Source organism: Microtus pennsylvanicus, chromosome 6 (genome assembly GCF_037038515.1).
Source record: "Microtus pennsylvanicus isolate mMicPen1 chromosome 6, mMicPen1.hap1, whole genome shotgun sequence".
Taxonomy (NCBI): domain Eukaryota; kingdom Metazoa; phylum Chordata; class Mammalia; order Rodentia; family Cricetidae; genus Microtus; species Microtus pennsylvanicus.
In genome coordinates, this window is record NC_134584.1 from 21,739,456 (window position 1) to 21,883,634 (window position 144,179).

Below are 144,179 nucleotides of genomic sequence, written 5' to 3' on the forward strand. Positions count from 1 at the left end.
TTATTTGAACTGGAAAGCCAACCATAGAATCCTGGATTTTGTTTTATTACATAATTAATTATAATCTATTTACTATATGTAAGAGGAAAACAAGACCCTAAAACCTATGTGTTGTAGCCAGAGCAGAGAGACACTTATTCATAAAGCCTTCAGAGATATATAATACCCCTATTATTTGCCAGTGGCTATATTATTTTAGATATAATAAATAATAGATATTAACTGAGGTAATTATTCACATAATACAATATATACAGTTATTAAACTGCTCTTTTGAGAATTAAATTTCAAAACTCTTAAAATCTGCTCTCTCAATATAAACTTTGTAATTAATACTGATTAGAAGTAACTATACTATAGAAATTCTAATGAATAATATTTGATACTTATTAAATGTGTGTCAATAGTTATAATACCATACTAATATTTCATAAAAGAAAAATAAGTAATTCTAAACCATTGTAAAACGTAACACTGAAAATATCACAATTAAACCCAGAAATCTAAATTGCTATTTTTAAATAATCACTAGATAAATAAATGTTTTCTCCAAGTTTCTATCATCCAACTAAATGTATTTTATTGACTTTAATTGATTTTTTTTTACATAACATGTATTTTTCATGTGAGCAACTGCCATCTGTTCAAAGGAAAGAATTCTGGAATGCTCTTTTAGCTTGTTTGATTCTGAACAAGTGGTTCCAGAATTGCCTCTGGCACATTAACACTGAAACAAAAAAGGAAAGAAGAAAACACTGGAGAAAGTTAAAAATGAAAATTATTTCATAAGTTAAATTACTTTGTTTTAGTGAAATTATATTGCAGTCAGACCTGTAGCTCAGAGTCTATCTGCTTAGAAAATTTTATATTAAGTATTTAGAGAAGAAATAGTAGATCTTCAGGCTTTCTTGGACAATTTGATGTTTTGTTAGAAAACCTTGACAGGTTCTAAATCCATCTACTTGTTTCAATGAATGGAGATAAAAAACTATCAATAAATACTCACGGAACATATAAATTCTTGTGCATTATCAAAGCTATGATGAAGCAGTGCATACTGACTTTTGAAAATATGCAAAGAGATTTGATCCTTTGAGAAAAATCATGGATATGAATATTTGTTTTTAAATGAGATTTAAAAGTGAAAGTAAATAAAATAGAAGGCTTTGAGGAAGAACAGCAAGTTGTGTTTCGCAAGTTGAAGACAACATCTTTAAGAAATTTGGGACAAAAAACACGTTTTTTATGATCCAGTAATAGATTTCAAATAACATATCTTTTATAATCTAGTAATATATTTCAGTAATATATAGGAATCCATTGGTTTATTTGCCAAAATACTTTAAGTATGAGGAGCAACATAAGATGGGACTTTGTATTTAAAAAAAAAAAATCCCTGAACACGGTAAAAATAAAAGGTTGGTTTTTAACTTATGAATCTCTTGTTCATGCAATCACAGTTTCTGTATTTCCTATGTAAATCAGCACTGTTGTATTTTGAAGACAGCTTAGTGTTATCCACCATCTTTGGCTTTAATATTTCTGTCACCTTTCTCACATTGATGCCGGAGGGAAGAATTTGGTAAAGATTTCTCATCCGTGTGAGGGTGCTCCAAAGTCCTTAAATTGTCCAGTTGCCAATCTTCATCTACTACAGAGAAAAACTTCTCTAGTGAGAGTTGAGCAATACACGCAGCTAGATATATCATTTTTTTTGCTATAATCCTATAGCATAATAATAATAGTAAATCTATTGGTGTAGGCTGCTTGTTGCTTCCCAGCCACACAGCTGGCTTAGGCCTGAAATAATTGCATGAAAACTGTATTAGTTAAATCACTGCTTGGCTCATTAGCTCTAGCTTCTTATTGGCTAACTCTCATATTAATTTAACCCATTTCTATTAATCTGTATATCATAATGTGTCTGTGGCTTACTGGGTAAAGTTCCCAGCATCTATCTCCAGAGGCTCCATGACTTCTCTCTGACTCCACCCTTCTTTCTCCCAGCATTCAGTTATGTCTTCGCTGCCAACCAAAATTCTGCCCTGCAATAGGTCCAAAGCAGTTTCTTTATCTATTAATGGCAATCACAACATACAAAGGGAAATCACACATCATAAATCTCCCCACCCCTGGGAACCATGACTACCTATTCTCAAATTCTTCACTTTTTAGCTCTGTCAGATATGGTCTTTCTCTCATGAAGTGGGTTTTAAATGCCACAAAAAAATTTTAGTTAGTCCTGTAAAGTTTCTGCCATTAATATATCAGTATGTCTTTCAGACAGATTGTTGATGTAAGAAGAGGATTTATAGCTGGATAATATAGATGATTACTTCTTTACTCCAGTAACATTTTAGGTATCTTTCAGCACCATGAATGTTCAGAAATAAACTTGAACTCATAAGTACAGAATTATCTTTCTGAACAGGACAACAGTCCTTACTGTTAATTCCAATTGAGGCTTTGCAGTTAGATGAGTGTTATTTGATAAATAAGTAATACTTCCAAATCAAATGTGTGGTTTTTTTAGTAACTTTTAAAAAATATTATCTTGGTTCTTACAAAATATCTAATGCTCATACTGTGTAAAAAACAAAAAAAAAAAAACCTTTCATAGGTTCATGTAACACCCGAGTTCACTCTATGTAAAATAGCTATGTAAAAGAGCCATGCCTCCACTAAGGTTTTACATAGAAATAACATCAAACAATGGTGTTTCTTTTTAAATTGGTGTTAGTGTTACTAGAACTGAGGTGTAAGTAGAAAAAAAAGAGAATATTTGTAATAGAAATGAAATCATTTAAGCCAAATAAAAGAGTGAGAAAAAAGAGTAATGGGTAAGGAAAGGCTACAATTTATTAGCACAATATAGGTTTAAAAAATTAATCATTTTCACACATTGAGTTATTCAAAAAGAAGCACTGCCAATGACATCCTTTCAAACTCATAGAAAGTGCCTTAAGTCAATAAAGAAAAATAATAATAATTTGAGTGAAGATCAACTACAAAGAAATTTCTAAAAGGCCATCCTGAAATAGTTTTATGATATGCCTAATAATTATCTTATCACAAAATTGAATGCTATAGTTTAACATTTATACCATGGTGTGTTTAAAATATATTCATTTCATGATGTATTTAATACAATGAATCACTAAATTTAAATATGAGTGTGAGCACACCAATTCTTACAAGTATATTCTGGACAATCACACACGCTAGCACTCTGTTCATCCCAAGGTGTCATGATATAAATTCCTTCTGATATGTATCAACTGAATTCTGCATTGTATCATTATTTTGCTTTACAAGTATCCATTAATATTTCCTGTTTGTCTTGTAATATGTGGGTTATCATTTGTGAAGAATTATTTCTGATTCAGAATGCAGAATTTCATTACAAATTTAGTCTAAATGATTATAACTCAAATACTAATCTAGCATGGGTTTGTAAGCCATTCTTAATAAGATTTTTGGGTATTAAGAGCAACATTAGATATTTCAGCAGTAACAATTTTGAAATATTCTTGAATGCCAAAAAAAAGATTTACTAGGTTTGCTCACATTTGGAATATTGAATTGAGATAAAATTTGTAATGAGAATTTATGATGACCTGTGCAAAACTTATGCATGCTTTTAGGGAATTTTTTCTTAGTTGGATTTGATGACATTCTTTGACAGTTTGAGTCTGTATATTATGGATCTTTTCTTGAATAAATATCCTTAAAGTTCTGTATTCCTCAAGGGCTCTTCCATTCTGTCTTCATTAATTTCCCTCATGAAATTCAATGGGTGAGCCATTTCAGATATTCTCAGGTAAACTCACCATGTGGCAAGGGATTGAATTTATTTCATCCACATCTAGGAAAATCTGACTAGCTTTTAGGGACCAAAAGTAAAGATACACAACTCCTAGCTAGTGTAAAATAAGATTGCCCTTGTTGTAACCTCTATTTCCCTTTCTATCAGCATGGTTTCACAGCACAACTGAAAAAAATGTCAGTGCCATGCAATCATGAACATAACTGTTCTCCTGGATAGTTCTAATACTTGTGTCTGATAGTTGTAAGTGTGCAGAGAGAACCAAGTTGAATGGACATACTCAACCAATTACTTTTCGGTATGTTTTGATAATGCTGTATAGTTGCTAGCACTTGGAATAGATTTAACGTAGAGCAATAGGGCATCTAAGAGGCTTGTGTGAAATACTAACATGCATGGTATTCAAGCTGATGTTATTTAAAAAGTTGCATTCTACAAGCAACAGGAATAATTGAAGTAACTACAGCACAAACACTGATCTAATTGAAGAGATTGATTTGGAGAATAACCTGAGATGTTCTTTTTGAGTTCTCATCAAATTTCCTTAAAGAAAATGACTTTCATGGGATTTGGGGGTGAGTCTGACATATATCATTGAAATTTAAGGGGACAACTATCTGAGGTTTATTAGAAAAACAACTGTTATTTGAGCAACCAATCCGTCACTTTATGTTCTCTTTCCTCCTGGGATCCTGGCTGTACGAGGGTTTTGGATTTTCCTCACAGAATTTGGTGCATTTTAGCAACTGCAATGGAAAAGAAGTTCATTCTAACAGTTGCAGATCATTCTGCCCAACCCTCCTACCCCTCCTATTCTTCCTGCTCATTTGCTGCTGAGTCTTGACACACATACTTCTCTCTCCCCTTCCTCCTCCTCTCTTTTACTCTCTGTAAGTCATATATGAAGATTTGTGTAATGGCAAAATGGAATTTCTATCTCCAAAAGATACTCTAAACTATACAATGAACATGAAAAAGCTTCCATTTTCATTGTATAACTAGAATTTAAGCGTTGCTTATACTTATTCATTAATAGGTGATCATACTTGCCTGATATATTTGAAGATCACAAAAATTTTACTAATAAAATTCTTTCAAAGCACCCCAATATTATATCTCCCTACATGCTGGGGGTCAAAATTTTCCAGTTGTTATGTTTAAACTTGTGCATTAGATATGGACTAAGAAGAAGAACTGAGTTGTAGTAATTTGATTTTGCTTCGGTATTTTTTTTTATTTTTTCCTCATTATGTTTAATCTTACCAGTTTGATTACACTGAGGCATCTGTGGATTGCTATAGCATTCATATAAATGTGAATGAATTTTAAGAGGTCATTAGATTACAAGGTCACTGAACTAATTAATGCTTAAGTGCATTGATGAATTCTCAATCTGTATAGAATATTTTAAGGTGGGGAAATTGTATTAGGGGCATAGTTGGATGAAGTGAGTAGCTGTGTCATGCTTTTGAATTGTTGATCTTGGAAATGATCCAATGTTGTGAGTCCTCTATGTTTCCTGATCACCTTGAATGGACTTCTTCTTTTCATCCCATCCCTCTTCATCTTGTTCTATTTTACCACAACCTATAAATAATAAATCCAATTGACTATGGACTAAATTGCTGAATCCATGAACTAAAATATAGCTCTTCACCACTGGAAAGTTTCTGAACAATATCTGACACATGCAAACAAAGCCAAAGAAAACATTGCCTCCCCACGCTAAGTCTGTGCAGTCTATTTGGGTAGGTCACAAGTAGCAGTAGAATGTATGGACCTCCACAGTACATGAACAACAAGAAGTTATAGCTTACTTAGGTACAAATGACATTAATCTCAGAAGTATTATAATTATGATAAACTGATTATTCTAAAGCTTATTTATTCACTGATATGGATTTGACATTTCATTTGAATATAAGGCAATGTTCATAACTATGTACCTTTTTGATTATGAAAGAATATACCTCCATTTATAGGTGCAACTGCATTAGAAGGTTAGATGCACTACACTCTTTTTGGAGAATCACATGTCTCTACCTTTTATATCTATGGTGGAGAAAATAAAAGAGGCAGCTGTAATTGATTGTACACTGGAATTCTGATAAATTCTAGTCAGATCAACATACGGATCTGATTGTACAGTGGAATTCTTATAAAAGAAGTCATTGGTCTAATGATCATTAGGTGTCAGTGGGGCTTACCCATGACCTTTTACTGTGGTGGGGACACCTTAAGTTAAATGAGTGATATGCAACCTTGCCTTTTACTCATTTTACAACTCAACCTTGTGGATCAATGATAAGCTTAGCGCAAAAATGGTCACCTTTCAACTGTATGAATGGCTTTCTATATAATGTTTCAGATTTGCAAATCCCAACTCACAATGTGTTCATATAACATACTCTGCTACATACAGAAATAGAAATTATCAGTTTGATCAGAAAACACCCATAGCAGTGAGTGTGATCACTGGCAAGCTGAAAGGCTTCTGGAATGGTCTTAATTTAGATTAAAACCAGAATTTAATAAATAATGAGTCTTTTTCATCTTCGTGGTGTGTGTATGTGTATGTGTGTGTGTGTGTGTGTGTGTGTGTGTGTGTGTGTATATATATATATATATATATATATATATATATAATCACTGACTGAACATAAAGCAGGATATAAGTTCAGTCAGTGAAGAATAAATGAATATTTATACTTAAGTATCACAAGGAGGGAAGTTATAGAATTTCTAGAAAAGATAGCTAGGTTATGTTTCCAAATAGAAATTGCTAAGGATAGTTTATTTCATCAGTATCCACCTCCTACTAGGAACAAATTGAATATATTTTTCTAAATAAAAATATTCTTATTTTGTATGTGTCAGATAATTAGTAGGTGGGCTGAATTCATTTTTTCTATTAAATTTGCTAACTCTTTTATTACTAATTACACACTTTTAAATTAATAGACTTGGTTAATTTTTTGTAATAAATTGGAGAGTGTGGAAAAGCTAAGCTTCAAGAAAAAGACCCAGAAACAATCCAGATACTTTAAAAAGATCAAAAGGAGTCTAGGCAAAGAAAGAGAGGAGGAATTATATGAGCAAGGTGCTCAAAATTATGACTGGCTAACCCACAGAGACAGCTGACTGAGTTCCTGGTAGCTCATGAACTCTAGACTGACAGCTGGGGAGCCGGAAAAGGCCCTCTCCATGTGGGTGGCAGTTCGATAGCTTGATCTGTTTGTAGGGCCTCTAACAATGTAACTAGGATATGTCCCTGGATAATGAGTTAGGTTTTGGAACTCACTCGTTATGGTGGGATACCTTGCTCAGCCTTGATGCAGGGGAAGAGGAGCTTGGTCCTGCCTCAACTTGATATCCCAGGCTTTGTTGACTTCCAATGGGAGGCCTTAGTCTTACTGAAGAGTGGATTGGATGGGGGTAGGTAGAATGGAGGGGAAGGAAGGAAAAGGGGGGTGGGAAAACTGGTTGGTATGGAAAACAAATAAATGTTTCTAAAAATATAAAAAATTATTAAAGCTTATTTTTTCATGAACTATTTTTAGGTTATTACTTCAATGGGATGACTATTGAAAACATAGCTACACCTTTGTAATCCTGATTAATATTTGTATTTGATTTTTCTTCTAGTTATGAATTAATATTTGCAACATTAAAGAAGGTATTGTTTCCTTCTTTAGAAATCCAGAATAGGCATCTATGAAAATATTTTTGCGTTATTATCTGCAGATTACATGTGCACAATTTGAATACAAACATACAAAAGTGAATAACCAACCTTGCTGTTCATTTACTATTCAGATGTAGCAAGTTGTTCAATAGGTCTGTTCATATCATCTCTACAACGTAAATAATAGCACTAAATATGAAAAGGTTCAGAATAGTAGCAAAACCTTAGAACCTGCTCAATAACAATAGTCAGTACTTTGCCATAAAAGTATAAGCACCTTGAGATAAAGTAAGCAAGGAGGTTAGTTATATATGCTTTTCATTTTCATCTTGCAAATATCTGTCATTTATAAAGTGTGAAAATCTTTTCAAGCTTGAGTATTTTATGACTTTGCTCGATTTTCAATAATTATTTGTGTGTTAACACAGATAAACTAATTCTCAAAATATTGGTCAAGGTAATGATATAGCATTTCTTTGTAAAAGAACATACCAAGTGGATCTTCCTGAACTTACTTACTTCATTAATATAGCATAATTTAGAATTGATAATGTATACTCTTTGCTTATTATTTTTTCAATCAAGTATGACAAATGTGCCAAAAATGCTTAGCATATGCTTAGAAACTGAAAAATGTACTATTATTGATTGTTAGTATTATTGTAATATTGTAAGTATTATTATTTATTATTTGACCAATCATTATAACTGAGGCATCTTCTATGCTATAATTGCATCACGATCTACTAGGTCTAGTTTATTCCTTTGACTTTCATTAACTTTTCACATGCTTGTTTTCTCAGTAGCTATGTTCATACCCTTTTATAATCCATCTGTTCTCACTCGTACATGACTGCAATGAATGCCAACTGGTGACTCATTCAAGTGATGTAGAGATAAAGTTCTTTAAATGTAAAATGAAGCAAAGCATTTTTTTGATCATTTTTCATGTTGTTTTTACTCACAGGAGATATTATTTAAGAGGGATGTCACACAGGCACAGTGCAAATTCACAATTTCCTTCAGAGATTTTTTTCATTTGGTGATTTCATTTATTTATTTATTTAGTTTTTTCGAGACAGGGTTTCTCTGTGGTTTTGGAGCCTGTCCTGGAACTAGCTCTTGTAGACCAGGCTGGTCTCGAACTCACAGAGATCCGCCTGCCTCTGCCTCCCGAGTGCTGGGATTAAATGTGTGCACCACCACCGCCCGGCTTTCATCTATTTATTTTTGACTTTATATTGCAGAGGAACACTTGATCAGAGCATTGCTGCTTTGATGCTGGAAGCACAGTTGCTAAGTGTCCTCACAGTTTCTTTACACCTATTGTCCTTTTCTTCATTTTCTCACTGACAAAGAAAAAGCAAGTGAGCTTTGACATTGTTACTTCTCAACAATTATTTTTAGTGGATATAATTTCTGTGGAAAAAATCAAGTCTGTCTCCCAATTAATTTTCTGTCCCTAGCATTATTTTGAACACATTCCAATTTTTATATTTTAAGGTTTTCTTTACATTTATTGCTATTATTTTAAGGCAAAATGCTCTCCAAGTGTTTACCATATAGATATATATTGGCTGAGTCTGAGTGTAGACAACAAAGACTAAGAATTAAATAGAGTATTATCTCTGGATGTAACACAGCAGTAGATTTGAATATATAGGGAGTGTGGGTACGCATGTGTATGTGTACAAGATCGTTGCACTTATAAGGTATATATTAGAGGTTTCTAATGCATTCATTTCTGAGAAGTGGTAAATGTGTATTCATCACAAAGCATGTCAATTTTCCAGATATTCACACTCCATGAATGTCCTCTAGTCCATTGTCTTTACTGTATTTAAAAAGACAGATCTATTATCATGAAATAAACCCATTCTTTTATTTCATTCACATAGTCACTTTTTCTCTTATTTTTCTAATTAAATGCTGTCAACAAGGAGACACAAATACACTAGATCATTAAAAAGACAAATTTCCTGAACATTTGTTAAGTATAATTTTAGAAATTTTTCTATTTCTTTAAGTATACCTGTAGGTACCTTTATAATTCTGTAGGTTAATTTAAATTACTGCCAAAGTATTTAGAGCAGCACTTTGAAAGTGGTCAGCTTTTTATTACTGCACTATTTGTTTGGGGCTATGGATTAATTTCTACATTATTTTGTCTTCAAAATTGTTTTTAATAACTGGTTTTCACTTGTGTACATTAACTGATTAACCAGAATATTACTACCTTTAGTAGAACTCAATTACAATTCTCTCCTGGAATATTTCACTGGTAATATAGCCTGAAATGGCCCTAGCCTATAGCCATACTGATGAATATCTTGCATATTACCATAGAACCTTCATCAGGTGTTGTATGGAGATAGAGACAGAGACCCACATTGGAGCACCAGACTGAGCTACCAAGGTCCAAATGAGGAGCAGAAGGAGGGAGAACGTTGAGTAAGGAAGTCAGGACCGAGAGGGGTGCACACACCCACTGAGATGGTGGGGCTGAGCTCACTGAGGCCAGATGGACCGGGACTGAAAAAGCATGGGATAAAACCAGACTCTCTGAACGTGGCAGACAATGAGGGCTGAATGAGAAGCCAAGTACAATGGTACTGGGTTTTGATTCTACTGCATGTACTGGCTTTGTGGGAGCATAGTCTGTTTGAATGCTCCCCTTCCTACACCTGAATGTAGGGGGGACAAAGGTTCTATGATAATATTTATGATAATCATCAGTCTGACTACAGGGTAAGGTCAGTTCAGACACCCTCTCCTCTTTTGCTGGGTTTATCCCTGTGGGTTCTTGGGCATTTTTCTATAGCCAGGATTCTTGCTAAATCCATAATGGCTTCCTCCATCAAGATATCTCTTTCCTTGCTCTCATATCTGTCCTTCCTCCATCTCGACCATCCCATTCCTTCAAGTTCTCATCGACCCCCCATCTCCCCCTGCTCAACCCCCTGCCCCCTGCTCCCAAATTTTTGTCTGATTCCAATTTCCAGGTGGGTCTATATATGTTTTTCTTTGGGTTCACCTTATTACTTAGTTTCTCTAGGATCCTGAGCTATAGGTTCGTTGCCCTTTGTTTATAATTAGTATCAAGTGAGTACATTTTGAGGAAGAGGGTCTGTGGAGGGAGAGGGAGGAGACTGTGAAGAGGGAAGGGAGTGAGAATTTGGATTGGAATTTTTTTAAGTAATAAAAAGAGGGGAAAAAAGAACTATAGCTCCTACTCTAAGGATGCATCTAGGAACACTTCATTAGAATTTTATTTAGTAACATTGTTCCTGCTCTTGTGTTTCACAGAGCCATCTTCCGTGTCCACTTTTATCTGTTGGTCTTATAAACAGGTGCAGAAATGAAAATTTCTGCTTTTATCTATGTTTTGAAAACTAATATAGTTGGACACTTGAGGATTCAGAAAAGAAAATGTTCAAAAACACAGCCTAAATGAGACAGGCATGATAGATTAGTGAAAAGCATCCAGTATTATTTTTTACTGTTTAATGTCTTCCTTGATAGTCATTTTAGACACTATCAGAATGTATTACTAGAAGGACAGTGCATTCTTAGAAGGGATATGGCACCTTCATATGAGCATATCATCCTTAGTCATTGCCAACTTTGTTCATGGTGGGTTATTTTAGTTTATTCTTGAGGTTGAATTTCCTCTATGTGGATTTTATTTTAAGGTAAATTTTTTAAAAACTGGATATTTTTTACTCAGGAGCTAGAGTTGGGGAGATAGGATAAACTTTTCTCCTTTTTCTGTAGAAAAGACTTTCATCTACTTGAAAATATAGTGTCCCTTTGGGAATTTAGTATCTCTTTTAGCTCCAGGCATTTCTTTTTGATCATTTATTTTTTGTTGAAATTTTCTCTTGGTCTTCTCATAAAAATTTGTAAAAATGATTTTTCTATCAAATGTAAGCCGAATGTATACATTATCTAATATTTGCCGATGTGCTCCCAATTCACAAAGTGTTTACTCCACAAAATATGCAAGAATTTACCAAAAACAGTTCACCAAACTAAATGTACATTTATTTTACTTATTGTGATTTATTGGTATGCTTTTGTTGTCTGATGATATGTATATTTATTTTTAAATTGAAGATGAATAAATAATAAAGAAGAAAAACAGCCAAAATTAAAGAGAAAGCATAATTAATTTGTAATAAGTACACTCTCAGAAAGTACTTTATATTTATTAGTTCCAACTGAACTAAAATATTTTAAACACACCTCTGTAGATATTCTGTGCACTTCTACATTTACACAGATTTGCATTTAAATACCTCTAAACATTTTTTCTAAATTATTTGTTATTCATTGAACCAAACTAATGATTATTGCATTGAAGTTTTAATGAATAAAGGTTGAGAATATTTAATATAACTCTGCGATAATAAGTATGGGGAGTAGATTAATGATGAAAAATGCAGAATTTGCTCTTCCATTATTGCTGGAAGGTTAAGGAATTAATTTTACAGACCATGAAATGGAAATAGCTTCCCCACTATTTTATTAGCCAATATTTAGAGCCATCTAATCAACTCTCACGTCTGAATCATGTCTATTACTTAGTGCATTAGATCAGCTTTCCATCAGTTCATTAGGTTAATATGATTCAATAAATAACAGCAAAGTAAAAGCTAGATCATATTACAAGATTATTTCTTGATAAACCACCATAGTTCATTAGAGTAATAACATCAACACTTCTGATACTGAAACAAGTGTATATTAGTAGCTTACATTTTTTTTCTAATTATGCAGCACGATACTGCCATCACTAAAGGAAATAATTAGCACGGGTGTTAAAACAGTGTTAGGTTTTCTAGCACTGTAAAGCATAAGGCCCCAGATTTAATCTCCATCAAAATACCATTATACAAGAAATAAATAAAACACAATAAGTGTTCAACAGGGGACAGGAAACCTTTTATTATTGATTTAATTGTTTATTTGTGAGGGATGCATATATGTCAAGGATCCTTCTGTCCTTTATACCTGTCTTGAAGCTAGAACTCAGGTTCTCACACTTTAAGGAAGGTTCCTTTATGCATCGGACCATCCTTCTAACCAGAGAAATAGACAGAAATCTTACAACATGGTCAACCTTTAAAAAAAGATAAAAGTCATTCCCATTAATAATGATTTGGGTTGCAAATTTTAAGTTTTCTTCCATAGAATTGAAATTAGGTCATAGTATAGCCAAAAAGTATATGTCTAGCTCTATAACTGAAAACAGTGATGTACATACCTTAAAAAAAAAGAAGTGAATATATTTGTATATGTGCTAGCTGTACACATGGAGTCTACTTACACTTGAAGGAGTTGACTTAACACTCTAAAATTTATTTTCCTTTGACTAATATGAGTTATTTTGAATCATCTGTATGCTACCTTATGCATGTTTTCATTGCTTAATACTTGATTTATAAATAAAACTAACTGTTGTGCTCTTCATTGGAGAACATCATTCCCACTCTCAGAACACCTTAATTGCCTGAAATACTTTGTATATAGTTGAGGCTTTATCATCTTTCCCCGTACACTTTTGCATGTTATTATTAATTTCTTTATTCAGCTCTTATTTAGGCAACCATGCTCATGAAATTTCAAGAGCACAGCTTCTGCAATTACTAGACTGAACAGTTTATATCTAGTAATATATATGATATTGCTATATATATATGCATGAATAATAGTTTATAAGAAAGGGGGCCATGAATTTGAAAATGATCAAGGTGTGTATATAAGAGAATTTGGAAGAAGGAAAAGGAAAAGGGAAATGTAATTATATTTCTAATCTCAAAAATAAAAGAAATTCAAAAAGTCATTCTGTTACTGAAGATATAGCTCAATGGTTGTTGTGCTTTAATTAAGAATGGCCATCAAAGGTTCATATATTTGAATGCTTGGTCATTTAAGAGTGCTACTACTTGATGGAGATTAGGAGATGTGGCTTAGTTGAAGGAAGTGTGATTACTAGGTGTGGCTCTTTTGGTTTGCTCTAGCCAGACTCAGTGTCTCTCTATTTTTCTGCTACCTGTGGAATTAGATATAGAACTCTCAGCTACCTTTCCAGAACCATAACTGCCTGTGGGCCTTTATCCTTCTCAACATAAGGATCATGAACTAAGCCTATTATACTATAAGCTAGTCCAAGTAAATACCTTCTTTTATAAGAGTTGTCACGGCCCTAGTGACTCTTTGCACAAAAAAGAACCCTGACAGTGGTAACTATCAACTATCATTTGCTGCTTTTGCAGAGTACCAGAGTTTATTTTAAGCACCCACATCAGCAGAATTACAGCTATGGTCAATACACACACACACACACACACACACACACACACACACACAGAGAGAGAGAGAGAGAGAGAGAGAGAGAGAGAGAGAGAGAGAGAATGAGACAGTCACATTCAAACAGATACACATACATATAATTAAAATATTGCAATATTTCATTATATCTGTTAGGAAGAAAAATATTGCAATAATTAGAAAAATTATTCATTGTGATCAGTACTTGCAATCAGAATAGAGTTGCTACAATATGTTCTTGGATTCCCCTGCCTGGACTTTTTGATTATTTCTTTGAAAACAAGGGAGAAAAAAGACATAACATTTTATTCACTATCTATAGAAAATGATGATTTAGCGGATGGTTTTGCTTATTTTTCTTTCTTCTCTTTCTGTGAAAATAACTTTATGAAATGCCGAGCAAGTTTATTTGTGATGAGTGCAGCTGATGGTGTCTGATGTTCTATGTGATTGTGACATAATGTTAGACATTTTTGAAACTAAAATAGCTATTAGGCTCTAGCCTTATTTCCTATGACCACATATTAACTCGAATTTGGTATTTCATTATTTCAAAAAAACACTATACATAATCTCTATACGGGTGATTTGTTTCTGTCTCCTGGTCTTTCATTTTTTTCTTATACGTTATTCTCTGCCCTAGCTCCTGAAAGATACCAGGCCAGATTTTCCACTCTTGTCTGTTTTCACAGTGTGAATACAAACTTCATTCTTTCTTCTTTTTCTTTCAGAAAACACAAAGCGCTTAACCTTTTATTTTCTTTCTTTTTTATTGAAAATAAATGCTTCACAAATACAATGCATCATGACCACAGTTTTCCCTCTTTTCACTCCCCCTAGCTCTCTGCTACCTCTCCTCTCCCCTGGAACCACTCCCCATGGTTCTCTTCACAAAGAACCAGGCGTCCCAAGGACAACAATCAAACTGACAAAACAGGATAAGTAAGACAAAGCAAAGGCCCTCATTAACTTTTAAGAAAACACAGACATTAACTTTTAAGAAATTGCATAAACTTATGCATTATTCTGAGGCAAAATAATGTGTTACAAATTTCTATATAAGTTTTCCCCAGCACAGAGGAATTTTCCATTCAAGAGATAATTTACCAGGCTTTATATTCAGTTCATTCTTTAAGTATGTTGTTGATCCTCTTGCTTAGCATCATGTCATAGCTAATATAACTAAAAGAATATTTGTTGAATTATTTAATGCTTTCTATGGAGATGTATTTAGCCCATTTTGTTATTTTACAAGGCATTTTAAATATGTTTTACTGTGTATCCTGATCCATGAACTGCATTGCTTCAGAATTTCATTCTTAGAAGCTTGGCAAGCTGGAAGTACTGTTAAAGGAGCAGGTTACTTGGGGTGACAGGAAGATAAACTGGTAGAATGATTTGTTTAGACCCTATGTTCAACCTTCTTAAGTTAAGTGAGCAGGGTAACTTGCTTGATGGACAGCCAAGTCTCATTGGAGGAGGTTTCTCTAATGGTTGAATGGACTGTCACTTCTTAAAGATTATCACTGTGCTCTGTAGTAAGAGTATATGTGCTGTATATGTGAAGCAAAACCTTCAGGTACATATGCACTGCCCATGTATTCTTCACCATAATGTAATTCCAGAAATTTGCCTTGTCTCATTGCAATAAACTAAGCAAATATTTTATTAAGACTTAAAATTATCCATCCCCTTTGGACTCCTATTGTGTGACAAGATTTTTTTTTTTCCTAATGAGAGATAACGCTGCACACAGCTACTCATCCCAGATAGGGATCTCATTACAGACCAAAGTATGGATACTACCAAAGTCCAACTTGCTCAAATAACAAGTGTGTGTGCGTGGGCGGGGGGGTTACTTATAGGAATATGGGTAAAGGATTACTTTCAGGGGCAGAAGTGCATCACTAAAATCCCCATCCCAGCATGGGTGACAGCTCACAGAGCTAGAACCCCGGAGCACACTGCACAGCCTTTAGGAGGCTCTGTAAGTTGGAGACCATCCTTTCCACGTGACTTAGTTGGTCTAAATCTATTTCAGGCAGCTCAGCTGGATTCCTTTTCTTCCGGGCAATTGGTACGGTCTCAGGGCCTTTTTTGAAGCTTGGCTTGTCTGAGAGCTACTCTCAGCAGCTTTATTGTATACTGTGGTGTTGAGGAGCTTAGTGAATAAGATCAGTTTTAGGGAGACTCTGAAGCTATTTTCATTGATTTTATTCCTGTTTAAAGAGATTCCTTGAAGGATGGGATGCTTCAGTCTTTGGGAAAATTATTTTACAACACTCCATTTGTTGGGAAAATAGTCAGAAATTCTCAACACTCCTTGTTTTGATCCAGGTCGATAAAATCACAGAAACAGAGAAAAAAGTCTTACAGAACCTGTCTTCAACCAGGTCATTCCTACTGACTTGACAGATTTTTTAAATATATAATTATAAAACATGTGAAATCAAAAGTTTTACCATTTTAATCTTCATATTCTTTATTCCAATATATTTAGTTGCTTCTATTATCCATTTTCTTTGAAATTAACTATATGTTTTAAAATAAATGTTAAAGATTTACTTTTTAACTTTTTTATTGCTATTTAATGAAAATGACTAATTTATGAGCAAAAATGAGAGGATACAGCCTCTATTAAATTCCATCACCATTTTTTACCATCCCAGTGACTTAGGTGAACAACTGACCTTCACAGTAACTAAGATATAGAATATTTGTACATTTCATATGCCTTTAACTTTCATATAGCTGTGCATCATACACATTTATACAGTTATAACATGACCAAACTTTTACTATTATGCTCTCTCTGTCTCTCTCTCTCTGTATAAGTGTGTGTGTATAAAACATGTGGGAACACACATTTAATAGACATATACACATATATAATATTTGCATATATATTTAATGTGTATGCACACATACATGTGTAATAAATATGAAGGTTCTCATTAGAGTACATAATGTAGAAATCAGTTATATTAACAATACCAGATAATTTAGAAAACATGCTTTAAAAAATTTCAATAGTGGGAGAGGTTTCCAAAAGAGCAAAGGACAATTTTATTTTCTTACCTGAGATTCAATAGTCTCATGGCAGAAATGGAAGAAAGCTGAACTAACATCCGAGTCTGAGAAGTTCTCTGGAATATTTTGGACTGAGGGGTTGGAAATCTCCCAGGCTCTGTGCATGTCCCAAAAGCCTAGCCAGCACGACGACTATGCGTCATTCAGAATTGTTTACTGTGCCTAGAATGGAGCGTGAGAGTGCTCCTTCCCCAAACACACACACACACACACACACACACACACACACACACACACACACACACACACACACACTGCCTCCCTCCATTTCTGACTCTGGGTTTGTCATTGACCTTGACTGTATGGTAGCCGCAAACACAAGTGCCGGTTATACACCTTTATTCGTCAGTTACCCCAGCGTAGCTGCTGTGCTCTAATTACTGCCTTGTCCACAGCATGCTGTGGGTCTAATAGATGCATGATTTTTGGTAGAAGTAACCATTAATGACCAGTTAGTCTTGCATAGCTATTTGCATTTTGAGTAAGAATAAATGAAAAGACAATTATGAGTTTCTTATGCTCCTCAAGGGCATGTGAGTGTGGAGGCATCCCCACATCACTGGTTTCTCCCCTGCTCAGAGAAGTTTCATTTAAGTAGCTAAGGCATACCACCAAGGCAGTAACATTAATTCTGTTTACACATCTTTTAGTCCAATGAGTAAAAGTAAAGTGATTTCCTTATTATGTCACGTCACTGAATCATTCTTCTCTAGTCTTCATCTGATCCGCTCTGGAAGATTTCTCACAATGGGGAAACAAACATTCAATTAAAGTGAAAATTTCAATACTTTTTAAGAGGTAAAATACAATGTTTCTTTGTATTATATTAAATGTTTAATAAATATTATCTCTTCTTTTTGCAATGAGTCATTCTTTAAAACTTTCCAAAAATTGCATCATAATAATCCTTAGGTATTTGTTTATAATATTACGAGTATTTGATACATAAAAATGCTTAGTCACAGACTAGCCAACTTTAAATTTATTCTTTATGAAACATGGCATTTGTTACTTAAATTGTGTCTATTTCAAAATGGTGGGCAGTTTTTGCCCCCAAAAATAATCACCCTGCAATCTCCTGCGAATGGTTGTCTTGGTTTGCTACTCCATTGAAAGCAGACCAACAGCAAGCAGTCTGCATGCTTTTCCTACCTGAAGAAATATCCTGATTCACTTCCTTTCTTCTTTTTTAGAAGACAACACCTATCTTCTGTTTATAGACAATTCTATTCATTAGTAAATCATCATACTTCCTATCATCTTTTCTCAAGAGCCATACACTTTAGTCTTCTTGATAAAATTATTACTAGACACAAGTGTTGTTGCTTTTCATTATACATTTTAAATTAGTTATAAATTTATTTTCTTTCATTTAGTATATATATTTTTAAATTTGTTTTACATCCCGGTTGCAGTTTCCCCTCTCTCCTCTCCTTTCAGCTCCTCCACCCACACCGACCTATGTTGCCACCCCGCAATCCTCTCCTCCTCTATTTCTGTTTAGGAAAGTTCAGGTCTCCCACGAGTATCAAAAAAACACAACATATCAAGTTGTAGAAAGACTAAGCACCTTCCTATGTATTAAGTCTGGGCAAGGAGAACCTGTATGAGAAGCAGGATCCCAAAAACCAGTAAAAGAGTGGGAGACAAACCTTGTTCCTACTGGTAGAAGTAACACAAAAGGATTAAGCGACAAAGCTACATATATGCACATTTCCTAGGTCAGTCCCTTTTAGGCCTAGAAAGTTCAGTCCCTGTAAGCCACTGTGAGCACAGTGTAGTGGGTTCTTTGAGTTTTCTTGCGGGGTCCATGACCCCTCTGGCCTCTATAATCATGTATCCCTCATTTCAGCAGGATTTCCCAAACGCTGCGTAATATTTGACTGTGGGTCTCTTTGTTCCCATCAGTTGCTGTATGAAGCCTATCTGATGAAAATTGGGCTAGGCACAAAAACGAGCACCTCCCACAGGCAGGATAGATGGTAGATCGAACGTTATGTGGCTGGCTTGGTTTCCCATTCCCTCTACTTAAACCCTTACCTGGTCACTGCAGATGGTTAATTCAGACTACATGTCCCACTGTTTCTAGGAGTCCTAGCTGGGGTCATCTTAGTAGATTCCTGGGATTTTCCCTTGTGACAGGTTTTTTAACCTCTCTCCAAAAAGCTCCCAATTTCTTTTCAGTACTCTCTCCCTCCTTCCCTTCCTCCAAATCCTTCCAGATCATTTCTACATCCCTGTGCAGTCAGCATCCGGTTCTTTCTCATTTGCTATAAAAACAAAACTCAAACCAAAGCAAAGAAACAAACAAGAACCCTCCAAAGAAATAAGTAGAAAGAAAAGCACCAAACCCAAGCAACACAACACCAAAATAAAAAGCATAAAAATTACAAAGAATTCTGTTTCATTGATTTACTCTCCTGAACATGAAGGAGGTCTACCCTGTAGCGTGGTTGATAGACTCAATGACTCTCAATTGACGAGAAAGAATTTTTCCTTTCCAAGCCAACATCAATAGCAAACATCTCCTGAGATACTCGTACTGTCTTTGTGTTCATTCCTCCTTCTCAGTACTTGTATTTTTTTCAGTTTAAAATGGTAGAAATTCAGGGTTCCCTGCCCTGTGGGAAGTCCAAGGAACCCCCACCTCCATCCAGGTCTAGTAAGTTGAGCATTCAAACTGCCTAGGCTCCCACAAAGCCAGTACGTGCAGTAGGATCAGAAACCCATTGCCATTGTTCTTGAGTTCTCAGTAGTCCTCATTGTCCGCTATGTTCAGAGAGTCCGGTTTTATCCCAGGCTTTTTCAGACCCAGGACAGCTGGCCTTGGTGAGTTCCCGATGGGGGGGGGGGGGCTTAATTGGGGGAGGGGGAGGGAAATGGGAGGCGGTGGCGGGGAAGAGACAGAAATCTTTAATAAATAAATAAATTAAAAAAATAAAATAAAATTTCAATAAAACTCCAAAATTTCCCCCTTAAAAATGGTAGACATTCAAATATATTTTTAATATGATATTAAAAACTGAGAATTTATTTATTGAAGTTCAGGTTAAACGCTATCTCTCTCTTTCACACACACAAACATACACATTCATAATTACCATTTCTCATTTAAAACAAGTATTTATGAAACAATTGATTTGGGGCTCTTTTTTATCTCTGCAGCATCTTTGACAGACACTGCATTTATTCAAATACAATGCATCGTTTGATAAATCTTGCAAAAACTTAGTTTATTGTCCACAACTATATATATATATAATACTGTATATCCCGAGTTAATGTCATATTCTATGAGTAGACATTAATAGTTCAATAAACATTTGTCCACACTTAAACAATCGAAACAGAGGAAGAAAATTCATAGCAGAGTTCATCCCTAGAGCTATCTCAGATTACATCGGTGTCTTCTACAGTTACTTCTGAACCACTTTTCCCTGAGTAAATCGTGTTTTACACTCAGAGAGATAAAACACTTCTGCTGTGAGATCTACTGCTCCAAGGAAGTAAGTAAAATGAAATTCATTATTATAAATATCAGTTTATTTCATAAAAATACAAAAATATAAATATACACTTATAAAAATATGAGTGAATTAACACAAAGACGTCTTTCAGCTAAATAAATATGGCAGTAAGAGTCACTCCTAGATCATTAGGTATATTTCTTTCAATTAATTTACAAAGCCGTTGCACAATGTATAATTTCATAGTATATGTGACTGACAATCAGTTAAGAAAACATTTATAAATTTCCTATACTAAGACAAGGCACAAAAAGCCTTTGAAGATTTTTTTTTGATAATTAATGTGATATATTTTTCCAAGCTCAATAGGCAAAGAGGGTGAGATGTTGTTATTACTGTTTTAAAATCTATGTCGTTCATACTCATTCACAGAAACTTACTGATTAAACAAAGCCTTACAAGACAACACTTATGTATTGTTTGGAGTTGATTTTTAAAAATTTCCTCCAAAAAAAAGGATAAAACAGGCCACTCAATCTGGTATCAAAGGGTATTTCCACTCGTTAGTGTGTTCAAGCCACCAGGACTCAGTCGCGGTCACTGTCATCACCCCCATACAGGTCTGCGAGTTTTTTGAACCGCGGCCCCCAGTCGCTGAGGTAATCATAATCCTGGTTACAATCAGCAGTGAGAGATTCTAAGGAGCTGAGCGAATTGGCTACAGAATCGTTCCCTTCATAGGCGTAAGTGGCCAGGGAGTCGTAAGGAGGTGCACTTGGGTCTGAGTCGTTTTCTTTTAATCTCCGGTGGATGAAATCTTGTACATCAATATTTTCCCACAGGGGTACAGTCCTTCTTATCTGAAAAATAGTATCAGGCATGACATCTCTTCTAAGTTTGCTGTCTTCTCTTGCTTCCGGGTTCCTCAATGTGCCGATGTCAAAAGCCTGGGTGTCTTCCTCTCCACCACCTTCATCATTATAGGTCACAATATTATCCCGGACGTCATCCTTTGAAATGATCAGAGGTTCCTTTTTTCGTTGCCTCTTCAATGCAGCAAACAGCACGATTAGAGCTGTTGATGAGAGATGAAGTGATTCAATCAGTAAGATTCATGATTAGAGAGTATATACATAATTCTAGTGTATGTGAAATTTAGATGAACATCTGGAGACATGGGTAACTGTCCAATTAGAACAATAAAGGGAAACACTGCACCATTTAAAATAAAAACAGTAAAATTAAATTAAAGTAATAATTAAATAAATTAAAACATTAATTACCTTTCAAAGCCTGTTGATTTGGGGTATTAAAGATATTATTTGTGAATTACTGCATTTGTTCAACTAAGAATAACTGCATTCTTCTTCTTACTGAACATACATTTATCTCAACATTAAGAAAATAATTATTTAGTCATTTCTATGAGTAAAAATTAAGGGCATGTTTGTAAATGGTCGGTCATATAGATTCATATTAATGGACACTTTATATGTACATATATTTATTTTCCACATATGCACATATATATATATATATATAATGTGTCTAATGATTTTATTTTATTAAATATTGAGGCAACATTTATTTAAATTGCGTTAGTGGAATGGTTTCGAAATTTGTGGAAAATCTGAAATGCAAGTTTTAAGACCTCACTATAATATCCAAATTTCAAACCAAGTTAAATTTGCACTCATGCATCGGGCAGCTACAATTGGATTTTTCTTATTGAAACCATTCATAATTAATAAACTTACATTCAGATTTTGAAACTAAAATTATAATTTTGTTTAATTAATATATTATTCTATTTTTAAATTTGTGTATGTTTCCATGGATGTAATTAAGCATTTCCTCATATAGTCAAGTCACAGCTTTTCTCAGAGAAGTTGAAATAAATTTAATGCATATATTTGACAATCTTCTTTTCCTATTGCTTATACAATAAGATTCATTCTCTATATATGAACATTTATTTATGTGTGTGGAGTCTGCAAGTTAATATTGAGGTTTTCATTTGTCATTTTTTATGATGTGAATTAGGATCTCTCACTGAACTCAGAAATCACTATTTGGTTAGATTGGTTTTCCTTTATGTCTCCCTCCTAACTATTGCGCAAAGGGCAGGAGAGGTTAAAGATGTGCTCACACAACACAACATATACCCTGTGTGTTGGTTTTCATGTTCCAAGATTTGCATGAAAAACATTGTACCAAGAAAGTCATCTCCTTGACTCCTATAAAACGCTTTAAGAAAATTAAAAATCTTATGATTTCTGAATTATGAAATTGATATTAAAACTCAATCAATCATTTTATATATGCAAGAGAAAAATCAAAAACTAAATCAGAATATAATAAAAATATATTGTAAGAAAAAAATATGAAGAAAAATAATCAAATCTGGAAATTTTCTCACAAATTTATTTAAACAGGAAATTGAAAACTACATTTCACCTATTTTAAGAAGTCCAATATTTGCCAAAACTATTTCTGAGCCAGTCTTGATTATGCATGTTTGTAATTCCAGCAATTTAGAACCGAAAGGAGTAAGAATATTTGGATCTGTCCTGGGCTGCCTACTGAGATTTTGGCTCAAATGGTAGAAGAAAAAGGAGGTAAGAGCATGCATATTTCTTTAAAAATAACAAAACAATTTTCTGTTGCCTTTGTTGTACTCTGATTGAATTTTGCTATATTGAATTATTTTTCATTGAATGTTCAGCCTTGAACATGATGGGAATACAGCGTACCATTGTCTTAAATCTCCAGGTCAATTGCAAAGCTCAGATAAATTCCAATGAAAAAACAGATTGGGGACTTAACCTTCTTCAGGTTTTTCTGAGAGCTATTGAAAATGAATAAAACATTACTGTTTTAAAACATATAAAACTATAATCTTTCTTATTAAAGAAAAAATCTTAAATAGTTGAATATCCTCTAAGAATGAAGGCATGTACTAGAAATAGTGTTATTTTGCAATTTAAAATTGAATAAATGTACTTTTGTTTTCTAAATGTTGTAAATAGATAATAGATCACTAAACACATCTTATCTTCTCTAGAAATGAATGAATTTTACCTTACATGAATGGCTCTTTGAGTCATTAATATCTATTTTCCTTTCTGTTCTGCTAGGTAAAAAAAAATGTCTGCTTCATTTACTGGATAGAAATAAACATTTGATGTACACTAATATAATCAGGCTATTACATAGAAAATTGCATCAATATTTTCACTAATGTATAACTAGAATGTAGCATTTATTCATATTATGAATATTATATTCCTAAGTACAGGGTTATGTAAATAGTAAATCAAAAGAAATCATAGACCCTTTTTATAGCATTATCATTTTGACGGGTATTTTTAAACTTTAAATGATTTCATTAATTTTCTAAACAAACTTTTACTACTATGCATTTTATTCATACAGATTTTATTAGTTATTTTTGGTTTGTTTTACATATACTGATGTTAACCCTAGGGCCTTGCAATGCTAAAATGTGTTACCTCTGAGCTATACTCACAACATTCTTCTAAATTAAGATGGTACTGTAATTAAATCTCTAAGATTCATCATAGTGCCAGAGGGTCTCTAAGGCCAAAATTTACAAAATTCTTGCTGTAGGTTTCATTTCCACAATCAAGTTTCAAGCATCCCTAGACTGGACAAAATTTGTGTCTTAAGTGCAAAACCACTCTCATTTTTTTTCTAAAGAGCTGGATGATACTAAATGAAATAAATGTTCCACTCACTTTTGTCAAAGCCTTAGTGAAGTTCTACAAAGATGTCTGGCCAGAGGGATTTTATCCACAGAGCTTGGAAAGATTTATGGTGAAAATAAGCCAGCACACAAGAGCATTAGAATGTCAGCTTGGCAAAGTCTCCTGCCCTTAGTGCAAAAGTTTTGGATGAATATTTTATAGAAATAATTTTTGGAGTGGTTTTCAGTGAAACAACCATTTGATTCAATTAAATGTTGTATTGGTGAATGCTTAGATAAAATATATTCTTTCAGAAACACGATTTAATTTGAAAAATATTGAGTGGGGCATTTGTGATTACCCTCTCATAATGACATTATAAATAAAAGCTGAGGTTGTATGCGTGTGATTGTGTATATATATATACATATATGTATGTATCTTATGAAATTTCTCTGAGAAAAATATCTTAAGGTGTTTTCATCAATGCCTGATATATTTCTACATATTTTATTTTGTTAGGCAAAACATTTTTAAGGGTGAAAAACTCGTACTTTCAAGATTAGAATAGAGAGTTTTAAGGTAGAAAATTTGCATTAATGCATCAATAAATACATTTTAGAAATATCATTTGGAGGTGGGGAGACAGCTCAATAAATAACCAGCTTGCTTGACAAGAATGACACTCATAGTCCCGATTCCCACCAGACATGTGCAATGCCAGACAAGATGATAAAGTCCTGGAATTTTAATTATAGGAGTCTGAGGAGGAACCCAGAGCATCTCTAACCAGCGATGCGGTATATCAGTGAGCTTCAGGTCTTGTAATCTATCGAGTGTCAAAAACAAGGTGGAAATCAATAGATAAAGTCACCCAATGCTGATGTCAAGGCTCCACATATAACTATGTTTAGGTGTGACCTGGACAAGTACACAAAGCCATGCAAACACACAAGGAAAAAGATGCACCTGTTTTCTAGTCATTGCCTAGTTGAACAGATGTGATGGGATTAAATTAAGCCCTTAGAACTGTGGTCATATTACCTTCATGCTATAATTGTAACTTAAAGTTAGACAACTAGTCCTTTCTCTCAAAAACAAACAAGGGGAATATTCTTTTTACATTGAGAATAATTTTGTATAATGTTAAATATGTATGATTTCATATAAAATGCCTGGGGAATGGAGAAGAAGACCTTAGGGAGAGGAGGTTTGAGAGATGTGTATCTTACTGAGCAGGATGACGACACAAAGCAAAATTGCAATGAGCGCTCCTGTGCTCAGGCCAGCAGCAAGCATCAGGGCCTCTGCATTGCAGGACTGCATGTTTCCTTGGCTATCACATGCACACACACGGATAGTGAGTGTGCCAGTGCTGCTTTGAATAGGATAATCATTGTCAAAGATTAACACTGGCAGTAGATAGGTGTTCATTTTGGAGCGGCTGTACCCATCTTTTTGAGTTATGATTCCTGCTGTGTTATCTGAAAAAGAAAAAAAAAGAATGTTAGAAAAAAAATCATTGTATTCATTTCTTTCTCCCATTCATCTATCTTTTCCTCCTTCTCTGGTTCCTCCCCCACATTCTTCCACTCTGTAGTCTTGAGATGTGTTTTCCTGTAGCCTAGGCTAGTCTCAACTACCCTATCTAGAAAACGACCTTGAGATACTTGATGTTCCTGAGATCACTTCCAAGGTGTTGGAATGACAGAAGAGGATGCAACACCTTGCTTCATGTTCAATTTCAATTCTTCCTCCTAATAATTGACACTTTAGAGTTTTATACACATCTTTTACCTTTATTGTCTACAATGGTAAAGTTTGGGTTAAGTGGAAATTCTGGCACTGCCTCAAAGAAGAATTTGTGTCCTCTGGGAGGGTCATCTTTGTCCATGACACTTATTGTCTGAATCAACTGAAAACAAAACATAACCATTAGTTTTGTTCTGCAAAAACATAAACAGAGCTTAGTTTATCCAAGATCTTTTAAGTTGCTATAATTTGCTAGGGCAACGTTCTTATTTTTACATAATTAAAAATTTGACATAATTATCGTTTTCGGGAAAACCCACCAAAGGTGTTGTTTTTATGAATCTATTGCTTTCATCTAAGATAGCATTTAATCAATAATGAAAATTATCTCTGAAATAAAGTTTGGTAGTGTATTATTCAGGGACTGTTTTCCTTCCTGGTGACTTGAACATTGAAAATTGATTAATTCAATTTATAACGTTTTATCATTTTTCTAATGTCCTAATCTCTTGTACTTTTAATTTTCATGATTATGATATTATTTTATTATGAGAAAAATTTTAAAACAAGCCCCTCAAAAAACAAAATTAGGTATTAAAATATAGTAGAATTGAAATTTTACAATTACACAAAAAGTTAGATTAAGCCATACTTTTCTAAGTTACTTAATGCAGCAAAACATAAACAAGGAAACAATTTACAATTTAATATTAAAATATAAATATTTAATACATTTCAATGTTTATTAAAAATGTATGCTTAAGACATTAGCAAATATAACTCACAATCAGCCTATGTATAACTCTATGTGAGAACATTTGGACATGCTATAAATGTATTTATTTTTCTATAGTCATGTTAAAAAGAGTTTTTAAAGTCATATTTTAAGTATCATTGTGAGTGCTTTAGTAAGTATACATCAGAGAAATATAATATCAGTATAACAAAATTTCATACAAGCAAAGCATTGACTCCTGTCTTGCCAAAGGTATGTTTATAAAGTTTATAATAGCTTTATTTACCTGCCCAGATTTTGCATTTTCACAAACAAATGTTTCATAGTACATGGCAAATTCCGGAGCATGATCATTTATATCAAGAATTCTGATGAAGACAGGAATTTGGCTACTTTGTTTTGGGTTATCTGCAAGAAAACTTCGTGTCAATTTTCAATGTCATTTATAAAGGAAGCTTTAAAACCACAATGAGCATCAGTAATCAAGTAACTGATCAATCCCTGTATTCTTTAGCTCATTTGGATGGATGGCAAATATCTTTATTACTTGGTCCCAAAATAAAGCATAATAAAAAAGAAATTATAATTGCGTTTATTAAGGTAAATTTGACAATGTCTATAAGCTCTGTATGATTTTCATGAGGCTAGATGCAATTGAAATCCATTACTACTTGTAAATAAATATAAAACTTATTTAAAATAATTTGTTATCTTTTAATAACATTTTACATAAAGTACTAACACCATCTGATTAATTCTTTCATAGATATTACCACTTTTATAAATAATGTCACAAAAGAGTCTATTTTTTGTCTTTTATTTGCAACTATGGTGAAATAGGTTTAGAAGGATATACCTTCAACTTACTTATCTCTGTGGCTGTAATTGTGATGTTGTGCCAAGGGGATGATTCCCTGTCCAGTGGCTTCAGAGTGAAGATAGAGCCATTTTCTGAGTGAATACTGAAAACCCATTCCATATCAGTATGTCGGTCAACAGAGTATCTGACGGAAAAGAGACTTGTAAATTCAGACCTATCTGACAGCAAAGAGACTTGTAAATTCAGACCTATCTGAAATTACTTACACGGTTCTCTATTTCATGAATTTATAGGAGGAAATTCTCATATGATATAGCAAAAATATGAGTTGTAAAATGATGGCATCTTTTCGGCTCTTTCATCCCTATGAAAACAGTTTGAGGCTCTGACTGTTCCATTATGACCACCTTGTTGGTGAGTGTGTTTGGAGCCATTACTTATACTCCTGGGTAGTTGTGTAAACATTAAACAAAATACTAATTGTTTTTTGATTGATTTATTTTTATCATAACCAAGTATTAAAAATTACTGTAGTGAGGACAGGAAAATAAACAAGGGCAACAAAGCAAGAACTATCTAGCCATCACTGGGTGCACTGCTCACTTTTCTACGTGTCTCCTCAAAGGCACTTAAAAGAACTTTTGATCTGCTTTGCAAGTGCTGTATATTTTAGTGTCGTTACTTTTTGTTTGGTTGGTTGGTTTCACTTTGTAGTTTTATTCTCTTGTTTGTGTATTTGTTTTCAGACAGGGTTTCAAGTAGCTGGGAATGGCCGCTCATCAAGTAGCTCAGACTGTCTTTAACAACTTGTCTTCCCGCCTTCCTCTTAAAATTAATGATATTATTTTTTGAGGCATGTTTGTTGATATAGCCCAGGTTGACGTCCAATTTGGAGTTCTCCTACCTTCTCCTTAGCAACCCTGGTACTGACGACACAGAAAGACTACCCAGCAATAGTTCCTTTTTTTGTCATATGTAATGCATATATGCCCATGAATATTGTTATAGGAAATATACAATTTTATAGAAACAGAAAATTCAGTTTTTTAAGGATTACTTGTTTTTATTTCGTGCACATGTTAATGTGCTGCTGCACTCATGCTCAGCAATTGTGGAGGCAAGAAGTGGGGATTAGATGCTCTGGAACAGGATTACCGAAGATTGAGAACAACGTTGATGCTGGGAACGAAACCCAGGTTTTTTAGAGGAGCACTGCTTTTAATCATTAAAAAATCTCTTTAACATTGTAAATTCAATCTTGAATTTAATTTTGCCAGTTTAATTCAATGTATTAAAGTACTTGTTAAATTTACTTTGACAATAACTTACAATTATCTCAGTGTTTTTTGATATTGTCTCATTATAGTTTTTGCGTCTCTTAGAAAGTTGAACAGTTTCATCTGAGAGGAGAAAAGATTACAAAAAAGAGGCCTAATTGTTTATTTACTTTATTCATTTTGTTTTGTTTTAGTGTGGTTTTGAGACAGTCTCACTGAGCCCGGGGTTTTTTTTGAACTCCTTGCTTAGCTAAGGACAACCTTGAAATTCCTATTCCCCTTACTCTTATCTCCAAGTTCTAGAATTACAAGGATACCTCTGGACCTAGGAGATGCTCACTTCTCATAAATACACTAATTATCTCAGTCACCAGTATTATGACCTTCTGAAGGATGCGTGATAACATTATCTAAAACTGGTTGTTACTTTTTTTTTTCAAATTTTCTCTGACTTTCTTAAGTGCTGTTACAATTACTTGAAAGATAAAAACAAGGCAAAAACATTTCTATGAAGAATGACATATATATTACAATATATTCATGTTGAGTAAAGTGCAATCTACAACATTGTCTTGCAAATTTGTCTCTTCCTTGCTGGGAAAGTTCGGTAGTTAATCAATATTTGATCATGTTACGAAAGGTCTTATAACTTTTTTCACTGCCTGTAATGAAGGTCACAAAAGAAAAAAAAAACAGCTCTTTTGTTCCCAATAGCTTTTTCCTAGATATTAATATAAGGACTCTCTGGTGAAAGAAATAATAAATAATAATTCTAATATTATAAAAGTCACTAATTGACTCTCTTGTAGTTTATGGGAGATCTGAGTAGTTCTGAGCATACGCCAGACTGCTAATTCAGTTAAATCTTAATTGGCAATGCTTTACAGGTTATGAATTCATGGAGACTCACTTTGACAATGTAGAAGTATGCTCACACTTTTTATCATCAACAGTACAGACTTTCTGGTCTATATTTCAACATTGCCCTCAGTGAAAATGGTATCTCATGATTTATTAAAATTCAGAGATATTATTCATTTGCATACAATCTATATTCTACTTTCAACATAGAATTGGGACATTTTGAGTAACTAATTATTAATAAATAGAAGAATTAATGCTAATGAGAAGGAAAAATATGCTAAACACTTATCACAAAAATCATTTCTGTGTCCCTGAAATTGGTTTATAAAATCAATAGTGTTTTATTGATTTTCCTTCATTGAATTTTGAACAGTTATCTGAAACATACCACTGGCATAAACTTTCTCTGGAATCCTTAGTTCAGAGAAAGGAACCACTTAGATGGGTGACATAAAATCAGGAACATTACACAAAAACTCACCTGTAGAATCTGAGCTCAAATATGGTTTTCATTTCATTTTTTATAATAAAGCATTAAACACATTTACCTGTGTTTTTCCCCTAAGACATGCTATTTAGAGACTGCAGTCATACATAAGAAGACTAGTCGTTGTTTTGATGTGTAAAGTTCTTAGTCATATTATCATTGATTAACTCAGTGTAGCCAGCTACAGACTTACTTTCTTCTTTCTTAGTGATTCTTTCAAAAAATATGTTTTTCAGAACTATATAGTGAGAAAATTTTAATTGTTAGAATGGTTGCTGACTATATAATGAAGATACTAATAGTTTCAGAAGAAAATAATAAAAGTAATTTACAGAGATTAATAGTTTTGATTCCAGACCAGTGTTATTATTTGTGGATAGTGTCTATCCTAATGATTGCTATGTAGACCCCAAATGATCTTATAGTGGTGATCCTATGCTGTAACCACCTATGTCTCAGAATTAAAGTCTCTACCACCACATCTGGATAGATCTTTTTTTCACAACAGAAAAATAAAGAAGCCCTCTGTGTATTGATGTTCCCATGGATTCTTTGCACCTCAGTTTGGACTATGTATCTTTTACTAAACTTTAATTCAAATTCTTGCCAATAAATTTGTTTTGCTACTTACTTTTAATTTGAAGGCAACAGAATTTCTTCTAAAAAAAATCTTTGAACTTTAAAAATGCTGAACATAAAATAGGTGTGAATTGAGGCAAGATGTTCTTTCAAAATGCACAAAATTGTGAAATTATAAGTAACCTTTTAATTTGAGAGATTTCTAATAACTGATGAGGTGAAGCAGCGGTGGCAACAGCTGTTAACTGTGACAGTAAATTCATATGGCCAGTAGCATTTATATTGAAGCCAACCGGTTTGATAAACAGATTTTCTGGGTGGTAGATGAAAAATAGTGATAATTTCATCCTCTCTCTGGTGCTTCAACCATACTTCTTTAATCCTTGTTGACTTATTGCTAATTTTTCTTCCCACTTTCAAGAGGTGTCTAAAGATGATTTTATTACATTTCTTATTGTAATAGATTTTGGTGTATTCTCATCCTATTTCCAGGTACAGCTTTATTTGCTAGCAAGTTTGGTGATGTAATTAATAGAACCATAATTCTTGAGGAATTAAGTGAAACTGCAGCTCATCCCCTATACCCAAACATGAAGTTTGACAAGAACTGGAAACTTTAAAGTATACCAGGCATCATTCTATACAATGAAGAAAGGGTGAATCTTTTAAGCCAAAAACATCCCCTTAAAACTGAATCCTCAAGATGTTACCATATATATATACTCAAAAATTATAAATATTCATGAATAATGTATTACATACGTTGTAGTAATTTTTTTCTTATTTTCTGTGTAGCCCAGGTAGTTCTTGTACTCATAGAGATCCACCTGCCTATGCCTCCATAAAGTGTATTTTAATACAGAAAAATTATGAAAGTATTCAGAGATTAGAAATCATGATTAACAATGTAAATGAACTAATACTTAACTAATAGTTTCAGAATATAGCAGAAATCTAGGTTATTTTATTGAAAACATAATTTAATAGAAAGGTAAAAACAACACTGATAACTACTAGGTGGAGAATAATAAATTTTTATTTACTATAAAGCTTATTTAATCCAAAGAAATGTTTCTTAACTTCCTAATGCTGCAACACTTTAATGCAGTTCTTTATGTTGTGTTGACTTCAACTAACATATCATTTTCATTGCTACTTCATAAAGGTAATTTTGCTTTTGTTATGTATTGTAAGGTAAATATGTGTTTGGGTGATCTTAGGCGAGTCCTGCGAAAGAATGGTCCAAATCCAGAGGTTGAGAATCTCTGATCAAAGTAAATCTTTCAACTCAGAAAGTAAGGAATATAATCAAGTATAACTTTCCCTGGCTTCTCTCAGGTAGATGTAAGGTTTCAATTTACTGTACTTTTCTAATTGTTAATACCCACCAAAATAAATAAAAGAATGCAATTCAAACAACGTCTAAACCAACAAACTTTGATTGAAAGTGAAGGTAAGTTTTACATATTTTAATGTTTAAGAATGAAAATATCTTAAGATGCCTAATCATAAATGAATAAATATGCAAATTGTGATATTTTGAAATGGGAATTCTACTCAGAAAACTTTCTTAGGTTTCTACTATATTTCCCCAAGAGAACAGTGTTCAAGCTCATCATAATTTTGTATATATATATATATATATATATATATAAATTTATTTTGTAATGAATTCATTTTTTAAATGAATGCACAGTAGCTATATATTTTCCAAGAAATAGTTGCAATTTATATCCACTAATAAAAGGGAAGTAAATTTTGGTTAAGTATTTGGCTATGCTCAGATAAAGTATTAAAGGTGTGTTAAATACCTGTATCTTTGTAGGTCGCAAAGGAGATCAAAAAGATACTTCCTTTTCCAATAAAAAAAAAAGTAATTCCAACTAATAGGTTACTTAACTCCTCATCTGTTGAAGTAAGTAGCCCTTTAATGAGCATTTTTATAGACCCAAGGATAGTCACATCTTTCACCCATTTGGAGAGATCTATCCTCATATTTTTTACCCAGTTGTCTTCCTCACCAATTTTCCAATCAAGCATTTTCAAAGTATCTGACCAGCCAACCTATTCATTGGCTACAGCCCATGAACAATCACAAATTTCTGGTTATTTCTTCATTCAAACAAAATATATGAGCATGTCTGCTCCCAGAAATTCTGTGTACTGTAAGATTTCCCTTTGCCAGTGTCTTTCAGAGTTGTTCCAGGAAAGAACTCTAGCTGTACACGTACAGGCTTAACATGCAGAAGCATCAGTAAACTTCTTTGGTCAACCAATCATAGGCCACATCCCATGAGGCTCTAGGTGCATACTTGGCAGCAGACGCCATTGTAATGGGAGTAAAAAGCAAAGGCATTTGCACAGTTTCCTCATGTAACTTGCCTCTGCCTTTCGGAACTGCTCAGGTATTTATCATTTCCATTTGATAATGGATTGCAGCTGAGTACATACTACATCATAGCTTGGTGGACCCAACAATAGCTAGCTCACCATGGGAAGCTGAGATTGCATCGTAAATTGGTGACCCATTGTCAAATGTATACTGTCCAGTGAAGCCCAGTATCAGGCCATGAGCTCTCTCTCAAAGGGAAAACAGTCATTTACAGATCAAGGTGGAGCCTTATTTCAAAATTCCAATGGTCTCATTTATGATTCACATATAAGAGCCTGCCAAAGGCTCTAAACAACATCCTTATCTGTAAATGACACTTCACATTCCATCAAGTATGCTGGATAATATGATCTAAGTCATAGAGCAGCCTTCACAGAAGTCTGGACCTGTTGAAGAGCCTTTTCTTGTTCCAAGCTTACTTAAGGATCGTTAGTTGCTTTCTGGGTTGTTTGGTACGTTGGACACAGTAACATACTCAAGTGAGGAATGTGCTATCTACAGAATTTGAAAAGGCCTCCTTAATATTGTGCATCTTTCTTGATGGTTGGAAAAGCTAGGTACTATAGCCCATCCTTCACCTTAGAAGAAATATTTACTGTATATTCCACACCATTGGATTCCTAAAAGTTTCAATGTCAAAGCCTGACCCATGTGGGCTCATAGGCTCTGAAAAGGCAAGCATGAGACCTACTTGAAACTGTACAAGGTTCTCTAAGCATATGTTATGGCTGATATCTTGGTGTTTTTGTGAGACTCTCAACAGTAAGACTGGCTGAATCTCTGACTCTTTTGTCTTCTCTGTGGACACTTTCTCTATTGAATTACCTTGTTCAGTCTCAATATTAGAGCTTTTGCCTTGTTTTATTATATCTTGTATTAGAGTGTTTACCTGTAGTCTCTTGGAAGAGTGGATCTTGGGAAGAGGGAAGGTATGAGGAGGAACTGGGAGAAGTAGAAGCAAGGAAACAGTGGCCAGAATGTATGGTATGCGACAAGAATCTATTTTCTATAACAAAAGAAATCATTTGAATTTGGTTGGTTAGTTACGCAGCCTCTGATATATGTGTTACCAACTCCAGAGTGGTTGCTACTCTCTGTTCACTTGGTTGGTCAGCTATACAGTGGATCAGTGTACTATTTTATTGAAGTGACAGATTATCAGAATTTCTTCAAACTAACTTATGACACACGGGGAGATAGCTAATATATCCTTGAGGAAAAACTATAAAGGTATATAGTGAGCCCTGCCAATTGAAAGCAATTGCTTCTGGTGGTCTTTATGGCCAGGAACAGAGAGAAAAGCATTTGCTAAATCAATAGTTGTATATCATGTACCAGAAGATGTGTGAATCTGCTTAAGTTATAACACCACTTCTGGTACAGCAGCTACAATTGAAGTCACTACTTGACTGAGACTTTTATAGTCAACTGTCACTCTTTAAGATTAGTCTGTTTAATTCAGTGGCCAGACAGGAGAGGAAAAAGGAGATGTGGTAAGAACAAGCACCTTGCATCTTCCAAATCCCTGACCGAGGCACTGATTTCTGCTGTTCCTCCAGGGATGTGGTTGTCTTTGATTCACTATTTTTCCTGGTATGGGCATTTCAAAAGGCTTCCATTTAGTCTTTTGAAATACAATATTTCTCAGTTCATAGGTCAGGATCAAATATGGAAATCTGCCAACGTCTAAATACACAAATCCCAATTATACTTTATGGGACTGGCGAAATAATTACAGTGTTTGTTTAGATACCCTTTGGATCAACTGTGAATCAGACGTCACACGAAGCTCCATTAATTACCTTAACTCCAAGAGGCTTTGCAATTATCCTATGGGGCTCCAGGAATCAGCATTACTTCAAAACCAGTATCCAAAAACCCTCAGCAAATCTGACTATTTCCTTTTATCCAGTGCACAATTGTCTTTGTGAAAGGTCTCTCTAAGGAAGGACTGGAGAAAGGCTAACAGCAAAACTCCAGGTATTTTATCTAGATCCTTTCCCATGAGATCCTGGCCATCCCTTAATTCAAAGGATCCTGTGTCTGTAAAGTGGCTCCAGTCTGAAAATTCATTCACGGGAGACCACATTGGGGCGTGATCTCTCAGCAGCTATAGGCTGAAGGAGCGGAAGGAGCTCATGCAACACGAAAGTATATTCCTTCCCCACAATAGAGATAAGAAAGATTTTGTCCCGACTTCTTTGCTCATGTTCTCCCTCCTTCTGCTCCTCGTTGGGACCTTGGGAGCTCAGTCCAGTGCTCCAGTGTGGGTCTCTGTCTCTATCTCCATCAATCACCAGATGAAGGTTCTATGGTGATATGCAAGATATTCGTCAGTATTGCTATAGGTTAGGGTCATTTCAGGTTCCCTATCCTCAGCTGCCCAAGGAACTAACTGGGGACATCGCCTTGGGACCACGAGGGGTGCACCAACCCACTGAGACAGTGGGGCTGATCTATTGGGAACTCACCAAGGCCAGCTGGACTGTGACTGAAAAAGCATGGGATAAAACCGGACTCTCTGAACAGGGCGAACAATGAGGGCTGATGAGAAGCCAAGGACAATGGCACGGGGTTTTGATCCTACTTAATGTGCTGGCTTTGTGGGAGCCTAGCCAGTTTGGATGTTCACCTTCCTAGACATGGACGGAGGGGGGAGGACCTTGGACTTACCACAGGGCAGGGAACCCTGACTGCTCTTTGGACTGGAGAGGGAGGGGGAGAGAAGTAGGGGGAGGGGGAGAAGGGTGGGAGGAGGGGGAGGGAAATGGGAGGCTGGGAGGAGGCAGAAACTTGGGTTTTTTTTTTCCTTTTCTCAATAAAAAAAAAAAAAAAAAGATTTTGTCTTCCTCAAGATCCAGTAATAACATTTTGGGATATATATCCAAAGGATGCTCAATTGTGCCACAAGGACATGTGCTCAACTATGTTCATAGCAGCATTGTTTGTCATAGCCAGAACATGGAAACAGCCTAAATGTCCCTTTATTGAAGAATGGATAAGGAAAATGTGGCTTATTCACACAATGGAGTAATACACACCAGAAAAAATAACAACATCTTGAATTTTGAGGAAAATGGATGGAGCTAGAAAACATCATTTTGAGTGAGGTAACCCAGGTACAGAAATACAATTATCAGATGTACTCACTCATAGGTGTTTTTTTTTAAAAAACATAAAGCAAAGAAAACCAGCCTACAAATCACAATCCCAGAGAACCTAGACAACAATGAGGACACTAAGAGAAATTTATACAGATCTAATCTACATGGGTAGTAGAAAAAGACAAGATCTCCTGAGTAAATTGGGAGCATGGGGACCTTGGGGGAGGGTTGAGTGGGAGGGGAAAGGCAGGGATGGGAGCAGAGAAAAATGCAGAGCTCAATAAAAATCAATTTTAAAAAAGAAAGATTTTTGCCTGGAGCAAGGAGATCATTTGGGGTATCTCTTAGTCATCCCATGTCTTGTAATTATAGTAACTACAGCAACCTAATCCAATCAGAATCACAAAGAGCACAGATGCATCAGCACTGAAGTCATGGGTCACCTGTCAAAATAGATTCAAGACTTCCTGAGGTGTTGAGAAAAAAGGAAATACAGAATGGGTAGTAGGGGAAGAGAGAAATACATACAAGCTAAGATTACATGACCAATTACAGAAACAAGGATTACAACTGACATCATGTTTATGTTACATTTTATTAAGAATGTGTTAATGGAGTTTTTTAGCAATATTTTGTTTTCTATAATGTAGCATCAATTTAAAGAAATGTAAGCGGTTATCACATGATATTGTGACACTAAAAGAGAGTCCTTCAAGAGACATTTCCAACTATTATAAATTTATAATACATTTGTGGGTGTATATGCATGTTACATGATGTTAGAAATAATTGTGACTCTGTTAAATATAGAATGTTCTTGAAGTTGTACATGACATAGTTATATCATATAAGAATAAAATATGACCTGGTTTTTATTAAGTGTGAAGTAAGATAGTATGATTTTGTGTCAATTAGACAAGGGGTGGATTGGGATGGCTAATATAGGTTGTCAATATTAACTAACGCGGAAAGTAGTTGCATACACCCATGAGGGATTTTTCTTAATTAGATCATTTGAATTGAAAAGTTGCCCCTCTAATTTGGGCCACACTTTTTGGTGGCTGCCTAAATAAACGAGGTGGAAAAAGAAAGCTTTAATTCTTTGTCTGATTTCCCTCCCTCTTCACTGCCAAGTCAATTTCTTCAGTAGAATTAGAGCCTCCTTCTTCGGAATTCCCGTGTATACAGAAGAACAGCTGAGACATCTAGCCTTGTGGACTGAACAACTATTGGATTCTTGGACCTTTCTTTAATTTGAAGTAATTTTTGGCTTAGCTGATCCACAGCCTATAAGTAAATTGACCCTCCATCTATCTGTCTGTCTCTATGTCTGTCTGTCTTTCTCTCTCTCTTTATCTCTTTCAATTTATTTATTTATCTATCTAACTATGTATTTATTCATTCTGCTAATTCTCATACTCTGATGACCCTGAGTAATATAGAAGATAAACACATATACAGTAAAATAATATACATGAATAAAGAATTTCAATAACTAGTTAGAATGGTACTTATATGTATCTCATATCATCATATCTTCTATATCATCCTACACATATCAGACATTATTACCCATCTGCATAAATCATTAACTAACACTCAAGTATATTTACACATTTTTTAATCATCAGGCCTTTTAATCATAGTAAATATTTCTGAAACATCATATACTGTTCGGAGCAGTGAGAACCCAGATCCTGAATTTCTTGTAAGCAACTTGTTTTTCCCTGATCTGAGTGCCTACAGCTGCTCTGAGCACCAAGACCTTCAGGAGTTCCTGATGGCAGGAGAGTGGTTTCTGGTGGGTTTGGCTGGGGCGTGGCTATCCCTATATAAGCTGCCCCTGGACACAATAAAGGGGACATTCTTGGGGAAATCAAGGATGACCCGTGTCTCTGTTTCTCTGTCTGTGTGTGTCTGTGTATTTTAACCCCCAGCCCCTTGCCCAAAGCTCGCAAACTGGTGGGTAAGAGCGCATCGAGTGCAGTCACGGGGACGCGGTGCACCGCAATATACATTCTGATTACACACACACACACAAAACATCTTTTAAAAGAAATTTAAAAATACTTTGATGCATAAGCATGTATTACATAGGATACCTTATACAGCATACTGTACAAATATGTACTAAAGGGACAAAAGGCATTAAGCCAAATACCTGCATAATGGACTAGGAAGGAAACACAGTGGGTAAAGTGTTGATAGGAGAAAGATGTAGTACATTTATGCAATCGAGTATTACTTAGCTGTCAAAATTACATCATGAAATTTGCAAGCAAATGACTGCTCTAGAAAAAAAATCATATTGAGTGACGCAATCCTGACCTAGAAAGATATATGGTATGTCTTCATTTACGAGTATGTATTAGCTATTAACTAATTGATAACCAATATATAAACCGAGATGGTAGCTATAAAAGAAGGATCAAGTGGGGATTTACTCATCTTTTGTGGGAGTGGGAAATAGAATAAATTTTTTGGGTGGACTTGGAGTGAGAATCAGGTGGGGAGGGAGAAGAGAGATAGGATCTAGGGGGAGAATGTGGGATAAATGGCTGGAACTGAAGGACATTTGAGGGATGATATGAAAACTCGGTGTAGTAGAATCTTTCTAAAATAAATGAAGGCGATCGTAATGACATTTCCTAATATTGGATGGCAGAATCTCAACTGGCCATCCCTTGTCAATAAATGAGGCTTCCATAAATGGGTCTGGATTTCATTCAATCAAGTTGTTGAAAATAGGGGTCCTATGGAAATACCCAAACAACTAGGATATTGCTAAGACAGTGTTTTGCTCTCTGCATAGTGGGGCTCTACTATGAAGAATAATCACCACACAACTCATTGTACATGGAGAAAAAGTAGAGCTGGAGCCTACATGAAGACTTAACCCCTTTGTTCTAGTGTTTTTAGTAGAAGAACTTACTCTGCACACTACCACAAGAGAAATGTCAACACCAACATAGTCACAACAACCTTCGAAATAAAATCTCTCCTGCCTAAAAATCATGCTAGGGATATGAGAACAGAGCTCAAGCAGGTAACCAAACAATGCCTTACTTTACTTATCTTTTAGATGGAACTTATACATGACATTGCTAAGGAAAGTAATTAGAGAGTAGAAAGCCCAGAAACTTAGAATACTGATCTAAAATATAGTATCAATAAAATGGCTTCCATTGATATTATGCTACACTGATAGAGCGGTTTATAATTCAGTCATCATCAGAGAAGGCTCATCAACAGCAAATGGAAACAGATGCAGAGACCCAGAACATTACACACATAAACAGAGTGTAAATGGGATGTCTCCATCAGATCTTTCCTTTCAGAGTTCAGGAAGCCCTGTTGAAAAGGAGGCAGAAAGAATGTAGGCGCCTGACGGATACCGAAAGAAAGAGGCCCTCAGAGTCAACTAAACAAGATGCATCTGAGCTCATAGACCGAAATAAATCTCTTTACATATTTCTTAGTGGATAGTTCATAAGAATTATTTAAATTTTATAACACTCCTCTTTAAGATGTGAAAATACTAGTCAAGTTTGGAAAATATTGTACTTACTAATTGCTAATACTTTTATCTTTCCTCTTGCTTTACACTTATCTTTTTTAAAGAAGACTTTATGTGGATATGTGAACATAATTAATAAAGCTGTCCTTCAAAATTTCAATATGTAGAAGTTTTATTGTCTATTTAAACAGAGTATATTTATAGAAATATCTACAAAAGGTTACTATAGGGCTTTTATTCTGGATATTTGCTTCTATATTTTATATATATGTATATATATTTATGTGTATATATTCATATATATGTAGTAGGTTGTTAGATATTCAGCTACTTTTTAAACCCTTGTAATTTAAATGATCACATTAACAGTTAAAAGATTAAAATCTGTGGTTTAGTCTGAAATTGACATCCTGTCTCTATTTTTAGAAATTAGTTTTTCTGCCATTGTATAATTATTCACAATGCTCAGACACTCAGCATTGTTACTCTCGGTAAGGTACTTAATATAATAGCATCTACCTCTTGGGCTTGTAAGACTCAAGTTGTTTCCCCTGCCTGGAGCAAGCAGAAGAGGGCAAAAGTTAGACTTGATTTTTGGCATGTGTGTATTGCAGGGATTCCCCATACACAATTATACAGCTCAAGTTTTTATGTAACTCTTAAAGTGGATTGCATGTTTAACAAATACATGTTTTTCAGGTACTTACTTTATTATGTTGTTCATAGAGTCCGGGTCATAGGCTGTGACTTGTCCAATGATGCTTCCCTCCTTCACGTCTTCATCCACTTCCATTAAGTAAGAGAGCTTGCTGAATACAGGGGGTTCATCTACATCTTCCACAGATATCTTCACCATTGCCGAGTCTTTGAAGGGTCCGAGGTGTAAGAAGCGAGGATCTGGGTGGGTATTACTTGCATCCACTCTTATAGTGTATAACATTTTCTTTTCAAAATCTAAATTCTGAGTTTAAAAGAGTAAGAAATGTTAGGATGTATTGGAAGACATAGTAATCATTGAATAAATGAATGTTTAATAATATTTTAACATACTAAAGTCCACTATGGCTAAATAACTACCCCAACTTTATCTTAATAGTTCTATCCAGTCAAATAGCATATTTATTTTATGATTATACAATACAGCTATCATGGAATGAATAGTAGAATTGACAGTCATTGTGTAATTCATTTTACTTTTCATAGGCATAGCTAAATAAAGTATTATCTAACTAAATCCTGATTAAATATCATCATTACAAAAGTTAAATATCAGAAGATTAACTAAAATTAAATATAGAATAAGTTTTATATTTTGTCAATTTGAATATTTGTGGAAAGAAATACATAAAAGAAAGAGCGCAAAGTAGAAATGATTAATATTGGCTGTATTAGTCTTTACATGGTTTGACGTCATTCTCAAGTATCCCATCAAAGCTCAATAAATAAATATAAATCAGAACATCTTGCATAGTACCCTCTGATACTTTGACTGCTAATTCTCAGGTAGGAAGGAGTCTTCAAGGTCAATTCTAGCTCTTAGCTCTTCTTCTTGTTTCACTCATTTTACATAAGCCATCACATTTACAAAAGATACAAGAAATTCATGATGTAACAGTGATGATTGCTCATCTCATAGAGAAATACAAAGCAAATGCCCTGTGTTTACTCTGCATCAGATTCTTGTCTGACACAATACAATCATTTGATAACGAGTAGCAACACAACCATCAGGAATGATGTGTCTTTGACTTGAAGTAAAATCAGTTTTCCTACTTTCTACAAATGATGGACAAGACATAAAAGATGATGATAGATCCATGGTTGTTTTCTTGGTACTGAAAAGCAAAAATAAACTGAAAAGCACTTAGTGAAAATAGGAAGACAGCCAAAAGAAACCTGTTTGACAGTTATGATCCCTTCCTGGGTATCTTTGTCAGTGATCACGTCAAACATGTCTGATCCTTCTCCTTCTGAAATACTGTATTCCAGCTCAGCATTCTCCCCGGTGTCCAGGTCATTGGCTTTGATCCTTCCAAGATGAGTTCCAAGGGGTGCAGACTCCAGAGAATTAAATTGATAAGTACCTGTAAATTGAATCACAGCTGCCTTGACTTTCACCTTCAGATGACAAAAATTTTCTGTTTCCCTCCAAGTAAAGAGATTTAAATTGAGAGACATTTCTATCTTTTGATTTGATTTGATTTTAAATCTGTCAAACATTAAAGATTTGTGGAGTGCAAAAATAGCATGTAGAAGCTAAACTTTCTTGGTTTATAAGTGAGAAATATAATATCCAGAATGATTAAAACAATGTACAGAGTTACTTAAACAGTACACAAATTCTTGATTTAATTACCTAGAACATCTGACTTACAGTCATGAAAAACAATTGTTTGTTATCTGATTATGATTCCAAATATTGTCACCTCACATTTTATGCACACAGAATAAAAAAATGAATGTTCAGTCTTTTGAATAGTCCATATTTTCCCAGTAATTTTTGAGCAGCAATGTTTTTTATTGTGGTTGCTGTGCTTATATATTTAAATTTAATGTCTTTAAGTAGTACATGTTTAATGTTTACAAACACAACTACACATCACATTTGATCTTCTGTTTTGGCAAGTATCTTCTTTACAGACTGTCTATAAATGTGTAAATATGGAAATTGAAAATAAAGAAATATCCTTAAATATGGGTGCTAGGTATTTTATAAACTCAAGGGTTACATATTGTAAACTATTTAGTCCTTTTAAAGAAGTAACTTGTATAAATTATTTCCAGTGGACAGCCAAATGAAATTATCTTGCTGAGCTATGAAAAGGATAATATGGAATTCAGACTCTCTGACATTGAAGACTAATACCATTCCAGGGATTTCTGGTTAGGATCAGAAGGTTTAATCTCACTGTTGGATTCTATATTCACTTCCCTAAACTTTAATATCAAGTCCAAGGGAGTAAAACAAGGAAATGACAATGAATTCACAAATTTATCATGAAGAATTTGTGCTACTGTGTCACTATGTCTGTTGTCCATTCAATTCATGACCCAGCCCTCACCATTTTATCATAATTATAGTGGACACAGTCCTTCTGTTATTATCCCAGCAGATGACAAAACTGCATTGTGGTAACTTATCCAATTATACACTATGTTTATATTTAAAAATTAAGAATGGAATGTTTCTGTGACAAATGGAAAGGAATTTACTGCTCTTTAAGTTTCAGTGAATTAAATAACACTAAAATTTAACAAGTTACATACTAGATGATCTCAATAGTAGTAAGATATTAGCATAACCTAGTTTCCATGACTTTTTAAGTAAACCAAAAGAATATCAAAATGCTGCCAATTTAGCCCACATGCATTGCTTTAAATATAGATCCTGTTTTTAGAGATGATGAAACATCCAATCTGTGTTTTAAAATTCATTTAATAAAGGCTCATAATGCTTGTTTATAAATTAGCTAAGAGTTGTGAACAGTGTATACTTTGGATGTAAACAGGCAGACTTTTACGCCCACCTTTGTACCCAGGCTCCTCAGAAGGGAGGGATAGCAATTGTGACAGTGAGAACATGAGCCTGCAAAGTCAGCTCACTCCTAAAAAGCTAACAAACATTAACTGCACAAGAAAGAAGTATTGGTTTTGTAATGTTTTCTTCCAGGTACTTATCAATTTAATTCTCTTGGGGATACATATCATCACTTTTAGTTTTAGGAAATTTTAACTTTTTTTCTTGTTAGGAGGTATGCATTTATTTGCTCCCGCCAAAGGGAAAAGCAATGCGGACATTTAGTTCTGCTGTGATGGTGTGTTTAAGAACATTTCCAGCCTGCCTTACTCTGTGGAAACCGAGGAGGGTTGTTGTTGACGTCCGTGAGGGTGATGTTCACTGTGGTTGTTCCAGAAAGGCCTCCCATCTGGCCGCCCATGTCCTTGGCCTGAATAACCACCTGATATTGCTCTCTCTTTTCTCTGCTCATGTCTGGTAAAGCAGTTTTTATTATGCCTTTAAAAAAAGTGGAAAATTAAAACATAGACTTTTAAAATCAAGTTATACTTTTCAATATCCATTTTACCAAAGAGAAAATGGGAGTGTCCACAATTAATTTAAGGTACTTCACAAAACAGGAAACATTCCATTTTGTGTGTTTTCTATTTTAAATAGTCTACTTTGCTTAATTTTTATCATAACAGTCTTTAAGTTTTGAGTATTTCCTTATTCTACAAAGTAATCTCTGTGAAATCTTGTAGTCTCCCACATTTAAACCCAATGAATAATAGATAAAAGAGCTAAACAATCAAATAAAGAGCTAAGCAATCAAATAGGTTGTGTTAATATAAGGATATTTTATTTCATTTCCATAAAATAACTGTAGGAAGCAGCTATACAAAACTGTTTGGATAGGTTTTAAAAGAGAAAACTGAAGTATGACTAAAAAAAGCCCAGAGACAGATACTGGTGTTCAACCTGAAGATCAGAAAAGCTAAACAGTCAGGCCCTGGCTCTTACCTCCACTTCAGTCCAAAACAGCAATTCTGCCTCCAGGAATCTCAGAATGATACCGTGTCTGAGAACTGTCTCATCCCATCTTCTATTTATCTCTAGGGCTGGGATTAAAGGTGTGCACCATGACCACCTGGATTCTATGGCAATCTAGTCTGGCTACTGGAATTAAAGGCACGTGTTACCACTGCCTGATCTATAAGGCTGACCAGTAGGGCTTTTATACTCTCTGATCTTCAGGCAAGCTTTATTTATTAAAATACAAAAACAATACAGAAAACACCCCCAAAGAAATTGTGCTTCTATATATAAGATGGAATTGACTAAGACTTTGATGTATTTACCTGACTCTGGGTCCACTGAAAAGTATGGCTGCCCTTGCAGTATGCTGTAGACCACTTTAGCACTGTTCCCATAGTTGGCATCGTCCGCATCAGTGGCAGTCACTTGGATGACAGATGTGCCTGTACCCAACCCCAACCCAAGCAGAAGTAGGTCAATTCTTCTAAATTTTATACTATTTTATAAGCAATTTTCTTACTCACTATTTTCTTCAGTAAAAAGAAATCCTGGATCTACTCTTCACCACACAAGTTTTGTAAATATATGTTGTATTTTTATCACAGAGATTAATACATTCTAAAGAATTAAAACAAATGTTTAATTGAATATTATGATAAGGAAAATTCTTACTAAATACAATGAACATTTAATTTTCTCTTAGCATATGTGTTGCTAAATGATAAGGCACAAGGAAAAATTTGAGATTTTTTAAAGCTCCTGTCTATGTTAATTGTGATTATAAACATATCAAAATATAGAGAGGTCTTGCTATGAAGAAGGAAGCAAACAAACCAGGTGTATTGCAAAATGTAGCTGAATCAGGTCAGAAAGCTTGAGAATTAACATCAGAAATAATCCCATACATCAGTGAAAAAAAGAAAAGAAAAGAAAAACGAAGTGAACTATAATTTTTCTTTGTAGAAGATAATTATTAAACAAATATTTACTGTCCATAGTATCAAATATTTACTAAGACTTGCAAATCCATAAATAGAGCTGGGCGGTGGTGGCGCACGCCTTTAATCCCAGCACTCGGGAGGCAGAGGCAGTCTGGTCTACGAGTGCTAGTTCCAGGACAGGAACAAAAAGCTATGGAGAAACCCTGTCTCGAAAATCCAAAATAAATAAATAAATAAATAAATAAATAAATAAATAAATAAATGAATGAATGAATCCATAAATAGTGAGTAATATTATTAAACTTGCTCAAACGTTAACTTATAAAATTTATATTTCTTTTGTTACCAATTTTATTTCCTACTACAATGAAAATAATTTAAGCCTTTAAATTATAAAGCTAAAGACAATCTCCAATCTAATTTTTACACATTTCAAAATTTTTGTGAAATTATTTGTTTTATTTCCTTTGTTCTTCTTTTGGAGACCATAGGAAACAGACCAAGTGTATTTAGGCTTGGTTAAATACGTGGATTATTGAAATGACACATGCCTGTATAGACCTTTAACAAGGAATGCTCACCTGTTCTCTTCCATACTCCTTCACAATAATTAACTTGCAAATCAATGGGGCTAATACTCTTTTTTCTAAGCATTTATGTTGGGGGACTCAAAAGGGAGCAAGATGATTTCATACAGTACAGTGTGAACAAAAGCAGTCATTTAATTAGATGTGGGAATAGTAAGTCTTCATATGTTAGGCTTAAGTTTTGTTTTTTTTTCTCCTTTGAATTCCAATGAGATTGAAAATTCAGTATGCTGTTCAAATATTAAGGCAGGATCCCAAGCAAAATGTCTGTAAACAAGCCATAATCTTTCCATAGGATTATTAAAGTAGACTTAGCAGAGTGCCAGCAAGTCCTTTGTATTAAAAGTTAATCCTCATGGCAAATGGAGGCCATATGCCTTTGGGCCATATATCACAGACCCAGTAAGAGACAAGAAGGAAATTAAAACTAGCTAGTCCAAATAAAGATTACTAATTGTAAGTGATTTTCCCAACAAGCTACTTAGGGGTACTTGTTGAATTCATAGGCACTGAGCATTTTAAAGATGGCCTAAATTATTTCAGCAAAGAATGAGAATTTGCGTTAGTTTCAAAACTAACTACCAAGGAATGCTAGGTTGGATAGGTCTTTTAGAATATAAATTGGACCATATCTAGGATTTATAAAAGATATATTATTTGAAAAAATAATCTATTTGAATAAATGAAAAAGTACATTTTTTACACTAAACATTAAAATATTTGGTAGAGGAGTATTTTCTTTTTATTTTATTTATTTTTATGTTTATGTGTATGAGAGTTTGCATGGATATTTTTATTTGTCTGATTTCCTGGGAAGGCAGGAAAGAGCATTTGAAGTCCTGGGACTGGAGTTACCGACAGTGACAAGCCACTGTATGAGTTCTGAGGATCAAGCCTGCCTCCCTCCCCAGACCCAAAAGGAGTCCACGCCCTCTATCCATGAGCCATTCTTCCTTTGTTTTAAATGGAAATAAAGACTGAACACATGGTACTAATGTATTGAGGACTCTCTCTCTCTGTGTTTAAAAACAATTAATGGAAAAGAGAACCATGAATTCAAAAAACATCAAAGAGGGCATTATATGAGACTTTTTAAATAAGAAACAAGAAGTAGAAAGTTATGTAATTATGCTATAATCTTAAAAGATAAAAGAATAAAAAAGAAGTAATGCTACAAGAATTTAAAGTACACAAAATTATATATAGTTCTGATCAAATTTTCTAGTTATCAATATTGAAGAAAATCCATGTACTCATACATTATGTAAGTGTCTTATGATTCAAAAGACTCCTGTCTTTCTATATAAATTTATTTAACATTATAAGAATGCAAAGTAGGAGAGATGTTAGAATATCAGTTTCTTCAAATAGGTGAGCTACACAAGATCAAACTTCTTCCCAAACTCTTGATTCCTCTGCATACATTAACTATCTCATTAAAAAGCACACAGGCTACACTCTCAGTATAGAGGTAAACAAGATTGATTTTTGCTAATGGGCGTTTTATTATAATATTATATAAGTAGAGAAAATACTCAAATGATTAATGCTAAATATAAAAAAATATTTCTTAGATATTTAATCAGCATTATTTCAGCAATATTTCAAGACAATATTCATCTTTTTTATATAATGTAGCTATTATACATTGATAGAATTAAATGTATTGACACACATAAGAGTAGGAATTTGATATACTAATGAGTAGTGTTTAAAATTGGGACAATCATAGAACTGTGGGAATTACTGTCTCCGATTGGCTTTTAAAGGCAAATAGATGAAAATACACAGAGACAGCAAACATCTGTGACTCTTAACATGTTTCTACAGATTATTTGATCTTCATTCAGTTGTTAAATTCTTCTGAATTCTGAATTCCTAATTAGCAGATGGATTGCAAATTTCTATTTCTCATATTTATAGAATGAGGCTGCTTTGGTGATTCACTGAGACAGTTATGTGGAAGCAGTTTGTCAAATGCAACAGTTCTCAAAGAACTGGTGACACAGATAATCGTCCCCCTTCAGGCAGCAATGCATTCTGCAGGACAGCTAGTCAAAACAACAAAGCAGGTGTTGATTCCCCTGGACTCAAACATCTGCCCTCAGTAAATTATAATCAAAGGAGACATTGCTATATTAACAATTGGAAAGGAGTTGCTTGACTAAGTTTCAAGATATAGCTCTAATTTCGAAAGGACACAATAGCCACATGTCTGTAAATTTCGTAGTAAAAATGTACTACAGCAAACATGGGTTAGTAGATACCTACCTACACCAGACATCTCAGGAACAGTGGCAGTGTACAAATCTTTTGTGAATTTTGGCTCATTGTCATTGATATCATGGATTTTAATGATAAATTCAGATTCCGGCTCCACTTGCCGCCCAGTCTTTCTGTCTATAGCCTTGGCACGAAGAATGTACAGGGATTTTTCTTCTCTGTCTAACTTCTTTGCAGCATGAATGTCTCCTGTATTTTCATCTATAACAAACAGATTGCCAGCCCCATCGCCTGTCAAGATGTATTTTAAATTTCCATCTCCTTTATCTTGGTCAGTGTGAAGCTTCAAAGAATAGAAAAGAAAAATTCCATAAATATATGGGTGGACATTACAGTGAAAACAATGTGATATGCACTAATTTCTCCCCATATTGTATTATGTCAATCATGATCTGAATAAGTATCTCATATTAAAGGGAAAGTAAACATCTCAGATTTTGTTATTCTTAAAATATTACACAATTATAGTCACCATAATTGGATGAACTTCTACTATAAATAGTACTTAAATTCTTTCAAAACATAGTAGTTAAAATATACTTCTGAGAAGAATATTACCAAAATGTAAACCTCTATTTACTACAAGAGAGAAAAATATATTCTTCTCCATTTTGTGCTTGAAATATCAATGTGAGTTACATTTTAAGCAAATGAACTCAAAAATATGCCATGAGGCACTTATCATTTATTCTATGATTACTGTAGAATTAATTCTTTACTTTTTAGCTAGTGTTGTCCTTTGGTGGCATAAGCCTGTGTATGTCTCTATGTTTATGGAATTCAGTCAGAAAGATGAACAACTTTAAATGTTCAATCATTTGCAGTATGACTTTTAAAAAGTGCTTTTCCACTATCACGTTCTCATACGTGAGAAAAGATCTTCATTTTAAATTGTATAAACTTCAAGCAATACAAAACAAGTAGTGATATCTTTTTGGCTAAGTCATTTCTTAAAGAAAAAAAAAAGATTAGTTCTAACTAATGTTTATTGGGTAAAGATAACTTCTTAATAAAAGCAATCTCATGGAGGAAATTCACCTGTAAAACAATGTCTAAATTAACCTCAGATGAATCCAAGATACCACAATAATGTTGATAGATTAAAAAAAACCATTATGAATATATAGACAATCAACTTCTGAGAATTTAAAATAAATGGACTAAATAATAACACCCTTTCTGAATTGAATGAAACCTTAGTTTAGGCAACAATTTTGGCTAATATGTTAAATGGAAATAATTTTATCCTTCTATATTGGTAGAACATCATGATTTAACAAGTTTTTGGTTTTGAATGATTAAATAAAAATATTTTATGAATTGATCCCTCACAATTTATTTTTCTGCGGTGAAAAATAGAGAAGAGAGTGGATGTGAGATTATATGATATTGACCCCAGGGTACAATTTCAGCTTGGCAGAGGCATAAGCAGTAATATGCTATATATAATGAGAACAATAAATCTAAATATGTTTTGTTTAAATTACAAAGGATCACATTTCAAATATAATGGGAGTCTGAACTGGCCCCACCCCTCTATTTTATTTTCCCACATGGACCTTAGTCATTTGTATTTTGAGGGAAATGTATTTCACCTCCATTTCTAATACTTCAAAATGAATTGTCATATAAAGCACTTCAGTCCTTAATCAAACAATGGTCATATACTAAGAATGAAAAAATATAGAGTCAACAAATGAGTATATTTAATGGGGTTACACACAGGAGCATCAAAAGATGGTTGATTAAGAAACACATGTGATTCAAGCACCCACATTACAAAAGCTTATGCCATCATGAGTGACATTTTGTCTCTGGAGCTACATGTACACTGCTTCTGTTAATGTAATCTTGGGTAGGAATGTTGTGACTCCTTTTTTTCAGAAGCTTCTCCAACGCTTTAAGTTTCCTTTACCTTTGAGTATTAGGTGCTCTAACCCTTTCTTCAGGAAGGAACATTTCAATTAAGAGGACTCTAAGAAAGACATGGCTAGAAACCAATTATGAGTGAGTACATCCCATGTTCATCTTTTTGGGTCTGGGATACCTCACTCAGGATAGTGTTTTCTATTTCCATCCATTTGCACGCAAAATTCGAGAAGTCATTGTTTTTTACCAAAGCGTAGTACTCTAATGTGTAGATATTCCACACTTTCTTCATCCATTCTTCCATTGAAGGGCATCTAGGTTGTTTCCAGGTTCTGGCTATTACAAATAATACTGCTATGAACATAGTTGAACAAATGCTTTTGTCATATGATAGGGCATCTCTTGGGTATATTCCCAAGAGTGGTATTGCTGGGTCCAGGAGTAGGTTGATCCCGAATTTCCTGAGAAACCGAAACACTGACTTCCATAGAAGTTGCACAAGATTGCATTCCCACCAGCAATGGATGAGGGAACACCTTCCTCCACAACCTCTCCAGCAGAGGCAATCCTTGGTGTTTTTGACCTTAGCCATTCTGACAGGTGTAAGATGATATCTCAAAGTTGTTTTGATTTGCATTTCCCTGATTGCTAAGGAAGTTGAGCACGACCTTAAGTGTCTTTTGGCCATTTGAACTTCTTCTGTTGAGAATTCTCTGTTCAGTTCAGTGCCCCATTTTTTAATTGGGTTAATTAGCATTTTAAAGTCTAGCTTCCTGAGTTCTCTATATATTTTGGAGATCAGACCTTTGTCTGTTGCGGGGTTGGTGAAGATCTTCTCCCAGTCAGTAGGTTGCCTTTGTGTCTTAGTGACAGTGTCCTTTGCTTTACAGAAGCTTCTCAGTTTAAGTAGGTCCCATTTATTCAATGTTGCCCTTAATGTCTGTGCTTCTGGGGCTATACATAGGAAGCGATCTCCTGTGCCCATCTGTTGTAGGGTATTTCCCACTTTCTCTTCTATCATTTTCAAAAAAAAAAAAAAAAGAAAGGCATACATAGATGTAATATACTTGGGAAGGAGATAAAGACAAGTTCTACTGAGTAATTTGGGAGCATGAAGACCATTGGAGAGGGTATAATGGAAGAGCATGGGGGAAGATAAAAATATATAGCTCAATAACAACAATTAAAAAAAAATATACAAAGACTTTTATTTATACTTGTGCCAGAGAGAATTCTCAGCACAGCAAGGAATGTCTGGAATCCTTCATTGAATTTCAAACCCCTCTCATAGTCACTTTATTCAGGATTGTTTGAGTAACTAAAGTTAAGCATGAGCTTAATGCTTCATAAGCTGTCAGATTAATTCATATCTTGTTTATAAGAATGCAATTAGTTTAATTTATTACTATTGGGAATGGTTGTAGATGTTGAATTTTTAATAAAAAATTTTTGGGAGATTAAAAACTGACACTTAGAGATGGCAACAAATTACTTATTTATTTATTGTTTGTTTATATTCTGCCAAATAAGATTCTTCACATCAACACTCCTCAAAGAGGAGTTTATAGCAAAATTTCTCCTCATTCTCTAGCCTCATTAAAAAAAATGAGTTCCTTTGTACTCACAGAGCAGGTTGAGGATGGGAGGATGGGAGGAAGTGGAAACAGGGATAGGAATGCAAAATTTATAAAAGATAAGTTTTTAAAAATAAGGTAAAAAAGAAATAAGAAAAATAATAATTAAAAATGTGTGCTGTTTCTACACATTTTGCTATAAACTCCTCTTTGAGGAGTGTTGATATAGAGAATCTTATTTGGCAGAAAATAAACGAACAATCAAATAAATAAGTAATTTGTTTGTAGAACCTTTATCTCGTGATGGATGGAGATAGAGACAGAGACCCACACTGGAGCACTGGACTGAGCTCCCAAGGTCCCAATGAGGAGCAGAAGGAGGGAGAACATGAGCAAAGAAGTCAGGACCACGAGGGGTGCACCCACCCACTGAGACAGTGGAGCTGATCTATTGGGAGCTCACCAAGGCCAGCTGGACTGTGACTGAAAAAGCATGGGATAAAACCGGACTCTCTGAACATGGCGAACAATGAGGGCTGATGAGAAGCCAAGGAAAATGGCACGGGGTTTTGATCTTACTTCATGTTCTGGCTTGGTGGGAGCCTAGCCAGTTTGAATGTTCACCTTCCTAGATATGGACGGAGGGGGGAGGACCTTGGACTTTCCACAGGGCAGGGAACCCTGACTGCTCTTTGGACTGGAGAGGGAGGGGGAGAGGAGAGGGGGGAGGGAAAGAAGGATGGGAGGAGGGGGAGGGAAATGGAAGGCTGGGAGGAGGCAGAAACATTTTTTTTCCTTTTCTCAATAAAAAAAAATAAAAAAAATGTGTGCTGTTTGGCTGAAAATGCATATTGTAACTGAAAGTCAAGAGCAAATGTCTCCTAAAGCCTAAGGCGTTTGGTTAATGGGTTTACACATTCCAAGGAATAGCAGCTAGGATACAGCCTTTAGTTAATAATTGGGAAAGTTGAGGTTTTTTCTGACTTAAAAAAATGTGATTAATGATAATTTGTTGATTATATGACTTTTATATCATGCATAATTTAGATAATTATTATGTATGAACAGGGTATGATATTTACCCATTGCACAGGGGTATTTTGTTATATTTTCTACTCAAACATATTTAACAAGGTTTTGAAATCTGCTTGTCCTGTGTGATGGAGAAGACAATGAATTACAGAATGCTGGGAATTAAGTAGTATATCACAGCTACGCTTAAACAAATTACAACGGTGGCAGATTTGTTTCCACTAGCTCCCTTTTAGACAGTCTTCTGAGTCAGCAAACCCAATTCCTATTAGCAGACTGAAATATGAATTCGAGTGAAATAGAGCAGGAACAACCAATAAAATATTTAAAGAGGTGGTGGTGTAAGCAGTCCAAGAAAGCTCTCAACCCAGCTGCTCGATGACATCCGAATTAGCGATGACAAAAGCCAACACAGACTGTAACTTTTTCAGTGATATATCTTTGTGCCTTAGCAGGGACCACTGGATTCTTCTATACCAGCAGGTATCAAAGGCTTTTCATTTATTTATTTTATTACAGATTACTCAAAAGGCAATTGCTAAGACTAGTAAAATTTCTAATCACCATATAGCATTTCATATATACTGACAGTATAGATTGTGCCTTGACTAATGAAAGGGAAAACCTTGAATGAGGGAAAGCAATATAAGGAGGGTGGCTATGATTTACCATTCTAAAAAACAGTATTCTGGACATCATTATGAGTCTTCTGTCAAACACATATTCATTGGCAGGTTATTTCTTGTTTCAGTTTTCAAAAACTTAAGGTAAACCATTTTATTATTTCTTGCTTTATCATTTTGTGGCACAAACTCATTTTAGCCTGGCCTAGATCCTCAAGGACTTCTTGATCTTTGATGTGAACCCCAGATGGAAAACATGTTAATATTTGGTCATCAAAATAAACATTTGGAGATTTAAGGCTGTGCAATTAAGGAAATGGTAATTTAAGTGGATAAGAGATATTTATGTAATCATGAAAGTGACATTATCACCATGGAAAGAGAAATGTTTGCATGTCTGTACATTCTGGTAGAATATCTTTTCTCTCAGTAAGGTAAATTTTGCATAATAAAAAGAATGTAAAGTATTCTAATTCTGTACTTTTTTACTTTTGTTTTTAATTGTTTTTAATTTAAAGAAAGGTTGGGGCAAGTTGAATGTGTGTGGCAGAGGAAATGATTAGAAGGAGATAAGGGATGTGAAATCATGACTATAATAATAAATTGTGTGGAAAATTTATTTTCAATTAAAAAATGAAGACCTGTTTATCTCAATATTCATTAACACATCTATAACAGAATTCTTGCACCTAAGGCTCAGAGAATATGGGAAAAGAAGGACCAGATAATTGTAAGAGCCAGGAGAACAGGAAGCTTGTTGTTTGTGTCTCCTGTAATGGTCAAAATCATTAGCTGCAAATCTTAGTCAAAATGTTTGGTTGAATATGACCTGAAAAAAAAATGTCAGCAATAGATATCTAACATGGACAGGAGAAGGCATAAGAGGCTAGACCCTACATGAAGAAATACAGGCAACTCAGCAATGCTGATGGCAGGAAAAATAATTTTCACCAGGTAAAAAAGGGCACGCTAATTTGTTATTTATATGGAATGGGCAGCCGTGAAACCATATACATCCAAGTAACAGTATACAGATCGTTTTGGATGTTCTTAACTAAAATTGAAAGAGAACAAGGCAGTGTACATGAGAATATGTGGAGGGAGAAAAATAGAAGGGTGAAAAGCTAAAATTATAATTTCAAATGTTAAAATCAAATAAAATATCAACTTTGATGTCACACACAGTTCTTGAAGGAATCCTATAAATTATGATTAAAAATAGAGATGTTACATAGCTCAATCATATTTTCTAAAGCAGATAGGAACTGAGAAATGCATTCCATAATTATCTTGATAGTTTTATGGACATTGTGTACTTCTAGCTGTTTTACATTGCTCTCCAGATTGTGTGTTAGAAACCATTAATTAAAACTAGTCCTAGAGAGTATCTTTGAACCAAATTCTTAAAAAATTTACTATTACCAATTATCATTGGTCTATAATCTTTTATCTTTTCTTAATTAGATATTGTAATGTGGTAGTGCTGTTTCAAATTCTGTCCCTGTCTCCTCTCTCTCTCCCTCTCTCTCTCTCTCTCTCTCTCTCTCTCTCTCTCTCTCTCTCTCTCTCTCCCCCTCTCTTTCTCTTTCTCTGTCTCTTTCTGTCTCTGTCTCTCTGTCTCTCTCTCTGGGTCTCTCTCATTATGCTTACATATATTCTCCTTATGCTTACATATATTCTGAAAAACTAAAAGTTAAGTGTCCATAAATTTTTTGTTTTAAAGTAAATCTCACTGAATTAAACCTTATTTCTTGAGAAACAAAAACATCACTTAATGAGTAAACAAAGTTGAATTTTGAAAGTTACAAAGTTGCAAAAAAGCTAACATCAATCAAATAAATACATAACTAGGGATATTTCACATCAAAATATTTGATATTCTATGCAGTATCAACATAACACATAAGCCCTGCTGTGCTTTCTTTACTGCAGTTTCAGTATCTGCAATATTTATTAAAGCTTGTTTTATAAGTCTGCATTTCTTTCATTTTTTATTGCAAACATTAAAGTTTATATTCAGTAATGCATCAAGTACTCTTCATAAGAAAGCTTATCGAGGCAATAATTTGACTTTTATAGCAACATTATATAATTTAAATCAATTATTACATAGTAAATTTGAATATATGACTATTATTAAATTTATTTACTATATTTCAACAATATTTAAAAATCAAATACAACACATGTGGCTTGTTCTCCGTTGCATTTATAATACTTTTCTTTCTACCTTATCATGAATACTGTCTTAATTAATGGCCTCTTTCCAATACATACAAGTATAAGTATAGATTTTTTTTATGTTTTTCGAAATCTACATGTACGAAATTAAAGCAGACAAAAAATTTGAAAGAACACATGGAGAAATACATGGTATTAAATGTAAGGGTAAAGTAATTGACTATATTATAATTTCAAAAGAATTCTTAATTATCATCTGTAATATTACACACTGTTCTTGAAAAACAATCAGTAATCATTCTTATTCTTATTTTTTAAGTTTTAAAACATCCATATCTAATGCAAATGGCTCTAATTATAAGTTGTATATTAAGGTTGGCACAACCTAGCTTCCATCCTACCCCATCACTGACTTTTGGATATGATATTTCAGTGTGTGCCTTACTAACACATATTTGCTAAATCAACTGCTGAAAACTTTGCAATTGCATAACACCATTCCTGTATAAACATATCTGAGACTGGATTATTTGCAAGGGAAGAGGTTTATTTTGCTTAGAATGCTGGCAGCTGAAGTCATAAATAGAACATTGCTAGCTGCAGTAATTATATTATGTTTGATGATATCACAGCTAGAGTACAAGCCAAAACAAGATATAAAATGAAAAAAATGAGTAGATAATTCATTAAAGGCCACCATGTGTTTTTATAGAAATCTCATTGCTTAGGAACAGAAGTCACAGAATACTGTTAACTCTGTCTTATTTTAGCACCCTCAAAGACCAAATTTCCTTACACTAAGCCTTTGTTAGTTACTGAAGGTTATGAAATATCTTGCTATTACGATATCGAAAATCATGCTCCAAACATGGGAATTACTGGAAGACTAAAGTGGATCATATTTAATCAATAACAAAGACTGGTCCTCTCAACTATTTTATGTGGATTCTCTCATATTTCCTTTATAACACACTCCTCTCATATATGTTCTACTATATTTTGAGAATTTATCATGTCAAAAATATTTGTTTCTGCCATATTCTTTATTCTGTTTGCAATGCCGATAATTCTACTACATTTTGTACTTTCTTATGCAATGATCACATTTGCCCACCTAGATTCGTACAATGGATTATTACTTAGGACTCATGATTCTCTTTGTTTTTTAGAAATACAGTAACAAAACCCCAATCTTCAATATCTAAGTGAATTCTTAAAATCACATTCTTAAAATATGGCCATGGCTTTAGATTGTCTTAAATAAACATAAAGACATGCACAAACCAACTACTTTGATTGTTTTCATGAACTTCTATTCCTCAAGAATGTTGTGTATATTGTGATGTATGTACTTGTGTAGTATATGAACTTCTATGTATTAGTGTCTGCACATGTTCATGGATACCTGTCAATAGATCTCAGAGGTTGACTTCCGATGTCCGATTCTATCATTCTCTTTGTTTACTTTTTACAGCATGGTCTCTCACTGATTCTTATTTGCCTGTCTCCTCACCCTCTCACACCCTTCACTTGCTAACAGGTGGATATTAGCATTCCTGAATCTGTGGCCATTTAGCTCTAAAAGTCCATTCTTTTTGTCCCAATCATTGCCTGCTAATTAATTCCATAGAATTTTTAAAAAGAAATAACATTCATTTAAATCTCAAAGAGTTACACTGTCTATGAACATGTTCAAATTATATTGATGAAAGATTTTCTGACTGTATATAAATTTTCTTAATTTCTATAACTGTGAAAATCTCAAATAATGTGTTACATGCTTACTTTTACTTATAAATAATAATATGATTTGACTATAGAGTTTTAACTCAGTTTAGAATATACTAGGACTCTTCCTGTTGGTGTTTTTATTTTTGTTTTCCCTGTCTTGAAACTGGACCTTTTGCGCTGCCCTCCTGTGGTGACCGTAATGAGTAAAATCACTCTGTTTGAAAGAAAGCTAAATAAAATTTATAATTATAGTAATTCAGATAAAATTTCATAGTGTCAGATATCTACTGTGTCATGTAAGTCTTCATAAAATGCAGTCTGCATAATTTATAATGGACTGTTATGGTCTCAACATAATAAGCAATTATCTACTGTAGGTGAAAACAAAACGTCTCTAAACAAACTTCCTCCACTATTCTGTTTTAAATGGTTGTCTGGCTCTATGTAAAATAATTAAACTTACTCTATGAAATACTTCCAATTACTGTGATGTGTTAATCTTTTAGTTTTAAAAATTCACTGAAATTGAAAAATTGTAAGATGCTTTATTTTGCCATGTATTGGTCACCTGTTACTTTTTTAAATATATTTTCACAATCTTATCCTTAATATAGCACAAAGCTTTGAATTAATATGTAAATCAGTATGGAGAACAACCTAACTTTTATTAGGTGATTTTTGTTTGACCTGGTCAAAAATTGTTTAATAATAGACACAAGTATTCACATTAGTTTTCTATTTTCCTATAAAAACATATTAGAGAATTAAAATGCTTCTCTCGTATGGGAATTATTCAATGGTTGTACATTAATCAGAATATCACACTAATCTATACATAAGCTTAGGAACTAAGAAAGTTCTGATATATAAAGCAAAAGAATACAACATAATCAGCTTTTCACCACTGATATGAAGCATGTATTCCAATATAACAAAAAGTTTAGACTAAACAATTATACATTTATATGTCAGTATTAAATATTAAATTTTTCCACATTTCTTTTTTAATTTTATTTTTTTAATTAGATGGTTTCTGATAATTTCTTATATCATTTAGATTCTGAAAAGTATTTTAACAGTGAGTACCTTCACTATTATAAAATACAACAATTTTGTGTTTAGTTGTCAATTTTTTCTCAGTAATCATGACATTTTATGCATAATCAAATATTTTGTGCAATCGTCTTGAGATGTTCTATGAACTTTTCTATTGATTAAAGTCTACTAGAAGAATCACTGCACAGAGTAAAAACTATTTTACTTATCACCATGGGTTTCCGATTTCTCTCTTAAAAATTCCATGCCAATTATCAAATTATTCGGGATTGTGTAAAGACTGACAAAGAATTACAACTTACTATTGTTGTTAATATCATTATTGGAAAGGAAACCACAATATGTCCATCCATTAGCTGCCAAGAATGCAGTGCTTTATTTCCAATACTGAACAACTGATGTGATTATCTGAAGCACAGAAGGAAACTGCACGATGAGAGTTAGTTCAACAGTTTTAACAACAGAGAACTTTCCAGTGTCTTTTTTCTGATTTTATTGGCTGGATCTACATTTAAATATACTCTTTAATAGGAAAATTTCAAAATAGTCATTTTTCTCAAAACTGCAAATCAGGAGATATTTCAAGTGCATATAATTTATCATAATGTATATATACATATATATATGGTTTTATAATGAATGAAATACATCTAGAAATTATTGAACAATGATAATTTGTGAAGTGTTAATTTGTTATTTTATTTTCAAAATGCTATTAATTTAAATATCTTTCATTTTTAATATAGTCTTGTAAATTATATGGTACTGATTTCAATTTTTTGAATGCTTAACTTCTCTCCACATAAATAATTAAATTATTGGAATACATATTGTTTTATAGCACAAATAACCTTAGTAATTTTATTGACTGTTTGTCTAATACCTATTTAACTTACAATACATGCTAAACTCACTTTCCTGAATCTGCACATTCATGCACAACATTCGTATTATTCCACCTGACACATACCTTCCAATAGTCTAGAACTGATGTCATCATGTTAGATCTGGATTCTTCCAGTTATGTCCACTTTCCAGGTGCATTCACCTAAGTAGACTGATTATGAAAACATCTAAAGCAGAGGAGTTATTAGCTATCTCTGAGTCCAGTGAATTAGCAGCCATACCTTGCATTTCATTGCTTTAATTAGACTTTGGAACACATACCTAAATTCCACCTAATTAACATGAAAATAGTTATAAAACACGATTTCAAAACTTGACCTTGTCCTGTACATCTCTATAAATGTATATGATTTATTTTTTTCTCTCATAACTTACATGCCCGACACTGACTGAAATGTCTGCAAAAGAATACATTAAGAATGGCTGTCGATACTCACATAGAATTCACACTGAATGCCCACAGAAATTTTCATTTCCTCTAACTTTTGTGAGCCAAGGAAGGGAAAGAATGCTAGCAACAAAAGCATTAGCAAAGCTCCTGACATATTCGAGGCCACTCTTATCACAACTCACACATTTCAGCTTCCTTTCATCCTTCTGAGTTCATAAATGCTAACTCTGCTCCTTTCAACCTTGTTCTGGCCTTACGCAAAGCTAAAATAGGCGCCTCTATTTCCATCCTTGACCAGAAAGTCAAAAAAGAATATGTGTTCTCTCTGATTCAAGTATTACTCACTGTGAACATGGTCAAGATGAAGCATACATTACCAGGAGAAAATGACAAGAGAGGAAATTAGGAATCACTCATTGCTCTTATTATATCTCCTGGAATACAGACAAAGGTTGCAGCCTTGAACATATTTCAAGAGGCAATTTTTACACTCTAGAGCATGTTATCTATAACAATGTATTTCCACTCCCACTCTTTCATTCCAACTTTAAAGAAATATAAGTTAAATAAAGCTAGTAATACCTGTTGTGTTCTCAATGCATATAATTCATTAAGCATACTATTCGCAGCCAGAGCACAATGTTTATAATGAATTACTGATGTGATATTATGGATGCAGGTAAATCAAACCTTATAAAGGAAGTACATTATTTACAATGGAATTTATTTCAGGATATTTACATCTAAAGTTTATTTCTTTAAATTGCATATTGTGGTATTGATATGCACAACTCTTTGGTCTTTTTCTTTTGTTTGGTTTGATTGTGTATGTTTTCACTCTGCTATGAGCACTGTAAAAAACAAAACAAAAACAAAACAAAAACAAAACAAAACAAGAAATCTAGGGAGATTTTTTTTTCTTTTCATGCCCTGAATATAAGTACCATTAGATATCATTTGATATAAACAAACAAACACACATACACATGTGCACCTGCACTTCTTATACTCTGAGCTGTGCTAAGATAAAAACTAATTCACTATTGTAGTGTATGTACAATGTGAGTACATAGAGAAAGCACCACCACGTGCTCAAAGACTGCAACACTGCATGGAGAATACATTTAATATCAACAGTATTTTACCCTTATGAAACAAAATGGAAGATATATATGAACTTTGTATGTGTGAGAATTTAATGGTAAACATGGTTGCAGTAAAGTGAAAACCTCTTTATAGTTTGAGAAGAATGAGAGAGATGGGTAACCAAGCAGTTTCCCCTCAAAGGCGTTAGAAGGGAACAAAGCTATGATGCCTTCCAAAGAAGAAAGTCATGAGGCAGTAGAGCAGAAAGCCAATCAGAGAAGGTGAGAAGAAAGTCCAGGGCACCTGCAGCTTTTAGGAATCAGACATACAGCTCCAGACATAATGTTTACTTAGAGATACAACATATATCAAGCCACACAGAATTTAGGGATATAATAAGGAGGTCAAGATCAACAACACAGGAGAAACAAAAATGGAGTGACATCAATAATTAATTTATTTTCTCTGGAATTATATTTTCTTTTATGTTTGAGTGCATTCTTGTGTGTCTGTTCACGCACTCATACACACAGGAGATCAGTCTCTGATATGGCTCACTGGTTTCTGTCCATGTTGGTGTTTAGGAGAGTTTTCTAATGACCCGGAGAAAAGTAATTTAGTTAGGACGGTTGACACACCTATCTATGACTATCTAGTACTACATGCAAATTCAATTGCAGCTGCCTTTTTAATAATGTTTCTTGGGGATGAAGTTTATATCTTCATGGTTACAAGGAAATCACATTATCAAAAATGGTGTCTTAGCCATATTTCTATATAGTATTTTATTGGGTGATGTTCAGTAACCATTTAAGATGACAGCAAAATAATGCTTCTCTGGACTCAGAAGATAATGCTAAACATTGAAGAAAAGTATCCCGCTCTTCCACTTTATTTGAAGAAGGGGGCCACAGTTACTAAATGCAGTTGCAGTGAGACTCTTAATTTTAAGATGTATCCCTGGACAATGGTATCAGATAAATCAGATCTTTGTCTAATTTTAAGGTAATAACTGAACCCTAATTATTAATGGGCTTTTAAAATTTATTGCTAAGGCTTTGAAATGCATTTCCTTTCAGTGTTCAGGAGTTTTAAAATAATTGTCAAATGTTCTTGGCCTCGGAACTTCAATTATAGATACAATTGGAATGCCTGATCTAAAAAACAGTTTAATCATGTAAATATATTGAAAGTACTTGAGTTCAAAGTACCATCATTTTCTTTAGTGATTTGCCTTTTTTATGCTCCCATGCTCAGTTATATTTTCTTTTACACACTATTATATAAAATATTCTTCATTAGAAGAATAAGCCATATTAATAACTAATACAGAGCTGGCATTATGAATTTAATCACAAGCATTTACTTATATAATGTTGTCCATTAATACTATCCCTTCCAGTTTTAAAGCTTTCAAATTATTTCAACCAGAAGGAACACTACTCCTCAAGTTTCTATGAGAGCATGTGTTAACAACTATTTCTTAGAATGGATTCTTTCCTTTTGTGCTGATCCTTCGTTTTTGGCTTTAATATGTGAGTGGATGTGAGGGTTTTAAACAGTGTTTCCAATAAATTTTTGCCTGTTTAAACAAAGCTAAAATACCAGCAATCAGAATGCTGTATTGGAGTTAACATGCTTCAGGTTTTGTTTCTTTGTAATTTGGAGACCAGTTTTCATAGCAAAAGTTACTCGAGTGCTAACTATGTAACCATGCCTGAAAGGGACTGTGCAAGATTTATGTTTCTTCATCCTGAATGCTGGAGTTACATGGATGTGCCTCCAAGTGCTATGATTCCTTTGTTTGCTTTAGTTTTTCCTTCCTTCCTTCCTTCCTTCCTTCCTTCCTTCCTTCCTTCCTTCCTTCCTTCCTTCCTTTCTTTCTTTCTTTTTTGTTTGTTTCATTTTTAAGTTTAGTTCAGGCAGTGGTAAAGTCATTATCCTCTTACCTCAACCTCTTCCCCTGGATTAATCTGAGGCACAATACGTTGTGATGACATTAAGCTGAATGTCTTACACAGTACTTTTCAAAACATTTTCTCTGTCATTCTCTCTGTCACTTTGATAAGATCGTAACTGAATATGAAGAAAGTTCCATCTTTAGTGGAACCCAGTGATGAGTTTCTACTTTGGGAAACAAACAAGACTTGATCACATTTTATGTTCCCACTCCTCCTCCTATATTGCAAAGATGCAAGAAATCATCTTACCCTTTAGGAGGATGTCTGCCTCTTCATTTTCAACAGTGATTGACTTTACTCATATAACTACTGACTATTGAAACCACTTTAATTCTTTTGTGTCACAAGTGATCTGCAGTTTTATTTTTTCCTCGTGTAGGAGGGAGTATTTCACAAAGAGCAAGCATAGATGAAGAGAGTACAGATGGTACATAGACATTTACTCTATGTAAAAATGAAAAGGATACTGAGCGCATTTCTACTAGTGACTGAACCTACAGTGCAACACTGTGGGAAAGCACACGAGCAGCAAGACACTGTAAGACCTGTGAACACTTGCAAGCACCCTAAATCATTGCTTGTAAAACGAAGCATTTTGCATCCTTTCTCTGATGTTCTCTGCTTGCAAATGTATATGAATGCCTTATTAAATGGGATACAAAATTAGCTTTACAACTGGAAGGGATAGTATTAATGGACAACATTATATAAGTAAATGCTTGTGATTAAATTCATAATGCCAACACTGTATTAGTTATTAAATGTATTATTTATATATTTGTATTATTTGTATAATTTAAATAAGTATTAATAAAATATTTGCTTATTTCAAAAAATTGATGCTAGGAAATAAACCAAATTCCCTTGGAACAGAGGTAGATATAAAGAAAAATTAAATCCATATATATTTATTTTGTCTATTCCATACCTTATTTCTCATATAATATGAGGAATATTATGTAATAATGAAAATGTTGTCCTCGAACATTTGCTTGTTTTAAACATTAGTCCTAAATTATGGAGATTATGATTAGCAAGTAATCTTAAAAGGAAATCTACAGGAGAGGTTTCAAACTTATGCTGTATTATTCTCAGTGTTCTTTACAAAAGATGTGAAGAATTAAAAATAGCAGATATAAACTCATTTTTAATATATAAAGTAATTTACATGAAATATTCAATACAATTATACCTAAGTGATGATGCTAATTGCATTCTAGCTATGTTGACCTCTACTTATAATCTTGATATCAGAAAGGAAAATTTTCTATAAAAATATGAGAATAATTATTATATGTATTCTCTGAAGCATATTTATATCACTAATTCCACTCCATAAAACATAATTTTAAGAATTCACAGGGTAATTCAATGCTCATTTGCAGTAAAAAATAAATTTCAATAGGAAAAAACTGCATCAGTGATGTTCCTCATAATACAAAACTCTTCTGGTCCAGTGGTAATATGCTATTAACAGGTTATTGGGTTCCAAGTAGAATGAACACAAAACCAATGTGCATATCAAGGTCAGATTGTTCAAGAGAATACTTTTGGGCAGTACTTATGAGCAGCTATAGAAATATGGACAGCAACAATAAGCATCAGAGTTAACTTATTATTATTAGCATAGAGTCAATAGTAATATGCAGAGGTAATTAAAAACTCTAATGAGAAAAGAAAACTATCACGTCAAGGTATGTTGAAATATTACTTAAATTGAAAGTGAAATAAAAGTGTTTTCAGATAATCAAAACCAAATAAACATCATGAGTCTATGGAAAAAATTATATCAAGTATATGCCAAAGATTTATAGACTTCAAAAAAGGCATAAATCAATAAAACATATTAATATTTTAAAATATAACACTGGATAAGCCGCAAATTTAAAACATTGTATCAACAGTTCAGAAATAAGTAAACTGAAATCCTGAATGCTAAATTATAACAAAGATAAATCATACAAGAATCATTTTCAGACATATGTATGTAAATTAGAATGAGACAAAGTGACTCACGTAAGATATTTCTAGATGAACTATGTTTGATACTAGGCCTGCTCTGGTCGAAATGGCAATAGTCAGGTTGCTAAAGAGTATGTGATGTGGAAATAATAATCTTGAGGTAGTATATATTTCAACTTTGGAGTGAGTACATAGACAGCTACTTAATATGTGCATACATTGGATTCACAACCTTCCATAGAAATTATGTTAAATTTTATTTTATTAATGATAAAGACTTTTTAAACAAAACAGCATAGATGTAAATTTCAAATAGCTAAAAAAAGGATAAATAAGTAAATGATTCTTACAAATATCTTATTTCCATTAACAAATGGAAACAAATTGTATATCCAGAAAGTATAACCATAGAATTTTGAACTACTATAACATACATTTTCTGAGATGGCAGAACATTATGTACTACCCGACAAATACAGCACACAAATTATTTTCAGGCATATATGAAAAACATACTGAAACAAATTTTGACATGATACTACTAGTACTGCATTGTTGTTATAGGATGAAACCAATGAAATCAAAGTCCTGTAAGAATAATTTTTAAAGAAATGAATGTGTTGTAAACTATAAAGCGGTCTCAACTGTGTTCATAATAGCATTATTTGTAATAGTCAGAACCTGCAAACAACCTAGATGCCCCTCAGCCAAAGAAAGGATAAAGAAAACATGGTACATTTGCAAAATGGAAATGTACATTTAAAAATGTACATTTGTACATTTGCAGTAAAAATAATGACATCTTGAAATTTGTAGGCAAGTGGATAGAAGTAGAAAAACACATCCTGAATTAGTCACCCAGACCCAGTATGACAAACACAGTATGCACACACTCAAAAGTGGATATTATATATAAAGTGAGGGATAACCATGGCCCCAGAGAAGCTAGGTAACAAAGAGAATTCTCAGAGAGACACACATGGTTCCCCTGGGAAAAGAATTAGAAAAGATGTGAGAAAATTGAAAAGGGAAGTGAAAAAGGAGGGTGGAAGGGAAGGGGGAGGAGGAAAGAAAAGGGGGAAGAGAACATGGGGGAACAGGTTGGCCGAAATGGGTGTGGTACAGTAAGGGAGAGCAAGAAAAGAGATATCTTGATTGAAGGCACCATTATGGGTCTAGCAAGAAATCTGACACTAGAAAAATATCCAGGATTTCACAAGGATGACTCCAGCTGAGACCCTAAGCAATAGTGGGGAAGGTGCTTGTACTGACCTTGTTCTGTAATCATATTGATGACTATGTTTTGATTATTATATGGCGAGGGGATGTTTTTTTTTTTTTTTGATCCAGCCTATTTGGGGTTCTGTATGCCTCTTGAACCTTCATAGGTACATCCTTCTTCAGGTTGGGAAAGTTTTCTTCTACAGTTTTGTTAAGTATATTTTCTGGACCGTTGAGCTGCACTTCTTCTCCTTCTTCTACTCCAATTATTCTTAGGTTTGGTCTTTTTATTGTGTCCCATATTTCCTGAATGTTTTGTGATGAGAGTTTGTTGGACTTGCTGTTTTCTTTGATCAGTGCGTTTATTTTCTCTATGTTATCCTCAGACTCTGAGATTCTTTCTTCTATCTCTTGTATTCTGCTGGTTATGCTTGTTTCTGTAGTCTCTATTCGTTTACCTAGATTTTCCATGTCCAGCCGGCCCTCTGTTTGTGTTTTCTTCTTTGCCTCCATTTCATTTTTCAAATCATGAACTGTTTCCATTATCTGCTTGATTGTTTTTCCTTGCTTTCCTAGGGTATCATTCACTGATTTACTCAATTCCTCGAACTTTCTGTTATACTTCTCATCCATTTCTATAAGGGCGTTTTTTTATACGCTGTTTAAGGGTGTCAATCACTGTCATGAAGTCAGTTTTTTCTCCTTCTTCATGATTAAGGTGTTCATGTCCTCCTGTTGTGAGGTCGCTGGCTTCTGGTGGTTTCGTGTTGTTTTTCAGATTGTTGGGTGAATTCTTGCATTGGCGTCTCCCCATCTCTTCCTTCCAATATTCTCCTATGGATCTTCTTTTACAGGATCAGGTCTTCTTGCCAACTGATGTACCTTCCAAGTGATGTCACTCCCCCGTGATGTTTCTCCTGGAGTCCAGTTCCGATCTCCTTGCTGCTTGGTTAGCTTGCAAACAAAGGCCCACCCTGCTTGCTGCAGGCAGGTTATGGAGACAAAGGAGCTACCACCTTCCCCTTTGCACTCACCTTCGGGTTCAGTCCCAGCGCCCAGGCAGGCTGAACAGGGAGGCACTCTGCCCCAAGAAGGGAGGGATGGAGGGAGACAGGGGGTAGGGGGATCTGGATGTAAGCTGGATGGGATAGGAAGAGAGAGGAGGTACCAGGCAGTGTAGCCCTGTAGGTTGATCAGGAAGTGTAGGCGGGCTGTTCCCGGGTGCCTCAGCACTCACTCACCACAATGATGTCTCACTAGGTGCCCTGATCGAAACTCCATGCTGCTTGGTTCGCTCGCAGACAAAGGGCCCACCCTGCTTGCTGCAGGCGGGCTATGGGGACAAAGAAGCCCCCGAGCTCCCCTTTACCCTACGCTTGGGGTTGGGACCCAGCGCCCAAGCAGGCAGAGCAGGGAGGCTCTCTGCCACCAGGGAAGGGAGGGGGGAGAGACACAGAGGGTGGGGGGATCTGGATGTAAGCTGGATGGGATAGGAAGAGAGAGGAGGTACCGGGCAGTGTAGCCCTGTAGGTTGATCAGGAAGTGTAGGCGGGCTGTTCCCGGGTGCCTCAGCACTCACTCACCACAATGATGTCTCACTAGGTGCCCTGATCGAAACTCTGTGCTGCTTGGTTCGCTCGCAGACAAAGGGCCCACCCTGCTTGCTGCAGGCGGGCTATGGGGACAAAGAAGCCCCCGAGCTCCCCTTTACCCTACTCTTGGGGTTAGGACCCAGCGCCCAAGCAGGCCGAGCAGGGAGGCGCTCTGCCACCAAGGAAGGGAGGGGGAGAGAAACAGGGGGTGGGGGGATCTGGATGTAAGCTGGATGGGATAGGAATAGCGAGGAGGTACCGGGCAGTGTAGCCCTGTAGGTTGATCAGGAAGTGTAGGCGGGCTGTTCCCGGGTGCTGCAGCACTCACTCACCACAATGATGTCTCACTAGGTGCCCTGATGGAAACTCCGTGCTGCTTGGTTTGCTCGCAGACAAAGGGCCCACCCTGCTTGCTGCAGGCGGGCTATGGGGACAAAGAAGCCCCCGAGCTCCCCTTTACCCTACGCTTGGGGTTAGGACCCAGCGCCCAAGCAGGCAGAGCAGCGAGGCTCTCTGCCACCAGGGAAGGGAGGGGGGAGAGAAACAGAGGGTGGGGGGATCTGGATGTAAGCTGGATGGGATAGGAAGAGAGAGGAGGTACGGGGCAGTGTCATTGATGACTATGTTAATTGTCATCATAGAAACCTCATCGAGCAACTGAAGGAAGCAGATACAGAGATCCACACCTGTATCTCTCCCAGAGTTCAGATGAACAGAGGAAAGAGGAATAATATCATCAAAGGGATCATGGCCATAATGGGGATACATACCCACAGAAACAGCTGTCCTGAGCTAGTGGGAACTCACTGAATACTGACTGACATCAGGGGAATCTTCATAAACCAAACTAGGCCCGATGAATGTGGGTGACATTGTGTGGCTGGGGTAGTCTGTGGGATTACTGGCAATAGGACCAGGATTTATCCCTAGTGTTTGAACTGGTTTTGTTGGAGCTCATTCTCTTTGGAGGGACACCTTTCTCAGTCTTGATATGGGGGAGGGCTTGGTCCTGCCTCATAGTGATATAGTGATGTATCAGACTTTGTTGACTCCCCATGGGAAGCCTTAACCCCTCTGAAGGGTGGAAGGGGGTGCGAGGATGGAAGGTGGGGAGTAGAAGTGGAGGGAGCAGGAACTGGGATTAGTATGTAAAATGAGAAAAGATTATTTTAAAAAATATTGAGCTAGCATTTTCTCTACTAAGGAAAAAGAAAGCATTTCTCATCTTTTGCTAACTTGGTCAACTATTATTCATTCACTAATTTATTCATTATTAATTCATTCATTCATTCTTAAATATGCATCTGTGTCTCTAATTTTAATAAGGAAAATATTTCTTTGAGTGAAAATTTATTATAATCACATTCTCATAAATGTTATCTGTGAACTTAATTTAGCATTCAATACATGTATCTCATTATGTACTTAGCTATTGTGTATCTACTCTGACTTCAGTTACCTCATGAGCTCAATGTAAAGCACGGTGAGAGTTTTTGTAACCTTTTCCTAGCTTCGTTTCCATGGACACCAACACAGCAAACCTGTGATACTTAATACAGGTCAATACGTTTTCCTCTGTGCAGATTACAAAATATTTGCACGTGAGAAAATCAAATATTTGTGGCTGTCTCCAGTAAATACCTTTGTTCCAGAAAATACAAAGTGCCATCGTTCTTAAACAAACAGACATACATCATTCATTTATAGAACAGCACTAATGTTTCATCGGGCAATGCAGGGCTAATTAAACTCCCAGTTTCTTATGTCTCCTTCACCCAGAAATAGCATTTTGGCAGGTAGCTGTCATAGCCTGGAAGTGAAAATACCATTGAGCTTATTGTAGTCACAAATATCATTTAGGATACAGATGACTTCATCTATTCTCTCCTTTTGCCAAGAGTTAACAGTGTTCTGCTAACTGTGTTCAAAGGAATTTTTAGCATTCATTGAATAAGATGCTATGAAGTACAAAAATTCATACCAAAACTTAGTAACAAAATTATAAATAGATATCTACCATATCTAACCATTTCCTACATGGGTAAAAGATTGGTTTATTTTGTAGAAGTTACAAATTTTCAGAAATGTAGTTGATCGATACACACATAGAATCTAGAAACTGTTGTTGCTTAACATTGAGAATTCTCCCTAGCATAAAAATAATATATGCTGTTAAACTTTGTATACCAAATGTAAAGTTTCATCACAGAAACATGTGTGAGAAGAGCAAAGAAGGACTATATAGTATTTTATGTGACATGTCATGATCAATCTTAAATTTTAATTTTATAAAGCATTAAAATTATAGCATTAATTGATAAAGACTAGATTTAAAAAATTGTTTGAATTTCTATCAAGTGTGGTGACATATCATTAATCCCAGGACTCAGGGGGAGGAGGAAGGATCTGTAAGCTAGAGGCCAGCTTTCCTACATTGTTAAGTTCGGCTTCTAAAGTAGCCAGGACTACATAATAAGACGATGTCTCAAAAACACAACCAACAAGTAGAAAATCAACAGTGTTAAATAATTAATGTATATACTAATAAAGCAAATATTTGAATTCCCTAACCTTTTTTGTTGTATGATTATACAATACAATTTGAGCTTAGCATTATTTGGAAAATTTCCTAAGCCTTGTTTCCTATAAGAAAATGTCATGTTGTATCATGACTATAACAATGGGGAATGTTGTCCTGTGTCAAACCAGATGTTATTTTCATCCTTCTTTTTGTATATAACTAAATCTAGAGACATAGCTATTTCTGCTGATTAACTTCTTGTCTTTTTCCTACTTATCCCCCTTTCATTATCTTTTAATATTTTTAACTATATTGCTAAAGCAATATGTGTAGGATTTATCACCTGCATTCTTTGAAGTAGATGAAGAGATTGTTGGCATAATATAAAGAGTTTAAAAGTCCTAAAGCCAATAGAAGCATAAGGGTTACTAAAAATTATGTTGAAAATACTGACAGTCTTTTATAACACACTTAATAGTTAAAGCTGTTTTCAGTTACATATACAACAACAAAAATTAAAGTTCTTCTATAGGGATCAAGGACCTAACAAGACCACCCACAGAACAACTATCTTGGGCTCACAGGGGCTCATAGAGATTGAACTGACATCCAGGAAGCCTGCATGGGACAGACTTAGGACTCTGCATATATGTTACAGTTCTGTAACTTGGCCCTCTTGTAGAGCTGCTCCTAACAGTGGGAGCAAGAGTTGTGTCTGACTCTGTTGCCTGCTCTTAGGAACTTTTCCTCCTTCCAGGTTGCCTTGACCAGGGTTACTAGAAAAAGATGTGACTAGTATCACTTCAACCTGATATAGCATGACTGGTTCATATCTCTTGGACGCCTGCCCTTTCCTGAAGAGAAGCAGTGGAGGAGGTGGTAGATGGGGTGAGGGAGAGAGGAAGTGGTGGGAGGGACTGGGAAGAGAAAGAAAGGGGAAACTGCCATCAGAATGTTAATAAAGAAATTAATTAATAAACATGCAAATAAATAAACTTCCTTAAAATTAAACTTAAGGATATATAATAATAGCTGCAAATCTTAATTCAGTATTATTTGATGCATAATTTACTTATAAATAAGTATTAATTTATTATTTTTTTCATTTAAGATATGGAGATTGCATTGGAAAGGAAGTAAGTCTAATTCTATGTTATGAGGCATTGTACAACAGAAGTAGTAAAGATGAATGTTCAGTAACAGTGTTGGTAGTTCATGATAGAAGATGGAGCTTTATTTTGAAGGTGATTTTTTAAAATTTTTTTTATGGTTTATTTAACTTTATTTTATGTGCATTGATGTGAAGGTGTCAGATCCCCTGGAACAGGATCTTCAGACAGTTGTGAGCTGCCATGTGGGTGCAGGGAATTGAACCCGGGTCCTCGGGAAGAACAGTCAGTTCTCTTAACCGCTGAGCCACCTCTCCAGCCCTGAAGGTGATTTTTTTATGCTGTGGTGTAAAACTAGCCTGGGTAAGCTGTGGTGAGTAATTGGTCATAATATTTAATATTTTTCGTATATGTTCTTTTTTAAATGACTGGGCTATGAAGAGAATTCTGGAATAAATGCATTCATAAATCAGAGTATGGCTGCTGCATACACTGAACAAAATAATGACAATTTAAAACATTTATAAAGCTATTTTATTTGGATTCTGAAAATCATTGTAACTTACAGTGACTGCACCAGGTAAACTTCAGTAAATTTCAGAGTCCATTTCTCTTTCTAATCTCACTTTTCCTTGTTATTTCTATATCACAAATTATATATAAAATTTCTATAAGCAGAAAGTGAGCTGTTGCCCATTATACTATATATTCTTCAGCACACAAATGAGCCTCTGTAAATATGCAGAGGATAAATTTCCATAGTTGAAAATAAATATAAACAAAATTCTCATCAATTTTATGTCTGCATCTGTATCCCCTCTGTTATCCAAAATGTTGCTGTAACCAATCAGAAAGCGCACAATGAAGGTCAAATATTGCTTATGAACACTGTGACTATACTCATGATGATATGAGTAATAGGGTACACAACTAGGTGTGAAAATTATAAAAATTCAACAGCTAACTTTAGAACAAAGATCTTCTCAAAGTTTGAATAGTGATAACATAGAGGAACTGAGTTAACAATTTCTTCTGACATTTTTCCTTCCTAGAGGAGGACAAAGGTGTCATGTACGAAAACAAATAAGTAGAAAATATAACCAAACCAAAACAAAAGAAGACAGAAGTTTTCAGAAGTGTTTGAGAGGTACAAGATTTGAAAGGCTCTTTCCCAAGAGTTGAGTGAGTCATTCTCTCTCTCTCTCTCTCTCTCTCTCTCTCTCTCTCTCTCTCTCTCTCTTTCTCTTTCATTTTTGACTTCTTCGACAAATTGTCATTAATATGTCTGTCTACCCATACAAGTTTTACTAGTCCTTCCTGGTCATATTATCAAGTAAGAAAATATTCCAACAGTTTTAGAATTAACCAAAGTTAACAACAATATAATTTAAAATGGAAGAAATGTCCGAATTAGAAATGTCATATGAGTCGTGAGTCTTGCAGTTATTTAAGAACATAGGATTCAATTCCAGAAAGCACATGGTTAATTGTGTGGATATGCATTGTACTAATTATTGTTGTTCTTATTTGGTTCATCATAAAACCATTTCTTCAAAGTCTAATTGAAATATTAACTTTATTTTGAGGTTCATATGCATTTCTAACTTTATAATTTTATATTATCTGTAAAATAATGTTTTGTTATTTCCTGTAATATCTATTTTGCAAAACTAAGATAAAACTATGAAAATCTCTTTCTCTTAGAACTCACTGGCCCCTTTCCCATTTTAGTGTGTGAGGAAGTTGCCCAGTGATTAATTCACCAGGTTTAATTTACCAATGCAGTGGCTCTGGAAAAAAATTGCAGATTTAATTGGAGAAATGATAGTACTTTAGTCATAAATCTGTGTCCATTTTGCACTCAATGTATAAATTTTTATGGAGTTTAAGCATATAACAAGGCTTAAAGCTTAGGTTATGATTGGTCTTTGCATATGCTAATAGTTTTATAAACATCCAGAAAGCAGCTAAAGTAATAATAAATGAGATTTGATAAATAAATAATTCTAGAAACTGTTGGAAAGAGCATTTAATATTAAAACATATGAACAATAATTACTCATGCAAGATAAGAGCACTAACAAAGTAAAGAACTCATATATTTTGAGAAGGAAATTAGGTATTTTATATTGTTTCCTTGTATTTTCATATTATTTCCAGGAGAAAACTGAAAATTATTGAAAACCAGTTTTGCATTTATAATCTTCCCTAGACAAAAATATGATTATTATCATCTTCCATATCACCTTTTAGTCTACTGTTTAAGATAAGTAGGCAAAGGGAAAGGAGAGTAGACACAGCTAATGTTTTAAGATGTTCACTGCAACATTTGGAAAAAGATGTGTCATTTAGAAATTAATTAATAAACAGTACTTAGGAAACATTTTAATTTTAAGTTATAATCATAAATACAGGAAAAGGGGCTTCAACAGTCATAGGATTATAAGTATCTCCCTTCTCTGTGACCATTTTCCTGCAACTGTGAAACTATCAGGCAGAACCATTTCAGTGGCCTGTGACCCATAGTGAATTCTTTATATATTGACCCCCCACAAAAAAAGAATCACAAAGCAATTTCAAGTCCTTAGACACAAACGTTTGCTTGTTGAACTTGAAATGTTCCAATGATACCTATTAACTAGACTGTGAAAGTGAAGTTAAATGAAGGATATAGAGGGATGCCATATGACTAATCTCAAGAGAAATGGGATGGAAGGAAAGAATCATTAGGTGAACTGCACTGTTCAAAAGTGTATGACCTAGGTAGCCATGAAAGAGAGATCACAAGAAAGAGGAAATAATAGGCTTCAGTTAACAGAGACTGTATTTGAAAAAGTACTTGGCCCACACAAATTGAAATAGAACAAGATTTTGACAATTTCTCAGGATAAATGTCCTTCTGGTTTGAACAATATGGATATAGTTTTTTCAATCAGTTATATATTTTATATTCTTTTCTGCCTATTGTAATGTATATTCTGTTTTCAGTGAACCAATTCTCAGTCTCTCAATTTTAATACTTATAGGTTAAGAATAAAGAAAAATAAATGTATGGCAAGTGGTTGATTGTCAGAATGTAAAATCATTCATGATGTTACATCAGGGTCTCATCACACCTGACAATTGTGCTTATGTTATGAACAATAAGAGGGATCAGGAGAATGCTATAAGGATAAGAAGAAATTGGCTATGAAAATAAACAGTAATAAATGTAAAAAGTTGTCATTATAAAAATTATAGGAGGCCGTGAACTAAAACAATAAAAGTGTTAAACGGAAAGAAGGAAGATACAGAAAATGAGACAAACTCAAATCTAGGACCCCAAGAGTGAGTTGTATTAGCACTCTACTATTTCCCTTCCTGAAGGCTGCTGGGAAACTGTCAAGGAGGCTGAAATGGACATTACAGTGTACCATCCTAAAGGTAGTATCTTCTCTTTCTTTATGTTCTTGCTCCATTGTTTACTAGATGGCAGTCACACAGGCACCCAGCTCGCTGGATTTAAGAAGCAGAATGTTAAGAAGTTATCTCTCATACAAGTCATTCTATTATAAACTGCATGAACTAGAAACATTGATAAATTTTATTATATATAATTACTACATTTTATTTTTAGTCATATGAAGCATGAAGCATTCATTCATGATTTTTAAATAATAATCTAAGACAGTCATTTGTTTAGCAGATGAAAATCTTTTATATGTAAATAAAAATTTATAAACCGATATATACATATACTTATTTTACATCCTGGTAGCAGTTTCCTGTCTGTCCTCACCCCAGGACCCCACCCTACTCCCGCTCTGTTCCAACCCCTCAATCCACTCCTCCTTCATTTCTGTTCAGGAATGAGCAAGTTTCTCATGAATCTCAACAAAACATGACTTATGAAGTTGAAGTAAGACTAAGCACTCAAACCTCCCCCGCTCCCCTATGTATAAGACTGGTCCAGGCAACCCAGTAAGAGGAACAGGGTCCCAAAAGCCAGTTTATTTATGATTTTTAAATGTCAATGTTAGTGTTGTTTATATGCATACTAAATAGAATAATATCTAGCTAATAAATAATGAGTCATAACCACAAGTCATGATTATTTTGCTTGTTGCTGCTTATTTCTTTCCTTTCCTTTCCTTCCTTTTCCATTTCTTTCCTTTCCTTCCCTTCCCTTTTCTTTTTTTCTCCTTTCCTTTTCTTATTTTCTTTCATGAATGGTCTAGCAACATAGTTCAAGTTGACCTTCATTTTGTGATCCTCCTGACTCATCTTTCCCAGTGTTGCAATGGGAGGAGTGGGTCAATCTACCAGATTTCCCATTCTGATATCTATAAAAAAATGTTTATTCATATCATTATGTGAATGGTACATTTCATACAAGTCTCTTTGGAATAATTTATGGTAACACCTTAGGATAATAAAACTCATCAAATATTTTAAGATAATTGTTAGTAATGCGGAGTTATTGTAAAGGATAATACGTATCACATTCAAATTCTGTTTTTTCTAGGAAAAAAAAAATCTTACCTTTCCTACATACTGAGTATCTGTACCTGTGTACTCTTCTAACAAGAAGAACTGATTCCACATCCAGCCACGCTTGGTTCGATGGAGGATTTTTCCATCATCTTTTGCCAAATTCGCCATCTTCCTAAGTAAGTGACTGTTAGCCTTTGCTTGTAATGGGCTGTTATCAACTGTATGGAGAATGCAAGTCCAGATGATCAGTGGAAGACAGTGGTAAGTCCTCATTATCTTCAACTTCGGAAGGATAAAATTTTAAGGTGTGACCTGTAGAATAAAAATGATTTTATTAGGATGTGTATCTTTTATACCAGAATACTTTTATATACTATTTAAGGTTATAAATATACAAAGGTAAGTTTTAAAAAATATATCAAAGAATAGTCTTTAAAATCATAAATATTGAAATATACACATAATTGCTAAGATTACATAAATATGTATAAGTACATTGCAAATATACATTTCAAAAATCTTATTTAACATCTTTTTAAGATGATAATATTGAAGTAAAAAATAAGCACAAAAATTCAAACCACTAATAATTCTGCAAACTAAACTCTTAATACAACAGTTATATTATTAATTCTTTAAAGTTGTAAGTATTAATAGTGAAGAAATATCTACATGTCAGTGAACACATACACTGCAAATGGCATTGTATTTCCTCTTGTCTAACATTTTTCAGAATGTGTTCTCCCTCTCCACGGTCTACTATAGAAATGAATTGAATTAAAGCAAGGGAGTATGGAATAAAGTAGTTTTTCACTAATAGTAAAACTAGATTCCATAAAGACAAAATAGGTTAAAAGTCTTAAATTTAATTAGAGAAAAAAAAACACAAAAGTAGACTTTCTTAACTCTGATTTTTTCCTACTGTGAGAATTGGATTTTGACATTAAGTTTGCTGATCAGTCTTTCAGAGAATTTTGAGATATACTGTTCATTTCTAAACAGTGTTTTAATGTAGATGTGCATCTGGGTTTGTTGTTGTTGTTGTTTCTTGTTTGTTTGTTGCTTTTTTTGAATGTAGACATCTGAGTGAGAAAATCTAGTTTATCAGATTTTAGAGAATGAAAAACACTGTGAAACTGTGTAACTTAAAAATCTAAAATAAATTTCTCTCCTTTTCAGTGCAATGGAATCCATGGAAATTTTCCAATATACCCTTCAGAACTCAATCTAGCTAACTAGAAAATTGTTGGATGGCAGAAAAGAGATTGAGTAGGGAGGGTGTCAAAGAAATTTATCATGTCTTTTCAGCAAGGGATCATGATGCTTCGAGAAATATAATGAAATGAATACAGATTACTAAAATTCTCTTATAAGAATGTGTATGATTCTTAATAGGAACACACACACACAAACACACACTCTTCAGTTTCTATATCCCGTTTCTTTAATTTGACTACTGAAGTGACTTCTTATACTCCTATAACTTTGCAAATGCCCCTATGAAATTTCTGAGAAATATTTGAAGTGAAGTATGAAATATCACTGAGTTTCATGCAAATTCCTGCTGAAGCTGTATTGGGTGTAAACCGTGTGTGTGTGTGTGTGTGTGTGTGTGTGTGTGTGTGTGTGTGTATGTATGTATTTGAAGACTTTATCTAAAATTTGCCCAATTAATAATTTTCCTTCTCTGATCTGCACAGATCTTATCATTCTAGGTTCATTCAAAAGCCTATTATTTGCATTTTTGACGTGTCTCTATTATATACTTTTTATAAATTTCCAAGTAATTATTTCTAAAGTATCACATCTCACCTCAAATATCCCTGTTTTATCTCTCATTGTACATTTATGACCTTCTTATGATGAACATAGCATTTATGTTCATTCATTCAGTATTCAGCACAGTGACCACCTTCATTTAGATATAGTGCAGTTTCTACGCATGATGTGAGAAATTTGTAGTTCTCTGTGCCCTGCACACAACCTACCAGGCGCTTATTATTAGAGTCAAACTATCTGGCTAATGGATTAGTGGTTAATACTTTTGCAGCTTATTTTCAACCCTGGGTCACCTATTGAATGCCTATCAGTCTAATGTATAAAGAATACCAGAGACAGATGCAAAAATTGAAAGTAGAAAGTTTATTGCTTTTGACCAGAGTCAGAGATTATTTTTGTTTCTTAACATCAATCATGAAATTTGTGGAGCTCTCACTGAGGTTCACAGAAGTTTGCATTAAGTGTGATTAAATGTTAACAACACAGCATGTCTGCTATAAATTATGGAATGATTTTTTTATAAACTTTGCCACTCTCTGATTTAATACCTTTACTTTAGTCAACTCTTTTATTTGTAGATTTGTTTTACATTTAGGAAACATTACTGTAAACCTCTTGTGGCTAATTTAGCACCTGCACATTCTTTGGCTCTGAGATAAAAGTGCACACTTTAAAAGGTTTTCTGCTATATTTGGTTTTAAAGTTAGCATCTCATGTCCCATGGGGTTTATTAAAAATTCTTCACAACCTTTATTTATTCAATAGCAACAAGCTGATTACTAAATTTTCTATGCCTAATTAGGTCTATCAGCCTTAAATGCTCTGCATGTTAATCTCACTTTTGTTGATAAATAACTGCCATCAAATGTATTACAGATTACAGCATTTTAAAGTTTGGTTAAAACTAATTTTGTAATCAAGCGATTCATTTGAACCTTATTAGTTTTAAAAATTGAACATCGTTTGATTATTATATCCTTATTCACTTAATTATATATCAATTCCATTTCATTTCTATTTTAGAATTAAGAAAAACATGTACTTTGTTGTACTTAAGTTAGAAGCTTACCAGTTAAATTCCTAACTGAAAATGAATATTTCTGCCTCTAAATACCCATATAATTATAATCAAAATGAATATTTCTAATCTTTATTATTAACCATGCGTATGAGAGTGCAGCTGCATGTGAGTATACGTCCATTTGAGTTCAGTTGCTCCTGGAGTCCAGAAGAGGGAATTGGAACCACAGGCACTGGAGTTATAAAACAGTTATGATCACATGATATGGGTGCTATGATCTTATGCAAGAGCAATATACGTTCTCAACTACAAAACCATCCATACAGTCTCTTCAGCGAGATCATTTAATACTATTTGTCATGAATGTTTCTAACAAGAAATGCACTTATAACACAAGTGTTCGTGATTAAGTTTGCTACTTTATCATTATGAAATTTCTAGTCAGCAAAGAATTTTGGCAAATATTACAGTTGTAGTCTTAATTGATTCATAATTTATAGTTTTCTCAGTGACATATCTGAGTTCTTGAGAAAGAAAGCTACACATTACTCATATGTATTACATTTCTATTGGCATGACAAAACACTATGGCCAAAAGAACAAATAAAAGGATTTAATTTGCTATTTTCCATTAGAGAGCATTAGAATCCATGGTGTACATTGTCAGGTGAATGGCATTAGAACTGTACATTAGATCATATATCTTGGTCCACAATAACAAGGCTGAGAGAGATAACTGGGAATGACTATGTTTATTTGTTTGTTTGTTTTGTTAATTGTTGTTGTTTTAAATCTCAAACCTGTCACTAATAACATACCACTTCTTATTAGACCAGACCTCTGAATCCTTCTTAAAAGTTTTACAAACTAAATCTGAAATGTTTAAATATATCTATCTGTGTGGGTCTTTCTCATTCAAACCATTTTTGGAGCAATGTAGAAACCTCGTACAACGGAAACTCCCTGGAATCCACAAGTTCACCCTAGCAAAAATTCCTAATAATGGGAAATAGGAAGTTTGAACTGGCCATCTTCTCTAACCAAGCAAGGCTTGCTTAGAGGGATTCGAACACCATTCCATCCCCAAAACCTTTGACCTGCCACTTACTCTCCATGCAAGATTTGCTGGGTAAAGTTAGTGCAGGGCTTGTTGTGTGGACAGGTCCATCCTGAGACCCATGCCATGGTTGTCATTTCCTGGAGGGCCAGGAATGAAGTATGGATATCCCACAAACCTAGAATAGAAACAAAGACGAGCAGGCCTGCCCTCCCCCCAAAATATAAATAAGTCAATGAAATGACTCCTAATAGTATTCTGCTATACTCCTGTACTGGAGCCTAGTGTAATGGATCATGGTCATCAGATATGCTTAGCCCAGCTGCTGATGGGAGCATATGCAGAGATCTACAGTCAAGCGTTAGGCAGAGTTTTGGGAATCCTGCTGAAGATGGGAACAAAGGATTGTAGGAACTAGCAGTGGTGATGCCAATAGAAAATGTCCCACAGAATCAACTAACCATGGCTTATATGGGCTCTTAGAGACTGAAGTGAAAATCAGAAAACCTGTATGAGTCTGACTTAAATTCTCTGAATATATGTTATGGTTGTGTATCTTGGTGTTCCTGTGGGAGTTCTTACAGTGGGCTCAAGGGTCTGTGTCTTATCTTTTGCCTGATTTTGGTTTCCTTTTTCTCCTATTGAATTGCCCTGCCGAGGCTTATTATGAGAGGTGTGCCTAGTCTTATCGTTAACTTGCTGTGCTATGACTGGTTGATATTTCTGAGACTTGCCCTTTTCTGAGAGCAAAGGAAAAGTGGATATGGCGAAGAAGGGAGGTATGGGTGAAGGGCATGGAGGGCAGGAAGGAGAGGAGGAAACTGCAGTTGTGGTGTAATATATGATAGAAGAATAAATAGAAAAGGAAAAAGAAAATATAGGAGACAAATACAGATATAAAACATTCTGCAAATGTTAGCAATTAATAAATTTCATATCAGCATGAAGTTTGACCACATCCCAGTAGAAAGGTTGAAACAAAACCATAAAACTCTTTGCTAGGATGACGAAGAACAACAGGAATTCTTCATTACTGTTATACCACCGACAACAAAGACGTCCTTTGCAATATTTAAAAGGGATAAAAGTTTTATACTCTAGCATAGCAATTGTTTCTATTTATCGTACTTTAAAATATTTTTGCCAAGAAAATGCATAGTCAATTTTACATGTTGTTTATTCATGTTCATAATTTTAGATATTTATTCACTTTTATTCCATGTGTATGCATCACATACATAGGTAAACACACAGCGATCTGTATAGGGTATTCAATTCTGTAGAACTAGAAACACAGGCATTTGTGAATCAATTGACTTGGCTTCTGGAAGTTTAATTTGGGGCTTCTGAAGAGCAATGAACAACCTTAAATACTGAGTCATCTCTCCAGGCCCCCAAATACCTTTTAGAAAAGGGAACACATACATAATTTTCTGAACACTCAGGAAGCGGATTATAACTTAATGATAAAAATTAAATGGGGTTTTAAGACACCAAAAAGCTCAAAGAAATGTAAATTCAAATTTCTACATAATTGACTCTCTTATGAGAAGTGTGTGTGTGTGTAATTACTCAGGTTATATGGCATTTGGAACTAGGCAAATTTATGAAGCTCCAAAATATCAAAACTTTCCAGTGGCTGCTGAGAAGGGAAGATGTGAGAAAGGAGGGGGGGTGCAGAGAGAGGCAAGTCACATTAGGTTTACTTATGAACACTGTCCTGTATAATAATACAATGGTAGGTCATAAAACTTTCAATTTTCAAAACCTATTACATTTTACAATAGGGGTTTCAGGACTGTACCTTATTACATTCAAATTAAAAGAAAAGAAAATCTTTCAGAGCTGAGGTCTAGAAGGCTAATTCCAAGGGGACTCACAGCCTAACAAAAGAATTGGTCTCTGCTCCAAATGATGAAAGAATTTTAGTGATGAGTGTGGTAAGAAGATACTCATGCATCTTTAAAATGGGTGCTGCTTCTGACAGCAATGGAAAAAGAATTGCACAGACACTCTCTGCTGCAGGGAATAAAGACATTCCCCCTGGGGGTGGGTTGACAAAATTCATCATGATGTTTTTATACCCTGCAATTAAACAGTGAAGTAAGTTGGTTAAATATTATTTGATAAAATTCAGAGGTAAGAAATCCAGTGTTAATGCAATGTCAAACCAGTGTAAACTCGCTTACTATAATACAGATCAAAAGACTAGCTATTAGAAAATGTAGAGATGTATACATCCTATGGACAAAATGAACCCACACACTGAAACAATGGGGATGTTCTATTGGGAACTCACCAAGGCCAGCTGGCCTGGGTCTGGAAAAGCCTGGGATAAAACCGGACTCTCTGAACATAGCGGACAATGAGGACTACTGAGAACTCAAGAACAATGGCAATGGGTTTCTTATCCTACTGCACGCACTGGCTTTGTGGGAGCCTAGGCAGATTGGATGCTCAACTTACTAGACCTGGATGGAGGTGGGGGTTCCCTGGACTTCCCACAGGACAGGGAACCCTGATTGATTTTCGGGCTGGGGGGAAGACTTAATTGGGGGAGGGGGAGGGAAATGGGAGGCGGTGGCGGGGAAGAGACAGAAATCTTTAATAAATAAATAAAAAGAAAAAAGAAAAAATAAAAATAAAAAGAAAAAAAGAAAAAAAAACTAGCAGGATGAATAAACATGGAGCAGAAACATCAAAAAAAAAGAAAATTATTAGATATGTCAAAGAGAAGTCCTAAAATAATATCAACAATCACCAATAAACTGACTTGCAACCCAAAACATGGATTGAAATAAATACCATGATACAACAAAATAAAACAGAAAATGATCAGTTCTCAGACTAAAGGAAGAAACAGCCATGTGATGAGTTTGAAACAGCTTGTATTGCTGTACAGTAAAGCAGTGTTATAAAACACATACGCAAGTGAAGCGAAACTACTATATTAATCTGAGTATAAAAGTTATGAATGGATTCCTAATTGCCCACACTAAAATAACTTTTACAGCATAATTGGTAATGTTGCATTATAGTCTAATAAATAACATAAGAATCATCAACTTTATAGTTATAAACATGAGTGATTGATTTAATAATTGTGTAAAGAAATTTAGGGAAAAATGTATAGCAAGTAATTTATGTTTATATTTGCCATTATGAGGAAGAACCAGTATTCAAGTTTCTTAACAACGGGACAGAGCAAGTTTCCTTGCACAACAAGCCAAATAATAATTTGGTGAAATCCATAATACTATACTGGGAAAGCCACAACACCACAGGAGAGTGAGATCATTATCAAGATGTTATAGAATGTACCCTTCAAATAATGTGAAGATAATGCAAGTCTTTCCTTTGTGATGTTCCTCTACCATCTGGCAAGCACAACCCTGCTTTAACTACCATCACATAACTTGGTATGACAGAGTGTCCACTAATCAATGGCGTACAACTCTTCAAAACAGCCAACGACTCCATTAATAAAGAATGTCCAAGGTACGTTCCTTGCGAGGAGGAACTTCATAAGACATGAATATTAAGTAAAATATGGTAGCCTGCACAGAATGCTAGATGAGAAAATTATACAAGACATGATCTATAGAAGTTCTAATAAACCAGGGACTTGAAAATAATTTTCAATATCATTTTAAATAAATGGAATTGCTGGGTTTTTTTTCAGCAGTTAGTAATATAGAAAATGGGTGAAATGTTTTAGACAATTAGACTTAAATTTTCATTTTTTTGTAAAATTGAAACTATATTATAGAATAGTCTGATCTAGGAAAATAAAGAAAATTAAATTTTATAATATTAAATTACATGTGAATGAATTTTTTTTTATTTTTATGTATTTTTAACAGAGAGAAATTCTCTAATAGGGTGACATTTTAATAGAATCATGGAAGAAGTGAGAAAGGTACCAAAGTTTAAATGTTTAAAAACATCCCCAGGGAGATGAAGCAAACAGAATTCTGTGGTAGGAAACTGGGTAGAAGTGTGTCTTATGGAAAAAGCCTTTGAAGACAAACAGTTGCAGCTAAAGATAAGTGAACGTGGCTAAGGCAGTGAAGCCAAACAGGTAAAGTATTCTGAAATTTTTGAAGTCAGTAAGTTTTCACCTTCATAATTTTCTGTTTCCTTTTCTGTTGTTATAATTAAATTTCCTGACAAAAGCAGTTCGAAAAAGAAGGGCTTAGTTTCATTCACAGTTAATGTTCTAGCCCACCATGGCAGGGACACAGAATCATCAGGAACCTGAAGCAACTGGCCACATTGTGTCCACAATCAGAAAGCAGTGAATGAATGGGCTCGGCTTGCTTGCTTTTACACAGTCCAGTATCCTAATCCAATAAGTAGATTTACAAACTGTGGAATGGACTTCTTACATCCATTATCTAAACCAATACCAATAGATGTACCCAGAGGCCATTATTACCTACATAATAATTCATAGCAATCCCCTACTCCTATCCCGTTCCAAATCAATCTCCTGTGTTATTATACAACCGTTCCTCATTGAGAATTATCCCTAACCATTTCAATAGTGAACCAAACCAGGCAGAGGCTTTGTTCCATCAATGTGTTGAATAACTCATCATTAAACATGTGGGCATAACTAAAATCATACATTCAATAATAATATAAGTCCAGTTCAAGGGAAGTTGAGAAAACACAGATATTAAAATTCAACTTGAATTTACAGTATGTTATTAGTGAGAAATTATTTCAGATACAATCATCAGCCAGTCTAGTCTTAAAAAAATCACTTTCAAGGAAATACTCAGTGTTATCAGGGAAGTAACATAATGGGAATAGCTTGACATAAAGCCATAAGCAAATTGATTATTTGAGTGATTTAGAGAAAAGAATGGAGTCTTTGAGGGTTTTGTTCTTGTTTTGTTTTCAATGTAATTTAACAATGAACATGAATGTCCCTAAAAATTGAAGACAGCCAAGGCACTAGGGAGAAGAATTGGAAGTAGCTTAAATCTTTCTAAGTGGAAAGTTGAAGGACCCATGATAACTCTTTGGAATACATTATTTTACAAAACCGTGAGGGATGTGTGGATAGTTATTCTTTTGACAAATGAGAGTGAGATGCTTGCTTTATAGGCATTTTTGGACATCTATGGGAAATTAATTCTAACAGAATCATGTATAGCCATACAGAGGCAATCTATGCATCATATCTGAAGAAAATGTTAGTATTAGAAGTCATTTACTCGGGGGCTGGAGAGATGGCTCAGTGGTTAAGAGCATTGCCTGCTCTTCCAAAGGTTCTGAGTTCAATTCCTGGCAACCACACGGTGACTCACAACCAACTGTAAAGAGGTCTGGTGCCCTCTTCCGGCCTGCAGGCATACACACAGACAGAATATTGTATAGATAATAAATAAATAAAATAAATATTTTAAAAAAAAGAAGTCATTTACTCAATGGTATTTCATCTGCTGGGCAAATGTAAGTGGAACTTGCATTTGTGTGTCAAAGTTTTAATCAGCAGAGAAAAGCTATAAATATATTTTCAGTCTGTGCTTTCATGTCAGCTTTCTGTGTCAGAAATGAACATCAGAGTCTGTCAGAGGCAAGTTAATGACTGTGCCATATGAGTCATTCTCCCGTATCTGCTTCTCACTGAGTCTCACCAGACAGAAGATGGGGGATGACAGCCACATGACAAGAGTAAGACTCTTCAGAGACTAAAGCATGAGTAGTTGGAGAAGAGCTGTGCTAGGAGGGGGGGTGATGGTGGAAAACCACTAATTTCAGTAGCTAAGAAAGAAAGAAACCTTTAGAAAAAGAAACGTCTTTTTTTTCTTCGTATCCGGGAAAGTTCAATCCCAATTAAGGATTCTTTCCCCCTGGAAGGGCAGCTAAGGAGGATTGTGGCTATTGCTTTAGACATAAAAGAGTCAGAGTCATCGTACAAGTTATAACCCATAGTTAGAAAAAACTGGGGGGTCAGAAGACCAGCACAACTACAGGTTTTCATAGGGGGAGATGGAGGAAAAAAGAAAAACAAAGCAAAGAGCAACAACAGAAATCCAGAGATTCCAGGAAGACACCCAATACTGGATATGTCAGCAAGCAGGTTTACAATACAATTAGGAAGGCAAAATGCAGTCCAGATACTGGACATGGGAAGTTAAAGTCATCTATCCTCTGATTCTGACAATTGCAACAGCAAGAGGTTATTTTATTTACTTTTAATATATATGTGTATAAGTATGTATGTATGTTTACATCACCGTGTAGCTCTGTCTGGTCTGGAACGCACTAAATATGTGCATCAGACTTGCCTTAAATTTAGGCAGAGGCCATTTTCAAAGTTCTCTTGCTAACACTGTGGAGTTTCTTTTGTACTCAGACCCGGCTGACAACAGAAGGCTAGTCCTAAACACCTTTCTCTAAGTCTCGGCCTGCAGAAGACCTCTTGGTAGAGCAGATAAAATCTGATTCAGTGGCCCTTGAAACTTTTTATTTTTAGTTTTTAAAGAAATATTATTTATTTTTTAGCTGAAAGTGGATGTTTTTTTTTCAATACAATATAGTCTCGTTATGGTTTGTCCATCTTCTTCCTATATCTTCCCACCTCCTCTTCCATCCTTTTTCCATTTCTATCTCTTCTTAGCAGACAAAATCGTACCTAATGAATAATAACAAAATAAAGAAAATACAATACGATAAAATAGAAACAAACAAATTGACACACAGGGAGTGCCTTACATAATGGAAAACTGGTCTGTGCCATAGAAAAAAATAAGATTTACTGGATCTTCAGAAGAGAAAAATGTGGCATTTTCTGAAAATTGTTGGGTTACAAGATACAACAATGGACTGCTTTTCAGCCTACTCAGACTGAAATCATATCCAGTCACATATACACTGTCTAGGCATCCACAGCACCCAACAATTGCAAGATAACCACCACAAAGAACAACACAGAAAACGAAATATCACGAATGTCCTGCTCTTATTGGGAGATTCCCAAAGAATGGAATGAAATGTAGCTTAAAAACAGTCTTCTCAATACTCTGGCAAGCGGTGGGATATGAAGAGTGAGCGGCTCTGCTAAGGGGACACACGGAAAATGCAGTGTGCACCTGCATAGAGGCAGATTGTCACTTAATGTTCCGAATGATCACACAGATAATTATGATTCTTTAGACTACAGTGAACTATCCCTCACACTCTCTTGTTTCCTTAGTTGTCCATTTTCAGAAAAGATTTTACAAATGGCACAGTGTGGGGTTGGTATAGGGTTAAGTTTTCTAAAGCCCTTGTTTTTTCTCATTTCTCTTTTCATTCTCCCTCCACTGGAGCTACTGTGTCTGCTCTCATCTTTTGTTTCTCTCTTCTAATCTACTTCTTCTCTATTGTTTTAATGCTAATTAACTGTCTTAATTGTCTAATTTTATCTCCATTCCTACACTTATCGCCTGTAACACCACCTTAAGCTATTCAAATTACTTTCATACATAAAGCACTGTTATTGTTCTTTTGTTCTCACAAAAAATAGTTAAGAATTATGTTAATTGGCTATTACTTATTTTTTGTGCATATGACTCTTTTGAAACACAGTAAATGGTCAACTGTATAAAACATACATGAGAATGAAATCAAAGTATACACCATTTACAAATCTAGGGAAAAGATAGTGGTCACTTTGATGCAGGAATCATGCAGAATGACAAAGCAAAAGGGACAAAGAATCTCTGCAAATCTGAATATGGGTAAAACAGTCCATTCACACCTGTGTGAGCCCACACTCTCACAGGCACACACACACATAAGAAATATTGAAAAATGAAAGAAAGCAAGACTGGATGAATTTAATAATAGTTTGTTGCAAGGCGCTGCTTGTTCGTCTCGACTGCCCAGAACAAAAACAATCACACAAAAAATGTATTATTTAAATCATTGCTTGACCCATTAGCTTTAGCTTCTTATTGGCTAACTTTTACATCTTAATTTAACCCATTTCTATTAATCTGTATATCACCACAATATCGTGGCCTACCAGCAAAGTTTCAGCACACCTATCTGCTTTGGCAGAGGCCACATGGCATCCCCTGACTCTGCCCTTTTTTCTACCAGCATTCAGTCCAGTCTGCCCCGCCTACCTAAGTTCTGCCCCATCAACAGGCCAAGGCAGTTTCTTTATTCATTAATGGTAATCACAGCACACAAAGGGACTCCCAATCAATAGTTTATATCTCAACAAAAACTCTCAAAACCAGTGTGAAGTGAAACTCTGTATTTCAAGCTCTTAAAGACAGAGAGTTCTAACACAATGTTGCAATAATCAGCAAGCTATCCTTTACACTGAAGAAGTAAAATTGTGAGATGAACACAAGTTAAAGAATTCAAGAACAACTAATCCAGTATTACAAGATAATGTTAAAGAAAAGAAATATACATAACATGTATGATGTTACAGAATCCCAGAGAAACATTGTATCTATTTAGGGTTGAAAAAGTAAAAAACACAATAAAATTCAAAATACTATAGAATCAATAGGCACCATTCAATAATAATACTGAATGTTAATGGTATTTGTTCTCCAATCAAAGGATACAGAGAAGACCATTGAATTACAAAAGAGGATCATTATATTTTACCTCCAACAAATACCTCTCACTTCCAAAGACAATCATTTTCATAACGGAAAAGAAAAGCTGGAAGAAAAAAAGATTATCATACAAATACAACTAGAAATATAGCAGGCATGTCTATGAGTTTCTGATCAAGTAGATTTCAAACTGTCACTTAACACTGATAAGAAAATAAGCCAACCAGCAAAATTCTAACCGTATCCTCATCATAAGACCAATTTCCAAAAGCCAGAACTATTTGAAATAGAAATACAGATAGACTTCAAAACAATAGCTATGGGTGATTTCAATATTGCATTCTCGCCTACATGTAGATTAAATAGATGCCAACAAAGAATCTTTAGATATAAAATACACTGTGGATTGAGTGGATAAACACCCTTTGCAAAATAGTCTACCTAAACAATGTAGAATGCAACATGTCCATGTTTACTAGACCACAATTCACAATGTTCACATTAAGGATTAGCCTAGGTAAAATCAACAGAAGGACAGATAAATAAAATCTGGTGTTGTAGAATATTATTTTAACTTGGCAAAGATGTGTTACATTTGTTTATGCTGTGGAATATTACTTTAACTGTCTGAAGGTGTGTTACATGTGTTTCTACTACCTTTATTTAGGATGTAAATATGTTGCATTTGTTTGTGTTGTATTTGTTAACTATGTAAAGATGTGTTGCATTCATATAATTAAGAAAAATTAATCTGCCTAGCAACTAATTGACAGGAAGTAAAAGGGAGGAGCTTAAAACGGCTTCATTTTCTTTGTTTGTTTGTTTTGAGTTGCAGGCAGTGTGAAAGGAAGTGGTTCCAAGATGCCAGCAATTAGAGAAAGTGAGCCAGTACTCTCTACTCTCTCTGCTCACAGGCTTATACCCTAGCCCTTTCACCCTAGCCTGTGAATCTCTAGTCTTGGTAGAAAGAGAGAGATTTGGTTAGAACTAACATTAGTGGAAGAAACCAATGTCTTGGGGAACAGAATTCCCCCCAGGCTATTGTCTTGGCAGCCAGGCTATGAGTTGCTTAAATGCTGCTAATGAAAGGAAAGTAAAACAGCAATTAACCACATGCACATTGCTGTTTTTTTTTTTTATGAGAAGAATGAAGTTATGTTGTTTTGCCAAGAAAGAAAGAAAGAAAGAAAGAAAGAAAGAAAGAAAGAAAGAAAGAAAGAAAGAGAAAAAGGAATGGATACAATTGAAGGTTGTCCTATTAGACATAGAAAGAAACATATTTCCTATTTTATCTCATTTGTTGATACTAAATTCCATATGTGTATGTGCACACACACACTTATATTTGACATTAAAAAGGGCTTGAAATTTTAAACGAGAATTGCTCTTTCCACACACAATAAACAGCAGAATCTCAGGGGTCTAGTAATCATGACAAATACTTTGTCCTCCAAAAGGGAAGCGAAACACAGCATAACCACGAGAACCCATGCTTTTCTTTTCTCTTCTTTTCCTATTTAACATCAATAAACACGACAACTTTGATGGGGGGAAAACCCATGCGTACTCAGCCTCAAACAAAAAACTATAGGCAATTGAATTAAAATGAAAGGAAAAAAGGTCGTTTATACTTTGCCAAATGGCCAGTTCTGAAAACATAAGTAGAAGCAATATTACATGGACTCAACATGTTATATTTAGGAATATCCATGTTTATACACATATGCATGCAATAATAATGAATGAAAAAATAAGTGAATAAGTATTAAGCAGAATTGGAGAATATATTTGAGGAATTTTAGAGGGAAGAAATGTAAGAGAGAAATGTAATTATTACCTTAAAATAAACAAAATAGTTTAATATTGTATTTCATGTGTACTGACTGCTCCAGTTGCCTCGGTCCACACTGTCATTTTTTTCCCCAATGTTAAGTGTATTTGCTTTTGAATAAGCAACTTATAAACATCCATGCTCTGTGTGGTTGGATTTATATTGAGGTCTTTAATCCATGTGGACTTGAGTTTTGTGTATGGGGATAGATATGGATCTATTGCATTCTTCTACATGATGACATCCATTTATGCCAACACCATTGGTTGAAGATGCTTTCTTTATTCCATTGTATAATTTTAGCTCTTTGTCTAAAATCAGGTATTCATAGTTGTGTGGATTAATATCTGGTCTTTGATTCGATTCCATTGGTCAGCCTCTCTGGTTTTATGCCAATACCAAGCTGTTTTCATTATTGTAGCTCTATAATGAAGGTTGATGTCATTGATGGTGATATTTTCAGAAGGTTCCTTATTATATAGAATTGTTTTGGCTATCCTGGGATTTTTGTTTTTCCATATGAAGCTGAGAATTTTTCTTTTGAGGTCTTGAAGAATTGTGTTGAGATTTTTATGGAGATTGCTTGAATCTGCAGATTGCTTTTGGTAGAATTGTTATTTTTATTTTGTTGTTTTTACCTATCCAAGAACATGGGAGATCTTTCTATTTTCTGATATCTCCTTCAATTTCTTTTTTCAAAGAGTAAAAGGCTAAAAAAATAGTTAAGGAAATGTTCAAGATTCTAAGCCATGATGGAAATGCTCGTTCTGGACTTTTGGAACCAATTCTCTATGGAGGGATACCTTGCTAGCCTAGATAGGGGGCTTGGTCCTGTCTCAAAGCAATGTGATAGACTTTATTGACTCCCCGTGGGAAGCCTCACCCTCTCTGAGAAGTGGAGAAGGGGTGGGATTGGGGAGAGGAAGAGGAACGGTAGAAGGAGCAGAAGGGGAGGGTGCGGGAAATAGATTTGACATGTAAAATGAAAAAAGAGTGTTTTTTAAAAAATAAAATAAAGAGTAAAAATAAAATAATTTTTAAAAATCGATCCAAATTATATTATGCAGATTGATCAGGTTTTATTTATGCATGTTATATTTACATGATATAAATTGTCTCTCTATATACTTATAAAATAATATACAGTTGTTATATAATACATGTTATATATTATACATATATAATGTGAGTATGTGTGTATTCACATACATACATGCATGTAACAAATTAATTAAAAATATTCATCATGAATTGGAGACTGGAGCAGGAGGGCTCGCTTGTTTGTCCCAGCAGCCCCGCCAGCTTAGCCCAGAAATAACCTCACAGAAACTGTATTAATTAAATCACTGCTTGGCCCATTATCTCTAGCTTCTTATTAATCTGTATATCACCACAAGGTTGTGGCCTATCAACACAGTTTTGGGATGTTTGACTTTTGTAGCAGCTCCATAGCATCTTCCTGACTCTGCCCTTCTTTCTCTCAGCATTTAGTCCTGTTTTGCCCTGCCTACCTAAGTTCTGCCCTATCAACAGGCCAAGGCAGTTTCTTTATTCATTAATGGTAATCATAGCAGAAAGAGGGGACTCCCACATTAAGAGAGCATGGAACAATTTATGGGAGGACCTGGAAGTGCAAAAAGAGAAATCATGTCTTCACATTTTAGTCTCAAAAAAAGTTAGCTTATATTAATGACACATAAAAATGTAGAGTTTGTATGAATTTAAGTACCATTATTTAGTATTCCCAGTACATGTTACATATTGTTATATTCTTTATGTTAAACAATTCTGTGTACACAAACATATTCATGGTGAAAAGATGCTATATGCACTTTTATACTTTGTAAAAATTTGCAGAATGTGATTACTACCAATCAACTTGTGTGTAATAATGCACAAGAGATTATTCCTATTTAGATATAACTTGTTTATTTATGTGTATGTGTTTGTGTGTGTGTGTGTGCGCACACACACACATGTTTGGGTATATGACTTGTACACACGTTTACATCAGATTTTTTTAAATCTTTATGGCCTATTTTATGAACTAGTGTCTCTATGTACACCTGAAAAGACACTTATCCAGACTCTCTGTACACCAAGTCCCAGGGACCCTCATATCTCTACTTCCACAATGCAGAGATACTACTTGCATGCTACGTTGACTGTATTTTTTTTGGGTTCTAGGGACTCAAACTCAAATCTTTGTGGTTGCATTTCAAGCTCTTTATTATGTGAGTCATTACCCATATTAATAACTATAATTTGCTAACCAGTGATCAAACTATGCCTAACTTTCCCATGGCTACAGTAATTTTGAACTTTTGTGAGTCCATTAAAGGTATTTCTGACCCAGGAGACAACATTTAACCCATGGATTGAGTTTCCTGAGAAGGACTCTCTGTTATTTGTTCTCTGTGTTTCTTGAAGTTTTGCAAATAATCTCTATTCATTCACTTATTGCACTTACCTGAAGGCAGAGGATGGAAAGCCCACATCGTTTGAGAGCTTAAATGTTCCCTTTGAGAGCTCATTAACTGCAAATGTTGTTGTTCCAGAATATTTTCAACCTCAAGGAGATTCACTGTTCTGGTTTATTTTGAAAGGGAACTCTCTTAAAACTCCAAAGATTCTCCTTTGGTCACCTGTCAATTTTATGTGTCAGGAGGCAACACAGATATGTGATCCGTTAACACATACTTAAGTTTTCTATATATTTTTTTATACTCTCAGTCTTCAGTCATTGATAGTTCTGCTTAATTATGTGTTCTGGAAACTTTCTTTACTTTATTGGAATATCCATAATTTTAGTATGAAAAAAAAATTGTAGTTAAAAGTATTTTTAATGTGCATGAATCTACTTATATAATATATAGAGAAATAGAACTCCCTGTTCTTTACTGTAGGACTTTAAAGAATTTTGCACAAACACATTCCACCTTTTCCTTCAGAAACACAATTAGAATATTGTTTTATGAACATGACACTCTAGATTCTGCCCATGAATAAATCATTTGTCCTTCTGATAAGGGAAATTAAACAACTGCACACAAAGCTGTTCTCCTATCTTTCAATAAAAGTGTCAGAAAGTAGTGCCTCATTCTCAGATTCTCTTTCTTATTCCTGATCATTCTTTTACATTTTATAAAGACAACAATAAGGTTTTAAAATCTAAATTAATGAATTATATGCTTATAAAATATCAAAAAATTTAAAACTCAACCTGCTTTCCGATACATTTCCATATTCACTACACCCAAAATTTGTCTTCTGAGCCAGAGTTTTATAAATAAAGAGACCTACAAAACTTAGATGTTTGTCCTTCATGCTCTGTCCAGGATATTTTTAAAGCTAGAATGCCATGCAAGTAACTGATTCCAAGCATTTATACTCTCTTTTATTTTTTTCATATTTTTAATGTGTGTCTCTGTGATGTGTATGTATACTGCACATGTCCATGTTTGTGGATGTCAATGTATGGATATGTGTGTGTGTGTGTTTGTCACAGCACATGTGTAGAGGCCAAAACGCAGCCTCCAGTGCTGTTTCTTGCTTTTCAAATTGCTTTAAGACTTGGTTTCCTGTTGCTCATTGCTACATAAAACAATGTAGTTCCCCTTGAGCTTCTGACAGTTCTCCCATCTACACGTCCCATCCTGTTGTATGCACTCTGGGATGACACATTCAAGCATCTGCATCTTTCTTTACTTGGGTGATGAAGATGTGCAGCTTCATAGACCACATTTGACAGCAAGCCCATTCATTTGCTGAGCCACCCATCTAGCCATAATCTGTTTTCATTATTTCTTTTACAGTGTATCCTACATCTGAGACATTCCCAGGACAATCAATAATGTTGAGGTCATAGAAAAATATTAACTGAACAGTGGTGGGCTTGGGGTGGGTGTGGGGGTTGTTTTATTCTACTTTGGGGGTGAGAAAAGGGTTTCTTTCTTTTTAAAAAATATAGATTTTATTGATGATTTCACATCATCCATCCCAATCTCACTCATCTCCCTGTCCCTTCATATTATGGTGCTTTTAAAAGAGAATTTTTTTCAGTTCATAAGAGCAATGCTTAAAACAAAATCTTTTTTTTGTTCTTTAATATTATTTTACCCAATGTATAGAAAAGTTTAAATCAGGTAATCAATATTAGACTTGCTTGGAGATTATGGGAAATTTTATTATAATGAATCTGAGGTTTTTTTTTTTTTTAAAGTGTTTTCTCACCCAGATCTCACGATTTTCAAGGGAAGACTTGGGAACATGGAGAATTCCTGGCTCATTGACACTCAACTCAGAAGAGACATACTCACTTGCACTCACCCCAGAGGACAAAGAATACACCATGAGTATTCACAATCCTGTCTTGTAATATTTTCAGATAGTATTTTTATGTAGTGCTGGGTTTTTTTAACCAAGTCTTTCTGTGTGAGCTGTGTTACCACTGTCTCAACTTTTTAAGATTAAAGTAAGCAAAAGTATTTGCTCAACAGTTCTGAAAACTGATCCAAGAACATGTGAATTGTATTCCCAAAGATCACAATTAAGGCCAACTTTGATACCTGTGCTTCTGACGTTACTTGAAAGTAAAATATTTATAAACATAATCCTATTGAAGTGAGGTAACTTTCCATTGAAACGAGACCTACTGCAATGTTACTGGTCTTTTTGAAAGTGGACCCACACAAAAGAAGGAGTAATTGTGTGAAAGTAAGACAGAGAATCTACCATGGGGCAAATAACCAGAAACTAAATATAGCAAAGATCTACATTTTGTCAATAAGGACAGCAAATCCAAAAAATCCTGGAAAACAGACTTGTATGAGTGAATAATAGTTTTATTGTTTAAAACTATATAACTCATAAAGCTTTACTAAGGTCATTCCAGGAAGCCAAGAGACTATTAATTAAGTGTCCTTACTTATTGTCCATTGGAATATCCCCTTAATTTTATTAAGGAAAGAGGAGACGTGCTTCAGCTAGGAAACAGTATCGGAGTTCACAATATGCTGACAGAACACATTGGTATTGTTAATATGTAAGACTAGTGGTGGTTACAAATATCTATGTTATTTGGTAAATCAATATGTTTTTATATAAATATTAATTTCTCTGTTGCCTCGGTCTCTTATTCTCTCTCATTTACAAAGCAGAATATTCTTAATCTTAAATATATGAGCTAACAATTAACTAGCTCATAAATTGAGAAAACTGCTCAGTTTAAAGAAAGCTATTTTGAAAGTTAATGTGGCTCTTTTCCAGGACAAATTTCACAAACAGTACAGAAAATTTTCAGATCCATAGATGGCATCTTGAGAAGCATAAAACACATTCTCTAAAATATATTTTAAGAGACAAATGGTTTATCTAATCAAAAAGGGATTCAGTATATTGATTTACACATAATAATATTAATAATTGCATTATGGTTTTAAAATAAAATATAACATGGCATGTAAAAGTACTTTGTGAGGTAATTCATATTGCTAAATTTGTCAGGATTAATTATAAATAGGTTTCAAATATTTTGTCTCATGGTATTAAGTTATATACACATATGTATTATGTAGCTATTAAGATACAATTTGCCTTTTATTCAGTCTCACACATATGAAAATACCAACAAAATTCCATTTGTGTTCTATAGTTGTATTTTTTAATAAGCCTTAGTAGATCAATAACACATATTTCTTGGCATCAATGTCAATCTTAATGTTACTATAGCAATTGCCATGGAAATATTTTTAAATAGTTTGCACATTCCACAGCATAATAATTATCTTATATGCCATTTGGCAATTTCATAATGATGTACATATTATTTAATTGTACATTCTTAATAGATCAATAAATCATGTAGAAAAAATTAGAAAGTAACTTAGACTTGAAAATAGTCTAAATAAATTTGAAAGCAATTATGTAAAAACAAAACAATAATAATAACAAAATATCCAGTATTTCTTAGCAAATTCTTTATTAGAAAACAGGTAAGCCAAATTTCATCTTCTTAATGTCTCAATAGCAACACTAAAATATAAACACAGTGTTTATTTCAGCTGGAAAGATTTTCTGAAAATGAACCAAATCACTGGTGATATAGGGACTGTCCTTATTAAAATCCCAGGGTGAAAAAGAGGAAATCATCGGCAATAGTAGTAATTAAAGTGTTTATTAAGACGATAACTAACATTAATTAAGCATTGATAGCCATTAATCTACTAAGCAACACATGGAATGTCACCATCATTCTTTGTTCATGTAATTAATTGTAGACTAGAATTCTTGATTGTTGTAGCAACTGTGGCACCGAGGTTGAACAGTCTTATCCTAGAGAAATGAATCATAAGTAACTGATCCTTAATTTCTCTTTAACTTCAAATGGAAGGGCTATCTTTCTTTCTTAGTCAAAAGTATCTTCTACTTCCGTGTACATATTTAAAATGCATCCCTTACTGGAAAACAAATACTTGCTGTATGATGATGCCTAGTACATAAATCACTGTCTGATTAAATAAACATTTTAAAAAATTTTAATATGCTGAAGTATATTTTATACCACTTTTTTTTTCATAAGCTCATTTTAACTGACTTTTTGTAACGGAACACTGTACATGTAAATGAACATCTAAGTGTATTCATTTGATTTGTATCGATTTTGTAATGCACAAATCAGTATAAACACAGTTAGCTTCTCAAACATTTATCATTTCTTTTACTTCAACCCTATGTAAATCTCTTCCTACCTCCAAAGATTGCATTCTATTACAATTGTGATTCAATATGTGGCTTTCAGCCATAACAAAATACTTCACGTTGGGAATTTACAATGAAAAAAGACTGATGCAGCTCACAAGCCCAAGATCACATCTATTCCTATTTTTAGACTGTAAATTGTCCTCTTAAGGACGCCTACCAATGGCATACGAGCAATAGAGAACAATAGATGAAAGTTTATGTAATAATAACATGACATCACAAGAAAAGAATCACATGAAAAATTAGACAATACTAGAAAAATACAATCAATTTTTTTTGTTTTTCTGTTGGTTTTGTTTTGTGTTATGTGAGCCTTCCTTACTTGAGTATAAACAGAAGTCTACAAGAGAACCACACTCAATAATGACATAAGTATTTTCTCTGTAAAAGGCCGTCAAATAGATGATTGTAGGCCATACTGATTTCAGTGACCTGAGGATGGATTCCACCCTGCAGTCTCAGAGGCAGTAAACGGACTTCTGCCATGTCAGACTGGGCAGAGCAACCAGGCAGGGGTGTATTTCCCCTGGAAATGTAGCAACTTAAGTTCATAAGAAGAGCTTAGAATTTAAGAAGCACTTCTGATAGAAAAAGATTACAGATATGCAATAAAGACAAATTCAGATGGAAGAGATCTCTAAATGAGATACATTGTAGGCTTGGGAGAGAGAAGATAAAGAGTATAGAGTGTCATAAAAGGAAATAAATAGTTTAGAAAAAATAAAGTCTTTAAAGAGACAGAATACAGATAATCATAGATTATTGGAACTAAGTAACCTACATATATACCTTAAAGGTATCTTGACTTCAGAATTTGAGTCTAAGGATACGTTGCTTTGGAAAAGAGGTTCTTCTTTTGTTTCCACAGAGGATGAGAACCTGTGCATTTTTTCCAGACTATTCTGGTTTTATGTACCAAGACCCCCTGAAATGTCTTCATGAGCCACCCCAAAAAAAATACTTCACTCAAGAAGGAGTTTGCCACCCAAATTCTCAAATAATATTTATAAATGTTTGTTTACATTTAAAGGGTAATATAGAGAATTGCATTGGTATGTATCTTGGTTTATTGATACAAATTTAAAGTCAATTTTGTTATACTGTATATATGTATTTCTGATCTTGATTAAGGTATTGTGTTTGTCCAGCTCATTTAAAAATGTAATGTGTAATTATGAAATATAGGTAAATAGATAGTCATCTATAATATTCAAGCTAGTTGTCTTGTTAGTTAGATTTTCTAGATGTACAGAGATGTATTTCAGATGGATAGGGATTCTTCAGTCTTTCAAAGACTACAGAATGCGGCTTTTAAAATGTTTTAAGAATTTAAGAATTTTGATGATAGTGAGACACATCTGCTCATGGCAGAACCAATCTGCTTCAAGAGAAAGATGGGCATCCAAGAGGCTCCTTATGGAGTTAGTTAGAAATTTGGGCAAGAAACTCCTCTTGTTTGGACTGCTTGATGGTATGCTATGTGAACTGGACATGCAGGACTCACAGAGAAATGACTTGCATAAAGGTGAGATGGTCATTTGGGGTTTCTGCTTCATGAAAGAATAGAAACAGTCTGTTAGACATTCTGCAGGACACAGAAAAAAGTGATTGACAAATTGCCAATATAGGTGGAACTGTCTTTGAGTTTTCCTGATTCATGAAAAAGTCTGCTGGATACTATGGTCCTGTAGGCTGAAGATGGATGCCCCAACAGTACAGAAGAACTTTGGGTGACTATCCAGGCAGCAAGGTGTCTCTATCAATTCTAGAATTTTGGAAGTTGCTTACAATGTACTTCCTATTTACTTAGGTAATATTGTATCCTCTGGAGACTTTGATGTAGTTGAAGAATAGATATAAACTAGATATAAATATTGTAACTGTAATTCTTGTTTGATAACTATCATGTTTTATGTAATTTTATTATGCTAAAGTTAAAAACCTTCCTTTTATTTAAATAGAAAATGGGAGGTGATGTGGGATTCCCCTCTGTATGCTGTGAATATCATTGGTTAATAGTGAAACTGCCTTAGACCTGCTCAGAGAATTTAGGTAGGTGTGGAAAACTAAACTGAATGCTGGGAGAAAGTAGGCAGAATCAGAGAGAAGCCATAGTGCTACTACCACAGACAGACATGCTGAAGCTTTATTAATAGGTCATGTCCTCATGGTGATGCACAGATTAATAATATGGATTAAATTAAGATGTAAGAGTTAGTAAATAAGAAGCTAGAGCTAATGGACCAAGCAGTGATTTGATTAATATAGTTTCCGTGTGGATTTTTTGGGAGTATGGGCAGCTGGGAAATGAGCAAGCAGCCTTCCATTACAATAGCACATCCTGAAGAAAGACAGAAAAATCAGTCTGATAAATTATATCTGGTAGTTGGCTTGATCAAAAAAAGTATCTCCCCAAAGCATTTTTAATAAATAAGAGAATGTGAATATAAATTACTGGACAAAGATAGCTGATGATTTTTTAATTCTAATAAAATATAACTTCATCATCCTTATCCTCATTACAACCGCAGTAGTTTTGCTAAAGGAAACTAGTAGACCTAATGAAGAAAGCTATGCCTTTTTTTTCCCAAATATCAAGAAAATAGGAGAACACTATCATCCTATTCAAGCCTCAGACTTTGATGAGTTGCCCCTAAAATGACGGCTGAGTAGTTACTGTAAAATGTTCCAGCTTGTAGCACACATGAACTTATTTAGCAGTTGTGATTGAACAAGACAAAATAAAATGCACTGGGTACCGGAAGGAAAACCAGCTATTTCCTTTATCTGACTATCCCTGGCAATAACATTTTCGAATGTTTTTCCTCCAAACTCATAATTAGAAATTAGTTTTCAAATAATTCTTAATCATTTTGTTACTTCTCAATCAAGTAATAAGGCCTGATTTTTTAAAGTATTTCTCAAAGGAGCAGTCTCAAGCTAGATAATACAGACATTATGACTTGACATAATAAAAACTTCAGACTTTCTACATCCAGAAGCCTTGCTACGGCCAGAAACTTCTAGTTCACACTTTATTTGAGGATCCTGGTAATCTTTAGAAAAGCAGAACCCTCCAGGTTTGGGGAGAAATCCGGTGCTAGGGAAATTCCTGAGAATCTACATGGATGACACTAGCTAATACTCATAGCAATAGTGGAGAGGGAGCCCGAAATGGCCTCCCTCTGTAATCAAATTGCTGGAAACCCCGGCTATTATCATAGAGACTTTATCCAGTAATTGATGGAACCAGATACAGAGATCCACAACCAGGCACCAGGCTGAGCTCTGGGAATCCAATCAACGAGAGAGAGGAGGGAATATAGGAGCAAGGGAGGTCAAGATCATAATGGAGAAATCTACAGAGACAGCTGAACCAAGCTTGTGGAAACTCAGGAACTCTAAACTGAAAGCCATTGATTCTTCATGGGGCCAAACTAGGCCCTCAATATATGGAGACAATAGTGAAGCATAGACTATCTGAGGAACCCCTGGCATTCGGACCAGGATCTAACCCTAATACATAAACTAGTTTATTGTAGCCCGTAATCTAAGAACTATAATTATGCTGGGGGGGAGGGGCAGAAGGAATCTTTGTTCTACCTAACATAACGTGTCAGACTTTGTTGACTTCGCTTGGGAGCTCTTACTTTTTGGGAGGAGTGGATGATGGTTGGGCTGAACAGAGACAGAGGGTGATGGGGGGGGGGACCTTGAATTGAATGTAAAAGGAAATTTAAAAGTAAGACAAAAAAATTGGAACCCTTCCATTTCCAATTATAAATACTCAGATACCTAAAAATAATACCACTGAAATGGTATTCATGCTGTAATGAAATAATGCATTGCTAGTTTGGAGAGTGATCATATTATTTTAATAAGCTATTTCCTTTCATGTACATTTGCATGTGAGTATATGTGTTTGTTTACAATAAACTGTCTAAATAAGTAATATGAAAGCAACATATTCAATGCAGGATAGTAACAGCTGCATTGGGACTGCATATGATATATGTGTGTATTTATATACATACACACATATATAATTGAATATGTATACATATACATATATGTATATACAGGTATATATTTATAAAATGTATTTTAGATATAGATAATAAAATAAAGAGGTTTGTTTTCATAAGAAAGATTAATCAGTAATGCATTTTGCAGAGACTATACCAATTCAAACTAATTTCATAGATTATAAAAGTGTTGTCCCATACAAAAAACTTCTCTTGCTTCACTGTTTTAGTTTTATTTCTTTCTGACTTCAAACACCCCTGAGGATTTTTTTAATTAATAGGAATCTGTGAATCTAAAATATTTATATTACATATATAGTTATAATTAAAAATATTTTGAGTTATTAAAGTAGAAAAATGATGTCTTTTGTAATAGGGATAATGGACCAAAATTCTGAAAGGCTTAGTATGTTGACTTTGTGAATACTCAATGAGGAGCCATGGAACACAGTTATCATGGAGCTTTTCAACAATTTAAACATGTTATCTTTCACTTTGTATATACCGAACATAAATGGATTTTATTTAAAGGATATTTTAAAATCTATAATTAGAGCTACTAAAAAACCCAAAGATATTTTAAAAGAACTGCCATTATTTTGTTATAAGTTTTCTTTGATTTATAATGAGAGTGATTCCTCTGTTAGAGGGAATCTAAGTAGTGGGAACACAGCAAACCTAATCTAGAACCATGCCTCTCTGAAAGCCCTTACCTCTCTTGCTCCTTCAGTATCTTTCCTTGTGGGAAGCCACCTGACATGAACAGTGCGTATTTACACAAGCAACAGTTTATGCTGTTAAAGAAACTTCATTAGGCATTAGAGCCAAATGATGAAATACATGGAGATAAAATAAATGACAGTTTGAAATATTTTCCTGTTAGGAAGTTGTCTATTAGCAAATACAAATTCTAAAATATAAGCTGCAGAATCGTGAGTATTAATAAGGATTTCCAGGATTATTTCAGGGTGCTTCTCCATTGTAGTATTCTAAGCACATATTCAGCCAAGCACTTGACACAAAAGCATTTGCAAATGAGTCATAACCTTGTACAGCAATCTTTTTAGAGTATGCTTACTAAGCACACACAGTTAATGTGTTAACAGTGCTACCCAGAACACTCACTTGCCATTATCCTCTGATCTACTGGTAATAACATCAGTGCAAAACAATTTCTAGCTAATGATTTTGTCAGCGTAATCCAATAAGACTTCATCATCAACATCCTCATCACAGCTGAAGAAGGTAGGAGAAATGACTGAGTACATGAAACTGACTTCTAAAGAAAAAATTAGTGATATAACTTGCACTTTAACACTTCCACAGACTTTAATATGGGCAACAACAATGATTTTGAATTATAGGTTGTTTTTTTTTATTATAAGCCTCCTCAGAGATGAATACTTTGATGTTGCAAAACAACCACTACCACAAAAACTATCTGTAACAGAACACATATATCACTAAGTAACTCCTATGAATAAAGATTGCTTTCTAAAACAACTGTGAAAGATAGACTGAGGGATTTGGGCGATGAATTCATGGTTATTTTAATGAATTAACAATATTAATTGTTAGGATTTAAGAAAGTTAATATTCAAACAAATAGTTATCTCTTACTATAAATGTGATTGAGAGTTTACCCTATGCCTAGTAGGTAAATATCAAATTACTATTTTATGAAAATTTTAATATTGATCTATTATTCGTTCCCAGTATTAGTAGTAATAAGTGAAACAGAAGGAAATTAATTTGTGTTAAGCCTGGAGGGCCACTGAGAAATATGAACAGGCATCCTGTGAAAATGTAACAGGTAAAATTAAGAATTTTAGGAATATTTCTGGAAATTTTAAAGTAATAATTGATTGGGTCACTGGGTTCAGGTTCCATAAGTGTGAGAAAGGAAAACTAACCTGCAAAGTGTAGTCTTATACCTGTTATTATAAATGAGACCAGAGATATGAAGATGGATAATTTCAGAGATGAAACAGAAATCTGTGATGTATATACTCATGGGTTCTCTATCCTCACCCCTGGGACTTCACTTTGTAAGAATACTAGACTCCTTAGTCGTCTAAAGTTTTCAATTAATCATACACATTTTCTTTCACATTCAAAATAATGTGGCCTATAGCAATACTGACGAATATCTTGCATATCACCATAGAACCTTCATCTGGTGATGGATGGAGATAGAGACAGAGACCCACACTGGAGCACTGGACTGAGCTCCCAAGGTCCCAATGAGGAGCGGGAGGAGGGAGAAGATGAGCAAGGAAGTCAGGACCACGAGGGGTGCACCCACTCACTGAGGCAGTGGGGCTGATCTATTGGGAGCTCACCAAGGCCAGCTGGACTGTGACTGAAAAAGCATGGGATAAATCGGACTCTCTGAACAAGGCGAACAATGAGGGATGATGAGAAGCCAAGGACAATGGCACAAGGTTTAGATCCTACTTCATGTTCTGGATTTGTGGGAGCCTAGCCAGTTTAAATGTTCACCTTCCTAGACATGGACGGAGGGGGGAGGACCTTGGACTTTCCACAGGGCAGGGAACCCTGACTGCTCTTTGGACTGGAGAGGGAGAGGGAGAGGAGTGGGGGGAGGGGGAGAAGGGTGGGAGGAGGGGGAGGGAAATGAGAGGCTGGGAGGAGGGGGAAACTTTTTTTCCTTTTCTCAATAAAAAAAAAAAAAATGTGGCCTTTAACACATTTTACAACTACAATGAATCCTGCATGATTCAAAGCTGAGCATGTAATATTGACAGTCCCATTAAATACTATTAATACAATTTTGAAATTGGTCTAGTGCTTAAGTATGTAAGTCAGAAAAAATTGAACTGGGGACTTGTTTTTAATTTTTCCTTTCAATTTTTACTTTATTTTGAGATATAAGTAACCATTACAATTCAATCTAAAATAATTTATATCTTAAAATTATTTACCAAATAAAGGAAAGGCAAAAACTTCACCTGTGTGAAAAGGGCAATAAAATTTAGCCTTTCACACATACACAAGCATTTATGTTAATATATGTGTGCAAGAGTTTGCATATATAGAGATGAATATATGTTTGCAGATATATGGGCGAGTGTGTACATGTGAATGTATATATGTGCATGCATGTGAAGGCCTCAAGATGTCACAGGATGTGCTCCTGATCACATCCCCCCTGTATGATCAGAGCCTCCCCCTGAACCTAGAGCTCACCCTTACTAGTAGGCTGAGTAGCTAGCTTCTTCCAGGGATCTGTGCCTCTGCTTTCAGTGTACTGGATGACAGGTGGTCCTCCTGCCTACCAGCTGTCAGATTGTGAAAGTGTTCATGCAGCAGGCTTTTTCCCCACAGAGTCATCTCCAAGGCCCTGATTCATACTTTTGAAATTTAAAATAATAGCCAAATTTTATTTTTTTGATAATGATGCCCACAACTGCAATGATTTTTTCACAACCTATACTTATCGCCATTAAATATTAAACATTAACAATTTAGTGAGAATAGTTCAATTACAAAAAAATTATAAATGTTTAAAACAAAAATGATATTATGATCTTTTGGGAATTGCATGATATCATTGCTAGTATACCACTATATTGTGGTAGTTCTACAGGAGAAGAAAATTCACTTTTAAAGAATATATACAAGAACATATTTAAGAATTCATTTAGAGTTTTTGCATTTAAATATGCTATCTTCTATGTCATTACAGAAATAAGAATAGTTGGCATTTTAAAATGTGTATTCTACTAATGTATAGTATCTCACAACATAAATATATAACTTTCTTTATATTGAATTTTTTGGGATAAGTGGTAATTAATGAAGTATATATGAAAGCTCAGATACTTGATCTGAAGCAATAGTACTCACAAATACACATAAATTTATTTCAAAGAATAAATATTAAAATATATAAATCATGCATAGACAGCTGTAAAATAAAATGTTTTTTTTTATTTTACATAACATTCAGAAGAAAAAACTTAAGCCCAGTGTTTAGGCTGATTCAAGCTTCACTAAAACATTGTTTGTTAATTGTGATAATAGGAAACATTTCTTCTACTTTGTGTAATATGTGTAGAAAGAAAAGTGCAAGAAAGCATCTTCTATTGTCATAATGTATTTTGAGCCAACCAATAGAGGGGCTAAAGCAACCTAGCTGTTTAAATCCAGATGCTCAAATGTCTTCATAAGTGAATGAGTATTGTATTTACTTCACATTTAGAGACTCAAATACCCAATTATTATTCCTGAAATATTAATGGACAGTACTTAAATTAAGGTTCTAAAAATTTTTACTCCACTAGCAAGAAATGGCATCTCATGAAATAGTAATAATCACAATCTCATAAAATGTAAACAAATTACAAGCATTGGAAAGAATATGAAGTAAAATTATTCAGAAAACAAAGTCTTACGTAAGGGGTAAGAACATAATTTGTAAATTTAATCAATCACATTATTTCTGTACATTTACAAGAAGTAATGTCAGTGAGGTCATTTCTGTGATATGTGTGATTTTAAAAATGCAAAATTTTCCAAACATATAAAACATGGGATAAAAATAATTAATACACCATATAAGTAAAGAAAAATGAATTAAAAGGAGATCTTAACACGGGCGCTAAGATTTTCCCCCAGAGACTCAGTCAATATAAACTTAGAGAAAAAAAAGTCCACTTATAATAAAACTGAATTTTTAGTGCTTTGTTACAAAATGACATCATACAATTGAATTAATATAATTAGTGAATAGATTAATTTTCCTCTTTAGACCATCAGAAAGATATCTTTAATTCCAGGAGGAAATCTCAAGGACAGGAGATAATTTGCCTGTAAATAATTAATTTTCACATAAATAGTTCGTGGAGGCAAAATGTTTAATTGACTATCAGGTACTTCAATTGTTTTGTTTCCTGAAGATAATCTTGAAGAAGAAGGATATGGCTACTCTGAGATTTGGAGAAGCTTATCTTCCATATTCTTGTTTTCATGGAAACAAAATGCACAAGATAACAGGGGGTCAAGAACAACATCCTGTTATACCCTGTGAGTCTATTTCATTCACTCAGGACATAAACTTATGCAAAAACAAACAGTCAAATAAAAATAGGCCAATACTTTAAATAAGAGACTCCATGCAAATTTTTACAGTTATCAACTGTGGGATCATTACTTAATCACTGGAAACTAGAATTGATTAGTTTTAATTGTGTAAATATTAACATTTAACATTAAAATGAGTTTTGACATTTTAGGAAAAAATGAACATTTCATTTAATAAATTCATTGTATCATTAAATATCCTGATATTCTTATGTAAATTTGATTATATCACAGGAACAAGGAAAATTTTATAGCTCCAGAAACCTATAAAAAGCTCAATCAAATAAGTTTATCATGCACATTTAAGTGGTTATTATCAAAACACAATTTAAAATAAATGCTGAAAACTGTATCATTTTAAAATGAGTGATATTCGAATTTTTAAAAAGGTTAGAATAGATAAAAATTTGCTTATAGAATACTCAAGACAGTATGATACTTTCATTAAGAATAATTTAATAATTTTTTGATCATGTGTTACTGTAACCGAAATCCAAGTCATGTTGGTTTTCTATAAAGCAATGGTGGGAAACGTCGGCTGTCTAGGAGTCAGCAAATCGAAAGAGTGGACCTGGACTTCAGTGAATTACAATACGGAAACCTTCATCTCAGTAAGGCCTTTTCGGGGTTTGGTGTGCTCCTCTAGTACAGACTATCAGGGGTTTTCAAGCATTGTTGGAATCTATTTTTCTTGTTTAACATTTTTTCCCCTAGGAAACAGATGTTACGTTAAGAACTAATGGAATATTTAGGATACATTTTACAAACGTTGAAATGGATTTTAAACTATGCAATTCTTGAGGAATATTTATTCTTTGGGTCATTCTACAATGAAGAAATTAAACAATGGAGTGGGGATAGGAAGTGGCTTCTGCTCGGATTTTATTCTCTCACCTTCGACTCTCTTTAATAAGCTACCTTGGAGCTGTAGTACCCTCTGTTCAATTCAGGAACCGGTTAGTTAACAAACATTCAAACAAACAACAGGAAAGCTCTGAGCTAATCAGGCCCTCCTGTTACAAATGGAAGGGTGTTAGCCATCCTATTATCTCAGTAACGTTTCCAAAGAAAGTCTGTCTAATAGCAGTAGTGATTAAAATGGAAGGAATGTGTTCAATTGAATTATTCACGATTAATATTTTCCTGCATTGCATGCACATATAGTTATGAATTAAAATAATTCCATACGAATATACAGAGTCATATTGATACGGTATAATTAATCACATGATCTATTCTAAAGAAACTTTTATTCACTCTTGATGTTTTAGAATGAGGATCATTTCAAGCTATTTGTCATGGTTTTAAGATAAGGCAATTAAATTAAATGCCAGGTTTTTCTTGCTCTAATAATCCTGACTTATTGAATCATTCTTCCTGCTTAAAACTATTCTTCTAATAAAAAAAAATCTGGTGTTATAGGGCTGACTTCTTTTTTTTATTTTAAAATTGCATGTATCATTATGAAACTATAATGTGAACCTATTTTATTGAATCCAGAAAGTTATCTTTATGAGTCTTCAGTTATGTTTCACAATATAATAGGGGATGATGTTTTGTCTTTGAAAACAATTTTGTGCATAATTTTGTCAAATTTTCCAGTGTGCTGTCACGATTTCTCCCATTCTAAGCATCCGTTATTGATGCTGCAGTATTTAGTAGCCTGAATCATTTTAGAACACACACTATCCTAATAAACAAAGTCTAAGCATAAACTCAGTTATTTAGAGAAGGAATCACATTTAATTTTCTTCCTTCATTTAACAGTCTAGACCAGTGGTTCTCAACCTTCCTAACACTGAAACCCTTTAATACAGTTCCTCGTGTGGAGGCGATCCCTAACTACAACATTATTTACATTTATACTTCAAACTAACAGAAGATATCAAAAGGAAATGCTACAGAATAATTCCTTTGTACACTATGAAAATTTGTCACTGTGACTGGTTGAATAAAAAAGCTGACTGGCCAACAGACTATGTTAAGGAGGAGAGCCTGACTAGGAGAATACTGGGAGAAAGAAGGGCAAAGTCTTGAGTCACCAGCTAGAAGCAGTGGAAGCAGAAGATGAAATTGGTAATAAAGGCACCACCATGTGGCAGAGCATAAATAAGGGAAATGGATTAACTTAAAATATAAGAACTAATTAGTATTAAACCTCAGCTATTGATGAACATTTATAATCAACATTGGCTTTTCATTGTTATTTGGGAAGAGGCTGCTGAAACAGCAAAACTGCAAACAAGGAAAAGCTAGTGAAAAGTTTGAAAAGCCAAGTGGGGTAGAAAAAGGTAAACAATTAAGGAGAATATGTGTCAGAGGCTGTGAAAGGAGTGGACATTTTCAGAGCCTATTCTGTGAAGTAGGGAATAGCCGTGAATACATATCTCAATTTTCCTTATGGGAACGACAAGAAATATTAAACTGATATTCGAAGTGAAAATTGTATCTATTTGAAAGATAATTTTCAGGAAAAGACATTTGAGAGACTTCTAGAAAAAAAATCTGTCATTCCATTGTGCTTTGAAGAAAGTCACACCTTATCCAGAGTTCAACTTTGAGAGGACTAATCTTTTACCAACTTCTGTATTTTAGAGAAAGGCGAGTTTCCTGTATGTTAGTATTATACGTAAGGATCTGGATATAGACACAGATCCAGGCACACATATTAGTCCTTAGGTAATTGTCTCTCCTTCTCTTAGCTGAAATGAGCCTTTGATTAAAGGAAGAAATGGAAACCTAATTGTACAATTGTTAGTACATTCACATATTCTGCTATCTGTGGAATGACCATTTCTGAATGAAAAAATATTTAGTAAAAAAATCTAACATTCTATTCACAAAGGATGATCCTTTCAGGTGAGCCACTTATTTGAGGAAAGGATATTAAAAGTATTAATAAATCATGTCTATAAAATGGATAGTACACAGCCACACAGTCAGATTGAATAAGTATTAGGCACTAATCCTTCTTTATAAATTTAATTTGTAATATAATTTGAACACTTCATTTAAAAAAAATGTCAATATACAGTTTACAAAATTTAGAGATAACCATACTAGCAAATATATTTAAGTCAATTTTATTGAAGGTTATATGTGTATAACTATGATTTCATCTTTTGCTTAAAAGACCAGTAAAATATTCATTAAACAAACCCCCATTAATAGAAAACTTCTTACTTTCAGGTCAAGAATACAATTTATTTTAGTCAAAACAAAACTCAATGAACAAAAGGTTAAAATCATAAAAATGATGAAAAAAAGAGTAAATATTCTGACATTGAAGTTTATGATATGAAACATGGATATTTTCCACCATTAACTTCAATGGCTTTCTTAGCTCACCTGTATCACTTGTTTAAACAATTAACTTAATACACTGTAGTCTAAAATATTTTTAGTTTACAAGTTGCAGGAACTTACAAAACAAATACTACTGAAATTGAAAGCAAATGTTTTCATCATTTCAATTGTCATCCTAAGATATAATAAAATGTGAAAATGTTGAGATTAATAATATAAAAATCTCTCTTCAACAGAGTTTCAAGAACCATAGGTTTATTCCTAGCTATAAGTTATGGCTCTTCATTTTATTTGTGAATGTTCCAATATAGGTTATCCAGTTATTATTAAAACTTAATAAAGCATTCCTTATCACTATGTTGACAATATTGGATACCTTGTTCCTTCTTAGGATGTCCTAAAATGTGATTGTAATGTTTGAAATTTCACTCTGGAGTTTCATGGAACATCAAAATTTAAAAAACTATCTAAAATTCATCCTTGAAATATACAGCAAAATTTTCATACTTTGTCCTTTGACTCTGATATTCTTTGTGTCCTTACTACAAGAAAATAGTGCTTACCAGTATAAATTCTTGATTATTGTATTTTACAAATGAAATAACGTGTGGTCAGAATGGGAAATCACCTGTCAATAAAATGGAACAAAAGTTACAAGACCATTACGAGACTATCAGTAAGTTAAAATTGTTCTCCAATACTTTGTTACTACAGTAATGCATATTAGAAAACACAAACTAAGGAAATTAGAAGCACTATAAAATGTTTTCTAATTTGTTTATTTTTCTCAGATTATAACATAATCCTATGCCATTCTCTCCACTTGCTACTTCCCCCAAATCTTTCCATGTAACCTTCTTACTGTTTTTCAAATTCATGGTCCTTTCATTCATTATTGTTACATATGCATGTGTGTATGTGTCAAAAATATAAGGAACCATACTGGTAATTAATGACCTAAAACTACCTATGATAAATGTAATTTGGCATAAAAATACATGTATGTAGTTTAAACATAAATTTTCCATCTGAGCCAACAATTCTCCCTCCAAAGGCCAAAAACATCTATTAAAACCCAAAATGTCATAAGAAATGCTCTTTTCAGTCCTTGGTCAGAGTTGTCCAGGAGACTCCCCAAGGACCTGCTAGAAAAGATTTGAAAGCCTCCTCTCTGAGGGTTAATTTCAGGTGCCAAGCAAATAACCAAAATGAAAAACACAAACAAACAAATAAATAAAACAAACAACAACAACAACAAAAAAGTAGAAACCAACAGTCCTATCCAGCTAATAATACTCATGAAACACAACAAAGATTAACATGGCAAATAAACCTAAAAAGGCAGTATTAGCATCCATATCTTAGTTACAACCAACATCACTCTAATTGGACATAAGACCTGCTCAACAAGAGGGAAACTCTAATTATTTACACAGGATTATTGTAGTCATGGATTTTGGAGAACCTATGACCACGATTTTATTATATCAGCATAGCACTTAAATGCAGAATACAGAGTTGGGAAGTTCAGTTCCAGTGACTGCATCTACAATAAAACTCCCTCACCTATGACTTGGGATCACTGCAGAAGAGGGTACAGAAAGATTCTAAGAGCCGGAGAATCAGAGATTGTTCTGAGATTGATCTTTTGGGAATGTTAGAAGCTACACCCATTAACAGGACGGATTAAATGTGAGCTCATCAAGAATAACAACAGTAGACACGCTAATGTGAGTGGTGGAATGCTTTGGAGGCCTAAACCCTACACAAAGAGCTACAAGCAGCAGAGGAATGCCGAGTATGAGAGAAATGGCCTTCCTAAGAGAAGAACACACTAATTGGTTATCCAATATTAGCAGTCAACCTAGGAACATGCAGTCAAGTAACGTTATACAAACTGAGCAGACTTGGGATTGTTTTAAATATGCTGATAAATAAAACAATGGGAAAATGGCCTACAGATTTTAAAAACAGTAACGAAGGGTGAAACAGAAAACTTCTGGAGGGAGGAAGAATAAAGGGAAATGAATGCTATTATGTTAAAACCAGCAATTAAAAGAAAAATTGATAATAAGAATCACTATCCATAGGAGCACATAAAATGAGAGTCAAGTAATCAATGCATTTATTTTCAAAATAAGAAAGTGATCCAAGAATTAATAAGTACAGAAAAAAATATATAACAGGTTTTTTCTTTTAATTTGCAATAAGAAACGTCTACCTATAATAATTTTTATTATAACTCTTTTAATATTTGTGAATTATCATACAGTAGAGTATCAACAAAAGTTGAAATGCAGTTTTTAACAGATATTTAAATATTTTTTGTCTGTATTTCAGAATAAGATGACTTACTTCACTTTTAGGGGCAATAAGAGAATGAGAAAACGCTTTCATGAAAGCAAGAAAGAAAAACTGAACGACCTGACAGAATACTTTATCTGAGATATGAATACACCCTAATATAAGAATGTGCTTGATGACCTTACCTTAGCCAGTGCACCTAGCAACTCATCAGCAACCTAAGACCCCACCTGCAACGTGCCTCATTCATACCTTTCTCTGAACAATGTAGTAAGTTTCTCCTCCCACTAAGGGCCATTAATCTGGATAACAAATACCAACTATATAAGGACATTAACAATGAATTGTAGGTCTTGTCCCTTCCTACCCAGGTTTCGTACACATGCAACAGTGGAACCTGTATAGGACCAAACTAGGCCTTCTCAATGTGCGTGACACATTGTATGACTGGAGTGTTCTGTGGGGCCCAGGCAGTAGAACCAGGATTTTTCCATAGTGCTTGAACTGACTTTTTGAAGCCCATTCTCTTTGGAGGGATACCTTGCTCAGCCTAGATATAAGGGGGAAGGTCTTGGTCCTGCTCCAAAGTGATATGTAAGATTTTGTTGACTCCCCATGGGAAGCCTTACACTCATCCGATGAGTGGGTGGAGTGATGTGGGGGGATGTTGGGGGAAGTGGAAGGAGGGGAGGGAGTGGAAACTGGGGTTGGTATGTAAAATAAGAAAAGATTGTTTTTTTTTAAAACAGGAATTAATGAAGTGTGATTTTGACAAAGAACCAATAGAAGAACATGTTGAAAATTAATTTCTCCCAATCCATCTCCCCTAAGAGCATTAAGTTTATAAGGGTGACTTTAATTCCTTGATTTACTTTTTTTATATTTAGCTTTATAAGTTTTAGTCCACAGGTTGCTGTTTTTTGAATTAGACTTTTTGCCTGCACTTGTTCTTATCACTTGAAGTGGCAAACTTGTTCTGCAATCTCTTCTCATATCCTCTGGCTTTGGTAACTCACCTCCCTCCCAAGCCCTTTTCCAGTCAGGCAGTAAAAGCAAGGAAGGTGGAGAGAGCAAAGGCGTTTCTAAAATTGGTGATGGACCATATTGACAAAATCACATTAGTTCCCGGCATGTAATGAATTCTCATGTTGGAAATGGCACTTCCTGTTACCAATTGAATCATCTCCCAGAATGAAAGCCAAGTTAAAAAGCATAGATGCTTACCCTTAAATGCACTGTGTCTGTGTCTTTGAAGTAAAGGAAGTCAGGGGTGGGAATAATGATAATGGAAAGATACCACACAATTGATATGGAGAGAAAACATCTGTACCCATACACTTGGAGGAAAAAAAGCCCAAGCAATCAGAGGAGAAACTCAAAGAGCATTTCAAAGAACAGTATGCAACTCTGAACTTACTAATGTGTTACTGATATATCTTAATGGTGTGTGTGTGTGTGTGTGTGTGTGTTATGAAACAAATGTTAACACATATAAAATAAGCTGTAATTTTTACATGCTTTCTACACTATTTGTTTTAATTGCTTAAAAATAATTTTTGTAAAATTGATTTTCTTTTCCTCATAAAGTAAGTAAAGATCTTCTTTCCTACGAATTCTGCCTTAGGTAATCCTATTATTAAAAAAACAGTACAAAAACTTTTACATGGACAAAAGAAGTTTTAAGGTAAACAACAAAAAACTAAAATTTAATTACAATGACATCACAAATATTCCACACTTGTTGAAAGCAATCTATTCTATAGATATATGTACATAGAGAGATGACAGATAGATATAGATAAATAGATAGATAGATGATAGATAAATAGAAATATAGATGATAGCAATAGAAAGATAGAGACAGATGATAGATACATAGATCGATATAAATAGATAGGTGAATAGATGAATAGATGGGTAGATAGATGATAGAGATAGATGATTGACATAGACAAATAGCTGATAGATAAATATAAATAGATAGTAGATAGATACATAGGTAAATGATAGAGGACAGAAATAGTTAGATACATAGGTAGAGATGATAGATGTGTAGATAGATAGATGACAGATGATAGATATACAGATAGATAGATGATAGATAGATACATACATACATACATAATACATATATATGCACTTAGATATATAGTTAAAATTTCAACCTACCAGTATTATTTCTCAAAGTTAGTTTTCTAAGCTGTATATTAAGGTGCAATATGTTATTCATACACCATTAGGGAGAGCTGTCTCTCTGAAACTATTACCTGAAAATAATTTTAAACCTAGGATAGGATTTCCTCAAATTCTGTTTGACTATTTTATCTTTAATTTTTTTCTAATTTTTGAAAATGAATTTGTAGATCCAATGAAAGAACATCCAAAACATATATCTAAGACATATTTTTTTCCCTCCCTGAACCGTTCTGAGTAGAAAGAATGTAATGCTGGGCAATGAAGGCATTTTTCTAGATCCATGTGTAAAAAGAGCACGAAGGTGTCCATTCATGATGGAACATCTCAGATTGCTGCCTCACATTGGGCAGAAGTGTACGTGTCTGTGTCAGTCCCAGTTAAATTTGTAACTTTGCATCATTCTTATTTTGAGTCCACTATGGAAAGATACATCTTCATTGCTACTAATTACTTTTTCTCTGTAGCTCTCCATATTTATTCTTTAATATGAATGTATGTAAACTTGAAGTAGCTGTCTGACATGCAAAAAGTTCAAAAGAATAACATTATAATCAAGCTTTACCTTATTCTTCATCTCCTATAATCATAAGACTTTTCCAGTCTTGTAAATTTCTCATTTGAATAAAATTATATTACATAGCTGCTATAAGAAATCAGGTTCAACAGATACCGTAAAACCAGAACAGTGAATTTAAAATGTATAATTTATATTTATATGTCTAATCTTTAGATATAGGATAAATATAGACATAGGTATTACTGATAAAAATATTTTACCCTACAAATATATAAATGTATACATGTTACTCTGACACTCAAATGCAATTTTTCTTTAATGGTTGAAACTAACAAAACCCATGAATATTTATAAGCAACACTTCATTACAGGGATTCACTATGCATCTTCTATAGCTCATTACAAAGCAAACTGATGCTGATTTGAAAATATAATAACTCTTCATTGTCAAAAATTACAGCAAAGAGCTGACTTCTGAATAAAATAATGCAAGATAGATGAATACTCTTTTATAAATAATTATCTATATAAGTATGTTAGACAGTTATTTATTTATTTAATTCCTAAAATGGGGGCTTACTATCAGAAATATAAACTCAAATCTGGATATTTTGAACTGTCTTTGAACTGTTTTGAACTCTTGTGTAAGAAAAGCCAATAAGTTCAAAGCCTTATTTAAAAAGTCCTCCAGGGTTAGGGATGCATGTTAAAATAACACAAAACTTTTATTTTAAAACAAAAAGATAGAGAGACATATGAATAGAGAGACATAGATACAGGTGCAGAGGAGGACAAAAATGATTTAAATTTACCAATTTTGAAACAAATGATCAAGATTTGAAAGAGACAAAATTATCGTCTATCCCTTCAAATAGATATTTGTTTTCCAATACATGTTCATTCAATATACTTTTAAAAGAAGATAAGCTGTTACTGTCAAGAAATAATACCACTAAGATAATTATCCTTGGCAATTTTATTACTACTAGTGTATGCATGCTTACACAAAATAAAGCTTTTTCAATGTTTGTACAACATTTTCACTATAAAACTAATCTGTTCTTAAGAATATTATCAATTCCCTCTACTAATAAAAAAATCTCAAGTGTCTTTTGAGATGACCCTGAATTAAATAAAAATGTTAGATAATTAATTGGAAATCCACGGTGTAATATGAAGGCTTTGTACTGACAAATGTAAAATTATTAAGGTATTTTTGCTAAGTCTCTAATATTATATAAATAGGATTTCTGATTTCATTATAATCCATATTTTATGTAATAGCTTCCCCACCCACCATTTGTGTGGGCAAAGAGATTATATTTTGTTCAGTCCTCAAAACTGTGAAGATTAAGTGGAAACAATTATTTCTAGGCACAGCTTTTCAAAGAGCCTAATTCACCCTTTTCACTAAATTACCTAAAACTATGACAACTCACAGTTTAACTTTTTGAGAAATAAAAAACTCTTATGTTAGCTTTCTTATTTTACACGATATATTACCTATAAACACCAGATACAAAGTTAAGTTACCTTATATGTCATCATATAATAATTATTACAGATTAACTTTTATGTACTCATAAAAATAATTCTTTTATTTCTTTCAAACTTAGTAAACACATTGAGTTTGTACAAACATGCTCATATAACAGGTAGCAATATGTGCAAATCTATACTCTCCCATTAAAAACAGAGCTGTATATGTAGATGAGCATTTGAAGACACAAAGGTTTTACTTTATAATTTGAACTAGATGGCTTATCTCCCTTTTAAAATATGATTTGATGTCTTAAAGACTGTTATAATAAAACACATGAATGTGAATATTTGGTGACCCACTTCTGGAACTTACATGAAATTCTACCACATCCCGAATGTGGAGGATAGACACATGACTGACAATGGAGTCTAGAAAAAAATACCCCTTAAAGAATGATCCTAAATACTGCACTTCTACAAAAGCAGTATATATGGTCATTACTTTGTAAAATTGATGATTATTTTTTATTTGACAGCAGAAGAGGTGAAACACATGTTTGTCACAGTGTGTGTGTGTGTGTGTGTGTGTGTGTGTGTGTGTGTGTGTGTATCAGACAGGGCAAGTTGCATGAATAGCACCTTTACCTCCAATATATGGGTAATGAGTGCCAAGTTCCAGAAAGAACATGTACAGGCTGAAGTAGCTCCACATTTACATCAGACCAAGGAGTGAATTACTGGTGTTCATTTGCTGTGAGAACATTATGTAACATGCAATGGTTCTCTCTTTGCTTAGAACACCTTCCTAAGAACCTTGTTTTTTGGTTAATATGACTTTCTGAGGTATTGTCAAAAATGGGAAGAAAGGTTCCAACTGTATTAGAAGTTATAACAATCATATAGAGAACCTGTAGGGGCTTGACATTTTAATATAAATTCTGTGGGTCATAGTTCTTTCTTTAAGTGTAGCTAAAGACATATGAATCAAATAAGTGAATCAAATAACAGTGCTTAGTTACTTATATTTCCATTACAAGTTATACGTGTTTGAAGTAAAACAGAAAATAAGACAATATTAAGTCACCCATGCTTTTCATAAGTGTAGAACCAGTCCCTAAATTGTATGAGCAAGGATTTTTAACCATATTTATGGAATAGCTTCAAGCTTCAAGCTCTGTAACAAAAAGGACCAAGGAATTTCTGATTGAGACAAATAGAAGATACGAGAGCACTCATTCATGTATGACTGTTTTGTAAATTGCTGAGTTAATAAGATAGAGGTACAAACTGTGAATATTATTCAAGTATTGGGCACTTCTACTATTTCACATTGGCTGCTCTAAATGTGAAATAAAATAAAAATAAACACACCCATAACATCTCCCCCTCCCACTAAACAAAAGAACCATGAGACTTCCATTGTTGGTTCTCACCCAATACATAAATTTTCACAAAACAAGTACTTTAATCTTCTACACAATGTCCATGCATTATGTGTATGCAGCATAGGGAAATTTAATGGGGGGAAAAGACATGAAGTTGAGAATTGAGTAAGATGGGGAGAATATGGGGAGTGTTGGAGGATGGAAATGGAGGCAGAAATGAGTGAAGATACAATCATATTTCTTTATGTATATTCTGAAGAATAAACAAGATTATAGGAAGAATCCAGACTGTGACATTGCCACAGGCGTAGGCGTTTTATGGCAGTCCTCCTATAGAAAAGCTCCAGAGAATCAATGGAGTCCACCACTTTGCATTTGGATTGTGGCTAGCAGACCTGCTCTGTGAGTGCTAAATTTAGAGAGAAGCACATTAGCCTGTTAGAACTGCAATGGAAATGCTTACGAGTGAAAGGAGACTCCCCTCACTGCCCTTGCCATGCTTTAGTGATGAGCGTAATAGGGGTTCCGGGAAGAGAACTAAAGTAACTGTGAAAGTCAAATCTCTGTCAGGATGTTCAAAACCACAAAAGAGTTACTGCATTCCATTTGTTCTCTGTCTCTGATCTGTCGTCTATTACACATCTGCTTATCATACTTCTAGTAACACCCATCGAGATACCATTACCTGGTCCAGCAATATCTATCATGAATCTACTTATCTGTCATCAGTCAACTGCTACCTACCATCAACTTATCTACTTACCTATCTACATATCTATAGCTATCTAGCTTGCTAACCAAATTTTCATCATTAACCTTTTTTACGGATAGCTTACCAGCTTTTGTAGGTAATCAAACCCCTTTCTATATGTAAACCAATACTCATAAAGTTTTGTTTTCTCCTGGATACAACTAAAATATCTGCTCTATGTCTAAAGCTCTAAAGTTTTATATAAACTTCTACTGAGGCAGCACTGTTATTTGTAAGAAATTTGGGATGTATTTAAAAGAAGAAACACCTTTTCAACAAATTTGCACACACAGAGGAGAAACATTTTTAATCCTAAGCAATTATCTCATGTTCTACAATTAAGAATGGTCCTGTTTAGAAACATCAGGAAATTAAGAATTAAAAGCATAAACATCCAAAATATTCTACATCTTTTAAAAAAATCAGCATTTTTTCAAGTGCAGATTTAAATCTAGAATATACTTAAATGTGTGTTTGTGTGAACCAAAAAAGGATCAAACCAACAGCCAGTTACACTGAAGCATCTACTTGAAATCTAATAACGATCTAGGAATATTTCCAGAGAGAACAAGTCTCAGTCACCATTGCTGATGACACACTTGAATGTATTCTTCAAATTAACTTTGATTTCAACTTATTCTTTCTTCTTACAAGCACTAAACTGCCATGTTACTCATATAACTTGTATTATGTAACTTTTAGCATTATCTAAAACATAGAGGCTGACTTCTTTCATGCATCTAGAACCATTGAAGAAAGCAATATATGTCCCATAGGCTACCAGAGAAAAGGCTGATATACAGCAAAAAGCATCAGTGAATCTCTCTCACATGGTGCTCGAAAGCATGTTGTATTGAATAGGCTGTATATGTAAAAGAACAGAAGAAAATAAAATGCAAAGGTTAACCCACCCCATGAAAGGTGACATTCAGAAGAGGTTCTGATCCATTTTAAATTTATCAAGTCAAGCAAAGCTGCACACAATTTAGAAACATAATTTCTTATTAACTCGAGTTAGTATCTGGCTACACACAGCTATCACAATAGGTTTTTATTTTAATTATGCACATAAGCCTAGTAATGGTGATCCAGTTACATAAACCAGTTGAAATACTGTTCTGGGTACTTACATGGTGTGATATAAGAAAACAGCATTTCCTCCTCAGAAAATTTTGTCACCTTATAGAACTAATTCCTTATTAGTATTGCTAGTTCTCTTAACCTTGAAGTTTGGTTTATTACTTTCAAATTGGTATTACCATCTGCTTTTTCTAAATCATTACTTCATTCATTATTGCTGGCTGGAGTTTGCTTATCACTTATACCTTCAATCTTCTCACTTTTGAAAGTGTGTAATCATATGAGATACTGTTTTAGCATTTCGAATATTTTCTATTAAATACATATGATATTTTATGTACATGCAGAAAACTTCAGTTGATCTGGTGATAAATTTGATGACAAAATGTTGCTCATTTCTGTCCAGGTTCTTTCCTGACATGCGACGGAGCAGCCTGCTATTTGATCTTCCGTATCTTTCATAATATCTGCTGAAACTGGCCCTCGCTATTCTCATAGTTACACCTATTCCTTCCTCACCTGACACAGCACTGCCTAGGCAATAGATCACTTTGAGAATCTGAGACTATAAATCATCTTTTACCAAAGGCAGGAGAGTGTTTTAATCATATTAAGAACATGGAAGCTAGCTAATTCTTGTGACTTCATAGAAATCATGAAAAGAAGCCAAATGAAGATTCTCTCCTACTTCATAAAAGTTACCTCTTTTTCTTGATATCATAAAATTCATATATTTTTCAGACTACATGATTTGGGTGTATCATGAAAAATATGCTTAGAAACTTTTTGTGTTTATAACACAGCATAAGAAATGACAAGAAATCTCCAGAAAAATAACCAAGTTTTACAAATCTATAATTCATTACATTTTCATCAAAACATTCATCAGACAAATTATTATCAACTTATTTGATACAGTGTGTGCCTTTCGTTATACTATTTTAATGTATAACAATCTCTGAGTTCACTCAATCTATAGTGGCTAAATTTTACATCACTCTAGAGACATTATACACAACATTATAAAAAAAACAAGCTTATTTTTAATATCATGGTGCTTATAAGAAATTGCTTAATCTGAATTGTGATATTGATTCTGCAATGAAAGGCAAAACAAAAATCATTCTAGTAAGTCAATGCATTTTCTTATGATTTTAAACTCAAAAATGTCAGATGCTGCTCTTGGCAGACTTTCTCATTTTCATTAGGTTTCAACATTATTTTATGTTGTCCAATTACAGCCAACAGGTATGTATACATATATAGGATGTTTCTATTAGTGAGAACCATATGCATTTGCAGGAATGTCTGTTATCAGGCAAAAATTATTATATTAATCCTAATGCATGAAACCAATTGACAAGTGAGACATATTTCAGGTCTACTATCACATTTTTTTATAACTGTAAAAAGAAATTCACATTAAATTATGAAAGCTGGTGCCTTTACATTTTCCTAATTCTGACTCAAAGTAGTTAACAAAAGTTATGAGAAAACTAGAGAACCATTTCAGGTTCATAGACATGAAAGTATTAATGACCACATTAAAACAGAAACAAAAAGCAAACAAAACCAAATAAAAAGAAAATTCCAAGCCAGTACTGTGAATCAATATAGTTTGAACTTTGCTTTTATTTTTACAGTAATAATCCAGAAGCAAATTTAAGGACTATAAAAAATAGCTTGATGGGTATCAGGAATTTTAAAAAGTAAAATGAGAATAAAGCACTAAATGTTTTCATTTGAATATGTATTTTTTTAAATTATATAAACCGTATTACCTGCTGCCAAATATTGGAAGAGAGCAGAAGAGCCCAGATAAAATACTTGCGAGGAGAGAAGCAGTATCTATACTACATTCTAAGAAAGGAAAAACTGCTTTGCTTCTGTTTTCCGGCAAATAAATAACGCTTACCTTATTTAGCAATGGAACTGAGTTAGCCTCGCTCAGCAGGCGATTCAATTCTGCCCTGGCTTCTGTCTCATTCCTCCCCTTTTCATACTGTCTTCCCAGACGAATCTTCATGCGTCTCACTGTGCCTCTCTTTCAGCACCACTTTTAACTCAGACAGGCAGGAATCTGAAACCAAAGGAACTCTCTGATTGGCTTCCATTCCGCGTTTCTGATTAATAAGAAACGTCGCTCATATAAGAAGATATTGCAGCTGATGGCGCTGCAGGGCTCCAGGTTTGAGGATGGGCTGTGGCAGACCCCTCTGAGCAGAGCGATTTGCAAGTGAAAAAAAGTGGGAGGGCTGAGGGAGGATTTGTCAAAGACCCTCATAAGAGAACACAACCCAGTGTTTTTAGTCTCGGTTAATCAGCTCTGTTTAATCTGTTTGCAGTTGGGAAAGAAAGGTCACAGCATGTCTGTAACCCGTAAATCATCTGCCGAATATGTACATCACGTGGAGCTTACTGCTGTTCAAGAAGGATTCTGCGAGTACTCTTTGCACAATGCCCTGCTCCCTACTTCAAGGCAATGCCAAAATCCGGTCTGAGAAACGAAAGAGAAAGAATGTGGAATTTATTCAACGTTGATAATCATGAAATTTCATCAGACTCTTGAGCTTATTATATAAAATATGCTCTCAAAAATGGTAATTTTAAACTGCCTAATAATTGCCGTCTTGGCATGTTCTTTTTCTTTAAAAGGAACAATTTCACATCGTTTTGAAATTTCTAGAATACTCATTGTTTTACTTAATTACACAATTGAGAGTGTTTGTACTTACTGGGGAATGTTCAAAAAATAATTGAACCCTAGTCACCTCACAAAACTGCAGGAGCTATCTGTGGGAGTCCTTATCAGATATGTTGCCGGGCTCTGAGAGAAGGTAAGCCATCAGAGGAAACCTGTGTCTGAAGGGAAGTCCCTTTACTGCTGCTGGAAATGGCACAATGAGAACAATATTGACGAGTCGATAAATCCTTCTACAAAGAAGTTCTGGTAATAGTTGTATGAAGTGCGCAGTGGGAGCGTGTCTCCCTTTCTCACAGCTCGTTAAACCACAGTAAGTAAATAGCTTAAGTGCCAAAAAATATCAATACCGCATTTGATGCTTCACGGAGAAACAGATAACAGCAACAAAAACTTTCCACATTTTTCTTCCAATAGTGAAGCTCATCTCATCAGTAGAGTGTCGACAATGAAGCTGCCTTTCCATGACTTGTACCACATGAAAATGTATGTCTCAAAAACCAACACTAATTCTTGGAGAAGGGTAACTCTACAAGTCCCCAGTTACTGCAAGTGTGTGGTGGATGATAACAAATAAATATGCCGAAGTTATGGAACAAAGTAAGGTTTAGCATCTTTTGTCCGTAAATGAAAGTAGGTAAATATGATACAGATTTCCAGAGTTTGATGGATCTACGTGTCTATGACAGCTTAACGAATTCTTCATGGACGTCCCCTACATTCTGGAGAAAAAAAAAAAAAGATTTAAAACTCAGAAGTTTCTTCAGAATTATTTCAGCCAATCTACATGCTACTTTAAATAAAATCAGTTTACAGAGAACAGTTTCCTAATACAAAAATAAACTACCGTGTGTAAAGGAAAATACATTAAACAAAATATTTCATCATAGTTTAAATATTCACAGGTAAAAGCTTTAAATCCCTTATGTTGTGCACATTTAATTCCCTACTGAAACATTGCTGTAAGGAAAAAACTGTTCTGTGACAAATGTACAATCCAGCAGAGTGTTCTATAACCTAATTTGAAGCTATTTTTACTAATCCAAAAAAATATAGAAAGAATGTGTTACCAGGTTAAAAAAAATTGGCACCTGCCTCAGGAGGTTTCTGGCTTTTACTCCTTAGTGGGAATACCCTGGAAAGAGAGTATAGCTTAAAATTATCCAAACACTTAGGAAATATGTTTCAAATGTATAACTCTTTATGTCTCTTCTAATATTATTAGTAATCTATTTCATATTAAGGAGATGTGAGCAAACGCCTACATTTCCCAAAGAAATGGTTCTTAGCAAGTCTAGTTCAGAAAGCCAATATATTTTAATGAAGGCAACCTGTGGGTAACTTCACCACTGAAGGAAAACAAACAAGAAAACAAATGAAAAACCTCTTAGAAATGGTTAAACGTCTGTTTACGCTTAAAGAGATGTGAAATCTTAAGCCACTCCCCTAACACCTTTAAACTTTTTATAAATCTTGGGATGGGGCAAAGTCCCATCCTTATTCTCTTCTGGTAACTAATTGTCCATTAGTATTTAAAAAGGGGTAGTGGTTAGTGAGCCCTTTGCCAGTGCCTAAGATTGTTATGTTGACTGGCCCAGGCTTGTGCAATCCTTCTTTTGGTAATCATCATTGTAAACAGCTCAAGAGACTAATGGCCACACCTGCAACACAGAATAACATCACAAAGCATCTTGTATAGCACATACTAAACTCTTCTGGTTGCTTTTCTCATTTAGGTTACTGAGAATCAAATAAATCTTTGGCCTTATAATTGTTAAGGATATACTTAGCATCTAAGCTACAACACACTTCTAGACTGCCTTTTTTTTCATTTTGTTTTTTAAAGACAGGATTTCTGTTTAGCTCTAGTTGTCCTAAACTCTGTAGATTAGGCTAGTCTCCAACTCATAGATCTGCCTCCCAAAGACTTGTGCCACCATGCCCTGTCAGACCTACATTTTTTTTTTTTTTTTTGGTTTTTCCAGACAGGGTTTCTCTGTAGCTTTGGTGCCCATCCAGGAACTAGCTCTTGTAGACCAGGCTGGCCTCGAACTCCCAGAGATCCGCCTGCTTCTGCCTCCCGAGTGCTAGGATTAAAGGCGTGCACCACCACCGCTTGGCCTCAGACCTACTTTTAATGCTTGGAGAAATTAACATAAATATGAATCAGGTATGCACAGAGGTATTATTTTCACCACAATTTGTATCTGCAGAAATTATATTTCTTATGGGTATTTACAATTCAAAATTCATTAGTAGAAATGCAAAATACTTAACTCTGGGTTGAGCTTTCTTTCTTTTTGATTTTATTTATTTATTTATTCACTTTTACTCTTCAAGACCAGCATTAATTAGATGCTTATTGGGCAGTCATTACAGGACTTCTGACTTCTCTGAAGAAAATTCCACAAATGAAACCACCATTGGTACCAATGGCACACAACACCCTTTGTGTTTTCTCCTTCATATCCTGCCTCTGTTTCCTTTTCCTTCACTTTCACACTCTTGAAACTACAAGCTGAAGTGAAAATTTCGTAAATGAACTTTTGTTAAAGTCAGGTTTGTGACAATGCAGCAGAAAGTCTACACTTAATGGTATCAAGATGATAGTTGTATATGTTTTCTTTTGTTAGCTAGCCAATTGTTTACTTAAGGTCAACTTGATAAATCAATGGAAATTTTATTCTTTTTTCCTTTATTGAAAATAGATTCTTTTCTCACACAGTATATCCTGGTTCTAGCCCCCCCCCCACTCCCAGTTTCTCTCCACTTGCCCTCCCCTCCAGATCTATTTGCTTTCTGTCTCTCATTAGAAAAGAACAGGCATCTAAGGGCCAAAAACCAAACATAACAAAATATAAATTAGGGCCTTATCCTGTCATCATCAGAGAAGCTTCATCTGGAAACAGTAAGGGACAGAGAACATTATTCAGAGAGAGAGAGAGAGAGAGAGTCTAAATTAGAGCACTCCATCAAATTCCTTCCCTCAGAGCTCAGGGAATTTGATGGAATATGGGACAAAAAGAGTCTATGACTTGAAGATACTATGAGGACAAGGCCCTCTGCTCAACTAAGCAAGGCACATATAAGTTCACAGAGACTGAGTAGCAAGTACAGGGCCTACATAGGTCTGAATAGGTCCTCTGTGTACACAGTATAGCTATAAGTTTAGCATTTCTATGGGACAACTGACTGTGAGAATGAAGGCTAAGAAACATAGTTCGGGTAGCAGGAGGCTCTAGTTTCTATCTTCAATATCTTAACAACAATACAACGACCAATAATTTAGAATATTATTAATATAATGACTATCTGTGTTCAAACTAAGTTGAGCATTACCATCAATGATTAAGTTTTGCTCATAATATATAGCTTCTTGGTGATTTAAAAGTCATTTGTTAAAGAAATAGCAATTCATTATTGTCTCCTCTAACTTAAATTCAGTATCCATTTTCCTTGATACAACACTTTATAATTTACTTTTGCTGTTTGTTTGTTTGTTTCTGGTAGAAAAATTTAGTTGTAAAAAATGAGAAAATTCAATGTTTTGATTTAATCTACTGATTGATTCACGTTGCATTTATTGGTTGCATTTCAAGAGTAAGTTTGTAAATTTAACGATTAAGTTCTTAAAATAGGTAGGGACAGCCTCCATAGGAGCCTCCCATGCCCACTAGAAACACAGGTAGAAAAGTGAGAATTGATGCCCTTCAAATAAGTTAGCATTTACTTTTGTGTTAGTGTGGTGATTTGATTTACTCAATGGCACTGGATAGTATAACACCCTGAAGTAGTACATTACATTTTTTGATCCTCACATGGCAAAGATTTCAGCCAAAGATCCTCTTGGAGTTTAGCTTTCCGTGTCTTTTAAAGATGAAATTTGTCTTATTTATCCATTACTTTTACTCTCTGAGTTTAAATAAATGTGTTTTGTTTTGTTTTATTTTAGATAGAGGCACAATACATAGTCCAAACTGATCTCAAGTTCATATTAATCTTCCTGCCTCAATCTTAAATTTCTGGGATAAGAAACAAGAGCCACACTATTGATTTTCAAAAGTTTTCATATTTTAACTTTATTTTAATTTGTTAAACATGTGAAATATATTAAGATATTATACATAGCTATGACAAATATATTTTAAAAGTTGAATAGACACATAGCTAGATATTTGTGGGAGGTAAACATATCTGAGTTTTGACTTAAATATTGGCTAATATTATAGGACACATAAATATTAGCTTTATGATACAGAACACAGTGAAAATCATTGACAGAGAGGACTAGATAGTTTGAGTGTGTTTCTTTAAGACACTAAAAGTGTAATTTGTAGCCTTAGACTGTAAGTAAAAGTGACCCTGAGGATTTTATTTCAAACTAACTAACAGAACAAACTATTGGATCATGTTGCCTGTCTAGTTCACATATCAAAACAAGCCATTCTGCAAATGACAAGGTCAGTGGTTCTTGGCCTCCTAGTCTTGATGACACATTAAAATGCGGCCTGAGTCTAGTTATTCAGAAGCTCTAAATCTGATTTTTATGGTAAGTCACAGGTTGTGGGAAATTGTGTCTTTCAAAGTATTTATAACATATCTGTAACCAGCAAACAAGAAGATTAAAATTAATTTACACAAATAACAACCGCAGGTAGGTGATAGGCTTAATCTAATGGGTCACAATTTCAGCTCTTCTTGGGTCAGGAGAGAGGAACCATGTGATCTAGGCATTCCATAGTTCTACTCTTTACATGCATTTTTCACAGTTTTCATAATTTTGTGATTATTGTTACTTTTTCTGGCATCATACATTTTACAAACTTTTTTTGGTCAAAAATTTCAGTTCACTACTTTTTTGTTTATTTGATTTTGTTTTGTTTTGCATTTTTATTCTTCAGGTCAAGCTCATTGTCTCTATCATCTTTTTCTCCCAAGAGCCAACTTTGCTTATTTTTTCAGGCTACTCAAATGGGCATGCTGAACATTCTATCTTTTGTGTCTTTGTTGTTGAATGGTCCACAGCACTCTTTACAATATTAACAGCACAAAAATTACATACACGTTATACACCAGGGCTAAGACACAGAGACTTCTAATTTTCAATAAGTCCTGCGGTTTATAAAAATTGTTGCAAGCTGTTTCATTCTAAAAAATCGGCTATTTATAACTATCTAATTATCTGTTAATTAAAAACTAACTGTATCTGTGCAATATCAAAGATTAGCAGGAAAGTTAATGTAATAAATATCACCAACACATTTAACAAGGAAATATATTACTGGTCAAAACTTTGTTTCACAGATTCAGGTGTGTGTATATTACATCAAAATGCTAATATGTGCATATTAATTTCAGATCCTAAAAATGCAGAAAGAAATTCAAACAGACTTAAGTTGTAATATTTTAAATACAATTCATGTACTCTTTTTAAGTAAGATAATACTAATTTTGCAGACTAGGAAAAAGAATCCATATTAGAATTAAAGTTCAGGTAAGATCACCCATCTAAAAACTGGGAACATGTTTGGTCCACCTGTAATGCTAGTGTAAGGAGGACCTATAGACATGCATGTGCATACACAGAGAAATACATTCATATACATCTGCATCTCACAATAAACACACACATATAGACACACATACGACCCTATCAACTTTTAATACCCAAATATGATATTAACTACATTATATATAAATTTAACGTCGATTAGACCCACAATAAACATAATGTTATAGACAAATTTTCTGGCCCTACAGGTCAAGAATTAGATTTCGAATGGCAATTTATACATGGTCTAAATTATTATTGCTATAACACAAAAGTGATTAAGCCTACCAATGTATTATTTCTATGTATCTGTATGTTACATACAGACTATCACATTTCATCTTCCAGGCACACATATTTGATTTTGCTACTGAATTGTAAACTGGAGAAGAATTACAACTAATAACTTAAGTAATTTCAAATTACATTACTTATAAGCTGTGTTGTCCCAGGCTGTTAACTAATGTTTCACAACCTGTAGTTTCACACAACAGAGAAGGAAAAATGTCAGAAACATCAAATATCAGTTTTTTTCAAAATGTCTGTTTAGAACAAAGTATTCAATTGTTCTTATCTCCTCCAACTTTTATAGCTTTTCTGAAAATCTTTTTATTTCTCCCACTCAGTAAAACTTTTAGGCCAGTGCTTTAATTCCTCTGTACAAACCCAGTAAAACATGTTTAAACAATAGTTCTTTCACGTTCTGAAACTTGAATGAATTAAGTGGCCAACAGCTTTCTACTTTCCTTCATTTTCTTTTCCCTGATTTTTCCACTAGAATTAGCCAATCATGAAAGACTGAGGTCAGCCCATAGCTAAAGGGGGAAAAGACATAGTCAACCTGAATTAGAATAAAAGCCTCTGAGCTTTTTTCCCCTGTGTGCTCCCTCACCTAGTTTGGCATACCATCCTTGCAAAAGAATTTTCTAGCTGAACGACTTTCACTTTATTCCTGTGTGTTTTATATGTGTGCACAACACTAAGATTAAACCTTGTTTCTTTCAATCATGATGAGGAAATGCCATTGTTCTTACAGAAAATCTGCTCTTTTAATGTTTTTTGCTTAATTGCTATTATAGTAATATAGTTTCTTAAGTGCACTGAGAATGTCGAGTAATGTATTTTTATTGAATTCCCTCCAGACTTATTCTCCCAACTTTTCTCTTATCAACCCCCACATCTCTACCACACTGCAAGGTCAAACATACTGACCTATAACTCCCAGAGATCCACCTGTTTCTGACTCCAGAGTTTAGGGGATGTATGGTGTGTACTACCAAGCTCAGTTGAGCATCTGGATATAAGTAACTAGATACAAATTTAAAATACTTACATTTTATTATTTTCAGTATCTGTATGCTTTGGTTGACATACATATTTACATGTATTTATTTGATACACAGTGCTGCATTAAATAATGATTAATGCAGGAAAATTCTTTTAAACAAATAGATGTACCTCTAAAAAGGACAAAGTCTCAAACTACATCAAAATTTAATTTAGTTCCATTAATCTGTTTATACCATTCTATATTTTATTATGTATAGTTACGGTTTGTCCCCTCACCAGAATTAGGGGCTGCTCACACCAAATTAAAATACCATGTTATAGTTCATTTAAATTTGGGATTGCATAAAACAGTGTACTGTTTTTTTTTTTTCTTTTGCTGTGATAAATATCCCGTCTAAAAGCAAACTGAGGGAGGAGAGGGTTTATTTTAGCTTGAACATACCTAAGTCACAATCCATCACTGAGGGAAGTTTGGCATGAATTGAAACAGAAACTATAGAGGAATGCTTCTCCCGAGCTTGCTCTTTCCAGCTCGTGCTAGCTAGCTATCTCATATAGACAAGATGCACCTGACAAATCCCTCTTACATCAGTTAACAAACAAAGAAATATCCAATGATCTGATCGTAGGCCATTCTTCTATAGGCAATGTGACTTTTGGTTGTATCAATTCAACAATAAAATTAACCAGGACAAATGGCAATGTTAGTTAATACTTTGCATGATATATGAATTCAATAACATAATATGAATGAAGGTATGTATAATTCAGAAAATCATTAGTCTGCATTGAGGGAACAGGTTCTTAGAAAATTGTTTTCCTAGAAACCAAGAGAAGTAATTCAGATTTCATTTGCTCAGACTCTGAACAGAACAACACGAAAGCATTATGTCTTGCTTGTATAGAATTAAGATTCAGAAAGAAAACCTGACAGCAATGTCATCTATCAGCATTAGTTTTGCATTTTATTTCATTCATATTATTTTATCTTAAACTGTATTAATCATTCGAGACCCTTATATGTTATATAGTTTTACAATGGAATGTAATTCTTGGTGTTTTCGACTTTAAGCATGGTTATGTTCACTTTATCTATTGTGTCTATATTTAGAATAACTGAGACTATCAATCTTATTCCAAGAATCACTGTGGAAATTAATCTAAAAAGTTAAATAATAGCTTTAAGTCTTTAAAATTCCCATATATTTATCTAATGTATATTATATACTTATCATACCCAAAAATCTTACCCTCAAACTTCCCTTAGCACCTCTGGCCCCATTTGTTCCCCAGATTCATGTCCTCTTTGTTTGTTTTCTATCAAGAACAATCACCTGAGTCCAATTAGTACTACCAGTGTACATATGGCTGTGTAGTCATTCACTGGAATATGATCAAGTTGCCAGCTGCTGCAACCTCAAAGGAGAGTGACTTGCCCTCCCTCAGAAGCCCACAACTGCAATAGCTCTCTTCAAAGCAGTGTGGCCTCAGTCTCTAATCTGTGCTGGGATTTTTTTTTTTTAATTTTTTTATTGATAAAAGGAGGATAAAGAAAAGAAAAAAAAAAACAAATTTGCACCTCCTCCCACCAGCCTCCCATTTCCCTCCCCCTCCTCCCACTCTTCTCCCCCTCCTCCCACCCCTCTCCCCTTCCCCCCACTCCTCTCCCCCTCCCTTTCCAGTCCAAAGAGCTGTCAGGGTTCCCTGCCCTGTGGTACGTCCTGGTTTGATTTCGTGCAGGACTTGTTCAGATTAATGGCAGCTGTTGTGAGCTGATGCGTGCAATAACCACACCAGTTCCAGAAGCCAGCATTTCACAGATGAACTTTCCACGCCGTATTTTTTTTATGCTTTCTGGTCCCTAAAGTACCAAGTTCTCTAAGATTTGAATGGTGCAGGTATACTGCCGGTGTGAGGTTTATGGGGGTTTTAGTTAGATAAGATGCTGTTCATGTTTCCATTACCTGGGCAAGATCTTAGGGCTGGAGGGGCAATAGGCATTAGAGGAGAAGCTACTGCATTTTTGCTAAGAAGTCGTACTCTTAGCGTCTACATTCTAAATATTTACATTGAAATCAGCAGACTTGTGTTGCTCTCTGCTTTGATCAGAGGTGATTCTTCTTTCAGTGAGTAATGAGTGGTCTATGCTGAGACTCAGGATTCCTCAAAGCACTACAAAAAATAGATATGAAGTGTCAGCTATAAATAGGTCATCAAGCCACCACTATCTAAGAATGATTGTGTTGAATTGCAATAATTAGACCATTTAGTTTTAACCTAATTGCTGATCTAGCTGGTTTTAAAACTTCTTTCTCACTCTTTAGTTTTCTATGCCTTTTTCTCTTTTTTTCCCTTTTTCCTGCCATTCTTTGTTTTCTGTCTTCATTTTTTCATTTCCTCACTTAGATTTGTTTTATTTGTGGTTTCTACACAAGATTTCTGGTCATTTGCAGAGAGAATGAACATAAACTTCAGTATATTTTGAGAAAGAATATACACTTGTGCTATATTACATGCAATTTAGAATTTATAATATATAAAACAAGACCAAAATGTTGTAATATATGTAAAATTATACATTATACTTTCACCTCTATCTCATACATCTTATACATCGACGCTATATAGCATATACATATAGTATACTAAATAATTTGATTTTAATTTTTAAAAATTTTGATGTTTGTTAAATATATGTAATATATGATTTATATCCATCTATTCTTTTAAGCTTCACTTAGTAAAATTACTACACATAGAATAACATGTATTATATAATATAGTAAATATATAAACTTTACATAGTATAAATAGATATTAAATATATACATATATTAATATAAATATGTGATATAGTAAATTTGTATATATATACATTGTTTTGATTTTGACAGTATTACCTTCAGCTTGTCATCTTTAAGGTTTATTTCTCAACATGCCCAAATAATTTCATTTTATGCTATTTATATACTAGATATGTGAAGAGCATTTTTTCTCAATTTATACTATTTATAAATAGTGCTGATATGTGTCTTGTTTGTTTGCACTTACTTCTAGACTTTGTGGAGACTTGGTTTTAACTTCTTGAGGGCAGATCAAGTGTTTTTGTTCTCTTTTTACTGACTTTCCGAAGCTCAGTGAACAATTAAAATTTTTGCTGTATTTTCATTATGAGAGTATGTTATCAGATATATCTGTGTACATACAACAAAAAATGTTCTATGCCATGCACCCTAGAACCCGTAACTGTCAACTTCATGCCTGAATCTCTGCTCTTAGTTACCGCAAATTTTGCCTTTAAAAAACGCATGCTATTTAACAGGAAATGTATTTCTTCCTCAGGGATGCTACTTTGCTGTTTAGAATTTACAACCTGCATACCCCATTGTTTTGGTTTCCAAATTGTGTTTCATCTATGCTGCAAATTGAGTTTTTTAATGTTTTTTTTAGCAAATGATACAGAGGCAAAAATTAGAACATGTGGAGCTTAGTTTTAATACCTAAATTTTAAATGTATGGTAAACTACCATTTGCAATGTCAATAACCAGAATATAATAATCACATTACATGGGTAGTGTTAAGTATTTTTTGACCAACAAACCTTTTTGCTGACACAATAATCCAAATCAAACCAGATCAGACTGAATTAAAAGAGGTTCAGGTTTAATGGATGGCAACAATTCTGGATGGCCCCCAGGAAAACATGGATAGGGGAACAGAGAACTGAAAGACCATGGAAAACTGGGACTGGGACACATGTTTATTTTCTGGAGGGCAGTTTAAATAGGCTGGAAGTGGTCTTGACCCTGGGGAGGGGTCACCAACTGCTGGGCTTTCTTGTAGGTGGAGTTTGGACTAAGACAACTCCTAGGGGAGGGGGCTTATGCCAGGAGCTGGGGTGAAGCCCCCAGCTGAACAGTTAGGTATGTACATACACACAAACACAAACATATTCATAATCATACACAGACACACACGCACAAAAGTACACACATAACCATACACAACAGCCCCCCATGTACACGCAAACACATCTTACATATATGATCCACAAAATGGCGGCAGAAAGAGAATGCGTGTAGCATGGTATTTTGAATCACAACTCCCAGCCACAGTGACACACATAAAAAAGGCACAGCTCTCAATCATTCTGAATGCAGTTTCACCAACTAGGGATTAGGCATTCAAATGTGAGCCTAAGAGGATATTTTCATTCAAATTTGCAAATCTTGATTATTCTACTATTTCAATTCTTTATGGATAGCCTCTGTGATTCGTTATGCTAGAGAATTCCCTTGATTCTGCATATGGCTGAGTCTGAGTCACTTGATCTAACTTTCATGTAACTAAATATGTCTCTTTCTGTTTTACCTTATAATTTGTTCACTTTACCCAGAAACTTTCCTAGTCATTTGCATTTCTCCCTGTGTAACATTTCCCCTCTAGATTCATCTCATGGAATAATACATATTCAACTACTAAGATTTAGCTCTCAACCTATTCTCTTTAATCAAGAAAAATATAAATGTCTACTTCTTCCTCCAATAAATTTAAGCAAAATTCAGTTCGTATTTTTAAATTTAACATTGTTTTCAGGATTCTATTCTCTTTACTTTAGTAGGCATATCTCCTCTACTCTTATACATATTTGTAGGAATGATTTATATATTTATTTGGGAGAAGTAAATGAGTATATGAAAAAAATCAGTGCATTTCTGATAACAATTATGAGACTATTAATGTCTTAAATGAAGTAATTCTGATTATCGTAATAACTTTCAGTGACTGTAAGATTGAAAGCTACAAAAACAAGCAGCACCTGATTTTAAACAGTTCCTGCACTACCTACCCTCTATTTATGCACAAGAATCCCAATTTACTATTCCTGAATTCAGAACATAGATTGGTTTTCTAAAGTTCATACCCTTTCTCCTGCCAGGTAGACTGGCAGAGGACTGTCAGTGTGGTAGCACAAGGTATTGTTTTAAATTGTGAAGATGACACTTTAAGATAAAAGGAAACTACGGATTTTAAGTAGATGTGATAACCATAGACCAAGAGAAACTAATTATCAAAATCAGTTGCACAAGAGGACTCAGTTTAACATCTTCATGCATCCGTCCTTGCTATGCAAGTCCTCTCCTGTCAACCTTACTCTCTCTTAAATTAATTAGTACTTTTAAAGTTATTACTTTTGCACGCATATATGAATATTTAAAACTTGCTAAGTTGATTCAGTGCTATATTTAAAAACATGCGTTTATGTCTGACAATTTGGAATTTAATAATGTATCACGGGGCTTGTGGTAGTTTGAATAGGAATGGACCTCATAGACTCATGAGTTTGAATGTTTCGGACACAGGAAGAGACACTATTAGCAAGTGTGGCCTTGTTGGAGTAGGAGTTGCTTTGTTGGAAGAAATGTGTTTCTAGGGATTGGGCTTTGAGTTCTAAGAATCTCAAACCACATATAGTGACTCACAGTTTACTTCCTGCTGTCTACCAATCCAGATGTGGAACTCTCAACTTCTTTTCCAGCACTAAGTTTGGGTGTATGCTGCCATGCTTGCAGCTGTGAAAGCATGGATTAGTCTCTAAAACTGTAAGTCAATCCCATAAATGTTCTCCCTTATAAGAATTGCTATGGTCAGATGTCTCTTCACAGCAATAGAAACACAAATTAAGGCAGGCCTCAACCCTAGGAGATAATAATGATCCTATTCTCAGTGGATGTTTGACAGGTTGCACTTCATCTAGGGATAGGAATTTGCTAATTTTCCTGATCTGCGTTGGCATGTCAACCAGTGTCATTGTGTTGGTCTTTAAGCAATGATATTTTTGAGCTTTCATGAGTGTAGACTATCTGCTTTATTTATAACTCTGTGGTTGCTGGTATCGCTGTTGTTTACTTTTTTTCTCTTTTAGGGGGCCTGCCACCCAGCTCCCAAATAAACCACACACATAGAGTCTTATTATTACTTACAGAAAGCCAGACTTAGATCGACTTGTTTCTAGTCATCTTTTCTTAAATTATATTATTCCATCTATTGTTTGCCTCTTGGATTTATCCTTTCCTTACTTCTCTATAACTTACTTTTGCTCTTTCTTGGTAGAAGGCTGGGTGGCTGAATGGCCAGACCCTGACTCCCTTCGTTCCTTGTCCTACCTTGCTCCCTCTTTATACTCACTGACTGTCAGCCCTGTCTATTCTTTCTTATGCCTTTCCTTTGGCTGCTCCACTCTTTTTTAGAATAATAGGTGTTTTATGTACGCAAAGAATCACAGCTTCACAGAGCCACATGAACAAAAGCAACACATCTTACATCACTAAGCAAATGTTTCCCAGAAAAAACAAAAGTAAGACAACTAAAAATAATATTCGAAACCAGAAGTTACTCTTTTGTAGCAGATGCCTTGATTGTATGGTTCATATAATTGTTCAGCTCACTCTTCCACATTGTGTGTGTGTGGGGGGGAGGTCTTTGTAAACAGCACAGTCAGCAGAGTTGATCTGTGTAAGGTAAGAACAAAGTCTAGCGCAACACAACTCAGTAATCAATGTTGGTAGAAGCTTCTGAGCTTCTGGTCAGATATCAGGTAGTTTTAAGTATATCACAATTTTTAAAAATCTTTCTTGTGGTGATTAACTCAGTCTTGTGTATACCACAAAGCTTTAAAGCATAATTACATTGAAACACTTTGTAAAGTGCATATAACATTGCCCATAAAGATAGTTTCTAAAGATTGACTGATACTAATGTCCAAGATAAGTGATTTTGGAGAATGACTGAGATAAACATAAGAGTCTGTTAGAACTAGTTGTGACATGACCATACAGATAACACTAGGTCACCAGGCTATCAATCACATCCATTCCAGCCTGCTTGGTAGAAACCGGGATGTATATCTCTCTCTTTTTTTGAAGAGGCAACACTGAGTGTTTAATGTCCCTGTTTTCCCTAGGATTTCTGGCTGAGTACAGGTACCTCATGATTCCTACATTCCATAGTGCTAGCTTTACAGTAAAAGGCATAGATTCCCTCCTATATAGGAGGCCTTAGTACAATTAGATAGTTGTGGTTTCCCCCAAAGATAAAAGTACCAGTTACTATTATACCCTTGGGGATATCGTACAATAGCAGTCATTGTCATGTGTTGTTGGCTTTACAGTTGTAATTGTGCTATTATATTTTTTAGAATAGTAAGCAAACTTAAGAGAGTAGTATAATACTATGAAAATATAAATACAATAATGTGGTTTTAGTTTTTTAAGTAGGATATATATATGTATATAAAAGTATATTTATGGCTGGCAGGAATAGCTTAATTCATAAAGTACTTAATCCACAAGCCTGAACCTATGTAAAATGCCAGTCATGGAAATAGATATATATAATTTCCACACTAGGGAAACAGAGACAGGATGGTCCTTAGAGATCATTTATCAGCTGGCCAAGCCAAATCAATGAACTTCAAATTCATGCATAGATCTTTTCTCTCTCAGAAAATAGAGGGTAGTGTTACTGAGGAAAATGCCTGGCATTTATTTCTCTCCTTCAAATGTACATACACAAACACACACACACACACACACACACACACACACAGCAAAGACATACATATAATCACACAAACAAACATGAACAAGTACATACACCACCCTTATTACACACCATTACCTTCACAAACACACTAATGCAATGTAGCAAGAAACTAGTTAAATAGTTATTTAACTATTTAAATATTATCCTTTATGAAGTTTTAAAACCATAAACTGTTTATTGTAACAAATATCATCAATGTGTATAAAGACACAGACAATTTTAATCTGTTTTCATTGAAAGTCAAGTATTAATGATACATGCAAAGATACAATAAATTTGTCTGAATAGCAATTTCTGTCATCTAGAAATGGTCATTTTTCATTATTCTTTAATCTAAAAGCACAAAAGCCACCTGTGTCCACACTTAATTATGAAGCTTACAGTGAGACAAACAGGCAGAATAAGATATTTCCTAATATTTTACCGTGGAAGTAGTCAAGGCTCCTCATATATACTACACTTGACAATAGCATTAAGTTTCTGTTACAAGCAGGTTCTATCAATTATCCAATCATTAAGTAAAATTGGTTTTTGATTTTCTGCTACCTGAGACATTTTTGTGGCCATGACCAAATTCCACTGGAGGATTTGACTAGAGGAGCATAGAGACTGTCTGGCAATGGTTAATCAATCTTCACTCAGCAAGCACATATGATAGAGGAAGGTCATTGGTTAAGTAATAAAGAAACTGCTTGGCCTCATAGATTAAAACATAGGTGGGAGGAATAAACAGAACAGAATGCTGTGAGGAAAAGGAAGTGAGCTCAGACTTGATAGCTCTCCTCTTGGGGGCAGACGCCTCAGAGAGACGCCATAGCTGCTCTCTGAAGTGCACGCGATGAAGCTCCGACCCAGGATGGACGTAGGCTAGAATCTTCCCAGTAAGACCGGTGCTACACAGATGATTAGAAATGGGCTAAATTAATATGTGAGAATTAGCCTAGAAGAGGCTAGATAGAAATGGGCCAAGCAGTGTTTAAATGAATACAGTTTGTGTCTTGTTATTTCAGGGCATAAGCTAGCCAGGCGGCCGGGGTGCTGGGGACGCAGCCCCACCGCTCCTATTACTACACACATAGAAGCTGAGTTTCTGTCAAATTGGTTTTTAAAAGTAATTGACACTGTACCAAATTTCTTTGAGCAGATGTGTCATTCACATCTCTTTGCCCTTTTTCTCTTTGTGATATTTCTCTATCCCCTATCTCCATATTTACACCCTGGTACTTTTGTGCTTTTTCACTTGAATTGATTCTTAGTAAGGAATTATTATTGTTAATGAAAACATAACCATGAAATCATTGCCTCTATTGTGGTGACTTCATTTCACATAAAACATTTAAAAGCATGTTTTCTATACTCAGGTAAAATAATAACAAGATTATATTACACAATCATCAACAATTAATATGCCTAGAAAATAAAATTGTTCTTATATTACCAAAACATTGGTCTAGATAAAATAGAATAGAATCCAATTCTAAGAAAACACAAAGAGAGAACAAAAGTTGATACACGTGAAAATGTTGCATCAACTCTACTTAGTCCCCAGTGTCTTCTCTACATTACAAAAGAAATTTTTGTTTATCTGCCTGTCTATGTGCTCTGCCTCCTAAAAATTGAACAAAGTATTAAGCTATTTATATTTTAAATTAAACCCATGTAACATGAGGTCAGATTCTTTGAACAAGAGTGTTTGTAAAAGATGGCATACTTTAAGTCATTACAAAAATCGTTATGAACTATATTGCTTTTATTCTTTAGATGGGGATTGAGATGTAGCCCAGGAACTGTAACATTGAGCTATACTTAAAACTCTCTCTCTCTCCCTCTCTCTCTCTCTCTCTCTCTCTCTCTCTCTCTCTCTCTCTCTCTCTCGCTGTCTTTCTCTCCCATTTGAAACCGAACCTCGCAATGGAAAATTTTCTTGCCCTTGTATCTCAAATGCAAGCATTACAGATGTATACCACCCCCATGCTGCTTTCTTTCTTTCCAACAACAGAGCAATTTGATTTCAATTTCAACTAGTTTATTTCATAAATTATCTTAAGTGTATGTGTTAGAATACAGGGCAAGAGAGAAAAGTATTTTATACTAGCTTGATATCAGTCATGTCACCTCTGCAAACACCTGAAAAATATTAACATAAGTTACAGTCATAAACTAAATAAGTGTGCATTTACCAAGAACTTATTCAAAATAGAGTAAGAAACCATCTCAATCATCTATAACATTTGTTTTTGGTCAATGTTAATGTTTTCTGCAAATTCCCTGTTAATTTTTTTAATTCCATAGCACTTTTAAATAGTGAGTAGATAGCAAATTGGGTTCAAAGAGAACACTCAAGGCAGCAATAGAAAGATACTGTACATTACAATGGCCAATATTTAATATGAATTGTATAGACACATTTATGAAAGACTAGAAAACACAGAGATTTAATATTCTACAACCCTATATCATTACTTAGTTTCACACTGACTGATGCTGAGATGTTTCCTAACTCTAATGTCATACTACAACTGGAATTCCAAAACAATAAAAAAATTACTTAGAGATTCTTTATAGCTTAGGAAAAGCTGAGCTATTATTTACAAAATTATTAGGATACAATAACAATACAATCTATAACACTATATGATTTTGCTCAAACTGGAGCTAAAGGCAAAGAAGTATCTATGGTATTCTGTAAAACAAAATTAAGCTTTACTAAAAGAAATTTGGCAAGATCCAGTGATTCATTCTATTGTTCTGCTTAGTAGAAAACAAAACTGAGACCACGTACTCCAATGTTCACTTGGGTTTCATCTTTCCATGCGTAGGGAGATTAGACACATGTGAATCCTTTTATATAGACAGAAAATTACTTGTAATTAGTGAAAACACTGTTTATTTTCTTAAGCATGTTTCATTTTCTTCTTTTAAGTAGTAAAGAATTATTTCATTTTATTCTAGATTTTCACCATTTCGATGTTAATTTTTTATTTATTTTTTAATTTTTTTTCTTATTTTTAATGAGAAAAGGAAAAAAAAAAACAAGTTTCCGCCTCCTCCCAGCCTCCCATTTCCCTCCCTCTCCTCGCACCCTTCTCCCCCTCTCCCCACTCCTCTTCCCCTCCCTCTCCAGTCCAAAGAGCAGTCAGGGTTCCTTGCCCTGTGGAAAGTCCAAGGTCCCCCACACCTCTGTCCATGTCTAGGAAGGTGAACATCCAAACTGGCTAGGCTCCCACAAAGCCAGAACATGAAGTAGGATCAAAACCCCGTGCCATTGTCCTTGGCTTCTCATCAGCCCTCATTGTTCGCCATGTTCAGAGAGTCCGATTTTATCCCATGGTTTTTCAGTCACAGTCCAGCTGGCCTTGGTGAGCTCCCAATAGATCAGCCCCACTGTCTCAGTGGGTGGGTGCACCCCTCGTGGTCCTGACTTCCTTGCTCATGTTCTCCCTCCTTCTGCTCCTCATTGGGACCTTGGGAGCTCAGTCCAGTGCTCCAGTGTGGGTCTCTGTCTCTATCTCCATCCATCACCAGATGAAGGTTCTATGGTGATATGCAAGATATTCGTCAGTATTGCTATAAGATAGGGTCATTTCAGGTTCCCTATCCTCAGCTGCCCAAGGAACTAACTGGGGACAACGCCTTGGGCTCCTGGGAGCCACTCTAGGTTCTAAATTTTTTTATTTATTTAAAATTTCCACCTCCTCCCATCCTCCCATTTCCCTCCCCCTCCCCCACTCCCCCTCCCGTCTCTCTCCACACATAAGTGAAGTCAGGGTGCCCTGCCTTGTGGTAAGTCCAAGCCCCCCTTTCCATCCTGGTCTAGAAAGGTGTGCATCCAAACAGACTAGGCTCCCAAAAAGCCAGTACATGCAGTAGAATCAAAATCCAGTGTCATTATAATTGGCTTCTCAGTCCGTCCTCATTGTCAGCCACATTCAGAGAGTCCGGTTTGATCACCAGCTTGTTCAGACCCAGTCCAGCTGGTCTTGGTGAGCTCCCATTAAATCAGTCACACCATCTCCGTGGGTGAACACACCTCTCGCAGTCCTGACTTCCTTGCTCATGTTCTCCCTCCTTCTGCTCTTCATCTGGGCTTTGGGAGCTCAGTTCAGTGCTCCAATGTGAGTCTCTCTCTCTATCTCCATCCCTCGCCAGATGAAGTTTCTATGGTGATATGCAAGATATTCATCAGTGTGCCTATGGGAGAAGACCAGTTCAGGCACCCACTCCTCTGCTGCCCACGGACCTAGCTGGGGAAATCCCCTTGAACACCTACCTAGGGACCCCTCGAGCCAAGACTCTTGCCAACCCTACAATGGCCCACTTAGTTAAGGTATCTTCTTCCTTGCTCCCATATCGACCCTTCCTCCATCTCAAACATCCCATTCCCCCAAGCTCCCCCAATCCTCCCCTTCTCCCTTCTCTCTCCCAATCTCCTCTTCTCCCCAATACATCCTCACACCCCTGCTCCCAACTTTTCCCTGACGATCTTGTCTACTTCCAATATCCAGGAGGATAACTATATGTTATTCTTTGGGTTCACCTTCTTATTTAGCTTCTCTAGGATCACAAATTATAGGCTCTTACTAACAATATTTCCTTCAGAATTTTGGCAGGAGCTATTTGTAAAATCTATATAAACATTTTGCACAAAAATTTATAACCTATAAAGTGAGAAAGTATGCTTAGGATCAGAGACATTGTAGAGATACTTAAATATGCCTTGGGGTAAAGCATTTCTCCAAAAAGGATAATTTGTTGTTAGTTCAGGTATGATGCAGGAGCTATTGACAACTCACACAGTTGAAGTGCCATTAGAGAAAGGAGCATGTGCCGTTTAACAGTAAGAATGTAAATTCTTTAGGTCCTGGTGCTAGAGAAGGAGGGTATCAGGACCAGGGAAAGGTGGGGAAGCTTAGGTTCTTAGGGCCAAATTGAGAGAGGTTGCATCTGACCTGTTTGAGGTGAATCCTCCAACTCGACTACCTGGAGCTTACAAGAATTCTTTGAGTTTGTCAAAACATAAGTTTTAAACACACACATTAGCATTTCCATTGTTTATAATTTGTACTGAAAGTTGCATTGTATAAATGGCATTATATTTATGTCAGATGTGACAGATTATTTTTTGCACAATGAAAAGTATCTTTGAGATCTATAGTTAGGAAACCACCAAAGGGAATTTAAAATCTTGAGCTTGTGGTTGTTATGATAGTGTTATAGTATGGTGGTCAGTAGTCTGACAGAGTTGGATTAATAGCTTATTAGGAATTTATTGATTAATGCTAAGACTATGAACAGTAGAAAAATGAGAGAGATATTTGATAAGTTTTATTTGTACACCTTAAAACACTTTCTGCTTTCTTATACCCAGGAACATTCTTCGATTCTCACATTTTACGCTCTCATGTCTTTACTTAAGTCACCTGTTCCTTTCCCATCATTATGACACCACTTTAACAATCAAGAGAAATCTGCTTTGTGAGTTTATTTATTATCTGAGCCTGGTAATGAGGTAAATTGTGTCTAGACTTAGCATTGGCTCTAGGTGAGTGAGTCCTGTGACCTGAATTTTACACAGACAACTGAGAAGGCAGACGTCAAACCTACCAGTCACTAAATTGTATCAGAGATTTTGAGAAGAGTTAAATTTTACCTGAGTTATTGGTTTAAAACAATTACAGAGACTTATTTGATTGGCTACCTAGACATCTACCCTAGGGGCCTCCATGGTTATTGAGGCCAGGTCTTAGGGCAACGTCTGCCTTATAGCTGGCAAAATAGGCTTTGGAAGATCTTGTGTATTAGGAGTTTGTAAGAAGACCAGTCTATGTTTCCTGGGCAATGAGGCAGTCAATTCCAGTGTCCTGTCATCAATGGTTTGAAGAGGTCTTTGCAGTAGTTGAGGTGAAAGGCAGTTTTTGGTTTGTGTCTCATGCTGCCACTTCTGATGCAAACTCTGGGTGGAATTTCCACGGTGCCTATCCATCTTCTTTGGAAGGAATGGGGTTGGTGCCAGGAGCTAACCTGTCTTTCTGTTACGAAAAGCCTTTTTTAATAATTTAACATTTACCAGGCAGTGGTGGCGAACACCTTTAATCCCAAGGCAGAGGCAAGCAGATCTCTGTGAGTTCGAGGCCAGCCAGGTCTACAAGAGCTAGTTCCAGGACAGGCACCAACAACTACAGAGAAACCCTGTCTCGAAAATCTACAAAAAATAATAATTAAACATTAAAAATAACATGTTCTCTAGATCTCTGAGAATTTGATGAATTTCTAGTAGGTATATCTGAGTTATGTCTACAGTATAGAATCTGCCTGGAGAGCTGGATCCAAGCTGAGAGGTTGTGGAGGAATGTTTTACCCAGAGTCTTCCAGCTTAATTGTAACCGGTTTTAATGTAACAGGTCAGATTTATGTTTGCGAAGAACAAAGAAGTACAGTTTCTTTTTCTTTTTTACAATGGAAGCTTAAGAGTAAAAACTGCCAATTTCCTATAAGCAAAACAGCTTATAGGAAATCTCTAGGTTAGATTTATGTTTGAGAATGTTAGCTTTTGTTAACCTGAAATAGATATTTATAACCTTAAATTTAAAAGTACATACCAATTTAAAGTATTTGAGACTTGTTGTGTCCTTAGTCTAGAAGGACTATTTAAAACATTTTTTAAACAGTAAGCACATGTACACATCACACAGTGAATGCTAGCTTACACACACATAAAGTAAAATAAAAAAATCACATGAATAATGATTGAGAGAAATCAGACCGTAGGAGTCAGAAGGCTGAGGGTCCCTGCATGACATGAACTCTTTAGTGGGCCCTGCCAAGGTGTACCATTACACAAACATGCCTCATGCCACTTAGTCCGTGTAACAGAGCCACATAGTCAGTGGAACAGGAAATTAGAGACAGAGACGTAAGGAAAAGATGAGATGAAACAAAACATAAAGGCAGCTGGCGACTTTTCACGTAACTGCTCTGGATGTGGGGGCTGTCAGCCGTAGGTGCCATTTGGCTAGAGGGGGAACTGCACAAATCTGTGTCTCTTCTCTGATCCACTGGCCACACAGAAATGAGAGCCACAGGGGCAACTGCTCACATGGCTATCCATATTAGAGATAGTGGTTAAGACACTTGACCTACCCTTAGCCAAGATGGCGTCTGCGCATGTGTTGGCATTTACCCATTTACCCATCCACTGGCAGAAGTTAGAAAGGTACTGTAAAAGTTTGGGATGTTTTTTCTTTTCTTCACCCTGTTTTTCATTAGTGACCCAGAAAGATGCTGTCACAGGCCATTAATTTGTTCACCAACAAAATAATGGAGGTTGAGAGTACAAAATCCAAAGGCAAGAAGTCAAAAAGGGGGAGGGTATACCCCGAAAGGCCTGAAGCCAAAGACACAAAGCCTAAAGGGGAACTCATAGCCCGAAAGGCATGAAATCTATGGTATGAAACTGAGAAGGGGGAATGTATTCCAAAAGGCATAGAGCTGAAGGCATGAAGTCGAAGTAGGTCCTGGAAGCAAAGGCAAGGCTCATTGAGTGTGGTGCAAGGGTACTAGGCCCGAAAGCCTTGCTTGTGCTAAGTTTGTCAGTGAAGGAGGCCAGCTGTAACCCTGAAGGCAGTGACTCGGGGAGAGGAACTCGCCAACTGTAGCCAATGTTGTGCAACTCCCCAGTAGATGGGGAGTTGGAAAGTAGGTTGTTGGTCCTGGTCCAGGATCCCATGTCTAAGGCCACCAGTCCCCAGGAGGAGGGAGCATAGAGACAGCCTTGGTGAGTCATCACCAATGTTATGGACACAGAATAAGGTGAGTTCTTAGTGGTTCCCATGGTGGATGAAAGACAAATATGCTATGAAGACAGAGATTGGATGTGGAGTTTATTGAAATAAAGTAATTGGGAATGGCAGGACAGGAAGAGAGAGAGAAAGGGAGGGAGGGAAAGAAAGGATATATATATGTATATATATATATATATATATATATATATATATATATATATATATATATATATATATAGAGAGAGAGAGAGAGAGAGGGGTGGGGGGGAGGGAGAGAAAGAGGGAGAGAGAGGCAAAAAGGTCTTTGCTTCTTCAGAAGAACAATGAGAAGAGGAGCTGGAATAGGCAGGGCTTGTCTCTTAAAGGCACAGGATACTGTCTGATATGAAGCTGGGAACAGTACGTGACATACTATGCCAGGTTCACAAGGGGCAGCACCAAGGTATGCTTCATTGCTAACTGTAGATATTTTGCATCTTTTCCTTCATGAATTAGGATTATCTATTGATGAGTTACTATAATGAGATGTTTATTGGGATGGGGAAAGCAATATTTCTACTCTCATGAAATCTTGGGCAGAGACAAATATAGAACTCTTTTCATTAACCTCTTAAGAATGATATTTCAGAATATCAAGTTAAGGTTTTGTGACAACTAACTTGCTATAAATTGCAACTCATTTGAATTTTGTGATTGTTTTCTCAACTTGAATATCAAGAGCATTTCCATCATTAAATAAACTCTATAAATATTATCTCCTTCAACCAGAGAAGTTAGTAATTTTTGTGTTATTCACCAAAATG

At 34.6% G+C, this 144,179-nt stretch overlaps 1 protein-coding gene across 1 annotated transcript; it reads right to left on the reverse strand.

Moving 5' to 3' along the window:
• Positions 1 to 19,933: 19,933 nt before the first annotated feature.
• On the reverse strand, positions 19,934 to 120,867 carry Cdh9 (cadherin 9). Its single transcript, XM_075975843.1, has 12 exons — positions 120,363 to 120,867; positions 75,318 to 75,581; positions 47,970 to 48,264; positions 44,494 to 44,613; positions 43,484 to 43,651; positions 41,533 to 41,720; positions 40,344 to 40,597; positions 27,464 to 27,600; positions 26,883 to 27,004; positions 25,906 to 26,023; positions 25,341 to 25,592; positions 19,934 to 21,476 (listed from the first exon to the last, which is right to left on the reverse strand). The coding sequence occupies exons 2-12, from the start codon at positions 75,540 to 75,542 to the stop codon at positions 20,989 to 20,991; spliced, it is 2,367 nt and encodes a 788-aa protein (XP_075831958.1). The 5' UTR covers positions 75,543 to 75,581; positions 120,363 to 120,867; the 3' UTR covers positions 19,934 to 20,988.
• Between the last annotated feature and the right edge of the window lie 23,312 nt (positions 120,868 to 144,179).

Bases quoted from the DNA above. Each gene is read 5' to 3' on its own strand.
- Cdh9 (XM_075975843.1), bottom strand. From the start codon at position 75,542: ATGAGGACTTACCACTGTCTTCCACTGATCATCTGGACTTGCATTCTC. The intron at 27,005-27,463 runs GTAAGTTGAAGG...GTTTTCTTGCAG, and splicing joins AATTACAGCCACAGAGATAA to ATAACCCAAAACAAAGTAGC. The intron at 26,024-26,882 runs GTAAATAAAGCT...TTTTGTTTTCAG, and splicing joins AAAATGCAAAATCTGGGCAG to TTGATTCAGACAATAAGTGT.